This window comes from Aptenodytes patagonicus, chromosome 10 (genome assembly GCF_965638725.1).
Source record: "Aptenodytes patagonicus chromosome 10, bAptPat1.pri.cur, whole genome shotgun sequence".
Lineage (NCBI taxonomy): Eukaryota > Metazoa > Chordata > Aves > Sphenisciformes > Spheniscidae > Aptenodytes > Aptenodytes patagonicus.
Window position 1 is genome coordinate 24,775,265 of NC_134958.1, and position 133,984 is coordinate 24,909,248.

Here is a 133,984-nt window from a genome sequence, read left to right on the forward strand (position 1 = left end):
AGAACAGAACAGGTCTGTTGCAGGTCCTTTGTCATACTTCATGCCTGTGAAGTATGGACATTTCTAATAGCACGAGATATCTACTTATATTTAGGCACTAACTCCCAATTTTAGTGTGGGGTGCAGCGGTTTAGAAGTGCTTCATTTTTAGCTGCTGTGGTTCTTTGCACAGACATTCACCACCTTCAGTCTTAGCCTGGACTGCAGTTCCATGTTGAGTTAGATGACAAGCATATGACATTCTCGGACACTAGGTGTGCTGTGTCTGCCTTTTGGATTACTGAGGGCAGAATAAAGGGGTACTCTGAACTGTCTGCTTAATGGCCTAGGTGCAGAGAATGGAGGGCAAACTCCTGGCTACAGGAGTGATTTCTGGCGACGATACCTTGACCCAGCTGGCCATGCATTTGCAACCCACAGGTTTTAGAAAGATTTCACCCTTTCCAGCTTGACAATTCAGATCCATGCAATAGCATTAAGCATCTGACAGTGAGGCATTTAAAACAATACTCGCTGTAAGAGCACGAGCGTGATTTGGTTGCCTAAGAAAAGGCATCTATAGGCATCATATGAGAAACTTGTGTGTCCCCCACCTGATGCTCTAGAAAGGCACAGGAATCCATTTGGTTCTGCTTCACATGTGCCCATCCTGTGGAACATGCAAGGGATCAATATAAGATGTGAACAGACTCCTGGATGTTGGCAACAGACCCTGAAGAGATCCAGGCTTAGATGTCCCCGTGTCAGCTAAGCACCTAAATTCCATCGGGATGCAAATACCTCAGTGTAGGAGCTTGCTGCCACTTCAGATGCTCAGAGGTATCCTGCGTGGCCTTCAAGTTGCCACTTCAAAATGACATGCAGGTCGTGTCGGTCCTTGCACAAACCTACAGACTTGTTCTAAAGGCTTGGGTATAAACGAGTGTCTTCAACGGCATCAAGTGCATATGTTCAGACAACTACATCGAGAGCCTTGAGCTGAGTTCCGCTCTCTGGCCCGTCTCACTTACCCCTGACTGTGTTAAATACTTTCCTCAAGACTTCTAAAGATGGTGACCCCAGCTTCCAAAAAGGGCGTTACGAACAAGATAGACGGTCTTTCTGTCAGCACAATCCTTCCTCACTGAACAATCAGGCAGCACTTCTGCACCCTCCCTGAGCACCCACATGCTCCCTTCAGCACTCTTGGCCACTAGGAACAACTGCCCCTGAGACGGACAGAAGACTTGACACGCTTTTGTGATACGCTTGGAAGCAATGTCATGTTGTGGCACAACGTTTTGTAACAAGGTATGTAGGAAGACAAGAGACTTGAATTTCAACACCAGCTTTATTGCGATGCAGGGTGAATCAGAATGAACGGGAATGAAGCTAACTTCAGCACTGGGGCCTGCAGTCCATGAAGAGATGCACCTCTTCTTTTAGCTAGAGAGTTGTGAAGGAACTGTTGGTCTCCCTGCATGACACAGCCGGGTGTTCAGCTCTGCACTAGTGCTGGCGAAGGCTAGACGTGTGCTTTCTTTGCGGACCAAAGCAAAGAGAGATCTCTGCTACCAACTCAGTTGGTGCAGGCTGCCTTTTCCCCAGTAAATGACAGCTTGCACCTTGTGGAATAAACGGCCCACGGCCACATGGCATACTGTTTACGTTAGATCTCTTTTGGGTCTCATCTAGCGCGTAGCCAACTAGCACGACTCCAAAAATGTGGATGTTCTTGTTTAAATTTTTCAATTCAAAAAGGGGTTTTGTAGCAGCTTAGCGAGGTGTGGTGATTTTCACTTTTTATTAATATCTTGCCCAGTATCTCTGTTCTGTGACCCTGGCGGTAACAGGAAGAAACGAAAAGGGCGTTTGAGAGTTCTGCAAAGAAGTAGTGAGGGGAATTCTTATTGAGCTTATAAGAAACCAATGCCCGGTGGTAGGTATGGAATTGAAGAGAGGTATCAAGACACGGTGTAAGGTAGTCTACGCTCCCTCTGGCCACTCTACAAAAGGGACATTTGGGACTATACAGTGTTTTCATGGAATAGTTTCCACCAGGTGGAACTTTCTATTTTCTTTGTGCCGATGCCATGTCGTGGGTACATATGTGCTAAAAACCTGTTTGGAAAAAATGTGTTTCAGCTATGTCTTGTAAACAATCAATCTGAGTCTTTATGACCAAACTGAGCCTGTGATTACTGCTATGGTGTTGAGACTAGAAGAGGAGTTTCCTAACAGACATAATCTGGAACAGAGGAACCTGGAATTACCAAAAAACCCTACCCAAGCCCTTAAAAAAATTCCACATGCCCAAACGTTAATCAGTGACAAGAACTAATGTAACTCACATAGACAATTTCAAATTTGATGAATTTTAAGAGATTCTGAGAGCTGTGGTCAAGTGTGTGTTAAGAGTAGCTGAATCTAATGTACTAAAAGAGCTAGGGAATCCCTGCAGTCCTGGATGGGGGAGTTGAACGACTGCTCCTTACCCTCGTTTTCATGTCCTGCTAGCAGTGAGCCTGAGCATGAACTCCCAATAGGTGCATGTACACGCACGTGCGCACGCGCGCGCGCACACACACACACACAGAGCCACCAATGGATCAATACGGACAGAAGGACACTATCTTTACAGGTCTCCACGTAACACAGACAGCATGACTGTGGATCGCTACTAATTGAAAATCCCCTTCATGGGTTTCTCTGTCTACCAGACCTTTTGTCTCCCCAGTCCTGGTCTCCCAGGACCTTGGTCTTTTCAATGTCTGACATCCAGAGTCCCAGCCTGTCAAGCAGTTGGACTTCAGACTTATGGTCTCTCCAGTATCTTGCTCCCTGACACCAGCCTCTCCAATTTTTGGCCCTTAAACTTCTGTCACTCCAGAAGCTGGCTTTCAGGCCTCTTGTCCTACTCAATAGCTTTATGCTCATTACCAAACCACTCACATATACGCACATGCACACATAAAAGGGAACATCTCGAGGCAGGACATAGAAAGGAAAATAGTTTAATAAAAAGGTGGGATGGATTGCGGTAGCCAGGTACAGCGCTTGGCCAGACAGCTGTTGTATTGACCAACAGCCTACTTATGCATGACCAGTCCCTTTCAGCTCCTTTTCTCTTCATTTTCCCATGCTTGACACCTTTCTTTATCTTCCTTTGGCCTTTTCCCTAAAAAACCTGTAACATCTCAAATTCTTTTGTTTAATCCCCAATTTTCCCTCCACCCTCAGACTTCCTACAGCAAATTCTATACTACTTTACGCAGCAGTCCCTTTGAGTTTGCATAGCACTTGGGAGAGTTTAATCTGTTGAACCACCTTAGCAGGTTTCTGTACCAGTGACAACAGCTCAGTCATTCACCTCTGATGGTCTTAGGGGCGACTGATTCAGATGGATCAGGCTGTCAGCATTCTCCACCCTGTCATTGTTCCTCTGATCACCCTCTGTGTCCATTTTGAACAGTCATTAGCCCGATATCCTTGTGGCGTGCTTACCGGTTCCAGTTTGTCATAGCTTATCCTTGCATTTGGAGAGAAGGGAGACCTTAGAGACACTCATTTTTTCACAGAGAGCTTTTTTCAGTGCTCTTTTCACTTCCTGGTTCCTCAGACAGTAAATGAAGGGGTTTAGGATGGGAGTGACAATAGTGTACACAGCTGACACAAGCTTATTCAAGTCGAAAGGGTCGATCTTCTTGGGCCGGGCATACATGAAGAGGGTGGCTGAGAAGAAAATGGTGACCACAGTTAGGTGGGAAGAACACGTGGAGAAGGCTTTCTTCTTACTCTGGGTATTGGGGATGTGCAGGATTGTCATGACAATTAATAGGTAGGAGACAATAGTGATGAAGAGGGGAACAAGCAGTATGAATAAGGCCAACACAAAGTCCACCATCTCTGCCAGTGACGTATCAGTGCAGGCGAGGTTCAGCACAGGGCTAACATCACAGAAAAAATGGTTGATAACATGGGGACCGCAAAAGTTCAGCTGAGAGACGAAGGAAATCTTGATCAAAGACACAGTGAACCCGCTGAACCAGGAGACAACTACCAGGTATAGGCACATTTGGTACGTCATCATGACCGGATAGCGCAATGGTTGACAGATGGCCACATAGCGGTCGTATGCCATTGCAGAGAGAAGGACACACTCAGTGCACATGAAGGAGCTGAAGAAAAACAGTTGGGTCATGCATCCCACAAAGGAAATACTCCTGTCTTCAGCAATAAAATTTGCCAAGAGTTTAGGGATAGTGACTGAGACGTACCAGACCTCAATGAAGGAGAGGTGACCAAGGAAAAAATACATGGGTTTGCAGAGCTCACAGTTTGTCTTGATCAGGGCAATGATGACCACATTCTCCAAAACAGTTAAAATGTAGGTCAGCAGAAATACTATGGAGAGCAGTACATGCAAGTCCGGTAGGGCTGGGAATCCTAGCAAGAGGAACACGTGGCCCTGAGTGGAATTCTTCTCCTCCATGCGGAGGAGTGCAGAGCTGAGCCTTGGAGATTAAACATAGACCCGGAAAAAAGAAAGCAGAATATGAGGCAGTTAAAAGTTAAACAAAAATTCCAATCCCTAGACGGGATTTGTCTGACTAAGCTTTAGATGCTTGCCTTACAGGTTCCCCTTTCAGTCAATGGAAAGAAACAGGCAGTTCATCTGACCTACTGACACCTACCTTAGGATGACATATACTGCATCAAAAGTGCAGGCCTGGTAAAGACAAGGGAAACGTAGATGACTAGTACAGGAATAGGCACCCAAGCAGAAGCCATTTAGAGTACATTCTGATGAATCCCACCCCCGACTTCTATGTTCATCTTTATTCTAGTTGTTTACTAAATCTTTGGTCAAATTTTCAAAGGCGTTAATGGGAGCTAGAAAAACTAAGCATCTAGCCTTTTGGATTCAGGTGTCTCAGAACTGTGATCCTGAAGTTAGTGGAAAGTAAGAGGTGGGCATCCTCTACCACTACTTTTGCCTGTTGAAACAGTTTGCATATGGAATGTACGGGTTTTTTGAAACAGGAACATTTACAAGAATTGGTACGTTGTTACGAGGCAATGTTAAAACTATATTGACGGACCATTTCCTAGGAAAATGAGAAATTCAAGTAAGTGATTTCAGCCTGGGGAGAAAAAAATAATTAATGACACAGAAATTCTGGTTCCTGGATATTGACCACAGGTGGCTGACTTCTGAAACATTCCTTTATAAAACATCGTTGAAACATTTGAGAAGTTAATGAACTGGGTTTACACGCCAGCAAACATGACCATGTCCTAGATTAAATCCAGGATTTTCCTTAAATCATCCAGAAGCAGACCCTACATCTGTCTTCAGGTGGGATGACTCATTATCAAGAGGTGCCCAGCTCTGTCGTTAATCACAGAAAACGGAACTGGCTAGATGTTAGACACCAGACGCCAAGGAAGAAGGATCCTGTCCTTGATAACTTACTCTCATTTAACTACAATAAGATCTGGACACCGAGCGCCTTATGGTCCTCGACAACCAGCCTTTCTATGATTTTGCCATGGTGATAGATAAAAGTAATAGATTTTCTATTACTGTTGATGTTTACGTTAGCCTTGCTATTTTGTTGCTCAATTTAAGAGTCCTGTTTGTGGGTTTGGTTTTTTCCCCCACATATTTTTAAGATGGTAATCACAAGTGTTATAGGCCAAGCTTTGTATCTAGGACTTCATTTAGGCACAAATATTAGCTACCCAAAGTCAGGCTGCCCAAACCAAAGTTTACTCTTTGTTCTTATAAAACAGACAATAGGCTCCTGATCTTGATGTTGGCCAGGTGCTGCATGCACTGCTCCCTGCCACAGCTATTGCTACACACGCTGACCGTGCCTGGCTAATGTGACAAGAGGGATGGGATTCATCAACCCTAAGGTAGACATCCAGCTTCTAGGCATCTAACTCAAACCTAGCTCTTTACGCCTCCTCTATAGTCTATAGAGGGCACTAGGCACAACCAGTGGGAGATTCATCTCCTCCTAATATAGGTGTCTAGATAAGGACAGACGTGTCACATCCTAGGAGATGACCTCCGCTGATGACAAAGGGCATCTAGAGCACTGATTCACATGTAGTCGTTCTCATGTGGACACCGGAATTCCACCCTTGCTTCTTCGCTTAGGGCAATATTGTTACGAACTTCTGTTATCTTAGGCAATCACATCAAAGGAAGTGTTAAAAGAATCTTTTCAGGAAAGAGTAGGAATGCGAAGAAATGGATCAAATCAATATTCTGTTTCTGACTTTCTGTTGCAATCCCTGCCCTGCCACTTCTCTCTCTTCTCTGGGCTCTCACATCACTTCTCTCTTTCGTATACCTTCTCTCTCTTTCCCTCCTATTGATCTCTCATCCACTGCAATTTTTAGACATTTGTCTTACAAGCTACCTTTTTAACATTTCCAAGTAGCATAATTTCTAACTGCAAGAAAAGAGAACCACCCGCCCAGATCTCCAGGATATTGTTTAAAAAAACAAATGCACCTTTTCATAAGCCTCTCTTTCAAGTAAGAGACTATAAAGTGTCAATGACTTAATTATAAAACAAAAGGAAACATTGACTCTGTGGAAGTGTGAAACAGAGGAGTGCAAGATCCGGGGAGGGAATAAGAAGCAACAGCGTAGTACAGACCCCGGACTCAGGAGAGCAGACTTCAGCATATTCAGGAAACGGGCTTGGCTAAGCAGGCAACACACAATGGGGCTCCAACGCAAAAAGGCGGCATACAGGAGACGGAAACAAAGCAGGGATTTAGAAACTGCAAAGCAGGGATTTAGAAGCACTTTCCAGGGATATGGGCATTGGGTTAGGAAAGCCAAAGCTCAGCTGGAGTTCAGACCAGCAAGGGCCATCAAGGGCAACAAGAAGAGCTTCTACTGCTACATTAGTAGTCAAAGGTTGAATAAGGAAAATGGGGCCCTGTTGCTGAATGACCCAGGTGAGTAAGTGACAGCGGGCACAGGTAAAGCGGAGATACTTAATGCCTTCTCTGTCTCACTTGCAGGGGACCAGCTGCTATGTTCATGGGCAGGGATGCCATCCAGAGGGACCTGGACAGGTCAGAAGAACGGGCCAAGAGGAAACGCATGAAATTCAAGAACGACAAATACAAAGTCCCACCCCTAGGAAGGAAGAAGACCTTGCAGCAATATGAGCCGGGGACTGGCGGGCTGAGGAGCAGCTCTGCAGGAAAAACCCTGGGAGATTTTCGAGATCTGACAGGATAAAGCTCTGAGCCACCTGGTATGACCTCGTAGCCGATTCTCCTCTGACCTCATAGCGGATTCTGCTTCAAGCAGGAGGTTGTACTAGAGACCTCCTGAGGTCCCTTCCAACCTGAATTGACCTATGACCCTAAAGAAGTGCATATGAAATTCCTGTTAGGCCAATTTTAACAGCTTCCTTTTAATTCTGAGGGGAAAAAAAAATACTTAGAGCTGTTTTCACATGCTACCTGAAGGCAAAATACAGGTGAAAAGAAGTATGAAACATTATTTATTTCACTACTTTTATTAACTTGTTGAGCTGTTCATACTATAAAATAAATAAATATACCTCGGTGGAGATTTTTAAAACACTAGTGCTTTTTCTCTTATTATTCTCATTTTTTAAAATGAGAATTGTCATTATGATCCTTGTGAGTTCATCAGGGTGAAAACAATTTTGCTGGAAAATGTTTTTTGCCTATTAAAAAAAAGCAACCCTGAACATCATTGAAACAATTTCAATTAAAATCTCGCACCAGTTTACAGACTTGGATCTAAAAAGCCTATCAGACTTTAAGGTGCATCTTTTACACCTAATTTTAGATCCATTTTACACACTTCAAAAGGTGCATTTTCTCCCCATTCATTGTCGAGTACAATGCCTAGAGGATCAGCTAAAATTTAGACAATGACGCTTTTCAGATCAAATGAATTGCCACTAAAAAGGGTTCAAGAACAATAGTCATATTAGCAGCTGCAGCCGTTTTACTGTGGTCAGTTTATATGCAGAAAGTTAGGACTGATTAGTGCAGCATCAGGACCCTGTAAAGTCCAAAATTTCTGGAGGAATGTATTTGACACTATCATCTCAATAAAAATAATTTCTGTTGGCTTATGAAGCCTGTTTCAAATCACCGCCTCATTAACATTAACATTAACATTAACATTAACATTAACATTAACATTAACATTAACATTAACATTAACATTAACATTATTATTGCTCTTTGCAGTTCACTGTTTTGCCCATATATAAACGTAGTATAAACTTATTTATCAAAATGTGATTTATATATACAAAAAAAAAATCATGAAAGAAGATTTAGCCTCATAATCACCAATTCAACCTGTTTCCTCATTTATGTCTGGTACGAACATGTGCAGTGCATCTCTCCAAAATAAAATGATGGACATTGGGTGCAAGAACTTACAAGACTGAGACTTGAGGAAGTTCACAAGCAAGGCTGAAGGAGACCAGAATTTGAGGCTCGTCACATGAAAATAAGACAATCAGCTACACATTGGTCCCATCTTATGGGGCTTCTCCAGATTTTTGTATTTCCTTTTTATCCTTGAAGTCGTATATGGAGGAGAAATCAGAAGTGTCTTTAAGTAGACATGGTTCCACAGACTTCAGTGAACCTCTGACATTTTAGAGCAGGCTGTGACTGCTTGTTGTATACAGGAGCATAATTCCACACAGAGGCCTTTGAGACCTTGTCAGCAAGCCTTCAGACCATTCCCCAAAGGATCCTGCCTCTGGAGAGATGACTGCAGGACTGACTTTTTTTTTTTGTCCCTTGCCACGTTAAACACTGCTCTCACGTTTTTGGATAGTTCTGAGAGTTCTGTGGCCCGGTAGTTTCAGCACTGAGCTGGAAAACAAAATCCCTAAAAATGTGATCGTATTATCTGAGTTGCAGATACGTAACAAGGGCTTCGTGTGTGCTTGTCATGCCATTTTGAGGGAGGCAGTATAGGCCAGAATGATGGTATCCAACCAACAGTGATAATCTCTCTCTCAAGCCCTGCACAGATTTTGTGCATGGGGCAGGAGCAGGAAGGGTGCTATGACTCAAGTCCAGTAGAAGCTCCAGCAATTGCTATTGCTTCTTTTCTTGTATCTAATAAAGGCAACAAGGAGGGGGAACAAAGACGGGAGGAAGCCAGATCCTACAGAGAGAGACTTCAGTGCCTGAATTCACAGCAGGTAGAATGAAGATCTTCTAATACGGTGAATGCAGTTCTGGGTGCGGTTTAGCTGACCAAAGCTGTAGGTGTCATTGAGCTGTCCATGCCATCACAACCTAAAGGGTTACCTGGCCTGCGGTTGTGTACGGATTGTGACTGTGTGTTTGTAGGATTCCATTATATACAAGGACATGGAGGCTTTATCCTTGAAATTTCTCTACTTTATTACAGATTACCACAAATACCACAAGAATCACCAGTAGCAAGTATACCTATGATTAATAAAGCAAGTATATATATCTCAAGCTATTATAAATTATTATCAGCAATCAATAGTATAGCAGCAATCAATAATAACAGCAATAAAAAATAGCAACAATCAATAACAGCGGCACTCAATAATAACAGCAACAAATGTATATATAATATTACAGGTTACTACAAACTTATCGCTAGTAGTGCAAACTTACCAATAATATAACAGCATATATACTTATGATAGATCACTTATATGCCCTTATATGGTACCAAGAGCATTAAACCAATCCCAGAGGGTAGGACAAACCGATCTCAGAAGGGGATCCAACCATCTCAGAAGTGGGAGGACAAACCACACTGACCCCAGAAGTGGGTCCAGAGGGGGAACCAAATAAAATAACAGTCTCACTTCAAAAGTGATCCACATCACGGAGTTTGGGGTGAGCCAGGTGTCCCTGGCGAGGGTTCAAAATCTTGTAGAAAGTTCATGCAGAGAGCTCAACCTGTTTAGGAAAAGGAAAAAAATGTGCAGAGCGCAGGCAGGAGGAACAGAAAGAGGCATGAACACAAGTATTGGTGCTGGCAGTGCCAGGGAGCATTGGACAGGGCTTGAGAGGTCGCAGCAGTGGCATTCACAGGAGCAGAGTGGCGCAGCGGAAGCGTGCTGGGCCCATAACCCAGAGGTCGATGGATCGAAACCATCCTCTGCTAACAAGGTCTTTTTCCCCTCGCTCCAGCAGCAGCCTCTGCCTCTCCTTTGCATCTTTCAGCAAGTTTTAACCGGCACTACCGCGCTCCAGCTCTCTGGGCACCCATGGTCATGGCTCTCCTGCTCACTCGGACCATTCTTTCTGCCACCTTCTCCTTTGCTTTCTTGGCAGCCAGCACTCCCAAAGCGACCCTCGGCAAGGCAGACGGGTGAGTATGGAGCAGCAGGCAGAGCACAGCACAGAGCTCCCCCCATGCGGCAGTGGGTGTCCTGGGGACACAGGTATTTCTCCCTTCCCGTCAGGCAGCTCAATCTGCAACTTCCCAGCCACAAGTGGGGACCTCCAGGGATCTGCAGGTGGGGAGGAGGACGAGGCTGATATTAGTTTGGGAAATACCAATGTGATCAACTCAGCCACCTGGGAGCTTTCTCTGTCCTACTCTGTTTGCTGCCGTGCCCACTTGTAGGTCCAGCCAGGAGCAGGGCCGAGCAGGTATTCCCAATGGGCACTGTATTGGCTACATATGGCAAGGTTTTGGTAGTGGAGGGGTCAGGGGGTGCAGCAGGGTGGCCTCTGTGAGACGAGGTAAGGGGCTGCCCTGTGTCGGACACAGCCAGTTCCAGCTCCAGAGTGGACCCACCGCACGACACGGATGAGCCATCAGCAAAGTCTGTGGCCCCCCTGTGAAAACACATACCGGAAAGGGCAGAATACACCGGGCAGAGGGAGGAGGAAGGAACAAAAGGAGTGGGAAAGAGCAGAGGGAAGCTGCGTCCGGCTTGGGCAGGCAAAGGAGCCTGGTGCGAGGGAGTGAAGTTGAGCCTGGGACCGGGGAGAGGAAAGGTGGTGGTTGATGTTTGTCTTTTTGTTTCTCACTACGTGAATCTGTTTTAACTGGCAAAAAATTATTTTTTCCCAAATCAAGCCTGGTTTGCCCACAACAGTTTTTGCTAAGCCACGTCCTTGTGTTTATCTTGAGCCATGAGCTTTCTCATGCAGCCTTCAGTGCCCTGCACCCCAGCGAAGGTGGGGAAAGGAGTGAGCAGCTGGGTGGGTGTTTGGCTGTGCTCATACCACCAGAGGTGCATAGACACAAGCGCACGTACACTTGCATAGTACATGCACAGCTGGCACACGTATGAACGCAGATGGGGAGCAGCACCATTTCCAGCACCCACAGAAGCACCACCAGCACTGGCACAGGCATGAACAAGACAGCTGGCCCAAGCCTTTTCTTTCCCTCTGGCTGCTTAGGGCTGGAGATCAGTGCTGGAGACAGACCCCCTCCCTCCCACATGCACGCCAGCAGGTCCCTCGAACCCCTGGCCGTACCATAGGTCCGTGCAGAGTCCATGCCCGGAGCTCAGTCCTGGTGTGTCCAGCGTCCTGCTCCAAGCCTGGGCAGTCCCTGATGCTGATCTCCCCTAGTCGGCGGCTAGTGCAGCTTGAGATTCCCTAGCCAGCATCTTACACACACAGAAAAGCACACACAGCCTCGCAGCTTGAGGTCGTGCGTGTGTGTGCAGGGGGCTGGCAGGAGGAGGCCGGCCAGGCTGCCCAGTGGAGGAGCAGGAGGGAGGAGGCCACCAGGTGCGTTGGTGGTATAGTGGTGAGCATAGCTGCCTTCCAAGCAGTTGACCCGGGTTCGATTCCCGGCCAACGCAGCTTAAACTTTTACTTTAGCCAGGCTCCACCAGCCTTCTCTCTCCTGCTCCAAAATCGCCCACCCAGCTTCCCCCAACAAGTTCACCTCCCACCAGTAAGGAAGCAAGCAGAGAACAGCTGCGTGACAGGCAGCTCTGCTGCTCACTGTCAAAGCCATACTCACAGGCACAGATCTCTGCCCTGCTCCTCCCAGCACAGCAGCCCTGGCTCCTCACAGCCTCAAGCAACACCTCTATACCCCCCAACTTAGGCATCTCTGCCTCCTCCATGGGCCTGTAAGGGGGGAAAGCCTCAGCCCTGTTGCTGGGTCCCACAAAACCAGCCCCATCTCTTGGAAGCTTTCTTGTGCAAGCCCGGCAATGGCGTGACCAGAGCAGCACAGAGGCAGGGTGCTGTCCCTGAACCTTGGGTGAGAGGGAACAACCTCTACTCTGGTCCTCTATTCCCTGCCATGATACATCTGATTTTGCTGGACAGGCTCTGTCTTCATCCCTGGTGCTCCCCAGTTTTTCTCCCAGGGATCCCAGATAAGGGTGCTGGTGAGAAATGCTGATACAGCGTCAGCTGCTTTGGGCCCTGGAGGACACCCCGCTGAGACCAGTGTATTCTTCCTGCTGAGGTGGCTCCAGGCTGGGCTTCTCACTGTGGTGTTGGTACAGGAGCCAGAGGAGAAGGATTTTTGGTCTGACCCAGAGCTAGACCTGGTACTGCTACTGCCTGGCAAGAAAAGCATGCTGCTGTGGCATGGTAAAGATGAAGATTGAGAATGCCTAGGTGGGGACCAAGACATACACTGTGCTTCATGAGGCCAGGTATGCAATTTGGGGGCACAGTGGGAGGATGTCTGGTTTTTATCATGTCTCAAAGTCACACTGGAGTGATTTGCTCTCCATCCTCCTCCATCTTTTCCATGTCTCCAGTGCTGGCTGGTCAAATGTGGGGTTTCATCCCCATCAGAGGGGATGCTGGTATGTGCAAAGCCTGTGTTCAGAGCACAGTATTATTTCCTCTATAGCACTCTTTCCTGAAAACAGACTCTGGTACGCACTGTAACTTTGAAATACTCTGTTTAATAATCAGTCGGAGCCCCTATGCCCCCTGCCCATGTGCAGGGCCGCAGCCTACCGTGTCCAGGCTCCGACATTGCAGAGACATCCTGAAGATTACTGGAATTGGGTGTAACAATGTTCTTGGTAACTTAGAAGTAAAACACCCTCATTTCTCTTGCAGCTTACAGCCTGTGGGCCAAGGGAAACACAAGGACCATCTCACAACTAGACTTTTTACCTCAAGGAGGTGAAGCTTCTCAAGTCTCTGGTTCCAGGGTTGCTTAAATCAAAAAAAGCAACATACTTTGATGTGCTGACAGTCAAAAACCATTCTGGGCGGTGGGGTTGTATGGATGGTTTGGGTTGGCAGAGTATTTACAGACTCCCACTCTGTCAATAGCAGTGCTATAAGTTGGTGGAGTTATGAGGAGGGGGATTGTGATTGCTCTGTTCCCTACTGAAAGGCCCACCCTAACCCCATCTTGCAGTCACACTGCCTACGTCCAGACCTGAAAACCAGCGCTTTCCTCCCTTCCACTCCATACCTATCCCCTGGAATTATTCCCACAACTTCTCTGAAAGAAAGAATTGCAATGGCTGTTTTTCATATGAACTTTGTGAACAACAGTTGAGAGGACCTATCAAAAGGTCTGACCAATTGGGCCACTGGTCTTTGACCACCCTCACAGTAAAACAAGGTTACTGTGTGTGGCATTTCTTGTATTTCCACGTGAGTCCATTGCTTCTTGCCATCTCACTGGGCACGTGTGACAAGAAGATGGCGCTGTCGTCTTTATTCTGCCTGGCCACCCTCCTGCCCCAGGTGTTTAGCAACATGCATAAGGTACCCCCTGAGCCTTCCCTTCCCCAGGCTAACCAAATCCCGCTCTTCCAGACTGTCCTTGGAAGACAGAGGAGCCATGTCCTTAATCACATCAGTGTCCCTTTGGCAGGGCTGACAGAGCCCCTAGCTGTGCAGAAATGGGAAGCAGCCACACGATGACACCCGTGGAGTCCCTGTAAGGACACTTGGCATGCAGATGTCCAGGTCTCCTGCAGAGGAAGGACACCTTGCAGAAGGCTTTCCACTTGCTGCGGGGAACAGATCAGACCAAGGGAGAAAGCAGAAGCAACAGCATTCACTCAGGGGGAGACGTGCACCTGCCCCAAAGCTCATGCACCTGGAGCAGCAATGACTGCTGAGAGCTTTTGGTGGTGCAGCATTGAGGAGAGAAACGCATCATCTGGGAGACTAAACAGCAACACTGGATATTCCTTTGCGCTTGGCTGCATGCTTGCACGTGGGAGGCCTCGGTTTACTGCTGAGCAGCTTAGGTGCTTTTTTCCTCCAAAACACCTGTGAGTAGCAAGGTGCATCACCAAAAGGAAAGGAGGCATAAACCTGCCTTCCAAATGCCAGGACCCTGCCTGAGATTCAGGCTCAGGAAGGCAACTTGTCCCTGCCTGTTTCTGAAGGGGGCCTCCACAACCCAGCTGGGCACACGTGCCCATTTTTTCCTGCCACCTCAGCAAGTGTTGCCATCTCAGCCCAGTTCATAAGCCTGCTTCTGTCCTCTGGCCTGGGGTACTCAGGGCAGGCAGCAAAAAGTCACTGCTTCCTGAGCATACATGCAAGACACAGTGGGTACGCTGGCAGAAGAAATGAGATCAGCTCTTGAATGCTTTCAGTGGCGTGACTCAAGGCAGAACCTGAGAGATATCACAGGGTCGTGATCACAAGGCTACAAACTCACATTCCATTTCTCTGAGGCTTTTCAGTATTTCTCTTGCCTGCTTGCTTATTTTTGGTGCTCTGGTATCAGTTCAGGGAGTGCTTTGCACAACTGGTGGTAAGCTCAGGACACAGGCCACTGCTCTTCCTTGCAGAGCAGGTGGCTAACTGGGGGAGGAGGAGAACAATCAACCACAAGTCTCCAGCTATGCTGCACAAAGTCTTTAATGAGAAGGACGAAATACAGTGGCACAGGACAGAGACCAAGAAACACATCTGCAGGGTTCAGGGAGGCACAGAGAATGGCCCATTTCCCAAGAACAAGCTCCACACAAAGCACTTGCCTTTTCCCATTCTGCCCTACCTGGTGGCAATCCCAGACCACCAAGAGCAGTCCCTAACTCCGGCACCCTCCCCCCATCAGCAGGAGGTTCAGCAAAGCAGAAGAGAACGAGCCCTTTCTCGAGGAGCTCAGAGCAAAGCAGAGCCAGAGGAGGCACGGCGAGGCCTGCCGTGCAGCGAGGAGCAGCGGGCCCAGGTCCCTCCTGCCACGTGGGATGAGGACACCCAGCCCGTCTGCAAGCCGTGGCCACGCTCCTCCTGCGCGGTCCCCGTCTTCCTTCCTGCTCCAAAGGGGATGATCCGCCGGCTTCAGCAGTTCAGACTGCATCGGCGGGGAGGCAGACAGAGCCCTGACCCCCCCAGACCAAGGGAGCCCCCAGAAGAGATGGGAACCCCGCCGGTGCTGAGGGAGCTCCCAACAGCAGCGGAGAGAGAGGATCCCACGGCTGTGCTCTGAGGGAAGGAGGTGAGGATGGGGCCCGGCAGGGTCACCACCACCGGGGAGGCCTCAATGACCACCGTCGAGTCAGCGCAGCGGGCGACACAGGGCTCATTGCAGCTGCTTGCAAGTGGGGTTGGGCCAGAGGCACCGCAGGGGCCTGGGGGACAGGGTCTGAAGCAAGACATCTCTTGGTGAGGGAGGCAAAGCTGAAACACAGAGCAGGCAGGGAGCTCAAACCTCAATATCAGTCTGTCTTTCTTTTCCTCAGCTCTCTGCGTGGACACTATTTGTTTTAAAAACACACAGTGTGCCTACAGCTCCCACGGCCCTCGTCGCACCCTCCGAGTTGCACAGCACAGGAAGGCTGACCCACTTTTGGGATAGGGCCCAGCAGAGTGGCTTCAAAGCACCTGTGGAAAGACTGATCATACCCCAGCCCCAGAACAAACATTGCTGCATTGAAGGAGGCACTGGATGCACGCGGCCATTTGGTTACAGACCATCTGCCGAAGGCAGAAATTCTGGTGGGCAGACCTCCCTGCAGCTCAGCCCCACTGATCCCCTTCTGCTTGAAAGAAACCCCCTCTTCCCAGCTCTCCCCAGCCAGCCCCATGAAAAGGGAGAGAGGTGACAGCCCTTCAACAGTCCTATTGCAGGGCCAAGCTGAGGCAGCCCAAGCATCAACGTGAATAACCCCCGTGACAGCAGTTCAGCCCACAGGGAGAGATGGAGCGGACTCGGGCTTACCTGGTTCCTCAAGGAAAGGGAGGCAAGAGAGGAGGATGCGGAGCCTGGAGCAGCGCAGGCTTTTATGCTGTGTCCCAGAGCCCCACGGGGGCCACAAGCACTCCTTGCTCATGATGCATCTAAACACCTAGCCGTTGCCGCTTGCCGAGGCCTCGCTGGTGATTAAGCCCTTGCCTCTTTCATCTGAAATGTTTTGCTCCTGCTTCATACCACCAAACATCGAAAGAATTTGTCTGTGTCCCAGCTTCACAAAGCCAGTTAGCTTCGAGGTCTCAGGCTAGTGTGCAGGGAGATTTTAAGTGGGTTTGCATCATATGGAATGCCTTTGTCACATTGCTCTCTTCACAGTGAGCATGCCCACCAGTCATGTTGAAATTCAACCATGAAGGGCACCTCAAGTCAGCTCTCAAGTGCTTTCAGTGCACGGACTCACGCTAACCCTAGGAGAAATCTCTCTCCCAGCTAGTCATCATAGGCTCGCAGGAGGTGGTTGGAGAAGAGACTCATGATTCCAGGGATGTGGCAAAGCTCAACGGGAAGGAAGGACTGTTGTGGGCTGGAGGGATTGAGGGCCACGAGGACCTTCCTTATGCTCTTTAGGCTCTGCCACAGCCTGTTTGTTCTGCCCGCGAGCACAGGGAACAAAGGCAGATTCATAACGATGAAGAGCAGACCAGAGGGTCAGGCAGGTCTCCCTCAAGTGTCCTCTCCATGGGATCTCCATAGCCATGTCCCTTGACCACTTCACCAGGCCCTCACGCTCCTTCCAACCAGGGGTCTGGGCTCAGCTTGGGAAGTGGAGAACCTGTTGGAAAGAAGCAAATCAAGGCAGAGGAGGGTGATCAAAGAGATGCCCGCGTCCTTCCCTGGAAGAGACCCACACCCAAAATGACCTGTTTTGCTCAGCCAGTTCATCCCAGAGGCCAAAGGCCTGGATGGCCTGCTTTGGAGGAGCGGCACAGGGCAGGGAGCCAGAAGAGCTCACGGCTCTTTTTCCTGGGTCAGGGATGGGGAAGCCCATTCCATGCATTTCAGACTACAAAGGGAGATTGGATCCGTCTCCCAGAGCGCCTGGGAGTCATCGTGATGTGGAAGCATTGGGAAAAACCCTGAGCTCCAGGCAAACATGAGTCACCCTGCTGTGGACTTCAGTGGACACATTGTCCTGGCCTCAGGCATGCCAGGGATACTAGAGCTCATAGCCTCATTCCTCCAAAAGTGCCGCTTTCCTCTAGACTGTTTCCACATATTTTAGCACTGTTCCTGAAACAACTGGTGCTTCTATGCACTCCTGTGCTGCTGCTGCTGCTGCCTGCCAAGGCATTGCCTTTTGGTGGCTATTCAAGGGCTCATGTGACTCAGTGAACCCCAGAATGATGGTTAGGAAGGACCTCTGGAGGTCCTCTGGGTTGACCTCCTGCTCTGAGCAAACCAAACTTCCCACATACCTCAGGAAGCTCTGGGCCTTGTCCCGTTGACTTCTGAACACTGCCACTGTTGGAGAGGTCACTGTCTCTTGTGCACCTCTTTCAGGGCTGCACTGCACCCCCTGTGGGCTACCAGGAGATGACAGTGAGGGTGCCAGCACTGGTGAACATATCCCAGGGTTATGGTGTAAGGTCTCGAGATGGGTTGAATAGAAGTCCTCATGTGGTCCGTATAATGACACGTCAAGGATGCCCACTTCTCTATCTCATTCTCCGTCTGGTTGTTTCATCCCGCTTTTAAAACCAACCCATTTCTAGGTTTGATGTGAATGACCCAAGAGGCTGGTGTGTACTGCATGGCACCATGAAGAGCAAAAAGGCTGGATGCGTGCAAGGAATGCCACCTGCTCTGCGTTTCACTTTCATGCCAGTGACTAGAAGACCCTTCTGGGCAGAAGGGCTGGAAAGAGGAAAGAAAGTCTGTCCCAGCACAACTTTTCTTGTAAATCCTGGGGGGAACCTTCACTCCTAATCCTGGTATTTACCTCATGTCCACCTCCAGACCTTACCCCATAACCCTGGGATCTTCTCACCAGTGCTGGCACCCTCACGGTCATCTCCTGGTGGCCCACTTGTGGGCCTGGGAGGCTCAGCTGTGAGAGCCCCTGGCTGGTAGGGTGGGGACCAGGCCTCAAGCCCCTGCTCAGGTGAAAGCGCACCTGTTTGGTGGATACATGGTTGGCGTGGGAGATCTCTAAAGGTCCTTTCCAACCCAAGCTCTTTGCTGATAGCTGGGGAGGAATCGTTGCCCTTCTGTTGGCATGATAGAGGCCATATCTGGATTGGTGTGCCCCATTTTGGGTCCCCAGGGACAAGAGAAGTGGTGATGATCTCTCATGGAGAGAAGTACTGGCAGAGGACCAGGCAGAATGTAAGGGCTGGAGCACATGACATATGAGGTGAGGCCGAGGGCACTAGGTTTGTGGAGCCTGGCAGAGATGAGCAAGGAGGGGAGCAGGGGATGGATGTAACTGCAAAAGGGCAAGAGGCCCAGAGCCTGCTGAGGTAGCAGGGAAGTTCTGTCTGCTGAGAGCAGTGGATCGGAGCAGAGGACCTCCAGAGGCCCATACCAACCTTCATTATTCTGGGGTGCAGTGAGTCACATGAGCCCCCGAGCAGCCACCAAAAGACAATGCCTTGGAAGGCAGCAGCAGCAGGAGATTGCATAGAAGCACCAGTTGTTTCATGAGGCTATGATCTCTGGTATCCCTGGCATGCCTGAGGCCAGGACACCATGTCCACTGAAGCTCACAGCAGGGTGACTTGTGTTTGCCTGGAGCTCAGGGTTTTTCCCAACGCTTCTAAAATGCGATGACTCCCAGGTGCTCTGGGAGACGGATCCAATCTCCCTTTGTAGTCTGAAATGCATGGAATGGGCCACCCCATCCCTGACAAGAAAAAGGGACATGAGCTTTTGGCTCCCTGCCCTGCGCCTCTCCTCCAAAGCAGGCCATCCAGGCCTTTGGCCTCCGGGGTGACCTGGCTGAGCAAAACAGGTCATTTTGGGTGTGGGTCTCTTCCAGGGAAGGACGCGGGCATCTCTCTGATCACAAAACCAGGCCGTGGCAGAGCCTGATGAGCATAAGCAAGGTCCTCATGGCCCTCAGTCCTTCCCGCAGGGGGCTTCCCTCCAGCCCGCAAAGGACTTTCCTTGCTGTTGAGCTTTGCCACATCCCTGGAGAGGTGCGTCTCCTCTCCTGTATGGCATTGTGCAGTCTTGACCTCCTGCCTGAACTTACCCATTGTCTCCTGTGTGTCTACGATGACGCACGGGGAGAAAAGTCTCTCAGGGTTAGCGTGAGTCCATGCACTGAAAGCACTTGAGAGCTGACTTGAGGTGCCCTTCATGGTTGAATTTCAACATGACTGGTGGGCATGCTCACTGTGAAGAGAGCAATGTGACAAAGGCATTCCATATGATGCAAACCCACTTAAAATCTCCCTGCACACTAGCCTGAGACCTCGAAGCTAACTGGCTTTGTGAAGCTGGGACACAGACGAATTCTTTCGATGTTTGGTGGTATGAAGCAGGAGCAAAACATTTCAGATGAAAGAGGCAAGGGCTTAATCACCAGCGAGGCCTCGGCAAGCGGCAACGGCTAGGTGTTTAGATGCATCATGAGCAAGGAGTGCTTGTGGCCCCCGTGGGGCTCTGGGACACAGCATAAAAGCCTGCGCTGCTCCAGGCTCCGCATCCTCCTCTCTTGCCTCCCTTTCCTTGAGGAACCAGGTAAGCCCGAGTCCGCTCCATCTCTCCCTGTGGGCTGAACTGCTGTCACGGGGGTTATTCACGTTGATGCTTGGGCTGCCTCAGCTTGGCCCTGCAATAGGACTGTTGAAGGGCTGTCACCTCTCTCCCTTTTCATGGGGCTGGCTGGGGAGAGCTGGGAAGAGGGGGTTTCTTTCAAGCAGAAGGGGATCAGTGGGGCTGAGCTGCAGGGAGGTCTGCCCACCAGAATTTCTGCCTTCGGCAGATGGTCTGTAACCAAATGGCCGCGTGCATCCAGTGCCTCCTTCAATGCAGCAATGTTTGTTCTGGGGCTGGGGTATGATCAGTCTTTCCACAGGTGCTTTGAAGCCACTCTGCTGGGCCCTATCCCAAAAGTGGGTCAGCCTTCCTGTGCTGTGCAACTCGGAGGGTGCGACGAGGGCCGTGGGAGCTGTAGGCACACTGTGTGTTTTTAAAACAAATAGTGTCCACGCAGAGAGCTGAGGAAAAGAAAGACAGACTGATATTGAGGTTTGAGCTCCCTGCCTGCTCTGTGTTTCAGCTTTGCCTCCCTCACCGAGAGATGTCTTGCTTCAGACCCTGTCCCCCAGGCCCCTGCGGTGCCTCTGGCCCAACCCCACTTGCAAGCAGCTGCAATGAGCCCTGTGTCGCCCGCTGCGCTGACTCGACGGTGGTCATTGAGGCCTCCCCGGTGGTGGTGACCCTGCCGGGCCCCATCCTCACCTCCTTCCCTCAGAGCACAGCCGTGGGATCCTCTCTCTCCGCTGCTGTTGGGAGCTCCCTCAGCGCCGGCGGGGTTCCCATCTCTTCTGGGGGCTCCCTTGGTCTGGGGGGGTCAGGGCTCTGTCTGCCTCCCCGCCGATGCAATCTGAACTGCTGAAGCCGGCGGATCATCCCCTTTGGAGCAGGAAGGAAGACGGGGACCGCGCAGGAGGAGCGTGGCCACGGCTTGCAGACGGGCTGGGTGTCCTCATCCCACGTGGCAGGAGGGACCTGGGCCCGCTGCTCCTCGCTGCACGGCAGGCCTCGCCGTGCCTCCTCTGGCTCTGCTTTGCTCTGAGCTCCTCGAGAAAGGGCTCGTTCTCTTCTGCTTTGCTGAACCTCCTGCTGATGGGGGGAGGGTGCCGGAGTTAGGGACTGCTCTTGGTGGTCTGGGATTGCCACCAGGTAGGGCAGAATGGGAAAAGGCAAGTGCTTTGTGTGGAGCTTGTTCTTGGGAAATGGGCCATTCTCTGTGCCTCCCCGAATCCTGCAGATGTGTTTCTTGGTCTCTGTCCTGTGCCACTGTATTTCGTCCTTCTCATTAAAGACTTTGTGCAGCATAGCTGGAGACTCGTGGTGGTTTCTTCTCCTCCTCCTCAGTTAGCCACCTGCTCTGCAAGAAGAGCACTGGCCTTTCTTCTGAGCCTACCGCTTGCTACTTGAAATGGAGAAGGGAGGTCCTGCTCTCTCCCTTGGCACTGATTGTGTCCCCTAGCGTTGGGCACTGCCAGTTATCAGTGAAGCTCCCTGAACTGATACCAGAGCACCAAAAATAAGCAAGCAGGCAAGAGAAATACTGAAAAGCCTCAGAGAAATGGAGCATTACGGCTGGTCATCTGTCGTGGTCTAAGCTGGCAGGCAGCTAAACACCGCACAGCCATTCACTCACTCCTCCAAAAGTGGGATGGGGGAGAGAATCGGAAAAAAGTTAAAATTCCTGGGTTGAGATAAAGATATTTTAATAGGATAGAAAAGGAAGGGGAAAGTGTTATAGTGATAAAAGAATATAAAAAACAAATGATGCACAATGCAGTTGCTCACCACCCACTGACTGATGCCCAGCCCGTTCCCGAGCAGCGGCCACACCCCCCCGGCCAACCTCCCCAGTTTTTTGTTCAGCATTACGTCATATGGTATGGAATATCCCTTTGGCCAGTTTGGGTCAGCTGTCCTGGCTGTGTCCCTTCCCAGCTACTTGTGCACCTCCAGCCTCCTCGCTGGCAGGGCAGTATGAGAAGCTGAAAGTCCTTGACTAGTGTAAGCACTGCTCAGCAACAACTAAAACATCAGTGTGTTATCAACATTATCCTCATTCTAAATCCAAAACACAGCACTGTACCAGCTACTAGGAAGAAAATTAGCTCTATCCCAACCGAAACCAGGACATCATGACATCCCCGTAATGTCTCTCATGGTCAGCCTTGAGTCCTACCACTGAAAGCACTTGAGAGCTGACCTCATTTCTTCTGCCACTGTACCCAGAAGGCCTTGCATGAATGCTCAGGAAGCAGTGACTTTTCACTGACTTTTCAGGGCCTGCCTTGAGTACTTCCTGGCAGAAGACTGAAGAACGCTTATGAACTGGGCTGAGATGACAACACTCTTCCATGGGTTTGAAGCCCCCCAGGGTGCCTGTTGTCATGCTGCAGGAGAGGAGGTTGGAGCCCTTTCACCATTTGCAGGCAAACATGGCTACAGCTGTTTGCTGTACTGCTGTGCAGGGGTGGGATGGGGAGAGGTGGGTTGTAACGTGGCATCTTTTGAGAATGATGCAAAATGTGTAGTCTGTGCTCAGGATTAATGAGGTGGCAGCCAAAAAATGGAAATGCGTGCTCAGCTGAGTTGTCGAGGGCACGTTCCATAAAAGGCAGGGACAAGTTGCCTTTCTGAGCCTGAATATCAGGCAGGGTCCTGGCATTTGGAAGTCAGGTTTATGCCTCCTTTCCTTTTGGTGATGCACCTTGCTACTCACAGGTGTTTTGGAGGAAAAAAGCACCTAAGCTGCTCAGCAGTAAACCGAGGCCTCCCACGTGCAAGCATGCAGCCAAGCGCAAAGGAATATCCAGTGTTGCTGTTTAGTCTCCCAGATGATGCGTTTCTCTCCTCAATGCTGCACCACCAAAAGCTCTCAGCAGTCATTGCTGCTCCAGGTGCATGAGCTTTGGGGCAGGTGCACGTCTCCCCCTGAGTGAATGCTGTTGCTTCTGCTTTCTCCCTTGGTCTGATCTGTTCCCCGCAGCAAGTGGAAAGCCTTCTGCAAGGTGTCCTTCCTCTGCAGGAGACCTGGACATCTGCATGCCAAGTGTCCTTACAGGGACTCCACGGGTGTCATCGTGTGGCTGCTTCCCATTTCTGCACAGCTAGGGGCTCTGTCAGCCCTGCCAAAGGGACACTGAGGTGATTATGGTCTTGGCTCCTCTGTCTTACAAGGACAGGCTGGGAGAGCTGGGGTTGGTTAGATTGGGGAAGGGAAGGCTGAGAGTGCTGGAGGGCGGACAGGTGGATGAAAGGAGAGAGAGCCATCCTCTTGTCTCTAGTGCTTAGTGAGAGCTCAAGAAGCAATGGACACAGGTGGCAATACAAGTAATGTCACACACAGTAACCCTGTTTTACCGCGAGGGTGGTCAAAGATGGGAACCAGTTTCCCAGGGAGGTTGTTCAGCCAGTTATTTGGACGTGAATGTTAATACAAACCTTTTGAATTAACTTCTCAGTCCTCTCAAATTTTCTTCAGAAATTTCATATGAAAAACACTCAATGGCACTTCTCTCTTTCATTAGTGTTGTGGGAATAAAGTCCAGGGGATGGGTATGCAGCGGAAAGGAGGAAAGTGCTGGTTTTCAGGTCTGGACGTAGGCAGTGTGACTGCAAGATGGGGTTAGGGTGGGCCTTTCAGTGGGGAAGAGTCCATGCACAAACACAATCCCCCGCTTTGTAACTCCACCAACTTATAGCACTGCTATTGACAGAGTGGGAGTCTGTAAATACTCTGCCAACCCAAACCTTCCATACAACCCCACCGCCCAGAATGGTTTTTGACTGTCAGCACAGCAAAGAACATTGCTTTTTTTTGATTTAAGCAGCCCTGGAAGGAGAGACTTGAGAAGCTTCACCCACTTCAGGTAGAGAGTCTAGGTGAGAGAGGCTCCTTGCGTTTCCCTTGGCCCACAGGCCATAAGCTGCAAGAGAAATGAGGGTGTCTCAGTTCTTAGTTACCAGCAACATCATTACATCCAGTTCCAGTAAACTTCAGGGTGCCTCTGCAATGCCGCAGCCTGGACGGGGTAGGTGTAGCATCTCCAGGGTGACTTCAGATCAGACAGACAGGCCTTTGAGCCATTCCATAAAGAACAGGCCTCCTCCCACCACACTCCAAAATTGCATAGCTGGCCTCATGAAGCACAGTCTGTCCCCTGACCACCACCTAGGCATTCTCAGTCTTCATCTGTTCCCTGCCTTAGCAGCGTGCTTTTCTTGCCAGGTGCAACCAGCCGCAGCAGCAGCAAGACCAGCTCTGTGCCAGGCCAAAACTGCCTCTCTCCTGGCCCCTGTACCAGCACTGCAGTGAAGAGCCAAGTCTGGAGCCCTCCCAACAGGCAGATAGCACTGGTCTCTCTTGCTCTCAAGGCTGCAGGGAGGAGAGGGGAGTGGCTTGAAACCCCAGGGGAAAGCTGGGAATTTTTTGAGCAGGAGAGGCTGCCTGCAGAGGATGTAAGAAACCCTGGAGCCAGGCTGAAGAGACGTTTGTCAGCCTTGGCCAGGAATCTAACCCGGGTCTACTGCTTGGAAGGCAGCTATGCTCACCACTAAACCACCAACGCACCTGTGGGCAGTGCTGCCTCCTGCTCCTCCAGATCAGAGCCTGGCCTGCCTCCTGCTCCTCCGCTTCACAGACTGGCCGGCCTCCTCCTTCCAGTCTCCCCGCGCACACACTTACTTCCTTAACTCGCTCCTCATGTTCACCCTCTCGACTGCAACCACCTCCCACCCTTGCTCTGCATGCAGTCAGCCACGCAGCCATCTTTCCATAGATCTCTGCCACTCTAGCAAACCGTTCCCTCTACACACCAACACCCTGCATGGCAAGTGTCATAGTCTTTGTTCAAGGATTGACACCACCCTACGTCCCCAAGAGGCTGGACGTGCTGCCGGGGGGTCACCATCTCCCCTGCAGTAATGTCCCCATGCTAGCGCTCACAGCAGGCTTGGAGTCCCCCTCAGATAAATTTGAGAAGCAATGCGGGGACTAATATCCCACCCCACAACTACCACCAGCCCTGATGGTCTCCACGCAGCTGCCTTCCCTTCTTCCCTGGAAGCAGTCACGACCAGCTGGGGAGTGAAAGCATCCCCTGTGGCAGGATATCCCAGATACCTGGCTGAGGGCAAGGCGTTGGGAGCTGCAGCTATAGCCCCTGGGGTTACGCCTCTCAAGGCCTCTGGAAGGCTGGCACCAGGTGCCCGTCATGCTCAGTGCAGGTCCCAAATGCAGGGCTTTGAGTGAAGCCTGGCCCTGAAACTCGCAGGGAGCTAGGTGTCATTGCAGAGGGCATGTGATCAGCAGGGCAGAGAGGGCTGGAGCAGGTAGTTGTGGCCGAGTGGTGAAGGCGATGGACTAGAAATCCATTGGGGTTTCCCCGCGCAGGTTCGAATCCTGCCAACTACGGGGCGCAGTCCCCTTTTGGGCTGCCTGCAATTGACCCCGCTGCAGCCGTGGGACTCTGCTCCACACTGTACCTGGTGCCCAGGGAGACAGTAAAACCCACTTGCCTACAGCACTTGGCCTCTCCTGTCCCCGTCCCACCCCTTGAAATTCTTGGATGGATGGATGGGAAATCCTGCTCCCATTGACAAGGTAGGCAAGTTGGGGGAAGAGAATGGACCAGTGCTGAGTATGAGCTGTGAAAAGAGGTCCACTGTTGTTGGTTGTTGAGCAGAAGTTAAGAGCCTGATCTCGCCTGACATCCCAAGCAGCACAGCCCCACCAGCTCTCTTCCCTACACCTGAAGCTACAGCACCTCATCTCCAAAGAGAGCTTCCACAACACGGCCCTCATTGCTAAAGATGAAGGGAGGACACCTCATGGATCTGAGATCTAGCCAGCACTCACAAAGTGCCCCTCACTTTAGGTCTCACAAAGGCAGACTGGTGTGGAGCAGCAGGGAAGTGGGGGGAAGAGCCTCACGAAGAGGTTCTACCAGATCTGCCTGCTCAGAGCCTTCCTGGGATGCCTTGTAGCATTTAGGAAAGGGCACCTCCCAGTCCGGCGCTGCCCTGGGGCGACTGGGAGCCACCTCCACCCCCAGCAGTGCTGGGCAGGATAGGCACCGCTGAAGGAATGATGAGCAGGGGTTGGGGTTTCTCTGACTCCCTGGCACCCTGCATGGTGACAGGGGCAGCCCTTGGCTGTCGGCGAGCTGCAAGGGCAGGGCTGCGCCAGGAAGGAGGACAAGCCGGGAGCTGTGGGGGAGCGCAGCACAGCACGGGCAGGGTAAGGCCCACACAGGCGGTGTGAAAGGCAAGGCCCTACCTGCCATGCAACTTGCTTAGAGGAGCAAACACTGCCTAGGACTAAGAGCGTTTACCTCAGGGTCAACGTGACCTGAAGACCCAACCTAAACCGGCTCTCACTGGCTGAGAACACCCCATACAGACGATAAAACAATAGGAGCTTTGTCTTTCAAAAAAACCCCAGGTATGTAACTATGGCCAGAACAGCAATGGACCTGAATCTAGTATAAAACCCCTCCACCTGCACGGGACATTGGTTTAGAACGATGAAGATTAACACCCCACTGACCATACGTCCACACCACCTGCCTGGGAGAAGCACATACGGATTTTGTGAGCAACAGTAACTGATTAGCCCACCCCTTAACATGAGTAATTGGACTGGTTGACACAGCTGTATTGTAAACATATATAAACCCTGCTTTCCTCTAGGTCGGGGTCCTCCATGCGTTAGGCTGGGGCACTGCTATGTGCACAGCTAAAATCGGAGCATTATTTCCCTTGGTAATTGTATGCTAAGCATCCTTGTCTCCCTCCCCAGCTGGCAAAGGACTGACTTTTATGCCGGGAACAGGCCCACAGCCCCCTGGGAGATGGATTTCTGGGCAGGGTTGCAGCCCTCGTGAGCTTGCTGGAGAGCAGCTCCTCTCTGCCCTGCAAAGCTACAGGGCTGTCCCCTCGCTCCAGGGGACAGCTCGGGTGCTCAGAGAGAAAGTCCCCATCCAGGGTTATGGGCAGGAGGTGTGGGGAGAAGGGCAAGGCAAGGCCCTTGCGCTTCCCACCCCAGGCCCACCGCCAGTGAGCTTTCCAGGGAGACATTTCTCCAGCCTGGGCGAGGGTGCGGGTAAGAGGAATGGAAAGGTGTGAGCACAAGTGCTGGTGCTGGCAGTGCCGGGGAGCATCGGGCAGGGCTGTGGGAGGTGCCGGCTGAGGTGCTGGGGGGAGCAGAGTGGCGCAGCGGAAGCGTGCTGGGCCCATAACCCAGAGGTCGATGGATCGAAACCATCCTCTGCTAGATGCTTCTTTTCCCTGCTCCTGACAGCTGCTGCCTCTCCCAGCAAGTTTCAACCTGCGCTGCTCTAGCGCTCTGGGCAGCCGTGGCCATGGCCCTACTGCTCCCTCAGCCCCTGCTCTCTGCCGCTGCCACCTTCTTTCTCCTTTGCCTTCTTAGGAGCCAGCACTCCCAAAGTGCCCCTCGGCAAAGCAGACGGGTGGGTGTGGACCAGCAGGCAGCTCTCCCCACAAGGAAGGGGGTGTCCTGGGGACACAGGTGTTTCTCCCTTCCCATCAGGCAGCTCAGTCCCCAACTTCACAGCCACAGGTGGGAACCTCCAGGGATCTGCACGTGGGGAGGAGGACAAGGCTGCTGCTACTTTGGGAAACTCCAGTGCCTGTCGGCTTTACCACCTGGGCGCTTCCACCGTCATAGTCTGTTTGCTGCCGTGCCCACTTGTAGGTCTAGCCAGGAGCAGGGCCGAGCAGGTATTCCCAATGGGCGCTGTATTGGCTATATGTGGTTAGCTGTTGGGAGGGGAGGGGAGAGGAGTGCTGCAAGGTGGCTTCTGTGAGAAGAGGTAAGGGGCTGCCCTGTGCCAGACACAGCTGGTTCCAGCTGCCTCCACAACACTGAGGCATCTCTGAAGTTTGTGGCATGGAGAGCACCCGTGATGGAGCTCCAGGATGACTTGCTCCTTCCCTTGCCAGGCCATGGATTGCAATGACCCTTCAAAAACAATCGAGAGTGGCCTCTTCCAGAAGTCCTCCTTGTCTGAGTGCTTCTGTGAGCTGGCAGCAGGAAGACGGCATGGGTATCTGCAAGGGAGCTCCCTGCTACCTGAGTACCTGATGGGCCAAAAGCCAGATGGGCATGTAGCATGGAATGTGGCAGATGCTCATATCTGACCATGAAACCTGAGCTAGAAGTGATCCACCTGGCCTATTTGCACATTACACAATAGGAATCATAATTGTTACCCTAGCATTGCCTGCTTTTCACTCACCGATTGCTGAGCTGATACAAGACCGGTGAACAAGATATGGACGTACCTAGTGCCTAAGAAGAAATCCAGGCTAGTTGCTGTGCCTTTTCAATTCAACCAAAGGGCACATCACGCAACCACACGTTAGCCCGGGACAGCGTGAACGGGACTCCAACTGGGGCAGACTCCGACTGTGTTAGCTCAGCGTTATGCCCTGCGGTATTCCCAATGGGCACTGTATTGGCTACATATGGCAAGGTTTTGGTAGCGGAGGGGTCAGGGGGTGCAGCAGGGTGGCCTCTGTGAGACGAGGTAAGGGGCTGCCCTGTGTCGGACACAGCCAGTTCCAGCTCCAGAGTGGACCCACCGCACGACACGGATGAGCCATCAGCAAAGTCTGTGGCCCCCCTGTGAAAACACATACCGGAAAGGGCAGAATACACCGGGCAGAGGGAGGAGGAAGGAACAAAAGGAGTGGGAAAGAGCAGAGGGAAGCTGCGTCCGGCTTGGGCAGGCAAAGGAGCCTGGTGCGAGGGAGTGAAGTTGAGCCTGGGACCGGGGAGAGGAAAGGTGGTGGTTGATGTTTGTCTTTTTGTTTCTCACTACGTGAATCTGTTTTAACTGGCAAAAAATTATTTTTTCCCAAATCAAGCCTGGTTTGCCCACAACAGTTTTTGCTAAGCCACGTCCTTGTGTTTATCTTGAGCCATGAGCTTTCTCATGCAGCCTTCAGTGCCCTGCACCCCAGCGAAGGTGGGGAAAGGAGTGAGCAGCTGGGTGGGTGTTTGGCTGTGCTCATACCACCAGAGGTGCATAGACACAAGCGCACGTACACTTGCATAGTACATGCACAGCTGGCACACGTATGAACGCAGATGGGGAGCGGCACCATTTCCAGCACCCACAGAAGCACCACCAGCACTGGCACAGGCATGAACAAGACAGCTGGCCCAAGCCTTTTCTTTCCCTCTGGCTGCTTAGGGCTGGAGATCAGTGCTGGAGACAGACCCCCTCCCTCCCACATGCACGCCAGCAGGTCCCTCGAACCCCTGGCCGTACCATAGGTCCGTGCAGAGTCCATGCCCGGAGCTCAGTCCTGGTGTGTCCAGCGTCCTGCTCCAAGCCTGGGCAGTCCCTGATGCTGATCTCCCCTAGTCGGCGGCTAGTGCAGCTTGAGATTCCCTAGCCAGCATCTTACACACACAGAAAAGCACACACAGCCTCGCAGCTTGAGGTCGTGCGTGTGTGTGCAGGGGGCTGGCAGGAGGAGGCCGGCCAGGCTGCCCAGTGGAGGAGCAGGAGGGAGGAGGCCACCAGGTGCGTTGGTGGTATAGTGGTGAGCATAGCTGCCTTCCAAGCAGTTGACCCGGGTTCGATTCCTGGCCAACGCAGAGAAACTTTTCTTCAGCCAGGCTCCACAAGTGCCTTGCCTCTGCTGCTCCAAAGGAACCCAGCTTCCCTCAGCAAGTCCAGCTCCCACAGGGCGTCGAGCCACGCTCCCCTTGACTCCCAACACAGCCTTGCCTGGTGGCCAGGCCTCTGGGCACCTCCTAGGCCAGCAGACACAGGCCTGCCTTTTAGCAAGGCCAGCCTTGGCAAAAGCAGACTGCGGGGGCTGCTTTGGACCATACAGAGATTCTCAGGGAGTGTTGAAGCACTGGAGCACCTGCCCAGAGAACTTTGGGACTCTCTATGCCTGGGTATCACACTCAAGTTCCCATGGGGCTCACGCACTGAGCCACCTGCTCTAGCTTTGGGGCTAGCCCTGCTTTGAGCAGGCATTTGGACTAGTGACCTCCTGAGAGATGCCTTGCAGTCTAGCTCCTTCCATGAAGCAACAAGTCCCAGGGAGAGCTGTGCCCTCCTTCCTCTGCACCACGGGCAGTAAGTGAGCCTCTTCCCCACAGGAACTGGAGCTCAGTCGTTGCTCAGCACTTGGCGCATCTCCTGTCCTTTTGCCTTCACGCTCCAGCCCCTTTGCCACACGCTGACTCCTTGAGACCGGCACAGCATTCCCCCAGGGGTTGGTGTGGCAGAGCCCTCCTTGCCCAGCCTTCCCGGCCACGAGGAGGGAGGAAGGAAGCACCCTTGTTGCCCCAGGAACCATCCACAAGGCAGCACTGCCGGCCAAGTGCTTGTCTTGCAATATCCTGAGGCTCTGGGGGGAATGGAGAGAAAGGTAGACGTGTGCCTGGAGGCCCTTGACCACGTGTTGGCGTGTGCAGAGTCATAATTTGCTGATGGTTCCTTTGGTTGCTCCCATGAAGGCTTGCCTTGGCCTTTGCGAGACGCTGCCCCTGTGCTGGTACTGTGTGGTCCAAAGTGGCTGTAGGAGCTGCGGTCACCTGTCAGCAGCCCTTGGCGGGAGCAGGGCAAGGGTGGTCCCAGGAGCCAGCTCCCCCTGCAGCAGTGCCAGGAGGAGGCTGGCTGAGGTGGGCTGGCTCTGGCAGCCGCCAGGGGAGGAGCAGCAGAGGCAGCGTTAGCAGCAGCAGCCGCAGCAGCAGCAGTGGGTCAGGATGGCCGAGCGGTCTAAGGCGCTGCATTCAGGTTGCAGTCTCCGTGGGAGACGTGGGTTCGAGTCCCACTCCTGACAGGCTCCTCTCTCTTGGTGGCCTCCTTCAGAGCTTCTCTCTCTTGCCCCGCCCCCCCTCTCTTAAGTGGGGGCTCTGCTCAGCCTGCTGTCCGGCCCTTGCTGCAGTCCCAGCTGTTGCCGAAGGAGAAATGGGCATAACCGTGCAGCCCCCAGTAGCAGGTGATTAGGCCTAGAACAGAAACATGGCCCCTAGGGAATTCCACTTTTCCACTCTCCCCTACAAAACTCACATTCTGCATGCCTCTCGCCTAAAATGCGGCTCTTTGGACATTCACCCACAACATCCTCCCTCCCTGCTTCCACTTAGCCCTCCAACAACCCTTCTGGGCAGAAGGCGTTCCAGGGAGTCAGGGAGTGCATCCTCCTGCTTCAAGCAGGCTCACACCAACTGATGGGTGCTTTGTCCTTTCGGGTCATAAAGTACCTTGAGGGCAGACATGTCACAGCCTCTCTGCACCCCTGTTCCCATGCTTAGGCACCCTCAGGGTGATCATTTTGTTCGTGTAGCCAGTCACAAACTGCCTGTTCACTTTCTGACCACTGGCTCCCATCCTCCAGCCGTCGCAGTAACCTCCTTGTGGGCACTGGGAGGCTCCCATTAGATCCCCACCAAGCTTTTTCTTCCCCCAGCTAAGCAAGCCTTGGGTCCTCAGCCTCTCCTCACAAGGCCCGAGCCCCCGGCCCCTGACTGTCCTAGGGATCCTCCGCTGATCTTGCTCCAGTTTATCATCACTTTTCCCTGGATACAAGGCGGTATTAGAGTATGCCAGAGCACATCGTGATTGAGGGAGATGCTGAGGGAGCTGGGTTTGTTCAGCCTGGAGAAGGTGAGGGGGCTTTGTGTGAAGGTGGCTCTCTGGCTTGCCAAGGCCTACCCTCAGCCAGAAAGACCTCGGGAGTGCAGGACCCAGGAGCAGCCTGGCGTCCTGTGTGCGTCAGCATGGCCTGAGCTGCAGCTCCCAGGGACTGGGGAGCTCTGGGAGATCTCTGGCTGCCCTCTGAAGCCTGTAAGAGGGGCACAAAGTGTCCTTCCCGCAGTGTCCTCCAGGGAGGAGCAGCATTGGAGGCTACAGTGGAAGGAACATTTGCCATGACTGTGGGGAAGCAAATGGGCTGGGGACCATGCTGCTCCCAGACACTCCTCCCTGCCTGCTCAGTCCTGCAGATCCCAGGGATGGACGAGGAAAGCCCGCAGCAATGCTGCTTCTCCGGGACATGCTTTCAGAGGTGTGACTCTGTAGAGGTTTAACCCTACTCCAGTGACTGGCTGTTTCTCATGCCCTCTCTGAACGTAACCTGCCATTTGGTACCTTAGGCTTGGGCATGACAGCACGGTCTGTCCTGTGGGTTCAGAAGTACCGGATGCCAGCCCAGTGCTTCGGGCAGTCCCAGGGTACCAGGAGGTTCTGTCCTCAGTGTCCTGGGCTAAGTCTGAGATCCAGTAGAGTGTCTCTGCACGTGTTTCCTCCTGTCTGACTGCTGGGAGCAAGGGCCCTGCTCTCAACGCACAGACTCAAACCTTGGCAGAAGGAGGATAGCACCAGTGCAGCTTTTCCCCGCTGTGTGCATGTACCCTTCTTGGGCAGGCAGTGTGGTGGTCCCAGGGCATGAAGGAAAGTTCCCTCAGCCTCACAGTGAAATGTACCTGAGTCTGGAGCAGCCTCGGGAGAGAAAAGGGCACTCTCACTGAGGGAGAGGCCACTTTGGGGCAGAAGGGGACAGCGTGTCCTGGAAGAAAGGACCAGGGTTTGAAGTCAGCCAGGACTGTCCCAGCAGAGGAAGGCAGTCCAGCATGTGCAACCCATAACAAGCTGCTTTGGGCCCTCCTGCCAGCTCTTCCCTCTGTTGAATATCATCCCCTGCCCTCTCTCTTGGTCCCCTCCTTCGGCAAGGTCAGCAGCTCGGCTGCGACTGCAACCAAGAATAAGGATATCTGGTTGTTAATGGCTGCTTAGTATGAGCTACAAGGTGAGCAACAGGAGAGGCAATAACTTACTCAGGCTGTCCAACACGGGGGTGAAGGGAGGCAGCAGCAGAGGCCGCAAGTGCAAGCATCGAGCCACTGATCGCTGGGCCATGAATGTACTCTGTGAGGTGCAACGTTGATGAGGTTCTGCTGGAAACTTCATAACCAGGACTAATTGGGCGAAAGCAAGATTCTCACCGGTTACCAGCCTGGGTCTTGTAAGAGAGGGCAGGCCAGGCTTGCGCAAAGAGCTCTACTGCTCCCTTGAAAGGCCCTGTAAGTAGCAAGTGCCCTGGAGGAAGGCTCCACTTGGTGACAGCCAGGGAGATGGAGACACTGCTGGGGCTCAGCCAGGAGCATGTGCTCAGTGAGGGTGGCCAGAGGGGAAAGACAGCCTCTGTCCAGGAGGTCCCATGATGTAATGGTGAGCACTCTGGACTCTGAATCCAGCGATCTGAGTTCAAATCTCAGTGGGACCTCAACCTTTTGGCTCTCTGGGGGCTTTCCTCAGCATGCTTACACCTTAACAGCCTTGCTGTTGGGTCAATTGTTTGATGCGCTCCCATCTTTCCTTCCTTTCCTGTGCTGCCAGCCCTGGGACTGACATCAGGGCCCCTTCTCCTGCTCTGTGCCCAACAAACCTCTGCAGTCTTCCTGAGCAATGGCCCCTGTGCCCTCTCTGCTCCCTTGGTCTCAATGGCTGCTCGTGGATGAGGGGGTCCAGCAGTGGCTCACCAAATCACACAACAGCTGAGGTGGAGATCATGCAGTCCAAGCCCGGCTCAAAGCAGGGTCAAGTAGAGGAGGCTGTTTGGGGCCTTGTCTGGTTGGATGTTGGGCATCTCCACAGATGGAGACTCTACAACACTCCCTGGGCAAACGTTTTCCATGTTTGACAACCCTCACACTAAAACAGGGATACTGTGTGTGGCATTGCATGGATTTCCACCCCGTCCATTGCTTCTTGCGCTCTCTGTTTCGCTGAGGCTTCTCTGTCTCTCTTTTGCCTGCTTCTTTAGTTTTGATCCTCTGGTATCAGTTGAGGGCGCTCCACGCACAACTGGCAGTGCCCCATGCTTGGGGGTATGATTGATGCCATAGGAGAGGGCTGGTTCTCCCTCTTCCTTGCAGAGCAGGTGGCTAACTGAGGGAGGAGGAGAAGAAACCACCACGAGTCTCCAGCTATGCTGCACAAAGTCTTTAATGAGAAGGACGAAATACAGTGGCACAGGACAGAGACCAAGAAACACATCTGCAGGATTCGGGGAGGCACAGAGAATGGCCCATTTCCCAAGAACAAGCTAAATGCAAAGCACTTGCCTTTTCTGCCCTACCTGGTGGCAATCCCAGACCACCAAGAGCAGTCCCTAACTCCCGCACCCTCCCCCTGTCAGCAGGAGGTTCAGCAAAGCAGAAGAGAACGAGCCCTTTCTCGAGGAGCTCAGAGCAAAGCAGAGCCAGAGGAGGCACGGCGAGGCCTGCCGTGCAGCGAGGAGCAGCGGGCCCAGGTCCCTCCTGCCATGTGGGATGAGGACACCCAGCCCATGGGCGAGTCATAGATATGCTCCTGCTGCTGCAGGGTCCCCGTCTTCCTTCCTGCTCCAAAGGGGATGATCCGCCGGCTTCAGCAGTTCAGATTGCATCGTGGGGGAGGCAGACAGAGCCCTGACCCCCCCAGACCAAGGGAGCCCCCAGAAGAGATGGGAACCCCGCCGGTGCTGAGGGAGCTCCCAACAGCAGCTGAGAGAGAGGATCCCACGGCTGTGCTCTGAGGGAAGGAGGTGAGGATGGGGCCCGGCAGGGTCACCACCACTGGGGAAGCCTGGATGGCCACTGTCGAGTCAGCGCAGCGGGCGACACAGGGCTCACTGCAGCTGCTTGCAAGTGGGGTTGGGCCAGAGGCGCCGCAGGGGTCTGGGAGACAGGGTCTGAAGCAAGACATCTCTCGGTGAGGGAGGCAAAGCTGAAACACAGAGCAGAGAGGTAAAACAGACCCCAACATCAGCCTGCCTACCATTCCCTCAGCTCTCTCTGCAGATACACTTTGCTGCCCTCCATCTCCATTTCTTGCTCCACGTCCAGAAAGGGCCTGCAGCTGATCTTGCTAACACGCACAACAGGCGTGACAGCTCACCTTAAGGCTAGTTTTGAATGACTAGGAGCAAAGATGTGCCTAACTGGATCCTTATTACACCAAGACATCCTCCTGCATTTCCCGGTGCATTAGCACGGGAGAAGATGGATGAAATGATCCCAGCAGTAATTAACTGGGTTGAACAGGTGTCTCAGAAATCACCTCGTAAAAACACACACTGTGCCTGCAGCTCCCACAGCATCGTGCTGTCCGAGTTGCACAGCACAGGAAGGCTGACCCACTTTTGGGATAGGGCCCAGCAGAGTGGCTTCAAAGCACCTGTGGAAAGACTGATCATACCCCAGCCCCAGAACAAACATTGCTGCATTGAAGGAGGCACTGGATGCACGCGGCCATTTGGTTACAGACCATCTGCCGAAGGCAGAAATTCTGGTGGGCAGACCTCCCTGCAGCTCAGCCCCATTGATCCCCTTCTGCTTGAAAGAAACCCCCTCTTCCCAGCTCTCCCCAGCCAGCCCCATGAAAAGGGAGAGAGGTGACAGCCCTTGAACAGTCCTATTGCAGGGCCAAGCTGAGGCAGCCCAAGCATCAACCTGAGTAGTCACCATGACAGCAGTTCAGCCCAAAGAAAGAGATGGAGCGGACTCGGGCTTACCTCGTTCCTCGAGGAAAGGGAGGCAAGAGAGGAGAGAGGAGGATGCGGAGCCTGGAGCAGCGCAGGCTTTTATGCTGTGTCCCAGAGCCCCACGGGGACCACAAGCATTCCTTGCTCATGATGCATCTAAAGACCTAGCCGTTGCCGCTTGCCGAGTCCCCGCTGGTGATTAAGCCCTTGCCTCTTTCATCTGACATGTTTTGCTCCCACTTCATTCCACCTAGAATCGTAGAATGAGTCATAGAATGGTTTTGGGTTGGAGGGGACCTTAAAGATCATCTAGTTCCAACCCCCGTGCCGTGGTCAGGGATACATTCCACTAGATCAGGTTGCTCAAAGGCCCATCCAACCTGGCCTTGAGCACTTCCAGGGAGGGGGCATCCACAACTTCTCTGGACGACCTGTTCCGGTGTCTCACCACCCTCATGGGAAAGAATTTCTTCCTCATAGCTTAGATAAATCTACCCTCTTTCTGTTTAAAGCCATTACTCCCCGACCTATCAACACACTCTCTGATAAAGTGTCCCTCCCCAGGTTTCCTGAAGCTCTCTTGGGAGCCTGCTCTTCTCTAGGCTAAACTACCCCAACTCTCTCAGGCTGCCCTCATAGGGGAGGTGCTCCAGGCCCCTATCATCGTTGTGGCCCTCCCCTGGACCCGCTCCAGCAGGTCCGTGTCTGTCTTCTGCTGGGGGCCCTAGAGCTGAACACAGTACTCCAGGTGGGGCCTCAGGAGATCGGAATAGAGGGGCAGAATCACCTCCCTCGACCTGCTAGCCACGCTGCTTTTGATGCAGCCCAGGATACCATTGGCTTTCTGGGCTGCGAGCGCGCATTGCCAGCTCATGTCCAGCTTTTCATCCACCAATACACCCAAGTCCTTCTCCGCAGGGCTGCTCTCAATCCACTCATGGCCTAGCTTGTATCCATGCTTGGGATTGCCCTGACCCAGCTGCAGGACCTTGCACTTGGCCTTGTTGAACTTCAGGAGGTTCACACGGCCCCACCTCTCTAGCCTGTCAAGGTCCCTCTGGATGGCATCCCTTCCCTCTAGAGTATCAACCACACCACTCAGCTTGGTGTCATCCACAAACTTGCTGAGGGTGCACTCAATCCCACCGTCCATGTCCCCGACAAAAATGTTAAATAACACTGGTCCCACTACGGACCCCTGAGAGACACCACTCGTCACCGGCCTCCACCCGGACATCGAGCCGTTGACAACAGATCTTTGAGTGCAACCATCCAGCCAGTTCCTCACCCACCGAGTGGTCCACCTGTCAAATCCATGTCTCTCCATTTTAGAGACAAGGATATTATGTGGAACAGTGCCAAATGCTTTGCTCAAGTAGATGACGTCAGCCGCTCCTCCCTTATCCACCAGTGTTGTAACCCCGTCGTAGAAGGCCACTAAGTTTGTCAGGCATGATTTGCCCTTAGTGAAGCCATGTTGGCTGCCACCAATCACCTCTCTCTTTTCCATGTGCCTTAGCACAGTTTCCAGGAGGATCTGCTCCATGATCTTGCTTGGGCACAGAGGTGAGACTGACCGGCCTGCAGTTCCACGGGTCGTCTCTTTTTCCCTTTTTAAAAATGGGGGTTGTGTTTCCCCTTTTCCAGTCACCAGGAATTTCACCAGTTGAAAATTTGATGGAGAGTAGTTTAGCAGCATCATCTGCTAGGTCCCGTGGACTTGTGCACGTTCAGGTTCTTTAGATGGTCTCGAACCTGATCGTCTCCTGTGGTGGGTGGTACTTCATTCTCCCAGTCCCTGCCTTTGGATTCTGTGAATTGGGTGGCGTGGCTAGAACACTTGCGCGTTGAAGACCGAGGCAAAAAGTTGTTGAGTACCGCAGCCTTCTCCACGTCGGTTGTAGTCAGGTCTACCTTTTCTCTCACCGGGGGGGGGTACAGTTTCTTTCATCTTCCTTTGTTGCCATAGGTACCTGAAGAAACCCTTCTTGTTATTTTTCACGTCCCTAGCCAAGTTCAGCTCCAGCTGTGCCTTGGCTTTCCTGATCCCCTCCTTCCACTCCCAGCCCATTTCCCCATAATCTCGCCAGGATGTGTATCCCTGCCTCCACCGCCTATGCATTTTGGTTTTGTGCTTTAGTTTGGCTAAGAGGTCTTGACTTAGACAAGCTGGCCTCCTGACTCCCCTCACCAACTTCTGGCACGTTGGGATTGAGAGCTCTTGTGCCCTAGGAAAAATGTCTTTCAATATCTCCCACCTCTCGTTCACTCCTTTATGTCAGAGGACAGTTTCCCAAGGGTTCCCACACATGAGCGCCCTAAAGAGCCGGAAGTTTGCCTTTCTGAGGTTTAGGGTCCTGACTCTACTCTTTACCCATCCTGTACCCCTCAAGACTGAGAATTCCACCAGGGCATGATCGCTGCAGCCCAGGCTACCTCCAACCTTGACCCCTCCGATAAGTTCTTCCGCACTAGTGAACAACAGGTCCAGAAGTGCCTCTCCTCTGGTTGGGCTCTCCATCACCTGTACTAGGAAGTTGTCCTGAACACACTCCAGTAGTTTCCTGGACTCCTTGCAGTTCGCTGTGCTGCTTTGCCAGCAGATGTCCGGGTGGCTGAAGGCCCCTATCAGCATCAGGGCCTGGCAAGCGTGATGCTTCGTAACATCGAAACGATTCGTCTGTGTGCCAGATTCAGACGGTCGATTAACTCAGATCTCTCAGGCTTGTGTGGAGGAATATTTCAACTGTGTTTGTGTCATACGGATTGCCTTTGTCACATTGCCCTCTTCACGGTGAGCATGGCCAGCAATCACGGTCAAATTCAGCTATGACGTCAGCTCTCAAGTGCTTTTAGTGCAGGCACTCAAGCTAAGCCTAGGAGACGTTTCTCCCCACGGGTCATTGTAGACACACAGGAGACTGTGGGTAAGTTCAGGCAGAAGGTCAAGACTGCGCAATCCCATGCAGGAGAAGAGACGCACCTCTCCAGGGATGTGGCAAAGCTCAACGGCAAGGAAGGACCATTGTGGGCTGGAGGGAAGCCCCCTGCAGGCAGGAGTGAGGGCCACGAGGACCTTGCTTATGCTCATCAGGCTCTGCCACAGCCTGTTTGTTCTGCCCGCGAGCCCAGGGAACAAAGGCAGATTCATAACGATGAAGAGCAGACCAGAGGGTCAGGCAGGTCTCCCTCAAGTGACCTCTCCATGGGATCTCCATAGCCATGTCCCTTGACCACTTCACCAGGCCCTCACGCTCCTTCCAACCAGGGGTCTGGGCTCAGCTTGGGAAGTGGAGAACCTGTTGGAAAGAAGCAAATCAAGGCAGAGGAGGGTGATCAAAGAGATGCCGGTGTCCTTCCCTGGACGAGACCCACACCCAAAATGACCTGTTTTGCTCAGCCAGTTCATCCCAGAGGCAGAGGCCTGGATGGCCTGCTTTGGAGGAGCGGCACAGGGCAGGGAGCCAGAAGAGCTCACGGCTCTTTTTCCTGGGTCAGGGATGGGGAGGCCCATTCCATGCATTTCAAACTACAAAGGGACATTGGATCCGTCTCCCAGAGCACCTGGGAGTCATCGTGATGTGGAAGAGTTGGGAAAAACCCTGAGCTCCAGGCAAACATGAGTCATTGTACTGTGGACTTCAGTGGACACGGTGCCCTGATCTCGGGCGTGCCAGGGATTCCAGAGCTCATAGGCCCAAAGTGCCACTGTCCTCAAGGGCATCTCCACACACTTTAGGACCATTCCTGCAACAACAGGTGCTTCTATGCAAGCTCCTGCATTTGCTGTGTTCCAAGGCACTGCCTTTTGGTGGCTGCTCAAGGGCTCGTATGACTCAGTACGCCTCAGGATAGTGATGGTTGGAAAGGAGCTCTGGAGGTCCTCTGGGCCGACCTCCTGCTCTGAGCAGACCAAACTTCCCGCATACCTCAGGAAGCTCTGGGTCTTGCCCCATTGACTTCTGAACACTGCCACTGTCAGAGAGGCCACTGTCTCCTGGGCAGCTCTTCCGGGGCTGCACCGTGCCCCCCCTCACTTCTTTTCCCACAAAGACAGCTGGCATTTCCCTTGTTGCAACTTGTTAGTGTTGAACTTGCCCTTTTGCAGTGCACGTCTCCGGAGAGTCTCGCTCCATCCTTACACAACCTCCTGTAGCTGTTGGGACACTGTGGTTCTTCACTTGCCTGGAATTTTCCTCTCGCTGGCCCCTCTGCTACTCAGGTACCAGTGACCTTGCAATCAGCATCCAAGCCATGTGCCTCCTTCTTTCCTACCCGGTATTCAGGCACAAGTGACCTCACAAGCACCTAGTGCTGCCATGAGCCTGCTCTGGCCCATCAGCTGCAGACAGAGAAGTGACCTTAAAATCAAAATGCAAACCACACGCCTGCTGCTGGCCCAGCAGGCAATGAGGTAGAAGGGAACTCACAAGCACATAGCCCAACATTTGCATGCTGCTGCTTATCAGGAACACAAGCACCTAGTACAAGCCGTGTTTCTGCAGATGGCCTCAGCTTTCATCAATGAGCTTGTGTTGGAAAGGAGCTTTCGAGATGACCCACTCCAACCATGTATCCACCAAACAGGTGCGCTTTCACCTGAGCAGGGGCTTGAGGCCTGGTCCCCACCCTACCAGCCAGGGGCTCTCACAGCTGAGCCTCCCAGGCCCACAAGTGGGCCACCAGGAGATGACCGTGAGGGTGCCAGCACTGGTGAGAAGATCCCAGGGTTATGGGGTAAGGTCTGGAGATGGATGTGAGTAAATACCAGGATTAGGAGTGAAGGCTCCCCTCCGGGATTTGCAGTGAAAACTCTGCTGTGACAGGCTTTCCCTCCTCCTTCCAGCCCTCCTGCCTGGAAGGGGTTTCTAGTAACTGGCATGAAATTGAAATGCAGAGCAGGTGGCAGGCCATGCACACATCCAGCTCAGGCTCTGGGGCATTTCTCTCCAACTCCCCTGCCAGGACAGAGAAACCCCACGCCATCCCACTGCAGGCTGCACGAGCACTGGTGGCATTATTCAGACAGACCGTGGCCAGGAAGTATGACCCACAGAAGAGGTCTTCCTGTGCACACGTCTATCAGGAAGAGGGGTCATGCACAGGGTGGGATCGGAGCGTGCCAAAGCATGTGGTGACTGAGAGAGATGCTGAGGGAGCTTGGTTTGTTCAGCCTGGAGAAGAGAAGGTGAGGGGGCAACTGACTGCAGGCTTCCGCTGTGCGAAGCACGGTTTGTAAAGAAGGCAGAGGCAGTCCCTTCCAGGACAAAATCAGGTGGACAAGGCACCAAGGATCCTCCACTGTCTTTGCAGTTAGCCCTGCACTGAGCTGGACGATGGTCTACACACCTGCAAGTTGCCTTCCAACCGATGTTTCCTAGGACTGCATCATTCTTTGCAGCTGTTGCTGTTTTAAATAAAACCCTGATCATTTTTGATCCTTTTTGGCCTAGAATGGAAACGCAGACACGGAGCCCCTGGGGATGCCCCTTCTCCACTCTCCACACAAATCAAAATTAGAGCCCGACACCTAATGTTCTCTTTGTGTGTGCTTTTTGGTGGGTGGGGGTTATCCGTAGGAGACAGGGCTGTTGTGGGTAGGTTTCCTGCTCATGCGACAATCTCAAGTCACTGTCGTGGGGTGCACACACGGGCGGTGTGCAGTAAAGGGCCTTTTCAGCAATGCCTTTATTCTTGGCATCCTTGTTAATCGGGTTGAATAAAAGTTTTCATGTGATCTGTATAATGGCACCTCCATGACGCCCACTTCTCTATCTCATTCTCAGCCTGGTTGTTTCATCCCACTTCTAAACCCCACCTAGTTCTAGGTTTGATCTGCATGAGCCATGGGCTCCATGGTTCCACGGAGAGCAGAAGGGCTGGGTTTGTGCAGGGAACACCAACTACTCTGCATTTCACTTTCAGTGACTATAGACCTTTCTGGGCTGGAAGGAGGAGGGAAAGTCTGTCCCAGCACAGCCTTCACTGCAAGTCCCAGCGGGAGCCTTCACTCCTAACCCTGGTATTTACCTCCCATCAATTCCCAGACCTCAGCCCATAACCCTGGGATCCGCTCACCAGTGCTGGCACCCTCACGGTCATCTCCTGGTGGCCCACTTGTGGGCCTGACAGGCTCGGCTATGAGAGCCCCTGGCCAGTAGGGTGGGCTAGTAGGGCCTAGGGCCTCAAGCCGAGGGCACTACGTTTGTGCAGAGAGGAAGCAAGGTGGGGAGGAGGGGATGGAATTGCATCTCCCACCGGCTACAGGAGGTTATGGAAAGGATGGAGCCAGACCCTCCTGAGAGGTGCACTGCAAAAGGGCAAGAGGCAACAATCACAAGCTGCAACAAGGGAAATACCATCTGTCTTTGTGGGAAAAGAAGTGACAGGGGGCGCAGTGCAGCCCTGGAAGAGCTGCTCAAGAGATGGTGACCTCTCTGACGGTGGCAGTGTTCAGAAGTTGACGGGAGCCTTCTGAGGCAACTGGGAAGCTTGGTCTGCTCGGAGCAGGAGGTTGGCCCAGAGAACCTCCAGAAGTACCATCCAGCCCACATTATTCTGGGGTGCACTGAGTCCAACGGGCCCCCGAGCAGCCACCAAAAGGCAATGCCTTGGAAGGCAGAGGTGGCACGAGATTGCACAGAAGCACCAGTTGTTTCAGGAATGGTGCTAAAATGTGCGGAAACAGCCTAGAGGAAAGCGGCACTTTTGGAGGAATGAGGCTATGAGCTCTGCTACCCCTAGCATGCCTGAGGCCGGGACACCGTGTCCACTGGATTCCACAGCAGGGTGACTCATGTTTGCCTGGAGCTCAGGGTTTTTCCCAACGCTTCCACATCACGATGACTCCCAGGTGCTCTGGGAGACGGATCCAATCTCCCTTTGTAGTCTCAAATGATGGAATGGGCCTCCCCATCCCTGACCCAGGAAAAAGGGACGTGAGCTTTTGGCTCCCTGCCCTGCGCCTCTCCTCAAAAGCAGGCCATCCAGGCCTTTAGCCTCCGGGGTGACCTTGTTGAGCAAAATAGGTCAACCTGGGTGTGGGTGTCCTTCAGGGAAGGACGTGGGCATCTCTCTGATCACAAAACCAGGCCGTGGTAGAGCCTGATGAGTGTAAGAAAGGTCCTCGTGGCCCTCACTCCTGCCTGCAGGGGGCTTCCCTCCAGCCCACAATGGTCTTTCCTTGATGTTGAGCTTTGCCACATCCCTGGAGAGGTGAGTCTCTTCTCCCGTATGGGACTGTGCAGTCTTGACCTCCTGCCTGAACTTACCCGCTGTCTCCTGTGTGTCTAGAATGACCCGCTGGGACAAATGTCTCTCAGGGTTAGCCTGAGTGCCTGCACTGAAAGCACTTGAGAGCTGACTTGAGGTGCCCTTCATGGTTGAATTTCAACATGACTGGTGGGCATGCTCACTGTGAAGAGAGCAATGTGACAAAGGCATTCCATATGATGCAAACCCACTTAAAATCTCCCTGCACACTAGCCTGAGACCTCGAAGCTAACTGGCTTTGTGAAGCTGGGACACAGACGAATTGTTTTGATGTTTGGTGGTATGAAGCAGGAGCAAAACATTTCAGATGAAAGAGGCAAGGGCTTAATCACCAGCGAGGCCTCGGCAAGCGGCAACGGCTAGGTGTTTAGATGCATCATGAGCAAGGAGTGCTTGTGGCCCCCGTGGGGCTCTGGGACACAGCATAAAAGCCTGCGCTGCTCCAGGCTCCGCATCCTCCTCTCTTGCCTCCCTTTCCTTGAGGAACCAGGTAAGCCCGAGTCCGCTCCATCTCTCCCTGTGGGCTGAACTGCTGTCACAGGGGTTATTCACGTTGATGCTTGGGCTGCCTCAGCTTGGCCCTGCAATAGGACTGTTCAAGGGCTGTCACCTCTCTCCCTTTTCATGGGGCTGGCTGGGGAGAGCAGGGAAGAGGGGGTTTCTTTCAAGCAGAAGGGGATCAATGGGGCTGAGCTGCAGGGAGGTCTGCCCACCAGAATTTCTGCCTTCGGCAGATGGTCTGTAACCAAATGGCCGCGTGCATCCAGTGCCTCCTTCAATGCAGCAATGTTTGTTCTGGGGCTGGGGTATGATCAGTCTTTCCACAGGTGCTTTGAAGCCACTCTGCTGGGCCCTATCCCAAAAGTGGGTCAGCCTTCCTGTGCTGTGCAACTCGGACAGCACGATGCTGTGGGAGCTGCAGGCACAGTGTGTGTTTTTACGAGGTGATTTCTGAGACACCTGTTCAACCCAGTTAATTACTGCTGGGATCATTTCATCCATCTTCAGCCGTGCTAATGCACCGGGAAATGCAGGAGGATGTCTTGGTGTAATAAGGATCCAGTTAGGCACATCTTTGCTCCTAGTCATTCAAATCTAGCCTTAAGGTGAGCTGTCACGCCTGTTGTGCGTGTTAGCAAGATCAGCTGCAGGCCCTTTCTGGACGTGGAGCAAGAAATGGAGATGGAGGGCAGCAAAGTGTATCTGCAGAGAGAGCTGAGGGAATGGTAGGCAGGCTGATGTTGGGGTCTGTTTTACCTCTCTGCTCTGTGTTTCAGCTTTGCCTCCCTCACCGAGAGATGTCTTGCTTCAGACCCTGTCCCCCAGGCCCCTGCGGCGCCTCTGGCCCAACCCCACTTGCAAGCAGCTGCAGTGAGCCCTGTGTCGCCCGCTGCGCTGACTCGACAGTGGTCATTGAGGCTTCCCCGGTGGTGGTGACCCTGCCGGGCCCCATCCTCACCTCCTTCCCTCAGAGCACAGCCGTGGGATCCTCTCTCTCAGCTGCTGTTGGGAGCTCCCTCAGCACCGGCGGGGTTCCCATCTCTTCTGGGGGCTCCCTTGGTCTGGGGGGGTCAGGGCTCTGTCTGCCTTCCCCCCGATGCAGTCTGAACTGCTGAAGCTGCTGGATCATTCCCTTTGGATTAGGAAGGAAGATAGGAACTCTGCAGGAAGAGCGTGGCCACGACCTGCATTCGGGCTGGGTGTCCTCATCCCACATGGCAGGAGGGACCTGGGCCCGCTGCTCCTCGCTGCACGGCAGGCCTCGCCGTGCCTCCTCTGGCTCTGCTTTGCTCTGAGCTCCTCGAGAAAGGGCTCGTTCTCTTCTGCTTTGCTGAACATCCTGCTGATGGGGGGAGGGTGCGGGAGTTAGGGACTGCTCTTGGTGGTCTGGGATTGCCACCGAGTAGGGCAGAATGGGAAAAGGCAAGTGCTTTGTGTGGAGCTTGTTCTTGGGAAATGGGCCATTCTCTGTGCCTCCCTGAACCCTGCAGATGTGTTTCTTGGTCTCTGTCCTGTGCCACTGTATTTCGTCCTTCTCATTAAAGACTTTGTGCAGCATAGCTGGAGACTCGTGGCGGTTTGTTCTCCTCCTCCCTCAGTTAGCCACCTGCTGTGCAAGGAAGAGCATTGGCCTTTGTCCTGTTCTTGCCACCAGTTGTGGATGGAGCTCCCTGAACTGATACCAGAGCACCAAAAATAAGCAAGCAGGCAAGAGAAATACTGAAAAGCCTCAGAGAAATGGAATGTGAGTTTGTAGCCTTGTGATCACGACTCTGTGATATCTCTCAGGTTCTGCCTTGAGTCACGCCACTGAAAGCATTCAAGAGCTGATCTCATTTCTTCTGCCAGCGTACCCACCGTGTCTTGCATGTATGCTCAGGAAGCAGTGACTTTTCGCTGCCTGCCCTGAGTACCCCAGGCCAGAGGACAGAAGCAGGCTTATGAACTGGGCTGAGATGGCAACACTTGCTGAGGTGGCAGGAAAAAATGGGCACGTGTGCCCAGCTGAGTTGTGGAGGCCCCCTTCAGAAACAGGCAGGGACAAGTTGCCTTCCTGAGCCTGAATCTCAGGCAGGGTCCTGGCATTTGGAAGGCAGGTTTATGCCTCCTTTCCTTTTGGTGATGCGTTTCTCTCCTCAATGCTGCACCACCAAAAGCTCTCGGCAGTCATTGCTGCTCCAGGTGCATGAGCTTTGGGGCAGGTGCACGTCTCCCCCTCACTGGAACAGGTGGAAATACAAGAAATGTCACACCCAGTAACCCTGTTTTACTGCAAGGGTGGCCAAAGATGGGAATTTTCTTCAGAAATTTCATATGAAACACAGTCATGGCACTTCTCTCTTTCACTGCTGTTGTGGGAATGAACTCCAGGGGATGGGTATGCAGTGGAAAGGAGGAAAGTGCTGGTCTGGACGTAGGCAGTGTGACTGCAAGATGGGGTTAGGGTGGGCCTTTCAGTAAGGAAGAGACCATGCACAGTCACAATCCCCCGCTTTGTAACTCCACCAACTTATAGCACTGCTATTGACAGAGTGGGAGTCTGTAAATACTCTGCCAACCCAAACCTTCCATACAACCCCACCGCCCAGAATGGTTTTTGACTGTCAGCACAGCAAAGAACATTGCTTTTTTTTGATTTAAGCAGCCCTGGAAGGAGAGACTTGAGAAGCTTCACCCACTTCAGGTAGAGAGTCTAGGTGAGAGAGGCTCCTTGCGTTTCCCTTGGCCCACAGGCCATAAGCTGCAAGAGAAATGAGGGTGTCTCAGTTCTTAGTTACCAGCAACATCATTACATCCAGTTCCAGTAAACTTCAGGGTGCCTCTGCAATGCTGCAGCCTGGACGGGGTAGGTGTAGCATCTCCAGGGTGACTTCAGATCAGACAGACAGGCCTTTGAGCCATTCCATAAAGAACAGGCCTCCTCCCACCACACTCCAAAATTGCATAGCTGGCCTCATGAAGCACAGTCTGTCCCCTGACCACCACCTAGGCATTCTCAGTCTTCATCTGTTCCCTGCCTTAGCAGCGTGCTTTTCTTGCCAGGTGCAACCAGCCGCAGCAGCAGCAAGACCAGCTCTGTGCCAGGCCAAAACTGCCTCTCTCCTGGCCCCTGTACCAGCACTGCAGTGAAGAGCCAAGTCTGGAGCCCTCCCAACAGGCAGATAGCACTGGTCTCTCTTGCTCTCAAGGCTGCAGGGAGGAGAGGGGAGTGGCTTGAAACCCCAGGGGAAAGCTGGGAATTTTTTGAGCAGGAGAGGCTGCCTGCAGAGGATGTAAGAAACCCTGGAGCCAGGCTGAAGAGACGTTTGTCAGCCTTGGCCAGGAATCTAACCCGGGTCTACTGCTTGGAAGGCAGCTATGCTCACCACTAAACCACCAACGCACCTGTGGGCAGTGCTGCCTCCTGCTCCTCCAGATCAGAGCCTGGCCTGCCTCCTGCTCCTCCGCTTCACAGACTGGCCGGCCTCCTCCTTCCAGTCTCCCCGCGCACACACTTACTTCCTTAACTCGCTCCTCATGTTCACCCTCTCGACTGCAACCACCTCCCACCCTTGCTCTGCATGCAGTCAGCCACGCAGCCATCTTTCCATAGATCTCTGCCACTCTAGCAAACCGTTCCCTCTACACACCAACACCCTGCATGGCAAGTGTCATAGTCTTTGTTCAAGGATTGACACCACCCTACGTCCCCAAGAGGCTGGACGTGCTGCCGGGGGGTCACCATCTCCCCTGCAGTAATGTCCCCATGCTAGCGCTCACAGCAGGCTTGGAGTCCCCCTCAGATAAATTTGAGAAGCAATGCGGGGACTAATATCCCACCCCACAACTACCACCAGCCCTGATGGTCTCCACGCAGCTGCCTTCCCTTCTTCCCTGGAAGCAGTCACGACCAGCTGGGGAGTGAAAGCATCCCCTGTGGCAGGATATCCCAGATACCTGGCTGAGGGCAAGGCGTTGGGAGCTGCAGCTATAGCCCCTAGGGTTACGCCTCTCAAGGCCTCTGGAAGGCTGGCACCAGGTGCCTGTCATGCTCAGTGCAGGTCCCAAATGCAGGGCTTTGAGTGAAGCCTGGCCCTGAAACTCGCAGGGAGCCAGGTGTCATTGCAGAGGGCATGTAATCAGCAGGGCAGAGAGGGTTGGAGCAGGTAGTTGTGGCCGAGTGGTGAAGGCGATGGACTAGAAATCCATTGGGGTTTCCCCGCGCAGGTTCGAATCCTGCCAACTACGGGGCGCAGTCCCCTTTTGGGCTGCCTGCAATTGACCCCGCTGCAGCCGTGGGACTCTGCTCCACACTGTACCTGGTGCCCAGGGAGACAGTAAAACCCACTTGCCTACAGCACTTGGCCTCTCCTGTCCCCGTCCCACCCCTTGAAATTCTTGGATGGATGGATGGGAAATCCTGCTCCCATTGACAAGGTAGGCAAGTTGGGGGAAGAGAATGGACCAGTGCTGAGTATGAGCTGTGAAAAGAGGTCCACTGTTGTTGGTTGTTGAGCAGAAGTTAAGAGCCTGATCTCGCCTGACATCCCAAGCAGCACAGCCCCACCAGCTCTCTTCCCTACACCTGAAGCTACAGCACCTCATCTCCAAAGAGAGCTTCCACAACACGGCCCTCATTGCTAAAGATGAAGGGAGGACACCTCATGGATCTGAGATCTAGCCAGCACTCACAAAGTGCCCCTCACTTTAGGTCTCACAAAGGCAGACTGGTGTGGAGCAGCAGGGAAGTGGGGGGAAGAGCCTCACGAAGAGGTTCTACCAGATCTGCCTGCTCAGAGCCTTCCTGGGATGCCTTGTAGCATTTAGGAAAGGGCACCTCCCAGTCCGGCGCTGCCCTGGGGCGACTGGGAGCCACCTCCACCCCCAGCAGTGCTGGGCAGGATAGGCACCGCTGAAGGAATGATGAGCAGGGGTTGGGGTTTCTCTGACTCCCTGGCACCCTGCATGGTGACAGGGGCAGCCCTTGGCTGTCGGCGAGCTGCAAGGGCAGGGCTGCGCCAGGAAGGAGGACAAGCCGGGAGCTGTGGGGGAGCGCAGCACAGCACGGGCAGGGTAAGGCCCACACAGGCGGTGTGAAAGGCAAGGCCCTACCTGCCATGCAACTTGCTTAGAGGAGCAAACACTGCCTAGGACTAAGAGCGTTTACCTCAGGGTCAACGTGACCTGAAGACCCAACCTAAACCGGCTCTCACTGGCTGAGAACACCCCATACAGACGATAAAACAATAGGAGCTTTGTCTTTCAAAAAAACCCCAGGTATGTAACTATGGCCAGAACAGCAATGGACCTGAATCTAGTATAAAACCCCTCCACCTGCACGGGACATTGGTTTAGAACGATGAAGATTAACACCCCACTGACCATACGTCCACACCACCTGCCTGGGAGAAGCACATACGGATTTCGTGAGCAACAGTAACTGATTAGCCCACCCCTTAACATGAGTAATTGGACTGGTTGACACAGCTGTATTGTAAACATATATAAACCCTGCTTTCCTCTAGGTCGGGGTCCTCCATGCGTTAGGCTGGGGCACTGCTATGTGCACAGCTAAAATCGGAGCATTATTTCCCTTGGTAATTGTATGCTAAGCATCCTTGTCTCCCTCCCCAGCTGGCAAAGGACTGACTTTTATGCCGGGAACAGGCCCACAGCCCCCTGGGAGATGGATTTCTGGGCAGGGTTGCAGCCCTCGTGAGCTTGCTGGAGAGCAGCTCCTCTCTGCCCTGCAAAGCTACAGGGCTGTCCCCTCGCTCCAGGGGACAGCTCGGGTGCTCAGAGAGAAAGTCCCCATCCAGGGTTATGGGCAGGAGGTGTGGGGAGAAGGGCAAGGCAAGGCCCTTGCGCTTCCCACCCCAGGCCCACCGCCAGTGAGCTTTCCAGGGAGACATTTCTCCAGCCTGGGCGAGGGTGCGGGTAAGAGGAATGGAAAGGTGTGAGCACAAGTGCTGGTGCTGGCAGTGCCGGGGAGCATCGGGCAGGGCTGTGGGAGGTGCCGGCTGAGGTGCTGGGGGGAGCAGAGTGGCGCAGCGGAAGCGTGCTGGGCCCATAACCCAGAGGTCGATGGATCGAAACCATCCTCTGCTAGATGCTTCTTTTCCCTGCTCCTGACAGCTGCTGCCTCTCCCAGCAAGTTTCAACCTGCGCTGCTCTAGCGCTCTGGGCAGCCGTGGCCATGGCCCTACTGCTCCCTCAGCCCCTGCTCTCTGCCGCTGCCACCTTCTTTCTCCTTTGCCTTCTTAGGAGCCAGCACTCCCAAAGTGCCCCTCGGCAAAGCAGACGGGTGGGTGTGGACCAGCAGGCAGCTCTCCCCACAAGGAAGGGGGTGTCCTGGGGACACAGGTGTTTCTCCCTTCCCATCAGGCAGCTCAGTCCCCAACTTCACAGCCACAGGTGGGAACCTCCAGGGATCTGCACGTGGGGAGGAGGACAAGGCTGCTGCTACTTTGGGAAACTCCAGTGCCTGTCGGCTTTACCACCTGGGCGCTTCCACCGTCATAGTCTGTTTGCTGCCGTGCCCACTTGTAGGTCTAGCCAGGAGCAGGGCCGAGCAGGTATTCCCAATGGGCGCTGTATTGGCTATATGTGGTTAGCTGTTGGGAGGGGAGGGGAGAGGAGTGCTGCAAGGTGGCTTCTGTGAGAAGAGGTAAGGGGCTGCCCTGTGCCAGACACAGCTGGTTCCAGCTGCCTCCACAACACTGAGGCATCTCTGAAGTTTGTGGCATGGAGAGCACCCGTGATGGAGCTCCAGGATGACTTGCTCCTTCCCTTGCCAGGCCATGGATTGCAATGACCCTTCAAAAACAATCGAGAGTGGCCTCTTCCAGAAGTCCTCCTTGTCTGAGTGCTTCTGTGAGCTGGCAGCAGGAAGACGGCATGGGTATCTGCAAGGGAGCTCCCTGCTACCTGAGTACCTGATGGGCCAAAAGCCAGATGGGCATGTAGCATGGAATGTGGCAGATGCTCATATCTGACCATGAAACCTGAGCTAGAAGTGATCCACCTGGCCTATTTGCACATTACACAATAGGAATCATAATTGTTACCCTAGCATTGCCTGCTTTTCACTCACCGATTGCTGAGCTGATACAAGACCGGTGAACAAGATATGGACGTACCTAGTGCCTAAGAAGAAATCCAGGCTAGTTGCTGTGCCTTTTCAATTCAACCAAAGGGCACATCACGCAACCACACGTTAGCCCGGGACAGCGTGAACGGGACTCCAACTGAGGCAGACTCCGACTGTGTTAGCTCAGCGTTATGCCCTGCGGTATTCCCAATGGGCACTGTATTGGCTACATATGGCAAGGTTTTGGTAGCGGAGGGGTCAGGGGGTGCAGCAGGGTGGCCTCTGTGAGACGAGGTAAGGGGCTGCCCTGTGTCGGACACAGCCAGTTCCAGCTCCAGAGTGGACCCACCGCACGACACGGATGAGCCATCAGCAAAGTCTGTGGCCCCCCTGTGAAAACACATACCGGAAAGGGCAGAATACACCGGGCAGAGGGAGGAGGAAGGAACAAAAGGAGTGGGAAAGAGCAGAGGGAAGCTGCGTCCGGCTTGGGCAGGCAAAGGAGCCTGGTGCGAGGGAGTGAAGTTGAGCCTGGGACCGGGGAGAGGAAAGGTGGTGGTTGATGTTTGTCTTTTTGTTTCTCACTACGTGAATCTGTTTTAACTGGCAAAAAATTATTTTTTCCCAAATCAAGCCTGGTTTGCCCACAACAGTTTTTGCTAAGCCACGTCCTTGTGTTTATCTTGAGCCATGAGCTTTCTCATGCAGCCTTCAGTGCCCTGCACCCCAGCGAAGGTGGGGAAAGGAGTGAGCAGCTGGGTGGGTGTTTGGCTGTGCTCATACCACCAGAGGTGCATAGACACAAGCGCACGTACACTTGCATAGTACATGCACAGCTGGCACACGTATGAACGCAGATGGGGAGCGGCACCATTTCCAGCACCCACAGAAGCACCACCAGCACTGGCACAGGCATGAACAAGACAGCTGGCCCAAGCCTTTTCTTTCCCTCTGGCTGCTTAGGGCTGGAGATCAGTGCTGGAGACAGACCCCCTCCCTCCCACATGCACGCCAGCAGGTCCCTCGAACCCCTGGCCGTACCATAGGTCCGTGCAGAGTCCATGCCCGGAGCTCAGTCCTGGTGTGTCCAGCGTCCTGCTCCAAGCCTGGGCAGTCCCTGATGCTGATCTCCCCTAGTCGGCGGCTAGTGCAGCTTGAGATTCCCTAGCCAGCATCTTACACACACAGAAAAGCACACACAGCCTCGCAGCTTGAGGTCGTGCGTGTGTGTGCAGGGGGCTGGCAGGAGGAGGCCGGCCAGGCTGCCCAGTGGAGGAGCAGGAGGGAGGAGGCCACCAGGTGCGTTGGTGGTATAGTGGTGAGCATAGCTGCCTTCCAAGCAGTTGACCCGGGTTCGATTCCTGGCCAACGCAGAGAAACTTTTCTTCAGCCAGGCTCCACAAGTGCCTTGCCTCTGCTGCTCCAAAGGAACCCAGCTTCCCTCAGCAAGTCCAGCTCCCACAGGGCGTCGAGCCACGCTCCCCTTGACTCCCAACACAGCCTTGCCTGGTGGCCAGGCCTCTGGGCACCTCCTAGGCCAGCAGACACAGGCCTGCCTTTTAGCAAGGCCAGCCTTGGCAAAAGCAGACTGCGGGGGCTGCTTTGGACCATACAGAGATTCTCAGGGAGTGTTGAAGCACTGGAGCACCTGCCCAGAGAACTTTGGGACTCTCTATGCCTGGGTATCACACTCAAGTTCCCATGGGGCTCACGCACTGAGCCACCTGCTCTAGCTTTGGGGCTAGCCCTGCTTTGAGCAGGCATTTGGACTAGTGACCTCCTGAGAGATGCCTTGCAGTCTAGCTCCTTCCATGAAGCAACAAGTCCCAGGGAGAGCTGTGCCCTCCTTCCTCTGCACCACGGGCAGTAAGTGAGCCTCTTCCCCACAGGAACTGGAGCTCAGTCGTTGCTCAGCACTTGGCGCATCTCCTGTCCTTTTGCCTTCACGCTCCAGCCCCTTTGCCACACGCTGACTCCTTGAGACCGGCACAGCATTCCCCCAGGGGTTGGTGTGGCAGAGCCCTCCTTGCCCAGCCTTCCCGGCCACGAGGAGGGAGGAAGGAAGCACCCTTGTTGCCCCAGGAACCATCCACAAGGCAGCACTGCCGGCCAAGTGCTTGTCTTGCAATATCCTGAGGCTCTGGGGGGAATGGAGAGAAAGGTAGACGTGTGCCTGGAGGCCCTTGACCACGTGTTGGCGTGTGCAGAGTCATAATTTGCTGATGGTTCCTTTGGTTGCTCCCATGAAGGCTTGCCTTGGCCTTTGCGAGACGCTGCCCCTGTGCTGGTACTGTGTGGTCCAAAGTGGCTGTAGGAGCTGCGGTCACCTGTCAGCAGCCCTTGGCGGGAGCAGGGCAAGGGTGGTCCCAGGAGCCAGCTCCCCCTGCAGCAGTGCCAGGAGGAGGCTGGCTGAGGTGGGCTGGCTCTGGCAGCCGCCAGGGGAGGAGCAGCAGAGGCAGCGTTAGCAGCAGCAGCCGCAGCAGCAGCAGTGGGTCAGGATGGCCGAGCAGTCTAAGGCGCTGCATTCAGGTTGCAGTCTCCGTGGGAGACGTGGGTTCGAGTCCCACTCCTGACAGGCTCCTCTCTCTTGGTGGCCTCCTTCAGAGCTTCTCTCTCTTGCCCCGCCCCCCCTCTCTTAAGTGGGGGCTCTGCTCAGCCTGCTGTCCGGCCCTTGCTGCAGTCCCAGCTGTTGCCGAAGGAGAAATGGGCATAACCGTGCAGCCCCCAGTAGCAGGTGATTAGGCCTAGAACAGAAACATGGCCCCTAGGGAATTCCACTTTTCCACTCTCCCCTACAAAACTCACATTCTGCATGCCTCTCGCCTAAAATGCGGCTCTTTGGACATTCACCCACAACATCCTCCCTCCCTGCTTCCACTTAGCCCTCCAACAACCCTTCTGGGCAGAAGGCGTTCCAGGGAGTCAGGGAGTGCATCCTCCTGCTTCAAGCAGGCTCACACCAGCTGATGGGTGCTTTGTCCTTTCGGGTCATAAAGTACCTTGAGGGCAGACATGTCACAGCCTCTCTGCACCCCTGTTCCCATGCTTAGGCACCCTCAGGGTGATCATTTTTGTTTGTGTAGCCAGTCACAAACTGCCTGTTCACTTTCTGACCACTGGCTCCCATCCTCCAGCCGTCGCAGTAACCTCCTTGTGGGCACTGGGAGGCTCCCATTAGATACCCGCTAAGTTTTTTCTTCTCCCAGCTAAGCAAGCCTTGGGTCCTCAGCCTCTCCTCACAAGGCCAGAGCCCCCGGCCCCTGACTGTCCTAGGGATCCTCCGCTGAACTTGCTCCAGTTTATCATCACTTTTCCCTGGTTCCCCAGATAGTCTTCCCTCCCCATTTTTGGAGACTGGGGCAACTTCGCCCTCTCGTTAGTCATTAGGGAGCTCCCCTGCCCTCTGCTCCCAAAGCTGGAGAGCCCCTGAGATGCGTCCTTCCCTCTTTCAGGCCCAGGGCACACTCTATAGGTGCCAATCCAGGATGTGGCGTTGACCAGCAGGGTTTCAACCCAGAAAGTTTCCCTCAACTGGCAGTTCCTCACCGGCAAATGCAACCAGCACCAGTGGGAAGAGGGGCAGGTGGGAGTAAAGGCCCACCAGTAGGAGGTCAACAGGGACATTGCAGGCTCTAGGGTATTTCTCTCCAACACTGCTGACAGGACAGAGACATCCTTTTTCAGAAGGACCGCAGTCTGCAGAAGGACGTTTATCAGGAAGAGGGCACGTGCACAAGGTGGTATCAGAGTATGCCAGAGCACGTCGTGATTGAGGGAGATGCTGAGGGAACTGGGTTTGTTCAGCCTGGAGAAGAGAAGAGGAGGGCGGGGTTCTGCTGTGTGAAGGTGGCTCTCTGGCTTGCCAAGGCCTACCCTCAGCCAGAAGGACCGCAGGAGGTGAGGTGACCTGGCCTCCTGTGTGGTCAGCCTGGCCTGAGCTGCAGCTCCCAGGTGCTGGCGAGCTCTGGGAGATCTCTGGCTCCCAATGAAGCCTGTAAGGGGGCACAAAGTGTCCTCCCCGCAGTGTCGCACAGGGAGGAGCAGCATCCGAGGCTCCTGTGGTAGGAACATTTGCCATGACCCCAGCAAATGGGCTGGGGACCACAGGAGTCCCAGCAGGCAGTGCTGTCAGGAAGGAAACCGAGGACAAAATGTCCTGAGCAATGAAGCTGCCTGCACTGGTCCATATGGCCTCCTGGCTCCCCGAGTGCTGGATGAGACCAATGAGCCTGGGTAGAGCCCCAGGAACACCCTCCATTGCCTGGAGATCCACTGTCTCAGCCCCAGAAGGGACATCTCCCCTCCAGTGGCAGTACAGTATCTGTATGGGAAAGAGCTATCTCTGTCCCCATACCCATGCCCTGGAGGGGGGTTCCTCCACCCCTTTGAAAGACCTTCAGAGAGTGGGCCCTGCTCTTGCTGCAGAATGATCCGCCAGCTGCAGCAGTTCGAACTGCAGTGAGGGGGAGGCAGACACAGCCCTGACCCCCCCAGACCAAGGGAGCCCCCAGAAGAGATGGGAACCCCGCCGGCGCTGAGGGAGCTCCCAACTGCAGCTGAGAGAGAGGATCCCACGGCTGTGCTCTGAGGGAAGGAGGTGAGGATGGGGCCCGGCAGGGTCACCACCACTGGGGAGGCCTGGATGGCCACAGTCGAGTCAGCGCAGCAGCTGACACAGAGCTGACACAGGGCTCACTGCAGCTACTTGCAAGTGGGGTTGGGCACCACAGAGGCAGTGGGAGACATCTCCCGGTGAGCGAGGCAAAGCTGAAACACAGAGCAGAGAGGGAACGCTTGGCCATTTGCTAAGCAACCATCTGCTGAAGGCGCAAATTCTGGTGGGAATACCTCCTTGCAGCTGAGCCCCACTGATCCCCTTCTTCTTAAAAGAACCCCTCTCTTTCCCGCTCTCCCCAGCCACCACCATCAAAAGGGAAAGAGGTGACAGCCCTTGAAGAGTTCTATTGCAGGGCCAAGCTGAGGCAGCCCAAGTATCAGCGTGAGTAGCCACCATGACAGCAGTTCAGCCCACAGGGAGAGATGGAGCGGACTCAGGCTTACCTCGTTCCTCGAGGAAAGGGAGGCAGGAGAGGAGGATGCGGAGCCTGGAGTAGGAAAGGCTTTTATGTGGTGTCCCAGAGCCCCGCTGGTCATGAAGGACACCTCAAGTCAACTCTCAGGGGCTTCCAGTGCACAGAGGCAGGCTAACGCTGGGAGACATCTCTCTCTATGTGGGTCGTCATGGGCTCACAGGAGATGGTGGGAGATGGTGGGCAAAACTGAAGGCCAGTTTGTCGGCCGGAGGGTAGCTGCTTGCAGGCAGGAGTGAGGGCCACAAGGACCTTCCTTATGCTTATCAGTCTCTGCCACAGCCTGTCTGTTCTGACCTTGAGCCAGGGAATGAAGGCAGATCCACAATGAGAAAGAGTAGACCAGAGATTCAGGCTGGTCTCCCTCAAGTGATCTCTCCTTGGGATCTCCAGAGCCACGTCCCTTGATGACTTGAAGAGATTCTTCCAACCAGGGGTCTGGGCGCAGCTTGGGAAGTGGAGAACCTGTTGGAAAGAAGCAAATCAAGGCAGAGGAGGGTGATCAAAGAGATGCCCGCGTCCTTCCCTGGAAGAGACCCACACCCAAAATGACCTGTTTTGCTCAGCAGGGTAACCCCAGAGGCCAGAGGCCTGGATGGCCTGCTTTTGAGGAGAGGCGCAGGGCAGGGAGCCAGAAGCTCACGTCCCTTTTTCCTGGGTCAGGGATGGGGAGGCCCATTCCATGCATTTCAGACTACAAAGGGAGATTGGATCCGTCTCCCAGAGCACCTGGGAGTCATCGTGATGTGGAAGCGTTGGGAAAAACCCTGAGCTCCAGGCAAACATGAGTCACCCTGCTGTGGAATCCAGTGGACACAGTGTCCCGGCCTCAGGCATGCTAGGGATAGCAGAGCTCATAGCCTCATTCCTCCAAAAGTGCTGCTTTCCTCTAGGCTGTTTCCGCACATTTTAGGACCATTCCTGAAACAACTGGTGCTTCTGTGCAATCTCGTGCCACTGCTGCCTTCCAAGGCATTGCCTTTTGGTGGCTGATCAAGGGCACACGAGAACCAGTGAACCCAGACTAACGAAGCTTGGAAGGCACCTCTGGAGGTCCTCTGCTCCGATTCACTGCTCCAAGCTGATCAAACTTTCCAGGTACCTCAGCAGGCTCCAGGCCTCATCCCCACAACTCCTGAATACTGTCAGTGTCAGAGAAATCACTGTCTCTTGGGCAGCTCTTCCAGGGGGGCACTGCGCCCCCTGCCACTTCTCTTCCCACGACAGCTGGTGTTAGCCTTGTTGCAACATGTGAGTAATGTGGGTCTTAGTGATTAGTCAAGTCGTGTTGTACATTTGAAGGGTATAAGAAACTCATTTAAAACTACATTCAACGTGCCTCTAATTTGGCTGCGATACCTGTGCACATGATTACATATTTACTCTTGTAATTCTGTATTTTGTGGCCTAGCCTCTCTCCTTGGTCAGCACGTGCCAGTTGTGAATTTTCATGACGCAGGACTCCACTCATTACCTCCTTAGCTAAAACCTGCCTTGTGCAGCTACTGGTTTTGGTGGATGATTGCTTTGGTGAATCCCCATGCCAGCTGGCCCGGAGTGGGTCATATCCCTGTTCCCCACAGCAAATCCCTCAGCAGCAATCTGTCACCTCCACACCACTGATCACGTGGAGCGGTTGCTGTCAGTAGTAGAGGGAGAACTTTTACCCCAAATAAGAAGTGACAGGTGCCCTGCCCTCCACTTCTGGCAAAATAGGCCCCTCGGCCTCAACCCCCCAAGCAGGCAGCCAGGTGTTCCATTTCCCTTAAAGTCACGCCCCTCTTCCTGTCACGTGGTCTGTTGTGATTGGCTGGCAGGACCAGCCGCCCCTTCCCATTTACCTGGAAGTGCCTCTGGCCAGGACAGACCTTCCCCTGCATACACGGGGGGCACCATTTTCTTATTAAACACCGCAACCAAGATGTTTTCATACTGCTCTGTGATTGGCTGACAGCCATTTCTTGACCCATCATACCCACCTGCTCTCAGGCAGACCGGTGGTTGGCTGTCAGGACCAGCCAACCCTACCTGTGTACCCAGAAGCACACCAGGCGAGGAAGCCCCCACTCGCTAAACACAGGGAAGAGGCAACTTTTGGCAGCGTCATCCCCCATGGGTCCTCGTATTGCTTTGTGATTGGCTGACGGCCGTTTTTGACACTGTCATGCCCGCACGTTCTCAGTTCTCCCTCTGATAGGCTGTCCACTTCCTTTGGGCCAAGAAGTGTTCTGATATAAAAGGATACACCCTGCAGTGGTATCCACTATGGAATGAAGACAAGCACCTAGCGCAAGCGATATTTCTGTGGATGGCCCATTGCCTGCAGAGCCAGAGGTGACCTCACAGTCAACATCCAAGTGATCTTCTGGCTTTTGGCCCATCAGGGACTCAGGTAGCAGGGAGCCCCCTTGCAGATAACCATGCCGTCTTCCTGCTGCCAGCTCACGGAAGCACTCAGACAAGGAGGACTTCTGGAAGAGGCCACTCTGGATTCTCTTTGAAAGGTGAAGTCAACTGGCAGAGGTTCCTGAGGCCTGGAAGAAAGTCAGTGTCACTCCTGTCTTCCAAAAAAGCACAAAGGAGGACCTGGGGAAACTGCAACCTGGTCTGCTTCACCTTGATCCCTGGAAAGGGGAACTAGCAACTCATTCTGGAAACCCTTTCCAGACACATGAAGAACAAGAAAGTAATGACTATTTTTCATTACTCTCTAGTCCTAGCTCATTTCTGTCAGACTGTGTTCTCCTTTTTTTGTGGGTGGGTGTGTTTCTGTGTGTGCGTGAGATGTTGGCAACTAAATGTGTAGCTGCACTAGCCAGCAAGTGCAAGGGTGAACAGCAGCGAACAGGCTAGGAAATCTCAAGCAGCCCTAGCAGTGAGAAGAGCAGATCGGCATCAGGGACTGCCCGGGGTTTGGAGCAGGACACCAGACAAACCGGGCCCGGGCTCCAGGCACGCACTCTGCACAGACCTATGCTCAGGCCCAGGGTTCAGTGGACCTGCTGTTCAGTGGACGTGCATGTGGGAGTGAGAGGGGGTGTATGTCCAGCACTGAATTCCAGTCCTGAGCAGCCAGAGGGGAAGAAAAGGATCGTGCCATGTGTGGTTTTGGGTAGTGAGGAATGAAAGACAAACAAAACACCGCTATTCCTCCCTCTTTTTCCAGGCTCAGCTATAGCCTTCACTGCAGACTGCTCCAGCATGGGTTCTCCATGTGCTGCAGTTCTGAACAGGAAAATCTTTTTCAGTGTGGCCTCTTCCATATGCTTCAGGCCTGTCAGGAAAACTCTCACCTGGCGTGGCTTCTCCACAGGTTGCATGAGGGCTGCAACCCTGCCTGCAAATCCAGCTCTCAGGGGCCTGCGGGACTGTGCCAGGCATAAAAGTCAGTCCTTTGCCAGCTGGGGAGGGAGACAAGGACGCTTAGCATACAATTACCAAGGGAAATAATGCTCCGATTTTAGCTGTGCACATAGCAGTGCCCCAGCCTAACGCATGGAGGACCCCGACCTAGAGGAAAGCAGGGTTTATATATGTTTACAATACAGCTGTGTCAACCAGTCCAATTACTCATGTTAAGGGGTGGGCTAATCAGTTACTGTTGCTCACAAAATCCGTATGTGCTTCTCCCAGGCAGGTGGTGTGGACGTATGGTCAGTGGGGTGTTAATCTTCATCGTTCTAAACCAATGTCCCGTGCAGGTGGAGGGGTTTTATACTAGATTCAGGTCCATTGCTGTTCTGGCCATAGTTACATACCTGGGGTTTTTTTGAAAGACAAAGCTCCTATTGTTTTATCGTCTGTATGGGGTGTTCTCAGCCAGTGAGAGCTGATTTAAGGTAGGTCTTCAGGTCACCCTGAGGTGAAAGTTCTTAGTCCTAGGCAGTGTTTGCTCCTCTAAGCAAGTTGCATAGCAGGTAGGGCCTTGCCTTTCACACCGCCTGTGTGGGCCTTGCCCTGCCTGTCCTCCTTCCTGACGCAGCCCTGCCCTCGCTGTTCCCTGGCAGCCGAGGGCTGCTCCCACCATCATTCAGCCTGCCAGAGAGCCAGAGAAACCCCTCCTCTTTGTGCCTGATGCCATTCCTGTCCTGCCCAGCACTGCTGGGGGTGGAGGTGGCTCCCAGTCACCCCAGGGCAGGGCTGGACCAGCCGGACTGGGTGTTCACCAGCCCTAGATCCTGTGAGATGTTCCAGGAAGGCTCTGGGCAGCCTGAGCTGGTAGATCCTGTTGGTGAGGGGGAGGGACGAGGTGGAAGTGCTGAAGCCTGCATGTTTGTGCTCCATCTGCTCCTTTCCTGTCCCATCCACAGGCCAGAGCATGCAGCAACCAGGCAGAAGAGACAAAAGCTAAAGCAGAATGGAGAGGGCTGGGATGTGGGTGCAGATATGAGCGTGGGGACTTTGGCAGCAGCCTGCCTGCTACCGGGGCTACTGCTCAGGACAGAGAATTGGACTGCAGATCAAGAGGTCCCTGGCTCAGCTCCATATCCCCCTTCCACTGCCCCCTTCCTTCTTCATCCATGCTGCCAACCCCTCTGAGCTTCTCCTTTGCTTGTGCTGCTTCTGCCAATCTCAGTGGAACTGCTGCGGGGAACAGACCATGCACCAGCAATGGGCTTTTCTCTCCTTCTCTCCTTCCTTCTCTTTCTCCAGGCTCTCTCTGAAAGGGCCCCTCAGGTTTTCCGTTTTCCTTAAGATGCTGCACCACCCAGGTAGGCTACCAGTGGCACCTCTTCCTCTCAGGGTCTGTGATGGCAGGGGATGGTCTCCTGATGCCACAGGCACCACCATGTCCTCATTTGCACTTCCACACCTTTCCCAGAAGAGGAGGGGACAGGAGAGACCTACCCCTCATCATCTCATCCTTAAGCTGAGTTTGGGAAAGCCCCCTTACAAAGGTAGTCCATGTGTGCAGGGGATGGGGATGGGTCAGGCAGAATACCCCCTGGACACCAGGCAAGATCTCACATCTATGATGTGTCTTCACCTCATCGTTAGCAATGGTGTCCATGTCTGCAAAGAAGGACCTCTTCTGTAGCTCACAGTCAATGCTGGCCCTTTCTCCTCCCCCCACTTGCCTGCTGCTCCACACCAGTCTGCCTTTGTGAGACCTAAAGTGAGGGGCACTTTGTGAGTGCTGGCTAGATCTCAGATCCATGAGGTGTCCTCCCTTCATCTTTAGCAATGAGGGCCGTGTTGTGGAAGCTCTCTTTGGAGATGAGGTGCTGTAGCTTCAGGTGTAAGGAAGAGAGCTGGTGGGGCTGTGCTGCTTGGGATGTCAGGTGGGATCAGGCTCTTAACTTCTGCTCAACAACCAACAACAGTGGACCTCTTCTCATGGCTCATACTCAGCACTGGTCCATTCTCTTCCCCCAACTTGCCTACCTTGTCAATGGGAGCAGGATTTCCCATACATGCAGGCATTTCTAGGGGGAAGCAAGAACAAGTGTGGTAGGGAAGAGGGTTTTGCTACGTCCCTGGATGCCCTGAGCAGCTGGAGGGACTGTGTCTATGGGGATGAGTCCCACAGCTGCAGTGTGGTTAATTGCAGGGAGCCCAAAACGGGACTGTACCCTGCAGTTGGCAGGATTCAAACCTGCGCGGGGAAACCCCAATGGATTTCTAGTCCATCGCCTTCACCACTCGGCCACAACTACCTGCTCCAGCCCTCTCTGCCCTGCTGATCACATGCCCTCTGCAATGACACCTGGCTCCCTGCGAGTTTCGGGGCCAGGTCCCTGCAAATGGGACCTGCACTGAGCACGACAGGCACCTGGTGCCAGCCTTCCAGAGGCCTTGAGAGGCATAACCCCAGGGGCTATAGCTGCAGCTCCCAGCTTCTTGTCCTCAGCCAGGCATCTGGGATATCCTGCTACGGGGGGTGGTGGTGGTGGTGGTTTCAATCCCCAGCTGCCGTCTCATCTGCTTCCAGAGAAAAAGGGAAGGCAGCTGTGTGGAGACAATCAGGGCTGGTGGTAGTTGTGGGGTGGGACGTTAGACCCCGCATTGCTTCTCAAATTTATCTGCGAGGGACTCCAGGCCTGCTGTGAGCACTGGAATGGGGACACTCCTGCAGGGAAGATGGTGACCTCCTGGTAGCACGTCCAGCCTCTTGGGGACATAGGGTGGTGTCAACCCTTGAACAAAGACCATGACTGCCGTGCAGGTTGTTGGTGTGTATAGGAGAGAGTGGCAGAGATCTATGGGAAGGGCAAGGTGGAGCCTGCCTGAGGAGAAGTGTGGAGGGGCAAAGGGAGAATATATGGGAGGTGTGGATGACTTAGGGGGAGACAGGGAAGACTTTGTTCTCGGGGAAAAGATATGTCTAGGTCTTTTTGCCAGCATCGTCCAATTCCTGAGCATGGACCAAAATATTAAAGGATCTGCAAAATCCATCATTTCCATCACTAGATGAGAGCAGCCCCTATTCCCTTTTGGCTCTAGAGCAGGAATATTTGGAAAATGGCATTAAGGAGTCAGAGTGGAGGTGGTGCATCTGCCAGTGCCTGTCTGCATGCAGAGCAAGGGTGGGAGATTGTTGCAGTCGAGAGGGTGAGCATGGGGAGTGGCTTGAGGAAGTGTGTGCTCTGGGGGCTGGAAGGAGGAGGCCGGCAAGTATGCAATATGGGGGTGCGGTGGGAGGAGGTGTGTTCTTTATATAATGGCTCAAAGGCCGGTGATATGAAGTCACTCTGGAGATGCTACAGCTACCCCGTCCAGGCTGTGGCATTGCAGAGACACCCTGAAGTTTACTGGAACTGGATGTAATGATGTTGCTGGTAACTAAGAACTGAGACACCCTCATTTCTCTTGCAGCTTATGGCCTGTGGGCCAAGGGAAACGCAAGGAGCCTCTCTCACCTAGACTCTCTACCTGAAGTGGGTGAAGCTTCTCAAGTCTCTCCTTCCAGGGCTGCTTAAATCAAAAAAAAGCAATGTTCTTTGCTGTGCTGACAGTCAAAAACCATTCTGGGCGGTGGGGTTGTATGGAAGGTTTGGGTTGGCAGAGTATTTACAGACTCCCACTCTGTCAATAGCAGTGCTATAAGTTGGTGGAGTTACAAAGCGGGGGATTGTGTTTGTGCATGGACTCTTCCTTACTGAAAGGCCCACCCTAACCCCATCTTGCAGTCACACTGCCTACGTCCAGACCTGAAAACCAGCACTTTCCTCCTTTCCGCTGCATACCCATCCCCTGGACTTTATTCCCACAACACTAATGAAAGAGAGAAGTGCCATTGAGTGTTTTTCATATGAAATTTCTGAAGAAAATTTGAGAGGACTGAGAAGTTAATTCAAAAGGTTTGTATTAACATTCACGTCCAAATAACTGGCTGAACAACCTCCCTGGGAAACTGGTTCCCATCTTTGACCACCCTCGCGGTAAAACAGGGTTACTGTGTGTGACATTACTTGTATTGCCACCTGTGTCCATTGCTTCTTGAGCTCTCACTAAGCACTAGAGACAAGAGGATGGCTCTCTCTCCTTTCATCCACCTGTCCGCCCTCCAGCACTCTCAGCCTTCCCTTCCCCAATCTAACCAACCCCAGCTCTCCCAGCCTGTCCTTGTAAGACAGAGGAGCCAAGACCATAATCACCTCAGTGTCCCTTTGGCAGGGCTGACAGAGCCCCTAGCTGTGCAGAAATGGGAAGCAGCCACACGATGACACCCGTGGAGTCCCTGTAAGGACACTTGGCATGCAGATGTCCAGGTCTCCTGCAGAGGAAGGACACCTTGCAGAAGGCTTTCCACTTGCTGCGGGGAACAGATCAGACCAAGGGAGAAAGCAGAAGCAACAGCATTCACTCAGGGGGAGACGTGCACCTGCCCCAAAGCTCATGCACCTGGAGCAGCAATGACTGCTGAGAGCTTTTGGTGGTGCAGCATTGAGGAGAGAAACGCATCATCTGGGAGACTAAACAGCAACACTGGATATTCCTTTGCGCTTGGCTGCATGCTTGCACGTGGGAGGCCTCGGTTTACTGCTGAGCAGCTTAGGTGCTTTTTTCCTCCAAAACACCTGTGAGTAGCAAGGTGCATCACCAAAAGGAAAGGAGGCATAAACCTGCCTTCCAAATGCCAGGACCCTGCCTGAGATTCAGGCTCAGGAAGGCAACTTGTCCCTGCCTGTTTCTGAAGGGGGCCTCCACAACCCAGCTGGGCACACGTGCCCATTTTTTCCTGCCACCTCAGCAAGTGTTGCCATCTCAGCCCAGTTCATAAGCCTGCTTCTGTCCTCTGGCCTGGGGTACTCAGGGCAGGCAGCAAAAAGTCACTGCTTCCTGAGCATACATGCAAGACACAGTGGGTACGCTGGCAGAAGAAATGAGATCAGCTCTTGAATGCTTTCAGTGGCGTGACTCAAGGCAGAACCTGAGAGATATCACAGGGTTGTGATCACAAGGCTACAGACTCATGCTCCATTTCTCTGAGGCTTTTCAGTATTTCTCTTGCCTGCTTGCTTATTTTTGGTGCTCTGGTATCAGTTCAGGGAGTGCTTTGCACAACTGGTGGTAAGCTCAGGACAAAGGCCAATGCTCTTCCTTGCAGAGCAGGTGGCTAACTGAGGGAGGAGGAGAACAATCAACCACAAGTCTCCAGCTATGCTGCACAAAGTCTTTAATGAGAAGGACGAAATGCAGTGGCACAGGACAGAGACCAAGAAACACATCTGCAGGGTTCAGGGAGGCACAGAGAATGGCCCATTTCCCAAGAACAAGCTCCACACAAAGCACTTGCCATTCCCCATTCTGCCCTACCTGGTGGCAATCCCAGACCACCAAGAGCAGTCCCTAACTCCCGCACCCTCCCCCCATCAGCAGGAGGTTCAGCAAAGCAGAAGAGAACGAGCCCTTTCTCGAGGAGCTCAGAGCAAAGCAGAGCCAGAGGAGGCACGGCGAGGCCTGCCGTGCAGCGAGGAGCAGCGGGCCCAGGTCCCTCCTGCCACGTGGGATGAGGACACCCAGCCCGTCTGCAAGCCGTGGCCACGCTCCTCCTGCGCGGTCCCCGTCTTCCTTCCTGCTCCAAAGGGGATGATCCGCCGGCTTCAGCAGTTCAGACTGCATCGGGGGGAAGGCAGACAGAGCCCTGACCCCCCCAGACCAAGGGAGCCCCCAGAAGAGATGGGAACCCCACCGGCGCTGAGGGAGCTCCCAACAGCAGCGGAGAGAGAGGATCCCACGGCTGTGCTCTGAGGGAAGGAGGTGAGGATGGGGCCCGGCAGGGTCACCACCACCGGGGAGGCCTCAATGACCACCGTCGAGTCAGCGCAGCGGGCGACACAGGGCTCATTGCAGCTGCTTGCAAGTGGGGTTGGGCCAGAGGCGCCGTAGGGGTCTGGGAGACAGGGTCTGAAGCAAGACATCTCTCGGTGAGGGAGGCAAAGCTGAAACACAGAGCAGGCAGGGAGCTCAAACCTCAATATCAGTTCTTCTTTATTTTCCTCAGCTCTCTGCGTGGACACTATTTGTTTTAAAAACACACAGTGTGCCTACAGCTCCCACGGCCCTCGTCGCACCCTCCGAGTTGCACAGCACAGGAAGGCTGACCCACTTTTGGGATAGGGCCCAGCAGAGTGGCTTCAAAGCACCTGTGGAAAGACTGATCATACCCCAGCCCCAGAACAAACATTGCTGCATTGAAGGAGGCACTGGATGCACGCGGCCATTTGGTTACAGACCATCTGCCGAAGGCAGAAATTCTGGTGGGCAGTTCTCCCTGCAGCTCAGCCCCACTGATCACCTTCTGCTTGAAAGAAACCCCCTCTTCCCAGCTCTCCCCAGCCAGCCCCATGAAAAGGGAGAGAGGTGACAGCCCTTGAACAGTCCTATTGCAGGGCCAAGCTGAGGCAGCCCAAGCATCAACGTGAATAACCCCCGTGACAGCAGTTCAGCCCACAGGGAGAGATGGAGCGGACTCGGGCTTACCTGGTTCCTCAAGGAAAGGGAGGCAAGAGAGGAGGATGCGGAGCCTGGAGCAGCGCAGGCTTTTATGCTGTGTCCCAGAGCCCCACGGGGGCCACAAGCACTCCTTGCTCATGATGCATCTAAACACCTAGCCGTTGCCGCTTGCCGAGGCCTCGCTGGTGATTAAGCCCTTGCCTCTTTCATCTGAAATGTTTTGCTCCTGCTTCATACCACCAAACATCAAAACAATTCGTCTGTGTCCCAGCTTCACAAAGCCAGTTAGCTTCGAGGTCTCAGGCTAGTGTGCAGGGAGATTTTAAGTGGGTTTGCATCATATGGAATGCCTTTGTCACATTGCTCTCTTCACAGAGAGCAATGCCCACCAGTCATGTTGAAATTCAACCATGAAGGGCACCTCAAGTCAGCTCTCAAGTGCTTTCAGTGCACGGACTCACGCTAAGCCTAGGAGAAATCTGTCTCCCAGCTAGTCATCATAGGCTCGCAGGAGGTGGTTGGAGAAGAGACTCATGTCTCCAGGGATGTGGCAAAGCTCAACGGGAAGGAAGGACTGTTGTGGGCTGGAGGGATTGAGGGCCACGAGGACCTTCCTTATGCTCTTTAGGCTCTGCCACAGCCTGTTTGTTCTGCCCGCGAGCACAGGGAACAAAGGCAGATTCATAACGATGAAGAGCAGACCAGAGGGTCAGGCAGGTCTCCCTCAAGTGTCCTCTCCATGGGATCTCCATAGCCATGTCCCTTGACCACTTCACCAGGCCCTCACGCTCCTTCCAACCAGGGGTCTGGGCTCAGCTTGGGAAGTGGAGAACCTGTTGGAAAGAAGCAAATCAAGGCAGAGGAGGGTGATCAAAGAGATGCCCGCGTCCTTCCCTGGAAGAGACCCACACCCAAAATGACCTGTTTTGCTCAGCCAGTTCATCCCAGAGGCCAAAGGCCTGGATGGCCTGCTTTGGAGGAGCGGCACAGGGCAGGGAGCCAGAAGAGCTCACGGCTCTTTTTCCTGGGTCAGGGATGGGGAAGCCCATTCCATGCATTTCAGACTACAAAGGGAGATTGGATCCGTCTCCCAGAGCGCCTGGGAGTCATCGTGATGTGGAAGCATTGGGAAAAACCCTGAGCTCCAGGCAAACATGAGTCACCCTGCTGTGGACTTCAGTGGACACATTGTCCTGGCCTCAGGCATGCCAGGGATACTAGAGCTCATAGCCTCATTCCTCCAAAAGTGCCGCTTTCCTCTAGACTGTTTCCACACATTTTAGCACCGTTCCTGAAACAACTGGTGCTTCTATGCACTCCTGTGCTGCTGCTGCTGCCTGCCAAGGCATTGCCTTTTGGTGGCTATTCAAGGGCTCATGTGACTCAGTGAACCCCAGAATGATGGTTAGGAAGGACCTCTGGAGGTCCTCTGGGTTGACCTCCTGCTCTGAGCAAACCAAACTTCCCACATACCTCAGGAAGCTCTGGGCCTTGTCCCGTTGACTTCTGAACACTGCCACTGTTGGAGAGGTCACTGTCTCTTGTGCACCTCTTTCAGGGCTGCACTGCACCCCCTGTGGGCTACCAGGAGATGACAGTGAGGGTGCCAGCACTGGTGAACATATCCCAGGGTTATGGTGTAAGGTCTCGAGATGGGTTGAATAGAAGTCCTCATGTGGTCCGTATAATGACACGTCAAGGATGCCCACTTCTCTATCTCATTCTCCGTCTGGTTGTTTCATCCCGCTTTTAAAACCAACCCATTTCTAGGTTTGATGTGAATGACCCAAGAGGCTGGTGTGTACTGCATGGCACCATGAAGAGCAAAAAGGCTGGATGCGTGCAAGGAATGCCACCTGCTCTGCGTTTCACTTTCATGCCAGTGACTAGAAGACCCTTCTGGGCAGAAGGGCTGGAAAGAGGAAAGAAAGTCTGTCCCAGCACAACTTTTCTTGTAAATCCTGGGGGGAACCTTCACTCCTAATCCTGGTATTTACCTCATGTCCACCTCCAGACCTTACCCCATAACCCTGGGATCTTCTCACCAGTGCTGGCACCCTCACGGTCATCTCCTGGTGGCCCACTTGTGGGCCTGGGAGGCTCAGCTGTGAGAGCCCCTGGCTGGTAGGGTGGGGACCAGGCCTCAAGCCCCTGCTCAGGTGAAAGCGCACCTGTTTGGTGGATACATGGTTGGCGTGGGAGATCTCTAAAGGTCCTTTCCAACCCAAGCTCTTTGCTGATAGCTGGGGAGGAATCGTTGCCCTTCTGTTGGCATGATAGAGGCCATATCTGGATTGGTGTGCCCCATTTTGGGTCCCCAGGGACAAGAGAAGTGGTGATGATCTCTCATGGAGAGAAGTACTGGCAGAGGACCAGGCAGAATGTAAGGGCTGGAGCACATGACATATGAGGTGAGGCCGAGGGCACTAGGTTTGTGGAGCCTGGCAGAGATGAGCAAGGAGGGGAGCAGGGGATGGATGTAACTGCAAAAGGGCAAGAGGCCCAGAGCCTGCTGAGGTAGCAGGGAAGTTCTGTCTGCTGAGAGCAGTGGATCGGAGCAGAGGACCTCCAGAGGCCCATACCAACCTTCATTATTCTGGGGTGCAGTGAGTCACATGAGCCCCCGAGCAGCCACCAAAAGACAATGCCTTGGAAGGCAGCAGCAGCAGGAGATTGCATAGAAGCACCAGTTGTTTCATGAGGCTATGATCTCTGGTATCCCTGGCATGCCTGAGGCCAGGACACCATGTCCACTGAAGCTCACAGCAGGGTGACTTGTGTTTGCCTGGAGCTCAGGGTTTTTCCCAACGCTTCTAAAATGCGATGACTCCCAGGTGCTCTGGGAGACGGATCCAATCTCCCTTTGTAGTCTGAAATGCATGGAATGGGCCACCCCATCCCTGACAAGAAAAAGGGACATGAGCTTTTGGCTCCCTGCCCTGCGCCTCTCCTCAAAAGCAGGCCATCCAGGCCTTTGGCCTCCGGGGTGACCTTGCTGAGCAAAACAGGTCATTTTGGGTGTGGGTCTCTTCCAGGGAAGGACGCGGGCATCTCTCTGATCACAAAACCAGGCCGTGGTAGAGCCTGATGAGCATAAGCAAGGTCCTCATGGCCCTCAGTCCTTCCCGCAGGGGGCTTCCCTCCAGCCCACAATGGTCTTTCCTTGCTGTTGAGTTTTGCCACATCCCTGGAGAGGTGCGTCTCCTCTCCTGTATGGGATTGTGCAGTCTTGACCTTCTGTCTGAACTTAACCATTGTCTCCTGTGTGTCTACGATGACGCACGGGGAGAAATGTCTCTTACAGTTAGCCTGAGTGCCTGCACTGAAAGCACTTGAGAGCTGACTTGAGGTGCCCTTCATGGTTGAATTTCAACATGACTGGTGGGCATTGCTCTCTGTGAAGAGAGCAATGTGACAAAGGCATTCCATATGATGCAAACCCACTTAAAATCTCCCTGCACACTAGCCTGAGACCTCGAAGCTAACTGGCTTTGTGAAGCTGGGACACAGACGAATTGTTTTGATGTTTGGTGGTATGAAGCAGGAGCAAAACATTTCAGATGAAAGAGGCAAGGGCTTAATCACCAGCGAGGCCTCGGCAAGCGGCAACGGCTAGGTGTTTAGATGCATCATGAGCAAGGAGTGCTTGTGGCCCCCGTGGGGCTCTGGGACACAGCATAAAAGCCTGCGCTGCTCCAGGCTCCGCATCCTCCTCTCTTGCCTCCCTTTCCTTGAGGAACCAGGTAAGCCCGAGTCCGCTCCATCTCTCCCTGTGGGCTGAACTGCTGTCACGGGGGTTATTCACGTTGATACTTGGGCTGCCTCAGCTTGGCCCTGCAATAGGACTGTTGAAGGGCTGTCACCTCTCTCCCTTTTCATGGGGCTGGCTGGGGAGAGCTGGGAAGAGGGGCTTTCTTTCAAGCAGAAGGGGATCAATGGGGCTGAGCTGCAGGGAGGTCTGCCCACCAGAATTTCTGCCTTCGGCAGATGGTCTGTAACCAAATGGCCGCGTGCATCCAGTGCCTCCTTCAATGCAGCAATGTTTGTTCTGGGGCTGGGGTATGATCAGTCTTTCCACAGGTGCTTTGAAGCCACTCTGCTGGGCCCTATCCCAAAAGTGGGTCAGCCTTCCTGTGCTGTGCAACTCGGAGGGTGCGACGAGGGCCGTGGGAGCTGTAGGCACACTGTGTGTTTTTAAAACAAATAGTGTCCACGCAGAGAGCTGAGGAAAAGAAAGACAGACTGATATTGAGGTTTGAGCTCCCTGCCTGCTCTGTGTTTCAGCTTTGCCTCCCTCACCGAGAGATGTCTTGCTTCAGACCCTGTCCCCCAGGCCCCTGCGGTGCCTCTGGCCCAACCCCACTTGCAAGCAGCTGCAATGAGCCCTGTGTCGCCCGCTGCGCTGACTCGACGGTGGTCATTGAGGCCTCCCCGGTGGTGGTGACCCTGCCGGGCCCCATCCTCACCTCCTTCCCTCAGAGCACAGCCGTGGGATCCTCTCTCTCCGCTGCTGTTGGGAGCTCCCTCAGCGCCGGCGGGGTTCCCATCTCTTCTGGGGGCTCCCTTGGTCTGGGGGGGTCAGGGCTCTGTCTGCCTCCCCCACGATGCAGTCTGAACTGCTGAAGCCGGCGGATCATCCCCTTTGGAGCAGGAAGGAAGACGGGGACCGCGCAGGAGGAGCGTGGCCACGGCTTGCAGACGGGCTGGGTGTCCTCATCCCACGTGGCAGGAGGGACCTGGGCCCGCTGCTCCTCGCTGCACGGCAGGCCTCGCCGTGCCTCCTCTGGCTCTGCTTTGCTCTGAGCTCCTCGAGAAAGGGCTCGTTCTCTTCTGCTTTGCTGAACCTCCTGCTGATGGGGGGAGGGTGCGGGAGTTAGGGACTGCTCTTGGTGGTCTGGGATTGCCACCAGGTAGGGCAGAATGGGGAATGGCAAGTGCTTTGTGTGGAGCTTGTTCTTGGGAAATGGGCCATTCTCTGTGCCTCCCTGAACCCTGCAGATGTGTTTCTTGGTCTCTGTCCTGTGCCACTGTATTTCGTCCTTCTCATTAAAGACTTTGTGCAGCATAGCTGGAGACTTGTGGTTGATTGTTCTCCTCCTCCCCCAGTTAGCCACCTGCTCTGCAAGGAAGAGCATTGGCCTTTGTCCTGAGCTTACCACCAGTTGTGCAAAGCACTCCCTGAACTGATACCAGAGCACCAAAAATAAGCAAGCAGGCAAGAGAAATACTGAAAAGCCTCAGAGAAATGGAGCATGAGTCTGTAGCCTTGTGATCACAACCCTGTGGTATCTCTCGTGGTCAGCCTTGAGTCCCGCTACTTCAGGAGCTTCTTCCCGCATTCAAGAGCTGATCTCATTTCTTCTGCCAGCGTACCCACTGTGTCTTGCATGTATGCTCAGGAAGCAGTGACTTTTCGCTGCCTGCCCTGAGTACCCCAGGCCAGAGGACAGAAGCAGGCTTATGAACTGGGCTGAGATGGCAACACTTGCTGAGGTGGCAGGAAAAAATGGGCACGTGTGCCCAGCTGGGTTGTGGAGGCCCCCTTCAGAAACAGGCAGGGACAAGTTGCCTTCCTGAGCCTGAATCTCAGGCAGGGTCCTGGCATTTGGAAGGCAGGTTTATGCCTCCTTTCCTTTTGGTGATGCACCTTGCTACTCACAGGTGTTTTGGAGGAAAAAAGCACCTAAGCTGCTCAGCAGTAAACCGAGGCCTCCCACGTGCAAGCATGCAGCCAAGCGCAAAGGAATATCCAGTGTTGCTGTTTAGTCTCCCAGATGATGCGTTTCTCTCCTCAATGCTGCACCACCAAAAGCTCTCAGCAGTCATTGCTGCTCCAGGTGCATGAGCTTTGGGGCAGGTGCACGTCTCCCCCTGAGTGAATGCTGTTGCTTCTGCTTTCTCCCTTGGTCTGATCTGTTCCCCGCAGCAAGTGGAAAGCCTTCTGCAAGGTGTCCTTCCTCTGCAGGAGACCTGGACATCTGCATGCCAAGTGTCCTTACAGGGACTCCACGGGTGTCATCGTGTGGCTGCTTCCCATTTCTGCACAGCTAGGGGCTCTGTCAGCCCTGCCAAAGGGACACTGAGGTGATTATGGTCTTGGCTCCTCTGTCTTACAAGGACAGGCTGGGAGAGCTGGGGTTGGTTAGATTGGGGAAGGGAAGGCTGAGAGTGCTGGAGGGCGGACAGGTGGATGAAAGGAGAGAGAGCCATCCTCTTGTCTCTAGTGCTTAGTGAGAGCTCAAGAAGCAATGGACACAGGTGGCAATACAAGTAATGTCACACACAGTAACCCTGTTTTACCGCGAGGGTGGTCAAAGATGGGAACCAGTTTCCCAGGGAGGTTGTTCAGCCAGTTATTTGGACGTGAATGTTAATACAAACCTTTTGAATTAACTTCTCAGTCCTCTCAAATTTTCTTCAGAAATTTCATATGAAAAACACTCAATGGCACTTCTCTCTTTCATTAGTGTTGTGGGAATAAAGTCCAGGGGATGGGTATGCAGCGGAAAGGAGGAAAGTGCTGGTTTTCAGGTCTGGACGTAGGCAGTGTGACTGCAAGATGGGGTTAGGGTGGGCCTTTCAGTAAGGAAGAGTCCATGCACAAACACAATCCCCCGCTTTGTAACTCCACCAACTTATAGCACTGCTATTGACAGAGTGGGAGTCTGTAAATACTCTGCCAACCCAAACCTTCCATACAACCCCACCGCCCAGAATGGTTTTTGACTGTCAGCACAGCAAAGAACATTGCTTTTTTTTGATTTAAGCAGCCCTGGAAGGAGAGACTTGAGAAGCTTCACCCACTTCAGGTAGAGAGTCTAGGTGAGAGAGGCTCCTTGCGTTTCCCTTGGCCCACAGGCCATAAGCTGCAAGAGAAATGAGGGTGTCTCAGTTCTTAGTTACCAGCAACATCATTACATCCAGTTCCAGTAAACTTCAGGGTGTCTCTGCAATGCCACAGCCTGGACGGGGTAGCTGTAGCATCTCCAGAGTGACTTCATATCACCGGCCTTTGAGCCATTATATAAAGAACACACCTCCTCCCACCGCACCCCCATATTGCATACTTGCCGGCCTCCTCCTTCCAGCCCCCAGAGCACACACTTCCTCAAGCCACTCCCCATGCTCACCCTCTCGACTGCAACAATCTCCCACCCTTGCTCTGCATGCAGACAGGCACTGGCAGATGCACCACCTCCACTCTGACTCCTTAATGCCATTTTCCAAATATTCCTGCTCTAGAGCCAAAAGGGAATAGGGGCTGCTCTCATCTAGTGATGGAAATGATGGATTTTGCAGATCCTTTAATATTTTGGTCCATGCTCAGGAATTGGACGATGCTGGCAAAAAGACCTAGACATATCTTTTCCCCGAGAACAAAGTCTTCCCTGTCTCCCCCTAAGTCATCCACACCTCCCATATATTCTCCCTTTGCCCCTCCACACTTCTCCTCAGGCAGGCTCCACCTTGCCCTTCCCATAGATCTCTGCCACTCTCTCCTATACACACCAACAACCTGCACGGCAGTCATGGTCTTTGTTCAAGGGTTGACACCACCCTATGTCCCCAAGAGGCTGGACGTGCTACCAGGAGGTCACCATCTTCCCTGCAGGAGTGTCCCCATTCCAGTGCTCACAGCAGGCCTGGAGTCCCTCGCAGATAAATTTGAGAAGCAATGCGGGGTCTAACGTCCCACCCCACAACTACCACCAGCCCTGATTGTCTCCACACAGCTGCCTTCCCTTTTTCTCTGGAAGCAGATGAGACGGCAGCTGGGGATTGAAACCACCACCACCACCACCCCCCGTAGCAGGATATCCCAGATGCCTGGCTGAGGACAAGAAGCTGGGAGCTGCAGCTATAACCCCTGGGGTTACGCCTCTCAAGGCCTCTGGAAGGCTGGCACCAGGTGCCTGTCGTGCTCAGTGCAGGTCCCAAATGCAGGGACCTGGCCCTGAAACTCGCAGGGAGCCAGGTGTCATTGCAGAGGGCATGTGATCAGCAGGGCAGAGAGGGCTGGAGCAGGTAGTTGTGGCCGAGTGGTGAAGGCGATGGACTAGAAATCCATTGGGGTTTCCCCGCGCAGGTTTGAATCCTGCCAACTGCGGGGCGCAGTCCCGTTTTGGGCTCCCTGCAATTAACCACACTGCAGCTGTGGGACTCATCCCCATAGACACAGTCCCTCCAGCTGCTCAGGGCATCCAGGGACGTAGCAAAACCCTCTTCCCTACCACACTTGTTCTTGCTTCCCCCTAGAAATGCCTGCATGTATGGGAAATCCTGCTCCCATTGACAAGGTAGGCAAGTTGGGGGAAGAGAATGGACCAGTGCTGAGTATGAGCCATGAAAAAGGTCCACTGTTGTTGGTTGTTGAGCAGAAGTTAAGAGCCTGATCCCACCTGACATCCCAAGCAGCACAGCCCCACCAGCTCTCTTCCCTACACCTGAAGCTACAGCACCTCATCTCCAAAGAGAGCTTCCACAACACGGCCCTCATTGCTAAAGATGAAGGGAGGACACCTCATGGATCTGAGATCTAGCCAGCACTCACAAAGTGCCCCTCACTTTAGGTCTCACAAAGGCAGACTGGTGTGGAGCAGCAGGCAAGTGGGGGGAGGAGAAAGGGCCAGCATTGACTGTGAGCTACAGAAGAGGTCCTTCTTTGCAGACATGGACACCATTGCTAACGATGAGGTGAAGACACATCATAGATCTGAGATCTTGCCTGGTGTCCAGGGGGTATTCTGCCTGACCCATCCCCAGCCCCTGCACACATGGACTACCTTTGTAAGGGGGCTTTCCCAAACTCAGCTTAAGGATGAGATGATGAGGGGTAGGTCTCTCCTGTCCCCTCCTCTTCTGGGAAAGGTGTGGAAGTGCAAATGAGGACATGGTAGTGACTGTGGCATCAGGAGACCATCCCCTGCCATCACAGACCCTGAGAGGAAGAGGTGCCACTGGTAGCCTACCTGGGTGGTGCAGCATCTTAAGGAAAACGGAAAACCTGAGGGGCCCTTTCAGAGAGAGCCTGGAGAAAGAGAAGGAGGGAGAGAAGGAGAGAAAAGCCCATTGCTGGTGCATGGTCTGTTCCCCGCAGCAGTTCCACTGAGATTGGCAGAAGCAGCACAAGCAAAGGAGAAGCTCAGAGGGGTTGGCAGCATGGATGAAGAAGGAAAGGGGCAGTGGAAGGGGGATATGGAGCTGAGCCAGGGACCTCTTGATCTGCAGTCCAATTCTCTGTCCTGAGCAGTAGCCCCGGTAGCAGGCAGGCTGCTGCCAAAGTCCCCACGCTCATATCTGCACCCACATCCCAGCCCTCTCCATTCTGCTTTAGCTTTTGTCTCTTCTGCCTGGTTGCTGCATGCTCTGGCCTGTGGATGGGACAGGAAAGGAGCAGATGGAGCACAAACATGCAGGCTTCAGCACTTCCACCTCGTCCCTCCCCCTCACCAACAGGATCTACCAGCTCAGGCTGCCCAGAGCCTTCCTGGAACATCTCACAGGATCTAGGGCTGGTGAACACCCAGTCCGGCTGGTCCAGCCCTGCCCTGGGGTGACTGGGAGCCACCTCCACCCCCAGCAGTGCTGGGCAGGACAGGAATGGCATCAGGCACAAAGAGGAGGGGTTTCTCTGGCTCTCTGGCAGGCTGAATGATGGTGGGAGCAGCCCTCGGCTGCCAGGGAACAGCGAGGGCAGGGCTGCGTCAGGAAGGAGGACAGGCAGGGCAAGGCCCACACAGGCGGTGTGAAAGGCAAGGCCCTACCTGCTATGCAACTTGCTTAGAGGAGCAAACACTGCCTAGGACTAAGAACTTTCACCTCAGGGTGACCTGAAGACCTACCTTAAATCAGCTCTCACTGGCTGAGAACACCCCATACAGACGATAAAACAATAGGAGCTTTGTCTTTCAAAAAAACCCCAGGTATGTAACTATGGCCAGAACAGCAATGGACCTGAATCTAGTATAAAACCCCTCCACCTGCACGGGACATTGGTTTAGAACGATGAAGATTAACACCCCACTGACCATACGTCCACACCACCTGCCTGGGAGAAGCACATACGGATTTTGTGAGCAACAGTAACTGATTAGCCCACCCCTTAACATGAGTAATTGGACTGGTTGACACAGCTGTATTGTAAACATATATAAACCCTGCTTTCCTCTAGGTCGGGGTCCTCCATGCGTTAGGCTGGGGCACTGCTATGTGCACAGCTAAAATCGGAGCATTATTTCCCTTGGTAATTGTATGCTAAGCGTCCTTGTCTCCCTCCCCAGCTGGCAAAGGACTGACTTTTATGCCTGGCACAGTCCCGCAGGCCCCTGAGAGCTGGATTTGCAGGCAGGGTTGCAGCCCTCATGCAACCTGTGGAGAAGCCACGCCAGGTGAGAGTTTTCCTGACAGGCCTGAAGCATATGGAAGAGGCCACACTGAAAAAGATTTTCCTGTTCAGAACTGCAGCACATGGAGAACCCATGCTGGAGCAGTCTGCAGTGAAGGCTATAGCTGAGCCTGGAAAAAGAGGGAGGAATAGCGGTGTTTTGTTTGTCTTTCATTCCTCACTACCCAAAACCACACATGGCACGATCCTTTTCTTCCCCTCTGGCTGCTCAGGACTGGAATTCAGTGCTGGACATACACCCCCTCTCACTCCCACATGCACGTCCACTGAACAGCAGGTCCACTGAACCCTGGGCCTGAGCATAGGTCTGTGCAGAGTGCGTGCCTGGAGCCCGGGCCCGGTTTGTCTGGTGTCCTGCTCCAAACCCCGGGCAGTCCCTGATGCCGATCTGCTCTTCTCACTGCTAGGGCTGCTTGAGATTTCCTAGCCTGTTCGCTGCTGTTCACCCTTGCACTTGCTGGCTAGTGCAGCTACACATTTAGTTGCCAACATCTCACGCACACACAGAAACACACCCACCCACAAAAAAAGGAGAACACAGTCTGACAGAAATGAGCTAGGACTAGAGAGTAATGAAAAATAGTCATTACTTTCTTGTTCTTCATGTGTCTGGAAAGGGTTTCCAGAATGAGTTGCTAGTTCCCCTTTCCAGGGATCAAGGTGAAGCAGACCAGGTTGCAGTTTCCCCAGGTCCTCCTTTGTGCTTTTTTGGAAGACAGGAGTGACACTGACTTTCTTCCAGGCCTCAGGAACCTCTGCCAGTTGACTTCACCTTTCAAAGAGAATCCAGAGTGGCCTCTTCCAGAAGTCCTCCTTGTCTGAGTGCTTCCGTGAGCTGGCAGCAGGAAGACGGCATGGTTATCTGCAAGGGGGCTCCCTGCTACCTGAGTCCCTGATGGGCCAAAAGCCAGAAGATCACTTGGATGTTGACTGTGAGGTCACCTCTGGCTCTGCAGGCAATGGGCCATCCACAGAAATATCGCTTGCGCTAGGTGCTTGTCTTCATTCCATAGTGGATACCACTGCAGGGTGTATCCTTTTATATCAGAACACTTCTTGGCCCAAAGGAAGTGGACAGCCTATCAGAGGGAGAACTGAGAACGTGCGGGCATGACAGTGTCAAAAACGGCCGTCAGCCAATCACAAAGCAATACGAGGACCCATGGGGGATGACGCTGCCAAAAGTTGCCTCTTCCCTGTGTTTAGCGAGTGGGGGCTTCCTCGCCTGGTGTGCTTCTGGGTACACAGGTAGGGTTGGCTGGTCCTGACAGCCAACCACCGGTCTGCCTGAGAGCAGGTGGGTATGATGGGTCAAGAAATGGCTGTCAGCCAATCACAGAGCAGTATGAAAACATCTTGGTTGCGGTGTTTAATAAGAAAATGGTGCCCCCCGTGTATGCAGGGGAAGGTCTGTCCTGGCCAGAGGCACTTCCAGGTAAATGGGAAGGGGCGGCTGGTCCTGCCAGCCAATCACAACAGACCACGTGACAGGAAGAGGGGCGTGACTTTAAGGGAAATGGAACACCTGGCTGCCTGCTTGGGGGGTTGAGGCCGAGGGGCCTATTTTGCCAGAAGTGGAGGGCAGGGCACCTGTCACTTCTTATTTGGGGTAAAAGTTCTCCCTCTACTACTGACAGCAACCGCTCCACGTGATCAGTGGTGTGGAGGTGACAGATTGCTGCTGAGGGATTTGCTGTGGGGAACAGGGATATGACCCACTCCGGGCCAGCTGGCATGGGGATTCACCAAAGCAATCATCCACCAAAACCAGTAGCTGCACAAGGCAGGTTTTAGCTAAGGAGGTAATGAGTGGAGTCCTGCGTCATGAAAATTCACAACTGGCACGTGCTGACCAAGGAGAGAGGCTAGGCCACAAAATACAGAATTACAAGAGTAAATATGTAATCATGTGCACAGGTATCGCAGCCAAATTAGAGGCACGTTGAATGTAGTTTTAAATGAGTTTCTTATACCCTTCAAATGTACAACACGACTTGACTAATCACTAAGACCCACATTACTCACATGTTGCAACAAGGCTAACACCAGCTGTCGTGGGAAGAGAAGTGGCAGGGGGCGCAGTGCCCCCCTGGAAGAGCTGCCCAAGAGACAGTGATTTCTCTGACACTGACAGTATTCAGGAGTTGTGGGGATGAGGCCTGGAGCCTGCTGAGGTACCTGGAAAGTTTGATCAGCTTGGAGCAGTGAATCGGAGCAGAGGACCTCCAGAGGTGCCTTCCAAGCTTCGTTAGTCTGGGTTCACTGGTTCTCGTGTGCCCTTGATCAGCCACCAAAAGGCAATGCCTTGGAAGGCAGCAGTGGCACGAGATTGCACAGAAGCACCAGTTGTTTCAGGAATGGTCCTAAAATGTGCGGAAACAGCCTAGAGGAAAGCAGCACTTTTGGAGGAATGAGGCTATGAGCTCTGCTATCCCTAGCATGCCTGAGGCCGGGACACTGTGTCCACTGGATTCCACAGCAGGGTGACTCATGTTTGCCTGGAGCTCAGGGTTTTTCCCAACGCTTCCACATCACGATGACTCCCAGGTGCTCTGGGAGACGGATCCAATCTCCCTTTGTAGTCTGAAATGCATGGAATGGGCCTCCCCATCCCTGACCCAGGAAAAAGGGACGTGAGCTTCTGGCTCCCTGCCCTGCGCCTCTCCTCAAAAGCAGGCCATCCAGGCCTCTGGCCTCTGGGGTTACCCTGCTGAGCAAAACAGGTCATTTTGGGTGTGGGTCTCTTCCAGGGAAGGACGCGGGCATCTCTTTGATCACCCTCCTCTGCCTTGATTTGCTTCTTTCCAACAGGTTCTCCACTTCCCAAGCTGCGCCCAGACCCCTGGTTGGAAGAATCTCTTCAAGTCATCAAGGGACGTGGCTCTGGAGATCCCAAGGAGAGATCACTTGAGGGAGACCAGCCTGAATCTCTGGTCTACTCTTTCTCATTGTGGATCTGCCTTCATTCCCTGGCTCAAGGTCAGAACAGACAGGCTGTGGCAGAGACTGATAAGCATAAGGAAGGTCCTTGTGGCCCTCACTCCTGCCTGCAAGCAGCTACCCTCCGGCCGACAAACTGGCCTTCAGTTTTGCCCACCATCTCCCACCATCTCCTGTGAGCCCATGACGACCCACATAGAGAGAGATGTCTCCCAGCGTTAGCCTGCCTCTGTGCACTGGAAGCCCCTGAGAGTTGACTTGAGGTGTCCTTCATGACCAGCGGGGCTCTGGGACACCACATAAAAGCCTTTCCTACTCCAGGCTCCGCATCCTCCTCTCCTGCCTCCCTTTCCTCGAGGAACGAGGTAAGCCTGAGTCCGCTCCATCTCTCCCTGTGGGCTGAACTGCTGTCATGGTGGCTACTCACGCTGATACTTGGGCTGCCTCAGCTTGGCCCTGCAATAGAACTCTTCAAGGGCTGTCACCTCTTTCCCTTTTGATGGTGGTGGCTGGGGAGAGCGGGAAAGAGAGGGGTTCTTTTAAGAAGAAGGGGATCAGTGGGGCTCAGCTGCAAGGAGGTATTCCCACCAGAATTTGCGCCTTCAGCAGATGGTTGCTTAGCAAATGGCCAAGCGTTCCCTCTCTGCTCTGTGTTTCAGCTTTGCCTCGCTCACCGGGAGATGTCTCCCACTGCCTCTGTGGTGCCCAACCCCACTTGCAAGTAGCTGCAGTGAGCCCTGTGTCAGCTCTGTGTCAGCTGCTGCGCTGACTCGACTGTGGCCATCCAGGCCTCCCCAGTGGTGGTGACCCTGCCGGGCCCCATCCTCACCTCCTTCCCTCAGAGCACAGCCGTGGGATCCTCTCTCTCAGCTGCAGTTGGGAGCTCCCTCAGCGCCGGCGGGGTTCCCATCTCTTCTGGGGGCTCCCTTGGTCTGGGGGGGTCAGGGCTGTGTCTGCCTCCCCCTCACTGCAGTTCGAACTGCTGCAGCTGGCGGATCATTCTGCAGCAAGAGCAGGGCCCACTCTCTGAAGGTCTTTCAAAGGGGTGGAGGAACCCCCCTCCAGGGCATGGGTATGGGGACAGAGATAGCTCTTTCCCATACAGATACTGTACTGCCACTGGAGGGGAGATGTCCCTTCTGGGGCTGAGACAGTGGATCTCCAGGCAATGGAGGGTGTTCCTGGGGCTCTACCCAGGCTCATTGGTCTCATCCAGCACTCGGGGAGCCAGGAGGCCATATGGACCAGTGCAGGCAGCTTCATTGCTCAGGACATTTTGTCCTCGGTTTCCTTCCTGACAGCACTGCCTGCTGGGACTCCTGTGGTCCCCAGCCCATTTGCTGGGGTCATGGCAAATGTTCCTACCACAGGAGCCTCGGATGCTGCTCCTCCCTGTGCGACACTGCGGGGAGGACACTTTGTGCCCCCTTACAGGCTTCATTGGGAGCCAGAGATCTCCCAGAGCTCGCCAGCACCTGGGAGCTGCAGCTCAGGCCAGGCTGACCACACAGGAGGCCAGGTCACCTCACCTCCTGCGGTCCTTCTGGCTGAGGGTAGGCCTTGGCAAGCCAGAGAGCCACCTTCACACAGCAGAACCCCGCCCTCCTCTTCTCTTCTCCAGGCTGAACAAACCCAGTTCCCTCAGCATCTCCCTCAATCACGACGTGCTCTGGCATACTCTGATACCACCTTGTGCACGTGCCCTCTTCCTGATAAACGTCCTTCTGCAGACTGCGGTCCTTCTGAAAAAGGATGTCTCTGTCCTGTCAGCAGTGTTGGAGAGAAATACCCTAGAGCCTGCAATGTCCCTGTTGACCTCCTACTGGTGGGCCTTTACTCCCACCTGCCCCTCTTCCCACTGGTGCTGGTTGCATTTGCCGGTGAGGAACTGCCAGTTGAGGGAAACTTTCTGGGTTGAAACCCTGCTGGTCAACGCCACATCCTGGATTGGCACCTATAGAGTGTGCCCTGGGCCTGAAAGAGGGAAGGACGCATCTCAGGGGCTCTCCAGCTTTGGGAGCAGAGGGCAGGGGAGCTCCCTAATGACTAACGAGAGGGCGAAGTTGCCCCAGTCTCCAAAAATGGGGAGGGAAGACTATCTGGGGAACCAGGGAAAAGTGATGATAAACTGGAGCAAGTTCAGCGGAGGATCCCTAGGACAGTCAGGGGCCGGGGGCTCTGGCCTTGTGAGGAGAGGCTGAGGACCCAAGGCTTGCTTAGCTGGGAGAAGAAAAAACTTAGCGGGTATCTAATGGGAGCCTCCCAGTGCCCACAAGGAGGTTACTGCGACGGCTGGAGGATGGGAGCCAGTGGTCAGAAAGTGAACAGGCAGTTTGTGACTGGCTACACAAACAAAAATGATCACCCTGAGGGTGCCTAAGCATGGGAACAGGGGTGCAGAGAGGCTGTGACATGTCTGCCCTCAAGGTACTTTATGACCCGAAAGGACAAAGCACCCATCAGCTGGTGTGAGCCTGCTTGAAGCAGGAGGATGCACTCCCTGACTCCCTGGAACGCCTTCTGCCCAGAAGGGTTGTTGGAGGGCTAAGTGGAAGCAGGGAGGGAGGATGTTGTGGGTGAATGTCCAAAGAGCCGCATTTTAGGCGAGAGGCATGCAGAATGTGAGTTTTGTAGGGGAGAGTGGAAAAGTGGAATTCCCTAGGGGCCATGTTTCTGTTCTAGGCCTAATCACCTGCTACTGGGGGCTGCACGGTTATGCCCATTTCTCCTTCGGCAACAGCTGGGACTGCAGCAAGGGCCGGACAGCAGGCTGAGCAGAGCCCCCACTTAAGAGAGGGGGGGCGGGGCAAGAGAGAGAAGCTCTGAAGGAGGCCACCAAGAGAGAGGAGCCTGTCAGGAGTGGGACTCGAACCCACGTCTCCCACGGAGACTGCAACCTGAATGCAGCGCCTTAGACTGCTCGGCCATCCTGACCCACTGCTGCTGCTGCGGCTGCTGCTGCTAACGCTGCCTCTGCTGCTCCTCCCCTGGCGGCTGCCAGAGCCAGCCCACCTCAGCCAGCCTCCTCCTGGCACTGCTGCAGGGGGAGCTGGCTCCTGGGACCACCCTTGCCCTGCTCCCGCCAAGGGCTGCTGACAGGTGACCGCAGCTCCTACAGCCACTTTGGACCACACAGTACCAGCACAGGGGCAGCGTCTCGCAAAGGCCAAGGCAAGCCTTCATGGGAGCAACCAAAGGAACCATCAGCAAATTATGACTCTGCACACGCCAACACGTGGTCAAGGGCCTCCAGGCACACGTCTACCTTTCTCTCCATTCCCCCCAGAGCCTCAGGATATTGCAAGACAAGCACTTGGCCGGCAGTGCTGCCTTGTGGATGGTTCCTGGGGCAACAAGGGTGCTTCCTTCCTCCCTCCTCGTGGCCGGGAAGGCTGGGCAAGGAGGGCTCTGCCACACCAACCCCTGGGGGAATGCTGTGCCGGTCTCAAGGAGTCAGCGTGTGGCAAAGGGGCTGGAGCGTGAAGGCAAAAGGACAGGAGATGCGCCAAGTGCTGAGCAACGACTGAGCTCCAGTTCCTGTGGGGAAGAGGCTCACTTACTGCCCGTGGTGCAGAGGAAGGAGGGCACAGCTCTCCCTGGGACTTGTTGCTTCATGGAAGGAGCTAGACTGCAAGGCATCTCTCAGGAGGTCACTAGTCCAAATGCCTGCTCAAAGCAGGGCTAGCCCCAAAGCTAGAGCAGGTGGCTCAGTGCGTGAGCCCCATGGGAACTTGAGTGTGATACCCAGGCATAGAGAGTCCCAAAGTTCTCTGGGCAGGTGCTCCAGTGCTTCAACACTCCCTGAGAATCTCTGTATGGTCCAAAGCAGCCCCCGCAGTCTGCTTTTGCCAAGGCTGGCCTTGCTAAAAGGCAGGCCTGTGTCTGCTGGCCTAGGAGGTGCCCAGAGGCCTGGCCACCAGGCAAGGCTGTGTTGGGAGTCAAGGGGAGCGTGGCTCGACGCCCTGTGGGAGCTGGACTTGCTGAGGGAAGCTGGGTTCCTTTGGAGCAGCAGAGGCAAGGCACTTGTGGAGCCTGGCTGAAGAAAAGTTTCTCTGCGTTGGCCAGGAATCGAACCCGGGTCAACTGCTTGGAAGGCAGCTATGCTCACCACTATACCACCAACGCACCTGGTGGCCTCCTCCCTCCTGCTCCTCCACTGGGCAGCCTGGCCGGCCTCCTCCTGCCAGCCCCCTGCACACACACGCACGACCTCAAGCTGCGAGGCTGTGTGTGCTTTTCTGTGTGTGTAAGATGCTGGCTAGGGAATCTCAAGCTGCACTAGCCGCCGACTAGGGGAGATCAGCATCAGGGACTGCCCAGGCTTGGAGCAGGACGCTGGACACACCAGGACTGAGCTCCGGGCATGGACTCTGCACGGACCTATGGTACGGCCAGGGGTTCGAGGGACCTGCTGGCGTGCATGTGGGAGGGAGGGGGTCTGTCTCCAGCACTGATCTCCAGCCCTAAGCAGCCAGAGGGAAAGAAAAGGCTTGGGCCAGCTGTCTTGTTCATGCCTGTGCCAGTGCTGGTGGTGCTTCTGTGGGTGCTGGAAATGGTGCCGCTCCCCATCTGCGTTCATACGTGTGCCAGCTGTGCATGTACTATGCAAGTGTACGTGCGCTTGTGTCTATGCACCTCTGGTGGTATGAGCACAGCCAAACACCCACCCAGCTGCTCACTCCTTTCCCCACCTTCGCTGGGGTGCAGGGCACTGAAGGCTGCATGAGAAAGCTCATGGCTCAAGATAAACACAAGGACGTGGCTTAGCAAAAACTGTTGTGGGCAAACCAGGCTTGATTTGGGAAAAAATAATTTTTTGCCAGTTAAAACAGATTCACGTAGTGAGAAACAAAAAGACAAACATCAACCACCACCTTTCCTCTCCCCGGTCCCAGGCTCAACTTCACTCCCTCGCACCAGGCTCCTTTGCCTGCCCAAGCCGGACGCAGCTTCCCTCTGCTCTTTCCCACTCCTTTTGTTCCTTCCTCCTCCCTCTGCCCGGTGTATTCTGCCCTTTCCGGTATGTGTTTTCACAGGGGGGCCACAGACTTTGCTGATGGCTCATCCGTGTCGTGCGGTGGGTCCACTCTGGAGCTGGAACTGGCTGTGTCCGACACAGGGCAGCCCCTTACCTCGTCTCACAGAGGCCACCCTGCTGCACCCCCTGACCCCTCCGCTACCAAAACCTTGCCATATGTAGCCAATACAGTGCCCATTGGGAATACCGCAGGGCATAACGCTGAGCTAACACAGTCGGAGTCTGCCCCAGTTGGAGTCCCGTTCACGCTGTCCCGGGCTAACGTGTGGTTGCGTGATGTGCCCTTTGGTTGAATTGAAAAGGCACAGCAACTAGCCTGGATTTCTTCTTAGGCACTAGGTACGTCCATATCTTGTTCACCGGTCTTGTATCAGCTCAGCAATCGGTGAGTGAAAAGCAGGCAATGCTAGGGTAACAATTATGATTCCTATTGTGTAATGTGCAAATAGGCCAGGTGGATCACTTCTAGCTCAGGTTTCATGGTCAGATATGAGCATCTGCCACATTCCATGCTACATGCCCATCTGGCTTTTGGCCCATCAGGTACTCAGGTAGCAGGGAGCTCCCTTGCAGATACCCATGCCGTCTTCCTGCTGCCAGCTCACAGAAGCACTCAGACAAGGAGGACTTCTGGAAGAGGCCACTCTCGATTGTTTTTGAAGGGTCATTGCAATCCATGGCCTGGCAAGGGAAGGAGCAAGTCATCCTGGAGCTCCATCACGGGTGCTCTCCATGCCACAAACTTCAGAGATGCCTCAGTGTTGTGGAGGCAGCTGGAACCAGCTGTGTCTGGCACAGGGCAGCCCCTTACCTCTTCTCACAGAAGCCACCTTGCAGCACTCCTCTCCCCTCCCCTCCCAACAGCTAACCACATATAGCCAATACAGCGCCCATTGGGAATACCTGCTCGGCCCTGCTCCTGGCTAGACCTACAAGTGGGCACGGCAGCAAACAGACTATGACGGTGGAAGCGCCCAGGTGGTAAAGCCGACAGGCACTGGAGTTTCCCAAAGTAGCAGCAGCCTTGTCCTCCTCCCCACGTGCAGATCCCTGGAGGTTCCCACCTGTGGCTGTGAAGTTGGGGACTGAGCTGCCTGATGGGAAGGGAGAAACACCTGTGTCCCCAGGACACCCCCTTCCTTGTGGGGAGAGCTGCCTGCTGGTCCACACCCACCCGTCTGCTTTGCCGAGGGGCACTTTGGGAGTGCTGGCTCCTAAGAAGGCAAAGGAGAAAGAAGGTGGCAGCGGCAGAGAGCAGGGGCTGAGGGAGCAGTAGGGCCATGGCCACGGCTGCCCAGAGCGCTAGAGCAGCGCAGGTTGAAACTTGCTGGGAGAGGCAGCAGCTGTCAGGAGCAGGGAAAAGAAGCATCTAGCAGAGGATGGTTTCGATCCATCGACCTCTGGGTTATGGGCCCAGCACGCTTCCGCTGCGCCACTCTGCTCCCCCCAGCACCTCAGCCGGCACCTCCCACAGCCCTGCCCGATGCTCCCCGGCACTGCCAGCACCAGCACTTGTGCTCACACCTTTCCATTCCTCTTACCCGCACCCTCGCCCAGGCTGGAGAAATGTCTCCCTGGAAAGCTCACTGGCGGTGGGCCTGGGGTGGGAAGCGCAAGGGCCTTGCCTTGCCCTTCTCCCCACACCTCCTGCCCATAACCCTGGATGGGGACTTTCTCTCTGAGCACCCGAGCTGTCCCCTGGAGCGAGGGGACAGCCCTGTAGCTTTGCAGGGCAGAGAGGAGCTGCTCTCCAGCAAGCTCACGAGGGCTGCAACCCTGCCCAGAAATCCATCTCCCAGGGGGCTGTGGGCCTGTTCCCGGCATAAAAGTCAGTCCTTTGCCAGCTGGGGAGGGAGACAAGGACGCTTAGCATACAATTACCAAGGGAAATAATGCTCCGATTTTAGCTGTGCACATAGCAGTGCCCCAGCCTAACGCATGGAGGACCCCGACCTAGAGGAAAGCAGGGTTTATATATGTTTACAATACAGCTGTGTCAACCAGTCCAATTACTCATGTTAAGGGGTGGGCTAATCAGTTACTGTTGCTCACAAAATCCGTATGTGCTTCTCCCAGGCAGGTGGTGTGGACGTATGGTCAGTGGGGTGTTAATCTTCATCGTTCTAAACCAATGTCCCGTGCAGGTGGAGGGGTTTTATACTAGATTCAGGTCCATTGCTGTTCTGGCCATAGTTACATACCTGGGGTTTTTTTGAAAGACAAAGCTCCTATTGTTTTATCGTCTGTATGGGGTGTTCTCAGCCAGTGAGAGCCGGTTTAGGTTGGGTCTTCAGGTCACGTTGACCCTGAGGTAAACGCTCTTAGTCCTAGGCAGTGTTTGCTCCTCTAAGCAAGTTGCATGGCAGGTAGGGCCTTGCCTTTCACACCGCCTGTGTGGGCCTTACCCTGCCCGTGCTGTGCTGCGCTCCCCCACAGCTCCCGGCTTGTCCTCCTTCCTGGCGCAGCCCTGCCCTTGCAGCTCGCCGACAGCCAAGGGCTGCCCCTGTCACCATGCAGGGTGCCAGGGAGTCAGAGAAACCCCAACCCCTGCTCATCATTCCTTCAGCGGTGCCTATCCTGCCCAGCACTGCTGGGGGTGGAGGTGGCTCCCAGTCGCCCCAGGGCAGCGCCGGACTGGGAGGTGCCCTTTCCTAAATGCTACAAGGCATCCCAGGAAGGCTCTGAGCAGGCAGATCTGGTAGAACCTCTTCGTGAGGCTCTTCCCCCCACTTCCCTGCTGCTCCACACCAGTCTGCCTTTGTGAGACCTAAAGTGAGGGGCACTTTGTGAGTGCTGGCTAGATCTCAGATCCATGAGGTGTCCTCCCTTCATCTTTAGCAATGAGGGCCGTGTTGTGGAAGCTCTCTTTGGAGATGAGGTGCTGTAGCTTCAGGTGTAGGGAAGAGAGCTGGTGGGGCTGTGCTGCTTGGGATGTCAGGCGAGATCAGGCTCTTAACTTCTGCTCAACAACCAACAACAGTGGACCTCTTTTCACAGCTCATACTCAGCACTGGTCCATTCTCTTCCCCCAACTTGCCTACCTTGTCAATGGGAGCAGGATTTCCCATCCATCCATCCAAGAATTTCAAGGGGTGGGACGGGGACAGGAGAGGCCAAGTGCTGTAGGCAAGTGGGTTTTACTGTCTCCCTGGGCACCAGGTACAGTGTGGAGCAGAGTCCCACGGCTGCAGCGGGGTCAATTGCAGGCAGCCCAAAAGGGGACTGCGCCCCGTAGTTGGCAGGATTCGAACCTGCGCGGGGAAACCCCAATGGATTTCTAGTCCATCGCCTTCACCACTCGGCCACAACTACCTGCTCCAACCCTCTCTGCCCTGCTGATTACATGCCCTCTGCAATGACACCTAGCTCCCTGCGAGTTTCAGGGCCAGGCTTCACTCAAAGCCCTGCATTTGGGACCTGCACTGAGCATGACGGGCACCTGGTGCCAGCCTTCCAGAGGCCTTGAGAGGCGTAACCCCAGGGGCTATAGCTGCAGCTCCCAACGCCTTGCCCTCAGCCAGGTATCTGGGATATCCTGCCACAGGGGATGCTTTCACTCCCCAGCTGGTCGTGACTGCTTCCAGGGAAGAAGGGAAGGCAGCTGCGTGGAGACCATCAGGGCTGGTGGTAGTTGTGGGGTGGGATATTAGTCCCCGCATTGCTTCTCAAATTTATCTGAGGGGGACTCCAAGCCTGCTGTGAGCGCTAGCATGGGGACATTACTGCAGGGGAGATGGTGACCCCCCGGCAGCACGTCCAGCCTCTTGGGGACGTAGGGTGGTGTCAATCCTTGAACAAAGACTATGACACTTGCCATGCAGGGTGTTGGTGTGTAGAGGGAACGGTTTGCTAGAGTGGCAGAGATCTATGGAAAGATGGCTGCGTGGCTGACTGCATGCAGAGCAAGGGTGGGAGGTGGTTGCAGTCGAGAGGGTGAACATGAGGAGCGAGTTAAGGAAGTAAGTGTGTGCGCGGGGAGACTGGAAGGAGGAGGCCGGCCAGTCTGTGAAGCGGAGGAGCAGGAGGCAGGCCAGGCTCTGATCTGGAGGAGCAGGAGGCAGCACTGCCCACAGGTGCGTTGGTGGTTTAGTGGTGAGCATAGCTGCCTTCCAAGCAGTAGACCCGGGTTAGATTCCTGGCCAAGGCTGACAAACGTCTCTTCAGCCTGGCTCCAGGGTTTCTTACATCCTCTGCAGGCAGCCTCTCCTGCTCAAAAAATTCCCAGCTTTCCCCTGGGGTTTCAAGCCACTCCCCTCTCCTCCCTGCAGCCTTGAGAGCAAGAGAGACCAGTGCTATCTGCCTGTTGGGAGGGCTCCAGACTTGGCTCTTCACTGCAGTGCTGGTACAGGGGCCAGGAGAGAGGCAGTTTTGGCCTGGCACAGAGCTGGTCTTGCTGCTGCTGCGGCTGGTTGCACCTGGCAAGAAAAGCACGCTGCTAAGGCAGGGAACAGATGAAGACTGAGAATGCCTAGGTGGTGGTCAGGGGACAGACTGTGCTTCATGAGGCCAGCTATGCAATTTTGGAGTGTGGTGGGAGGAGGCCTGTTCTTTATGGAATGGCTCAAAGGCCTGTCTGTCTGATCTGAAGTCACCCTGGAGATGCTACACCTACCCCGTCCAGGCTGCAGCATTGCAGAGGCACCCTGAAGTTTACTGGAACTGGATGTAATGATGTTGCTGGTAACTAAGAACTGAGACACCCTCATTTCTCTTGCAGCTTATGGCCTGTGGGCCAAGGGAAACGCAAGGAGCCTCTCTCACCTAGACTCTCTACCTGAAGTGGGTGAAGCTTCTCAAGTCTCTCCTTCCAGGGCTGCTTAAATCAAAAAAAAGCAATGTTCTTTGCTGTGCTGACAGTCAAAAACCATTCTGGGCGGTGGGGTTGTATGGAAGGTTTGGGTTGGCAGAGTATTTACAGACTCCCACTCTGTCAATAGCAGTGCTATAAGTTGGTGGAGTTACAAAGCGGGGGATTGTGACTGTGCATGGTCTCTTCCTTACTGAAAGGCCCACCCTAACCCCATCTTGCAGTCACACTGCCTACGTCCAGACCAGCACTTTCCTCCTTTCCACTGCATACCCATCCCCTGGAGTTCATTCCCACAACAGCAGTGAAAGAGAGAAGTGCCATGACTGTGTTTCATATGAAATTTCTGAAGAAAATTCCCATCTTTGGCCACCCTTGCAGTAAAACAGGGTTACTGGGTGTGACATTTCTTGTATTTCCACCTGTTCCAGTGAGGGGGAGACGTGCACCTGCCCCAAAGCTCATGCACCTGGAGCAGCAATGACTGCCGAGAGCTTTTGGTGGTGCAGCATTGAGGAGAGAAACGCATCACCAAAAGGAAAGGAGGCATAAACCTGCCTTCCAAATGCCAGGACCCTGCCTGAGATTCAGGCTCAGGAAGGCAACTTGTCCCTGCCTGTTTCTGAAGGGGGCCTCCACAACTCAGCTGGGCACACGTGCCCATTTTTTCCTGCCACCTCAGCAAGTGTTGCCATCTCAGCCCAGTTCATAAGCCTGCTTCTGTCCTCTGGCCTGGGGTACTCAGGGCAGGCAGCGAAAAGTCACTGCTTCCTGAGCATACATGCAAGACACGGTGGGTACGCTGGCAGAAGAAATGAGATCAGCTCTTGAATGCTTTCAGTGGCGTGACTCAAGGCAGAACCTGAGAGATATCACAGAGTCGTGATCACAAGGCTACAAACTCACATTCCATTTCCCTGAGGCTTTTTGGTCTTTCTCGTGTCTCCCTGCTTATTTTTGGTGCTCTGGTATCAGTTCAGGGAGCTCCATCCACAACTGGTGGCAAGAACAGGACAAAGGCCAATGCTCTTCCTTGCACAGCAGGTGGCTAACTGAGGGAGGAGGAGAACAAACCACCACGAGTCTCCAGCTATGCTGCACAAAGTCTTTAATGAGAAGGACGAAATACAGTGGCACAGGACAGAGACCAAGAAACACATCTGCAGGGTTCAGGGAGGCACAGAGAATGGCCCATTTCCCAAGAACAAGCTCCACACAAAGCACTTGCCTTTTCCCATTCTGCCCTACTCGGTGGCAATCCCAGCCCACCAAGAGCAGTCCCTAACTCCCGCACCCTCCCCCCATCAGCAGGAGGTTCAGCAAAGCAGAAGAGAACGAGCCCTTTCTCGAGGAGCTCAGAGCAAAGCAGAGCCAGAGGAGGCACGGCGAGGCCTGCCGTGCAGCGAGGAGCAGCGGGCCCAGGTCCCTCCTGCCATGTGGGATGAGGACACACAGCCCGAATGCAGGTCGTGGCCACGCTCTTCCTGCAGAGTTCCTATCTTCCTTCCTAATCCAAAGGGAATGATCCAGCAGCTTCAGCAGTTCAGACTGCATCGGGGGGAAGGCAGACAGAGCCCTGACCCCCCCAGACCAAGGGAGCCCCCAGAAGAGATGGGAACCCCGCCGGTGCTGAGGGAGCTCCCAACAGCAGCTGAGAGAGAGGATCCCACGGCTGTGCTCTGAGGGAAGGAGGTGAGGATGGGGCCCGGCAGGGTCACCACCACTGGGGAAGCCTGGATGGCCACTGTCGAGTCAGCGCAGCGGGCGACACAGGGCTCACTGCAGCTGCTTGCAAGTGGGGTTGGGCCAGAGGCGCCGCAGGGGCCTGGGGGACAGGGTCTGAAGCAAGACATCTCTCGGTGAGGGAGGCAAAGCTGAAACACAGAGCAGAGAGGTAAAACAGACCCCAACATCAGCCTGCCTACCATTCCCTCAGCTCTCTCTGCAGATACACTTTGCTGCCCTCCATCTCCATTTCTTGCTCCACGTCCAGAAAGGGCCTGCAGCTGATCTTGCTAACACGCACAACAGGCGTGACAGCTCACCTTAAGGCTAGTTTTGAATGACTAGGAGCAAAGATGTGCCTAACTGGATCCTTATTACACCAAGACATCCTCCTGCATTTCCCGGTGCATTAGCACGGGAGAAGATGGATGAAATGATCCCAGCAGTAATTAACTGGGTTGAACAGGTGTCTCAGAAATCACCTCGTAAAAACACACACTGTGCCTGCAGCTCCCACAGCATCGTGCTGTCCGAGTTGCACAGCACAGGAAGGCTGACCCACTTTTGGGATAGGGCCCAGCAGAGTGGCTTCAAAGCACCTGTGGAAAGACTGATCATACCCCAGCCCCAGAACAAACATTGCTGCATTGAAGAAGGCACTGGATGCACGCGGCCATTTGGTTACAGACCATCTGCCGAAGGCAGAAATTCTGGTGGGCAGACCTCCCTGCAGCTCAGCCCCACTGATCCCCTTCTGCTTGAAAGAAACCCCCTCTTCCCAGCTCTCCCCAGCCAGCCCCATGAAAAGGGAGAGAGGTGACAGCCCTTGAACAGTCCTATTGCAGGGCCAAGCTGAGGCAGCCCAAGCATCAACGTGAATAACCCCTGTGACAGCAGTTCAGCCCACAGGGAGAGATGGAGCGGACTCGGGCTTACCTGGTTCCTCAAGGAAAGGGAGGCAAGAGAGGAGGATGCGGAGCCTGGAGCAGCGCAGGCTTTTATGCTGTGTCCCAGAGCCCCACGGGGGCCACAAGCACTCCTTGCTCATGATGCATCTAAACACCTAGCCGTTGCCGCTTGCCGAGGCCTCGCTGGTGATTAAGCCCTTGCCTCTTTCATCTGAAATGTTTTGCTCCTGCTTCATACCACCAAACATCAAAACAATTCGTCTGTGTCCCAGCTTCACAAAGCCAGTTAGCTTCGAGGTCTCAGGCTAGTGTGCAGGGAGATTTTAAGTGGGTTTGCATCATATGGAATGCCTTTGTCACATTGCTCTCTTCACAGAGAGCAATGCCCACCAGTCATGTTGAAATTCAACCATGAAGGGCACCTCAAGTCAGCTCTCAAGTGCTTTCAGTGCAGGCACTCAGGCTAACCCTGAGAGACATTTGTCCCAGCGGGTCATTCTAGACACACAGGAGACAGCGGGTAAGTTCAGGCAGGAGGTCAAGACTGCACAGTCCCATATGGGAGAAGAGACTCACCTCTCCAGGGATGTGGCAAAGCTCAACAGCAAGGAAAGACCATTGTGGGCTGGAGGGAAGCCCCCTGCAGGCAGGAGTGAGGGCCACGAGGACCTTTCTTACACTCATCAGGCTCTACCACGGCCTGGTTTTGTGATCAGAGAGATGCCCACGTCCTTCCCTGAAGGACACCCACACCCAGGTTGACCTATTTTGCTCAACAAGGTCACCCCGGAGGCTAAAGGCCTGGATGGCCTGCTTTTGAGGAGAGGCTCAGGGCAGGGAGCCAAAAGCTCACGTCCCTTTTTCCTGGGTCAGGGATGGGGAGGCCCATTCCATCATTTGAGACTACAAAGGGAGATTGGATCCGTCTCCCAGAGCACCTGGGAGTCATCGTGATGTGGAAGCGTTGGGAAAAACCCTGAGCTCCAGGCAAACATGAGTCACCCTGCTGTGGAATCCAGTGGACACGGTGTCCCGGCCTCAGGCATGCTAGGGATAGCAGAGCTCATAGCCTCATTCCTCCAAAAGTGCTGCTTTCCTCTAGGCTGTTTCCACACATTTTAGCACCATTCCCGAAACAACTGGTGCTTCTGTGCAATCTCGTGCCACCTCTGCCTTCCAAGGCATTGCCTTTTGGTGGCTGCTCGGGGGCCCGTTGGACTCAGTGCACCCCAGAATAATGTGGGCTGGATGGTACTTCTGGAGGTTCTCTGGGCCAACCTCCTGCTCCGAGCAGACCAAGCTTCCCAGTTGCCTCAGAAGGCTCCCGTCAACTTCTGAACACTGCGACCGTCAGAGAGGTCACCATCTCTTGAGCAGCTCTTCCAGGGCTGCACTGCGCCCCCGTCACTTCTTTTCCCACAAAGACAGATGGTATTTCCCTTGTTGCAGCTTGTGATTGTTGCCTCTTGCCCTTTTGCAGTGCACCTCTCAGGAGGGTCTGGCTCCATCCTTTCCATAACCTCCTGTAGCCGGTGGGAGATGCAATTCCATCCCCTCCTCCCCACCTTGCTTCCTCTCTGCACAAACGTAGTGCCCTCGGCTTGAGGCCCTAGGCCCTACTAGCCCACCCTACTGGCCAGGGGCTCTCATAGCCGAGCCTGTCAGGCCCACAAGTGGGCCACCAGGAGATGACCGTGAGGGTGCCAGCACTGGTGAGCGGATCCCAGGGTTATGGGCTGAGGTCTGGGAATTGATGGGAGGTAAATACCAGGGTTAGGAGTGAAGGCTCCCGCTGGGACTTGCAGTGAAGGCTGTGCTGGGACAGACTTTCCCTCCTCCTTCCAGCCCAGAAAGGTCTATAGTCACTGAAAGTGAAATGCAGAGTAGTTGGTGTTCCCTGCACAAACCCAGCCCTTCTGCTCTCCGTGGAACCATGGAGCCCATGGCTCATGCAGATCAAACCTAGAACTAGGTGGGGTTTAGAAGTGGGATGAAACAACCAGGCTGAGAATGAGATAGAGAAGTGGGCGTCATGGAGGTGCCATTATACAGATCACATGAAAACTTTTATTCAACCCGATTAACAAGGATGCCAAGAATAAAGGCATTGCTGAAAAGGCCCTTTACTGCACACCGCCCGTGTGTGCACCCCACGACAGTGACTTGAGATTGTCGCATGAGCAGGAAACCTACCCACAACAGCCCTGTCTCCTATGGATAACCCCCACCCACCAAAAAGCACACACAAAGAGAACATTAGGTGTCGGGCTCTAATTTTGATTTGTGTGGAGAGTGGAGAAGGGGCATCCCCAGGGGCTCCGTGTCTGCGTTTCCATTCTAGGCCAAAAAGGATCAAAAATGATCAGGGTTTTATTTAAAACAGCAACAGCTGCAAAGAATGATGCAGTCCTAGGAAACATCGGTTGGAAGGCAACTTGCAGGTGTGTAGACCATCGTCCAGCTCAGTGCAGGGCTAACTGCAAAGACAGTGGAGGATCCTTGGCGCCTTGTCCACCTGATTTTGTCCCGGAAGGGACTGCCTCTGCCTTCTTTACAAACCGTGCTTTGCACAGCGGAAGCCTGCAGTCAGTTGCCCCCTCACCTTCTCTTCTCCAGGCTGAACAAACCAAGCTCCCTCAGCATCTCTCTCAGTCACCACATGCTTTGGCACGCTCCGATCCCACCCTGTGCATGACCCCTCTTCCTGATAGACGTGTGCACAGGAAGACCTCTTCTGTGGGTCATACTTCCTGGCCACAGTCTGTCTGAATAATGCCACCAGTGCTCGTGCAGCCTGCAGTGGGATGGCGTGGGGTTTCTCTGTCCTGGCAGGGGAGTTGGAGAGAAATGCCCCAGAGCCTGAGCTGGATGTGTGCATGGCCTGCCACCTGCTCTGCATTTCAATTTCATGCCAGTTACTAGAAACCCCTTCCAGGCAGGAGGGCTGGAAGGAGGAGGGAAAGCCTGTCACAGCAGAGTTTTCACTGCAAATCCCGGAGGGGAGCCTTCACTCCTAATCCTGGTATTTACTCACATCCATCTCCAGACCTTACCCCATAACCCTGGGATCTTCTCACCAGTGCTGGCACCCTCACGGTCATCTCCTGGTGGCCCACTTGTGGGCCTGGGAGGCTCAGCTGTGAGAGCCCCTGGCTGGTAGGGTGGGGACCAGGCCTCAAGCCCCTGCTCAGGTGAAAGCGCACCTGTTTGGTGGATACATGGTTGGAGTGGGTCATCTCGAAAGCTCCTTTCCAACACAAGCTCATTGATGAAAGCTGAGGCCATCTGCAGAAACACGGCTTGTACTAGGTGCTTGTGTTCCTGATAAGCAGCAGCATGCAAATGTTGGGCTATGTGCTTGTGAGTTCCCTTCTACCTCATTGCCTGCTGGGCCAGCAGCAGGCGTGTGGTTTGCATTTTGATTTTAAGGTCACTTCTCTGTCTGCAGCTGATGGGCCAGAGCAGGCTCATGGCAGCACTAGGTGCTTGTGAGGTCACTTGTGCCTGAATACCGGGTAGGAAAGAAGGAGGCACATGGCTTGGATGCTGATTGCAAGGTCACTGGTACCTGAGTAGCAGAGGGGCCAGCGAGAGGAAAATTCCAGGCAAGTGAAGAACCACAGTGTCCCAACAGCTACAGGAGGTTGTGTAAGGATGGAGCGAGACTCTCCGGAGACGTGCACTGCAAAAGGGCAAGTTCAACACTAACAAGTTGCAACAAGGGAAATGCCAGCTGTCTTTGTGGGAAAAGAAGTGAGGGGGGGCACGGTGCAGCCCCGGAAGAGCTGCCCAGGAGACAGTGGCCTCTCTGACAGTGGCAGTGTTCAGAAGTCAATGGGGCAAGACCCAGAGCTTCCTGAGGTATGCGGGAAGTTTGGTCTGCTCAGAGCAGGAGGTCGGCCCAGAGGACCTCCAGAGCTCCTTTCCAACCATCACTATCCTGAGGCGTACTGAGTCATACGAGCCCTTGAGCAGCCACCAAAAGGCAGTGCCTTGGAACACAGCAAATGCAGGAGCTTGCATAGAAGCACCTGTTGTTGCAGGAATGGTCCTAAAGTGTGTGGAGATGCCCTTGAGGACAGTGGCACTTTGGGCCTATGAGCTCTGGAATCCCTGGCACGCCCGAGATCAGGGCACCGTGTCCACTGAAGTCCACAGTACAATGACTCATGTTTGCCTGGAGCTCAGGGTTTTTCCCAACTCTTCCACATCACGATGACTCCCAGGTGCTCTGGGAGACGGATCCAATGTCCCTTTGTAGTTTGAAATGCATGGAATGGGCCTCCCCATCCCTGACCCAGGAAAAAGAGCCGTGAGCTCTTCTGGCTCCCTGCCCTGTGCCGCTCCTCCAAAGCAGGCCATCCAGGCCTCTGCCTCTGGGATGACCTTGCCGAGCAAACCAGGTCATTTTGGGTGTGGGTCTCGTCCAGGGAAGGACGCCGGCATCTCTTTGATCGCCCTCCTCTGCCTTGATTTGCTTCTTTCCAACAGGTTCTCCACTTCCCAAGCTGAGCCCAGACCCCTGGTTGGAAGGAGCGTGAGGGCCTGGTGAAGTGGTCAAGGGACATGGCTATGGAGATCCCATGGAGAGGTCACTTGAGGGAGACCTGCCTGACCCTCTGGTCTGCTCTTCATCGTTATGAATCTGCCTTTGTTCCCTGGGCTCGCGGGCAGAACAAACAGGCTGTGGCAGAGCCTGATGAGCATAAGCAAGGTCCTCGTGGCCCTCACTCCTGCCTGCAGGGGGCTTCCCTCCAGCCCACAATGGTCCTTCCTTGCCGTTGAGCTTTGCCACATCCCTGGAGAGGTGCGTCTCTTCTCCTGCATGGGATTGCGCAGTCTTGACCTTCTGCCTGAACTTACCCACAGTCTCCTGTGTGTCTACAATGACCCGTGGGGACAAACGTCTCCTAGGCTTAGCTTGAGTGCCTGCACTAAAAGCACTTGAGAGCTGACGTCATAGCTGAATTTGACCGCGATTGCTGGCCATGCTCACCGTGAAGAGGGCAATGTGACAAAGGCAATCCGTATGACACAAACACAGTTGAAATATTCCTCCACACAAGCCTGAGAGATCTGAGTTAATCGACCTTCTGAATCTGGCACACAGACGAATCGTTTCGATGTTACGAAGCATCACGCTTGCCAGGCCCTGATGCTGATAGGGGCCTTCAGCCACCCGGACATCTGCTGGCAAAGCAGCACAGCGAACTGCAAGGAGTCCAGGAAACTACTGGAGTGTGTTCAGGACAACTTCCTAGTACAGGTGATGGAGAGCCCAACCAGAGGAGAGGCACTTCTGGACCTGTTGTTCACTAGTGCGGAAGAACTTATCGGAGGGGTCAAGGTTGGAGGTAGCCTGGGCTGCAGCGATCATGCCCTGGTGGAATTCTCAGTCTTGAGGGGTACAGGATGGGTAAAGAGTAGAGTCAGGACCCTAAACCTCAGAAAGGCAAACTTCCGGCTCTTTAGGGCGCTCATGTGTGGGAACCCTTGGGAAACTGTCCTCTGACATAAAGGAGTGAACGAGAGGTGGGAGATATTGAAAGACATTTTTCCTAGGGCACAAGAGCTCTCAATCCCAACGTGCCAGAAGTTGGTGAGGGGAGTCAGGAGGCCAGCTTGTCTAAGTCAAGACCTCTTAGCCAAACTAAAGCACAAAACCAAAATGCATAGGCGGTGGAGGCAGGGATACACATCCTGGCGAGATTATGGGGAAATGGGCTGGGAGTGGAAGGAGGGGATCAGGAAAGCCAAGGCACAGCTGGAGCTGAACTTGGCTAGGGACGTGAAAAATAACAAGAAGGGTTTCTTCAGGTACCTATGGCAACAAAGGAAGATGAAAGAAACTGTACCCCCCCCCGGTGAGAGAAAAGGTAGACCTGACTACAACCGACGTGGAGAAGGCTGCGGTACTCAACAACTTTTTGCCTCGGTCTTCAACGCGCAAGTGTTCTAGCCACGCCACCCAATTCACAGAATCCAAAGGCAGGGACTGGGAGAATGAAGTACCACCCACCACAGGAGACGATCAGGTTCGAGACCATCTAAAGAACCTGAACGTGCACAAGTCCACGGGACCTAGCAGATGATGCTGCTAAACTACTCTCCATCAAATTTTCAACTGGTGAAATTCCTGGTGACTGGAAAAGGGGAAACACAACCCCCATTTTTAAAAAGGGAGAAAGAGACGACCCGTGGAACTGCAGGCCGGTCAGTCTCACCTCTGTGCCCAAGCAAGATCATGGAGCAGATCCTCCTGGAAACTGTGCTAAGGCACACGGAAAAGAGAGAGGTGATTGGTGGCAGCCAACATGGCTTCACTAAGGGCAAATCATGCCTGACAAACTTAGTGGCCTTCTACGACGGGGTTACAACACTGGTGGATAAGGGAGGAGCGGCTGACGTCATCTACTTGAGCAAAGCATTTGGCACTGTTCCACATAATATCCTTGTCTCTAAAATGGAGAGACATGGATTTGACAGGTGGACCACTCGGTGGGTGAGGAACTGGCTGGATGGTTGCACTCAAAGATCTGTTGTCAACGGCTCGATGTCCGGGTGGAGGCCGGTGACGAGTGGTGTCTCTCAGGGGTCCGTAGTGGGACCAGTGTTATTTAACATTTTTGTCGGGGACATGGACGGTGGGATTGAGTGCACCCTCAGCAAGTTTGTGGATGACACCAAGCTGAGTGGTGTGGTTGATACTCTAGAGGGAAGGGATGCCATCCAGAGGGACCTTGACAGGCTAGAGAGGTGGGGCCGTGTGAACCTCCTGAAGTTCAACAAGGCCAAGTGCAAGGTCCTGCAGCTGGGTCAGGGCAATCCCAAGCATGGATACAAGCTAGGCCATGAGTGGATTGAGAGCAGCCCTGCGGAGAAGGACTTGGGTGTATTGGTGGATGAAAAGCTGGACATGAGCTGGCAATGCGCGCTCGCAGCCCAGAAAGCCAATGGTATCCTGGGCTGCATCAAAAGCAGCGTGGCTAGCAGGTCGAGGGAGGTGATTCTGCCCCTCTATTCCGATCTCCTGAGGCCCCACCTGGAGTACTGTGTTCAGCTCTAGGGCCCCCAGCAGAAGACAGACACGGACCTGCTGGAGCGGGTCCAGGGGAGGGCCACAACGATGATAGGGGCCTGGAGCACCTCCCCTATGAGGGCAGCCTGAGAGAGTTGGGGTAGTTTAGCCTAGAGAAGAGCAGGCTCCCAAGAGAGCTTCAGGAAACCTGGGGAGGGACACTTTATCAGAGAGTGTGTTGATAGGTCGGGGAGTAATGGCTGTAAACAGAAAGAGGGTAGATTTATCTAAGCTATGAGGAAGAAATTCTTTCCCATGAGGGTGGTGAGACACTGGAACAGGTCGTCCAGAGAAGTTGTGGATGCCCCCTCCCTGGAAGTGCTCAAGGCCAGGTTGGATGGGCCTTTGAGCAACCTGATCTAGTGGAATGTATCCCTGACCACGGCACGGGGGTTGGAACTAGATGATCTTTAAGGTCCCCTCCAACCCAAAACCATTCTATGACTCATTCTACGATTCTAGGTGGAATGAAGTGGGAGCAAAACATGTCAGATGAAAGAGGCAAGGGCTTAATCACCAGCGGGGACTCGGCAGGCGGCAACGGCTAGGTCTTTAGATGCATCATGAGCAAGGAATGCTTGTGGCCCCCGTGGGGCTCTGGGACACAGCATAAAAGCCTGCGCTGCTCCAGGCTCCGCATCCTCCTCTCTCCTCTCTTGCCTCCCTTTCCTCGAGGAACCAGGTAAGCCTGAGTCCGCTCCATCTCTCTCTTTGGGCTGAACTGCTGTCATGGTGGCTACTCAGGTTGATGCTTGGGCTGCCTCAGCTTGGCCCTGCAATAGGACTGTTGAAGGGCTGTCACCTCTCTCCCTTTTCATGGGGCTGGCTGGGGAGAGCTGGGAAGAGGGGGTTTCTTTCAAGCAGAAGGGGATCAATGGGGCTGAGCTGCAGGGAGGTCTGCCCACCAGAATTTCTGCCTTCGGCAGGTGGTCTGTAACCAAATGGCCGCGTGCATCCAGTGCCTCCTTCAATGCAGCAATGTTTGTTCTGGGGCTGGGGTATGATCAGTCTTTCCACAGGTGCTTTGAAGCCACTCTGCTGGGCCCTATCCCAAAAGTGGGTCAGCCTTCCTGTGCTGTGCAACTCGGACAGCACGATGCTGTGGGAGCTGCAGGCACAGTGTGTGTTTTTACGAGGTGATTTCTGAGACACCTGTTCAACCCAGTTAATTACTGCTGGGATCATTTCATCCATCTTCAGCCGTGCTAATGCACCGGGAAATGCAGGAGGATGTCTTGGTGTAATAAGGATCCAGTTAGGCACATCTTTGCTCCTAGTCATTCAAATCTAGCCTTAAGGTGAGCTGTCACGCCTGTTGCGCGTGTTAGCAAGATCAGCTGCAGGCCCTTTCTGGACGTGGAGCAAGAAATGGAGATGGAGGGCAGCAAAGTGTATCTGCAGAGAGAGCTGAGGGAATGGTAGGCAGGCTGATGTTGGGGTCTGTTTTACCTCTCTGCTCTGTGTTTCAGCTTTGCCTCCCTCACCGAGAGATGTCTTGCTTCAGACCCTGTCTCCCAGACCCCTGCGGTGCCTCTGGCCCAACCCCACTTGCAAGCAGCTGCAGTGAGCCCTGTGTCGCCCGCTGCGCTGACTCGACAGTGGCCATCCAGGCTTCCCCAGTGGTGGTGACCCTGCCGGGCCCCATCCTCACCTCCTTCCCTCAGAGCACAGCCGTGGGATCCTCTCTCTCCGCTGCTGTTGGGAGCTCCCTCAGCGCCGGCGGGGTTCCCATCTCTTCTGGGGGCTCCCTTGGTCTGGGGGGGTCAGGGCTCTGTCTGCCTCCCCCACGATGCAGTCTGAACTGCTGAAGCCAGCGGATCACGCCCATTGGAGCAGGAAGGAAGACGGGGACCCTGCAGCAGCAGGAGCATATCTATGACTCGCCCATGGGCTGGGTGTCCTCATCCCACGTGGCAGGAGGGACCTGGGCCCGCTGCTCCTCGCTGCACGGCAGGCCTCGCCGTGCCTCCTCTGGCTCTGCTTTGCTCTGAGCTCCTCGAGAAAGGGCTCATTCTCTTCTGCTTTGCTGAACCTCCTGCTGATGGGGGGAGGGTGCCGGAGTTAGGGACTGCTCTTGGTGGGCTGGGATTGCCACCGAGTAGGGCAGAAAAGGCAAGTGCTTTGCATTTAGCTTGTTCTTGGGAAATGGGCCATTCTCTGTGCCTCCCTGAACCCTGCAGATGTGTTTCTTGGTCTCTGTCCTGTGCCACTGTATTTCGTCCTTCTCATTAAAGTCTTTGTGCAGCATAGCTGGAGACTCGTGGTGGTTTCTTCTCCTCCTCCCTCAGTTAGCCACCTGCTCTGCAAGGAAGAGGGAGATCCAGCCCTGTCCTATGGCATCAATCATACCCCCAAGCATGGGGCACTGCCAGTTGTGCGTGGAGCGCCCTCAACTGATACCAGAGGATCAAAACTAAAGAAGCAGGCAAAAGAGAGACAGAGAAGCCTCAGCGAAACAGAGAGCGCAAGAAGCAATGGACGGGGTGGAAATCCATGCAATGCCACACACAGTATCCCTGTTTTAGTGTGAGGGTTGTCAAACATGGAAAACGTTTGCCCAGGGAGTGTTGTAGAGTCTCCATCTGTGGAGATGCCCAACATCCAACCAGACAAGGCCCCAAACAGCCTCCTCTACTTGACCCTGCTTTGAGCCGGGCTTGGACTGCATGATCTCCACCTCAGCTGTTGTGTGATTTGGTGAGCCACTGCTGGACCCCCTCATCCACGAGCAGCCATTGAGACCAAGGGAGCAGAGAGGGCACAGGGGCCATTGCTCAGGAAGACTGCAGAGGTTTGTTGGGCACAGGGCAGGAGAAGGGGCCCTGATGTCAGTCCCAGGGCTGGCAGCACAGGAAAGGAAGGAAAGATGGGAGCGCATCAAACAATTGACCCAACAGCAAGGCTGTTAAGGTGTAAGCATGCTGAGGAAAGCCCCCAGAGAGCCAAAAGGTTGAGGTCCCACTGAGATTTGAACTCAGATCGCTGGATTCAGAGTCCAGAGTGCTCACCATTACATCATGGGACCTCCTGGACAGAGGCTGTCTTTCCCCTCTGGCCACCCTCACTGAGCACATGCTCCTGGCTGAGCCCCAGCAGTGTCTCCATCTCCCTGGCTGTCACCAAGTGGAGCCTTCCTCCAGGGCACTTGCTACTTACAGGGCCTTTCAAGGGAGCAGTAGAGCTCTTTGCGCAAGCCTGGCCTGCCCTCTCTTACAAGACCCAGGCTGGTAACCGGTGAGAATCTTGCTTTCGCCCAATTAGTCCTGGTTATGAAGTTTCCAGCAGAACCTCATCAACGTTGCACCTCACAGAGTACATTCATGGCCCAGCGATCAGTGGCTCGATGCTTGCACTTGCGGCCTCTGCTGCTGCCTCCCTTCACCCCCGTGTTGGACAGCCTGAGTAAGTTATTGCCTCTCCTGTTGCTCACCTTGTAGCTCATACTAAGCAGCCATTAACAACCAGATATCCTTATTCTTGGTTGCAGTCGCAGCCGAGCTGCTGACCTTGCCGAAGGAGGGGACCAAGAGAGAGGGCAGGGGATGATATTCAACAGAGGGAAGAGCTGGCAGGAGGGCCCAAAGCAGCTTGTTATGGGTTGCACATGCTGGACTGCCTTCCTCTGCTGGGACAGTCCTGGCTGACTTCAAACCCTGGTCCTTTCTTCCAGGACACGCTGTCCCCTTCTGCCCCAAAGTGGCCTCTCCCTCAGTGAGAGTGCCCTTTTCTCTCCCGAGGCTGCTCCAGACTCAGGTACATTTCACTGTGAGGCTGAGGGAACTTTCCCTCATGCCCTGGGACCACCACACTGCCTGCCCAAGAAGGGTACATGCACACAGCGGGGAAAAGCTGCACTGGTGCTATCTTCCTTCTGCCAAGGTTTGAGTCTGTGCGTTGAGAGCAGGGCCCTTGCTCCCAGCAGTCAGACAGGAGGAAACACGTGCAGAGACACTCTACTGGATCTCAGACTTAGCCCAGGACACTGAGGACAGAACCTCCTGGTACCTTGGGACTGCCCGAAGCACTGGGCTGGCATCCGGTACTTCTGAACCCACAGGACAGACCGTGCTGTCATGCCCAAGCCTAAGGTACCAAATGGCAGGTTACGTTCAGAGAGGGCATGAGAAACAGCCAGTCACTGGAGTAGGGTTAAACCTCTACAGAGTCACACCTCTGAAAGCATGTCCCGGAGAAGCAGCATTGCTGCGGGCTTTCCTCGTCCATCCCTGGGATCTGCAGGACTGAGCAGGGGGGGAGGAGTGTCTGGGAGCAGCATGGTCCCCAGCCCATTTGCTTCCCCACGGTCATGGCAAATGTTCCTTCCACTGTAGCCTCCAATGCTGCTCCTCCCTGGAGGACACTGCGGGAAGGACACTTTGTGCCCCTCTTACAGGTTTCAGAGGGCAGCCAGAGATCTCCCAGAGCTCCCCAGTCCCTGGGAGCTGCAGCTCAGGCCATGCTGACCACACAGGACGCCATGCTGCTCCTGGGTCCTGCACTCCCGAGGTCTTTCTGGCTGAGGGTAGGCCTTGGCAAGCCAGAGAGCCACCTTCACACGAAGCCCCCTCACCTTCTCCAGGCTGAACAAACCCAGCTCCCTCAGCATCTCCCTCAATCACGATGTGCTCTGGCATACTCTAATACCGCCTTGTATCCAGGGAAAAGTGATGATAAACTGGAGCAAGTTCAGCGGAGGATCCCTAGGACAGTCAGGGGCCGGGGGCTCGGGCCTTGTGAGGAGAGGCTGAGGACCCAAAGCTTGCTTAGCTGGGGGAAGAAAAAGCTTGGTGGGGATCTAATGGGAGCCTCCCAGTGCCCACAAGGAGGTTACTGCGACGGCTGGAGGATGGGAGCCAGTGGTCAGAAAGTGAACAGGCAGTTTGTGACTGGCTACATGAACAAAATGATCACCCTGAGGGTGCCTAAGCATGGGAACAGGGGTGCAGAGAGGCTGTGAAATGTCTGCCCTCAAGATACTTTATGACCCGAAAGGACAAAGCACTCATCAGCTGGTGTGAGCCTGCTTGAAGCAGGAGGATGCACTCCCTGACTCCCTGGAACGCCTTCTGCCCAGAAGGGTTGTTGGAGGGCTAAGTGGAAGCAGGGAGGGAGGATGTTGTGGGTGAATGTCCAAAGAGCCGCATTTTAGGCGAGAGGCATGCAGAATGTGAGTTTTGTAGGGGAGAGTGGAAAAGTGGAATTCCCTAGGGGCCATGTTTCTGTTCTAGGCCTAATCACCTGCTACTGGGGGCTGCACGGTTATGCCCATTTCTCCTTCGGCAACAGCTGGGACTGCAGCAAGGGCCGGACAGCAGGCTGAGCAGAGCCCCCACTTAAGAGAGGGGGGCGGGGCAAGAGAGAGAAGCTCAAGGCCAAGGCAAGCCTTCATGGGAGCAACCAAAGGAACCATCAGCAAATTATGACTCTGCACACGCCAACACGTGGTCAAGGGCCTCCAGGCACACGTCTACCTTTCTCTCCATTCCCCCCAGAGCCTCAGGATATTGCAAGACAAGCACTTGGCCGGCAGTGCTGCCTTGTGGATGGTTCCTGGGGCAACAAGGGTGCTTCCTTCCTCCCTCCTCGTGGCCGGGAAGGCTGGGCAAGGAGGGCTCTGCCACACCAACCCCTGGGGGAATGCTGTGCCGGTCTCAAGGAGTCAGCGTGTGGCAAAGGGGCTGGAGCGTGAAGGCAAAAGGACAGGAGATGCGCCAAGTGCTGAGCAACGACTGAGCTCCAGTTCCTGTGGGGAAGAGGCTCACTTACTGCCCGTGGTGCAGAGGAAGGAGGGCACAGCTCTCCCTGGGACTTGTTGCTTCATGGAAGGAGCTAGACTGCAAGGCATCTCTCAGGAGGTCACTAGTCCAAATGCCTGCTCAAAGCAGGGCTAGCCCCAAAGCTAGAGCAGGTGGCTCAGTGCGTGAGCCCCATGGGAACTTGAGTGTGATACCCAGGCATAGAGAGTCCCAAAGTTCTCTGGGCAGGTGCTCCAGTGCTTCAACACTCCCTGAGAATCTCTGTATGGTCCAAAGCAGCCCCCGCAGTCTGCTTTTGCCAAGGCTGGCCTTGCTAAAAGGCAGGCCTGTGTCTGCTGGCCTAGGAGGTGCCCAGAGGCCTGGCCACCAGGCAAGGCTGTGTTGGGAGTCAAGGGGAGCGTGGCTCGACGCCCTGTGGGAGCTGGACTTGCTGAGGGAAGCTGGGTTCCTTTGGAGCAGCAGAGGCAAGGCACTTGTGGAGCCTGGCTGAAGAAAAGTTTCTCTGCGTTGGCCAGGAATCGAACCCGGGTCAACTGCTTGGAAGGCAGCTATGCTCACCACTATACCACCAACGCACCTGGTGGCCTCCTCCCTCCTGCTCCTCCACTGGGCAGCCTGGCCGGCCTCCTCCTGCCAGCCCCCTGCACACACACGCACGACCTCAAGCTGCGAGGCTGTGTGTGCTTTTCTGTGTGTGTAAGATGCTGGCTAGGGAATCTCAAGCTGCACTAGCCGCCGACTAGGGGAGATCAGCATCAGGGACTGCCCAGGCTTGGAGCAGGACGCTGGACACACCAGGACTGAGCTCCGGGCATGGACTCTGCACGGACCTATGGTACGGCCAGGGGTTCGAGGGACCTGCTGGCGTGCATGTGGGAGGGAGGGGGTCTGTCTCCAGCACTGATCTCCAGCCCTAAGCAGCCAGAGGGAAAGAAAAGGCTTGGGCCAGCTGTCTTGTTCATGCCTGTGCCAGTGCTGGTGGTGCTTCTGTGGGTGCTGGAAATGGTGCCGCTCCCCATCTGCGTTCATACGTGTGCCAGCTGTGCATGTACTATGCAAGTGTACGTGCGCTTGTGTCTATGCACCTCTGGTGGTATGAGCACAGCCAAACACCCACCCAGCTGCTCACTCCTTTCCCCACCTTCGCTGGGGTGCAGGGCACTGAAGGCTGCATGAGAAAGCTCATGGCTCAAGATAAACACAAGGACGTGGCTTAGCAAAAACTGTTGTGGGCAAACCAGGCTTGATTTGGGAAAAAATAATTTTTTGCCAGTTAAAACAGATTCACGTAGTGAGAAACAAAAAGACAAACATCAACCACCACCTTTCCTCTCCCCGGTCCCAGGCTCAACTTCACTCCCTCGCACCAGGCTCCTTTGCCTGCCCAAGCCGGACGCAGCTTCCCTCTGCTCTTTCCCACTCCTTTTGTTCCTTCCTCCTCCCTCTGCCCGGTGTATTCTGCCCTTTCCGGTATGTGTTTTCACAGGGGGGCCACAGACTTTGCTGATGGCTCATCCGTGTCGTGCGGTGGGTCCACTCTGGAGCTGGAACTGGCTGTGTCCGACACAGGGCAGCCCCTTACCTCGTCTCACAGAGGCCACCCTGCTGCACCCCCTGACCCCTCCGCTACCAAAACCTTGCCATATGTAGCCAATACAGTGCCCATTGGGAATACCGCAGGGCATAACGCTGAGCTAACACAGTCGGAGTCTGCCCCAGTTGGAGTCCCGTTCACGCTGTCCCGGGCTAACGTGTGGTTGCGTGATGTGCCCTTTGGTTGAATTGAAAAGGCACAGCAACTAGCCTGGATTTCTTCTTAGGCACTAGGTACGTCCATATCTTGTTCACCGGTCTTGTATCAGCTCAGCAATCGGTGAGTGAAAAGCAGGCAATGCTAGGGTAACAATTATGATTCCTATTGTGTAATGTGCAAATAGGCCAGGTGGATCACTTCTAGCTCAGGTTTCATGGTCAGATATGAGCATCTGCCACATTCCATGCTACATGCCCATCTGGCTTTTGGCCCATCAGGTACTCAGGTAGCAGGGAGCTCCCTTGCAGATACCCATGCCGTCTTCCTGCTGCCAGCTCACAGAAGCACTCAGACAAGGAGGACTTCTGGAAGAGGCCACTCTCGATTGTTTTTGAAGGGTCATTGCAATCCATGGCCTGGCAAGGGAAGGAGCAAGTCATCCTGGAGCTCCATCACGGGTGCTCTCCATGCCACAAACTTCAGAGATGCCTCAGTGTTGTGGAGGCAGCTGGAACCAGCTGTGTCTGGCACAGGGCAGCCCCTTACCTCTTCTCACAGAAGCCACCTTGCAGCACTCCTCTCCCCTCCCCTCCCAACAGCTAACCACATATAGCCAATACAGCGCCCATTGGGAATACCTGCTCGGCCCTGCTCCTGGCTAGACCTACAAGTGGGCACGGCAGCAAACAGACTATGACGGTGGAAGCGCCCAGGTGGTAAAGCCGACAGGCACTGGAGTTTCCCAAAGTAGCAGCAGCCTTGTCCTCCTCCCCACGTGCAGATCCCTGGAGGTTCCCACCTGTGGCTGTGAAGTTGGGGACTGAGCTGCCTGATGGGAAGGGAGAAACACCTGTGTCCCCAGGACACCCCCTTCCTTGTGGGGAGAGCTGCCTGCTGGTCCACACCCACCCGTCTGCTTTGCCGAGGGGCACTTTGGGAGTGCTGGCTCCTAAGAAGGCAAAGGAGAAAGAAGGTGGCAGCGGCAGAGAGCAGGGGCTGAGGGAGCAGTAGGGCCATGGCCACGGCTGCCCAGAGCGCTAGAGCAGCGCAGGTTGAAACTTGCTGGGAGAGGCAGCAGCTGTCAGGAGCAGGGAAAAGAAGCATCTAGCAGAGGATGGTTTCGATCCATCGACCTCTGGGTTATGGGCCCAGCACGCTTCCGCTGCGCCACTCTGCTCCCCCCAGCACCTCAGCCGGCACCTCCCACAGCCCTGCCCGATGCTCCCCGGCACTGCCAGCACCAGCACTTGTGCTCACACCTTTCCATTCCTCTTACCCGCACCCTCGCCCAGGCTGGAGAAATGTCTCCCTGGAAAGCTCACTGGCGGTGGGCCTGGGGTGGGAAGCGCAAGGGCCTTGCCTTGCCCTTCTCCCCACACCTCCTGCCCATAACCCTGGATGGGGACTTTCTCTCTGAGCACCCGAGCTGTCCCCTGGAGCGAGGGGACAGCCCTGTAGCTTTGCAGGGCAGAGAGGAGCTGCTCTCCAGCAAGCTCACGAGGGCTGCAACCCTGCCCAGAAATCCATCTCCCAGGGGGCTGTGGGCCTGTTCCCGGCATAAAAGTCAGTCCTTTGCCAGCTGGGGAGGGAGACAAGGACGCTTAGCATACAATTACCAAGGGAAATAATGCTCCGATTTTAGCTGTGCACATAGCAGTGCCCCAGCCTAACGCATGGAGGACCCCGACCTAGAGGAAAGCAGGGTTTATATATGTTTACAATACAGCTGTGTCAACCAGTCCAATTACTCATGTTAAGGGGTGGGCTAATCAGTTACTGTTGCTCACAAAATCCGTATGTGCTTCTCCCAGGCAGGTGGTGTGGACGTATGGTCAGTGGGGTGTTAATCTTCATCGTTCTAAACCAATGTCCCGTGCAGGTGGAGGGGTTTTATACTAGATTCAGGTCCATTGCTGTTCTGGCCATAGTTACATACCTGGGGTTTTTTTGAAAGACAAAGCTCCTATTGTTTTATCGTCTGTATGGGGTGTTCTCAGCCAGTGAGAGCCGGTTTAGGTTGGGTCTTCAGGTCACGTTGACCCTGAGGTAAACGCTCTTAGTCCTAGGCAGTGTTTGCTCCTCTAAGCAAGTTGCATGGCAGGTAGGGCCTTGCCTTTCACACCGCCTGTGTGGGCCTTACCCTGCCCGTGCTGTGCTGCGCTCCCCCACAGCTCCCGGCTTGTCCTCCTTCCTGGCGCAGCCCTGCCCTTGCAGCTCGCCGACAGCCAAGGGCTGCCCCTGTCACCATGCAGGGTGCCAGGGAGTCAGAGAAACCCCAACCCCTGCTCATCATTCCTTCAGCGGTGCCTATCCTGCCCAGCACTGCTGGGGGTGGAGGTGGCTCCCAGTCGCCCCAGGGCAGCGCCGGACTGGGAGGTGCCCTTTCCTAAATGCTACAAGGCATCCCAGGAAGGCTCTGAGCAGGCAGATCTGGTAGAACCTCTTCGTGAGGCTCTTCCCCCCACTTCCCTGCTGCTCCACACCAGTCTGCCTTTGTGAGACCTAAAGTGAGGGGCACTTTGTGAGTGCTGGCTAGATCTCAGATCCATGAGGTGTCCTCCCTTCATCTTTAGCAATGAGGGCCGTGTTGTGGAAGCTCTCTTTGGAGATGAGGTGCTGTAGCTTCAGGTGTAGGGAAGAGAGCTGGTGGGGCTGTGCTGCTTGGGATGTCAGGCGAGATCAGGCTCTTAACTTCTGCTCAACAACCAACAACAGTGGACCTCTTTTCACAGCTCATACTCAGCACTGGTCCATTCTCTTCCCCCAACTTGCCTACCTTGTCAATGGGAGCAGGATTTCCCATCCATCCATCCAAGAATTTCAAGGGGTGGGACGGGGACAGGAGAGGCCAAGTGCTGTAGGCAAGTGGGTTTTACTGTCTCCCTGGGCACCAGGTACAGTGTGGAGCAGAGTCCCACGGCTGCAGCGGGGTCAATTGCAGGCAGCCCAAAAGGGGACTGCGCCCCGTAGTTGGCAGGATTCGAACCTGCGCGGGGAAACCCCAATGGATTTCTAGTCCATCGCCTTCACCACTCGGCCACAACTACCTGCTCCAGCCCTCTCTGCCCTGCTGATCACATGCCCTCTGCAATGACACCTAGCTCCCTGCGAGTTTCAGGGCCAGGCTTCACTCAAAGCCCTGCATTTGGGACCTGCACTGAGCATGACGGGCACCTGGTGCCAGCCTTCCAGAGGCCTTGAGAGGCGTAACCCCAGGGGCTATAGCTGCAGCTCCCAACGCCTTGCCCTCAGCCAGGTATCTGGGATATCCTGCCACAGGGGATGCTTTCACTCCCCAGCTGGTCGTGACTGCTTCCAGGGAAGAAGGGAAGGCAGCTGCGTGGAGACCATCAGGGCTGGTGGTAGTTGTGGGGTGGGATATTAGTCCCCGCATTGCTTCTCAAATTTATCTGAGGGGGACTCCAAGCCTGCTGTGAGCGCTAGCATGGGGACATTACTGCAGGGGAGATGGTGACCCCCCGGCAGCACGTCCAGCCTCTTGGGGACGTAGGGTGGTGTCAATCCTTGAACAAAGACTATGACACTTGCCATGCAGGGTGTTGGTGTGTAGAGGGAACGGTTTGCTAGAGTGGCAGAGATCTATGGAAAGATGGCTGCGTGGCTGACTGCATGCAGAGCAAGGGTGGGAGGTGGTTGCAGTCGAGAGGGTGAACATGAGGAGCGAGTTAAGGAAGTAAGTGTGTGCGCGGGGAGACTGGAAGGAGGAGGCCGGCCAGTCTGTGAAGCGGAGGAGCAGGAGGCAGGCCAGGCTCTGATCTGGAGGAGCAGGAGGCAGCACTGCCCACAGGTGCGTTGGTGGTTTAGTGGTGAGCATAGCTGCCTTCCAAGCAGTAGACCCGGGTTAGATTCCTGGCCAAGGCTGACAAACGTCTCTTCAGCCTGGCTCCAGGGTTTCTTACATCCTCTGCAGGCAGCCTCTCCTGCTCAAAAAATTCCCAGCTTTCCCCTGGGGTTTCAAGCCACTCCCCTCTCCTCCCTGCAGCCTTGAGAGCAAGAGAGACCAGTGCTATCTGCCTGTTGGGAGGGCTCCAGACTTGGCTCTTCACTGCAGTGCTGGTACAGGGGCCAGGAGAGAGGCAGTTTTGGCCTGGCACAGAGCTGGTCTTGCTGCTGCTGCGGCTGGTTGCACCTGGCAAGAAAAGCACGCTGCTAAGGCAGGGAACAGATGAAGACTGAGAATGCCTAGGTGGTGGTCAGGGGACAGACTGTGCTTCATGAGGCCAGCTATGCAATTTTGGAGTGTGGTGGGAGGAGGCCTGTTCTTTATGGAATGGCTCAAAGGCCTGTCTGTCTGATCTGAAGTCACCCTGGAGATGCTACACCTACCCCGTCCAGGCTGCGGCATTGCAGAGGCACCCTGAAGTTTACTGGAACTGGATGTAATGATGTTGCTGGTAACTAAGAACTGAGACACCCTCATTTCTCTTGCAGCTTATGGCCTGTGGGCCAAGGGAAACGCAAGGAGCCTCTCTCACCTAGACTCTCTACCTGAAGTGGGTGAAGCTTCTCAAGTCTCTCCTTCCAGGGCTGCTTAAATCAAAAAAAAGCAATGTTCTTTGCTGTGCTGACAGTCAAAAACCATTCTGGGCGGTGGGGTTGTATGGAAGGTTTGGGTTGGCAGAGTATTTACAGACTCCCACTCTGTCAATAGCAGTGCTATAAGTTGGTGGAGTTACAAAGCGGGGGATTGTGTTTGTGCATGGACTCTTCCCCACTGAAAGGCCCACCCTAACCCCATCTTGCAGTCACACTGCCTACGTCCAGACCTGAAAACCAGCACTTTCCTCCTTTCCGCTGCATACCCATCCCCTGGACTTTATTCCCACAACACTAATGAAAGAGAGAAGTGCCATTGAGTGTTTTTCATATGAAATTTCTGAAGAAAATTTGAGAGGACTGAGAAGTTAATTCAAAAGGTTTGTATTAACATTCACGTCCAAATAACTGGCTGAACAACCTCCCTGGGAAACTGGTTCCCATCTTTGACCACCCTCGCGGTAAAACAGGGTTACTGTGTGTGACATTACTTGTATTGCCACCTGTGTCCATTGCTTCTTGAGCTCTCACTAAGCACTAGAGACAAGAGGATGGCTCTCTCTCCTTTCATCCACCTGTCCGCCCTCCAGCACTCTCAGCCTTCCCTTCCCCAATCTAACCAACCCCAGCTCTCCCAGCCTGTCCTTGTAAGACAGAGGAGCCAAGACCATAATCACCTCAGTGTCCCTTTGGCAGGGCTGACAGAGCCCCTAGCTGTGCAGAAATGGGAAGCAGCCACACGATGACACCCGTGGAGTCCCTGTAAGGACACTTGGCATGCAGATGTCCAGGTCTCCTGCAGAGGAAGGACACCTTGCAGAAGGCTTTCCACTTGCTGCGGGGAACAGATCAGACCAAGGGAGAAAGCAGAAGCAACAGCATTCACTCAGGGGGAGACGTGCACCTGCCCCAAAGCTCATGCACCTGGAGCAGCAATGACTGCTGAGAGCTTTTGGTGGTGCAGCATTGAGGAGAGAAACGCATCATCTGGGAGACTAAACAGCAACACTGGATATTCCTTTGCGCTTGGCTGCATGCTTGCACGTGGGAGGCCTCGGTTTACTGCTGAGCAGCTTAGGTGCTTTTTTCCTCCAAAACACCTGTGAGTAGCAAGGTGCATCACCAAAAGGAAAGGAGGCATAAACCTGCCTTCCAAATGCCAGGACCCTGCCTGAGATTCAGGCTCAGGAAGGCAACTTGTCCCTGCCTTTTTCTGAAGGGGGCCTCCACAACTCAGCTGGGCACACGTGCCCATTTTTTCCTGCCACCTCAGCAAGTGTTGCCATCTCAGCCCAGTTCATAAGCCTGCTTCTGTCCTCTGGCCTGGGGTACTCAGGGCAGGCAGCGAAAAGTCACTGCTTCCTGAGCATACATGCAAGACACAGTGGGTACGCTGGCAGAAGAAATGAGATCAGCTCTTGAATGCTTTCAGTGGCGTGACTCAAGGCAGAACCTGAGAGATATCACAGGGTCGTGATCACAAGGCTACAAACTCACATTCCATTTCCCTGAGGCTTTTTGGTCTTTCTCTTGCCTGCTTGCTTATTTTTGGTGCTCTGGTATCAGTTCAGGGAGCTCCATCCACAACTGGTGGCAAGAACAGGACAAAGGCCAATGCTCTTCCTTGCACAGCAGGTGGCTAACTGAGGGAGGAGGAGAACAAACCGCCACGAGTCTCCAGCTATGCTGCACAAAGTCTTTAATGAGAAGGACGAAATACAGTGGCACAGGACAGAGACCAAGAAACACATCTGCAGGATTCGGGGAGGCACAGAGAATGGCCCATTTCCCAAGAACAAGCTCCACACAAAGCACTTGCCTTTTCCCATTCTGCCCTACCTGGTGGCAATCCCAGCCCACCAAGAGCAGTCCCTAACTCCCGCACCCTCCCCCCATCAGCAGGAGGTTCAGCAAAGCAGAAGAGAACGAGCCCTTTCTCGAGGAGCTCAGAGCAAAGCAGAGCCAGAGGAGGCACGGCGAGGCCTGCCGTGCAGCGAGGAGCAGCGGGCCCAGGTCCCTCCTGCCACGTGGGATGAGGACACACAGCCCGAATGCAGGTCGTGGCCACGCTCTTCCTGCAGAGTTCCTATCTTCCTTCCTAATCCAAAGGGAATGATCCAGCAGCTTCAGCAGTTCAGACTGCATCGGGGGGAAGGCAGACAGAGCCCTGACCCCCCCAGACCAAGGGAGCCCCCAGAAGAAATGGGAACCCCGCCGGTGCTGAGGGAGCTCCCAACAGCAGCTGAGAGAGAGGATCCCACGGCTGTGCTCTGAGGGAAGGAGGTGAGGATGGGGCCCGGCAGGGTCACCACCACCGGGGAAGCCTGGATGGCCACTGTCGAGTCAGCGCAGCGGGCGACACAGGGCTCATTGCAGCTGCTTGCAAGTGGGGTTGGGCCAGAGGCGCCGCAGGGGTCTGGGAGACAGGGTCTGAAGCAAGACATCTCTCGGTGAGGGAGGCAAAGCTGAAACACAGAGCAGAGAGGTAAAACAGACCCCAACATCAGCCTGCCTACCATTCCCTCAGCTCTCTCTGCAGATACACTTTGCTGCCCTCCATCTCCATTTCTTGCTCCACGTCCAGAAAGGGCCTGCAGCTGATCTTGCTAACACGCACAACAGGCGTGACAGCTCACCTTAAGGCTAGTTTTGAATGACTAGGAGCAAAGATGTGCCTAACTGGATCCTTATTACACCAAGACATCCTCCTGCATTTCCCGGTGCATTAGCACGGCTGAAGATGGATGAAATGATCCCAGCAGTAATTAACTGGGTTGAACAGGTGTCTCAGAAATCACCTCGTAAAAACACACACTGTGCCTGCAGCTCCCACAGCATCGTGCTGTCCAAGTTGCACAGCACAGGAAGGCTGACCCACTTTTGGGATAGGGCCCAGCAGAGTGGCTTCAAAGCACCTGTGGAAAGACTGATCATACCCCAGCCCCAGAACAAACATTGCTGCATTGAAGGAGGCACTGGATGCACGCGGCCATTTGGTTACAGACCATCTGCCGAAGGCAGAAATTCTGGTGGGCAGACCTCCCTGCAGCTCAGCCCCACTGATCCCCTTCTGCTTGAAAGAAAGCCCCTCTTCCCAGCTCTCCCCAGCCAGCCCCATGAAAAGGGAGAGAGGTGACAGCCCTTGAACAGTCCTATTGCAGGGCCAAGCTGAGGCAGCCCAAGCATCAACGTGAATAACCCCTGTGACAGCAGTTCAGCCCACAGGGAGAGATGGAGCGGACTCGGGCTTACCTGGTTCCTCAAGGAAAGGGAGGCAAGAGAGGAGGATGCGGAGCCTGGAGCAGCGCAGGCTTTTATGCTGTGTCCCAGAGCCCCACGGGGGCCACAAGCACTCCTTGCTCATGATGCATCTAAACACCTAGCCGTTGCCGCTTGCCGAGGCCTCGCTGGTGATTAAGCCCTTGCCTCTTTCATCTGAAATGTTTTGCTCCTGCTTCATACCACCAAACATCAAAACAATTCGTCTGTGTCCCAGCTTCACAAAGCCAGTTAGCTTCGAGGTCTCAGGCTAGTGTGCAGGGAGATTTTAAGTGGGTTTGCATCATATGGAATGCCTTTGTCACATTGCTCTCTTCACAGAGAGCAATGCCCACCAGTCATGTTGAAATTCAACCATGAAGGGCACCTCAAGTCAGCTCTCAAGTGCTTTCAGTGCAGGCACTCAGGCTAACCCTGAGAGACATTTGTCCCAGCGGGTCATTCTAGACACACAGGAGACAGCGGGTAAGTTCAGGCAGGAGGTCAAGACTGCACAGTCCCATACGGGAGAAGAGACTCACCTCTCCAGGGATGTGGCAAAGCTCAACAGCAAGGAAAGACCATTGTGGGCTGGAGGGAAGCCCCCTGCAGGCAGGAGTGAGGGCCACGAGGACCTTTCTTACACTCATCAGGCTCTACCACGGCCTGGTTTTGTGATCAGAGAGATGCCCACGTCCTTCCCTGAAGGACACCCACACCCAGGTTGACCTATTTTGCTCAACAAGGTCACCCCGGAGGCTAAAGGCCTGGATGGCCTGCTTTTGAGGAGAGGCTCAGGGCAGGGAGCCAAAAGCTCACGTCCCTTTTTCCTGGGTCAGGGATGGGGAGGCCCATTCCATGCATTTCAGACTACAAAGGGAGATTGGATCCGTCTCCCAGAGCACCTGGGAGTCATCGTGATGTGGAAGCGTTGGGAAAAACCCTGAGCTCCAGGCAAACATGAGTCACCCTGCTGTGGAATCCAGTGGACACGGTGTCCCGGCCTCAGGCATGCTAGGGATAGCAGAGCTCATAGCCTCATTCCTCCAAAAGTGCTGCTTTCCTCTAGGCTGTTTCCACACATTTTAGCACCATTCCTGAAACAACTGGTGCTTCTGTGCAATCTCGTGCCACCTCTGCCTTCCAAGGCATTGCCTTTTGGTGGCTGCTCGGGGGCCCGTTGGACTCAGTGCACCCCAGAATAATGTGGGCTGGATGGTACTTCTGGAGGTTCTCTGGGCCAACCTCCTGCTCCGAGCAGACCAAGCTTCCCAGTTGCCTCAGAAGGCTCCCGTCAACTTCTGAACACTGCCACCGTCAGAGAGGTCACCATCTCTTGAGCAGCTCTTCCAGGGCTGCACTGCGCCCCCTGTCACTTCTTTTCCCACAAAGACAGATGGTATTTCCCTTGTTGCAGCTTGTGATTGTTGCCTCTTGCCCTTTTGCAGTGCACCTCTCAGGAGGGTCTGGCTCCATCCTTTCCATAACCTCCTGTAGCCGGTGGGAGATGCAATTCCATCCCCTCCTCCCCACCTTGCTTCCTCTCTGCACAAACGTAGTGCCCTCGGCTTGAGGCCCTAGGCCCTACTAGCCCACCCTACTGGCCAGGGGCTCTCATAGCCGAGCCTGTCAGGCCCACAAGTGGGCCACCAGGAGATGACCGTGAGGGTGCCAGCACTGGTGAGCGGATCCCAGGGTTATGGGCTGAGGTCTGGGAATTGATGGGAGGTAAATACCAGGGTTAGGAGTGAAGGCTCCCGCTGGGACTTGCAGTGAAGGCTGTGCTGGGACAGACTTTCCCTCCTCCTTCCAGCCCAGAAAGGTCTATAGTCACTGAAAGTGAAATGCAGAGTAGTTGGTGTTCCCTGCACAAACCCAGCCCTTCTGCTCTCCGTGGAACCATGGAGCCCATGGCTCATGCAGATCAAACCTAGAACTAGGTGGGGTTTAGAAGTGGGATGAAACAACCAGGCTGAGAATGAGATAGAGAAGTGGGCGTCATGGAGGTGCCATTATACAGATCACATGAAAACTTTTATTCAACCCGATTAACAAGGATGCCAAGAATAAAGGCATTGCTGAAAAGGCCCTTTACTGCACACCGCCCGTGTGTGCACCCCACGACAGTGACTTGAGATTGTCGCATGAGCAGGAAACCTACCCACAACAGCCCTGTCTCCTACGGATAACCCCCACCCACCAAAAAGCACACACAAAGAGAACATTAGGTGTCGGGCTCTAATTTTGATTTGTGTGGAGAGTGGAGAAGGGGCATCCCCAGGGGCTCCGTGTCTGCGTTTCCATTCTAGGCCAAAAAGGATCAAAAATGATCAGGGTTTTATTTAAAACAGCAACAGCTGCAAAGAATGATGCAGTCCTAGGAAACATCGGTTGGAAGGCAACTTGCAGGTGTGTAGACCATCGTCCAGCTCAGTGCAGGGCTAACTGCAAAGACAGTGGAGGATCCTTGGCGCCTTGTCCACCTGATTTTGTCCCGGAAGGGACTGCCTCTGCCTTCTTTACAAACCGTGCTTCGCACAGCGGAAGCCTGCAGTCAGTTGCCCCCTCACCTTCTCTTCTCCAGGCTGAACAAACCAAGCTCCCTCAGCATCTCCCTCAGTCACCACATGCTTTGGCACGCTCCGATCCCACCCTGTGCATGACCCCTCTTCCTGATAGACGTGTGCACAGGAAGACCTCTTCTGTGGGTCATACTTCCTGGCCACGGTCTGTCTGAATAATGCCACCAGTGCTCGTGCAGCCTGCAGTGGGATGGCGTGGGGTTTCTCTGTCCTGGCAGGGGAGTTGGAGAGAAATGCCCCAGAGCCTGAGCTGGATGTGTGCATGGCCTGCCACCTGCTCTGCATTTCAATTTCATGCCAGTTACTAGAAACCCCTTCCAGGCAGGAGGGCTGGAAGGAGGAGGGAAAGCCTGTCACAGCAGAGTTTTCACTGCAAATCCCGGAGGGGAGCCTTCACTCCTAATCCTGGTATTTACTCACATCCATCTCCAGACCTTACCCCATAACCCTGGGATCTTCTCACCAGTGCTGGCACCCTCACGGTCATCTCCTGGTGGCCCACTTGTGGGCCTGGGAGGCTCAGCTGTGAGAGCCCCTGGCTGGTAGGGTGGGGACCAGGCCTCAAGCCCCTGCTCAGGTGAAAGCGCACCTGTTTGGAGGATACATGGTTGGAGTGGGTCATCTCGAAAGCTCCTTTCCAACACAAGCTCATTGATGAAAGCTGAGGCCATCTGCAGAAACACGGCTTGTACTAGGTGCTTGTGTTCCTGATAAGCAGCAGCATGCAAATGTTGGGCTATGTGCTTGTGAGTTCCCTTCTACCTCATTGCCTGCTGGGCCAGCAGCAGGCGTGTGGTTTGCATTTTGATTTTAAGGTCACTTCTCTGTCTGCAGCTGATGGGCCAGAGCAGGCTCATGGCAGCACTAGGTGCTTGTGAGGTCACTTGTGCCTGAATACCGGGTAGGAAAGAAGGAGGCACATGGCTTGGATGCTGATTGCAAGGTCACTGGTACCTGAGTAGCAGAGGGGCCAGCGAGAGGAAAATTCCAGGCAAGTGAAGAACCACAGTGTCCCAACAGCTACAGGAGGTTGTGTAAGGATGGAGCGAGACTCTCCGGAGACGTGCACTGCAAAAGGGCAAGTTCAACACTAACAAGTTGCAACAAGGGAAATGCCAGCTGTCTTTGTGGGAAAAGAAGTGAGGGGGGGCACGGTGCAGCCCCGGAAGAGCTGCCCAGGAGACAGTGGCCTCTCTGACAGTGGCAGTGTTCAGAAGTCAATGGGGCAAGACCCAGAGCTTCCTGAGGTATGCGGGAAGTTTGGTCTGCTCAGAGCAGGAGGTCGGCCCAGAGGACCTCCAGAGCTCCTTTCCAACCATCACTATCCTGAGGCGTACTGAGTCATACGAGCCCTTGAGCAGCCACCAAAAGGCAGTGCCTTGGAACACAGCAAATGCAGGAGCTTGCATAGAAGCACCTGTTGTTGCAGGAATGGTCCTAAAGTGTGTGGAGATGCCCTTGAGGACAGTGGCACTTTGGGCCTATGAGCTCTGGAATCCCTGGCACGCCCGAGATCAGGGCACCGTGTCCACTGAAGTCCACAGTACAATGACTCATGTTTGCCTGGAGCTCAGGGTTTTTCCCAACTCTTCCACATCACGATGACTCCCAGGTGCTCTGGGAGACGGATCCAATGTCCCTTTGTAGTTTGAAATGCATGGAATGGGCCTCCCCATCCCTGACCCAGGAAAAAGAGCCGTGAGCTCTTCTGGCTCCCTGCCCTGTGCCGCTCCTCCAAAGCAGACCATCCAGGCCTCTGCCTCTGGGATGACCTTGCCGAGCAAAACAGGTCATTTTGGGTGTGGGTCTCGTCCAGGGAAGGACGCCGGCATCTCTTTGATCGCCCTCCTCTGCCTTGATTTGCTTCTTTCCAACAGGTTCTCCACTTCCCAAGCTGAGCCCAGACCCCTGGTTGGAAGGAGCGTGAGGGCCTGGTTAAGTGGTCAAGGGACATGGCTATGGAGATCCCATGGAGAGGTCACTTGAGGGAGACCTGCCTGACCCTCTGGTCTGCTCTTCATCGTTATGAATCTGCCTTTGTTCCCTGGGCTCGCGGGCAGAACAAACAGGCTGTGGCAGAGCCTGATGAGCATAAGCAAGGTCCTCGTGGCCCTCACTCCTGCCTGCAGGGGGCTTCCCTCCAGCCCACAATGGTCCTTCCTTGCCGTTGAGCTTTGCCACATCCCTGGAGAGGTGCGTCTCTTCTCCTGCATGGGATTGCGCAGTCTTGACCTTCTGCCTGAACTTACCCACAGTCTCCTGTGTGTCTACAATGACCCGTGGGGACAAACGTCTCCTAGGCTTAGCTTGAGTGCCTGCACTAAAAGCACTTGAGAGCTGACGTCATAGCTGAATTTGACCGCGATTGCTGGCCATGCTCACCGTGAAGAGGGCAATGTGACAAAGGCAATCCGTATGACACAAACACAGTTGAAATATTCCTCCACACAAGCCTGAGAGATCTGAGTTAATCGACCTTCTGAATCTGGCACACAGACGAATCGTTTCGATGTTACGAAGCATCACGCTTGCCAGGCCCTGATGCTGATAGGGGCCTTCAGCCACCCGGACATCTGCTGGCAAAGCAGCACAGCGAACTGCAAGGAGTCCAGGAAACTACTGGAGTGTGTTCAGGACAACTTCCTAGTACAGGTGATGGAGAGCCCAACCAGAGGAGAGGCACTTCTGGACCTGTTGTTCACTAGTGCGGAAGAACTTATCGGAGGGGTCAAGGTTGGAGGTAGCCTGGGCTGCAGCGATCATGCCCTGGTGGAATTCTCAGTCTTGAGGGGTACAGGATGGGTAAAGAGTAGAGTCAGGACCCTAAACCTCAGAAAGGCAAACTTCCGGCTCTTTAGGGCGCTCATGTGTGGGAACCCTTGGGAAACTGTCCTCTGACATAAAGGAGTGAACGAGAGGTGGGAGATATTGAAAGACATTTTTCCTAGGGCACAAGAGCTCTCAATCCCAACGTGCCAGAAGTTGGTGAGGGGAGTCAGGAGGCCAGCTTGTCTAAGTCAAGACCTCTTAGCCAAACTAAAGCACAAAACCAAAATGCATAGGCGGTGGAGGCAGGGATACACATCCTGGCGAGATTATGGGGAAATGGGCTGGGAGTGGAAGGAGGGGATCAGGAAAGCCAAGGCACAGCTGGAGCTGAACTTGGCTAGGGACGTGAAAAATAACAAGAAGGGTTTCTTCAGGTACCTATGGCAACAAAGGAAGATGAAAGAAACTGTACCCCCCCCCGGTGAGAGAAAAGGTAGACCTGACTACAACCGACGTGGAGAAGGCTGCGGTACTCAACAACTTTTTGCCTCGGTCTTCAACGCGCAAGTGTTCTAGCCACGCCACCCAATTCACAGAATCCAAAGGCAGGGACTGGGAGAATGAAGTACCACCCACCACAGGAGACGATCAGGTTCGAGACCATCTAAAGAACCTGAACGTGCACAAGTCCACGGGACCTAGCAGATGATGCTGCTAAACTACTCTCCATCAAATTTTCAACTGGTGAAATTCCTGGTGACTGGAAAAGGGGAAACACAACCCCCATTTTTAAAAAGGGAGAAAGAGACGACCCGTGGAACTGCAGGCCGGTCAGTCTCACCTCTGTGCCCAAGCAAGATCATGGAGCAGATCCTCCTGGAAACTGTGCTAAGGCACATGGAAAAGAGAGAGGTGATTGGTGGCAGCCAACATGGCTTCACTAAGGGCAAATCATGCCTGACAAACTTAGTGGCCTTCTACGACGGGGTTACAACACTGGTGGATAAGGGAGGAGCGACTGACGTCATCTACTTGAGCAAAGCATTTGACACTGTTCCACATAATATCCTTGTCTCTAAAATGGAGAGACATGGATTTGACAGGTGGACCACTCGGTGGGTGAGGAACTGGCTGGATGGTTGCACTCAAAGATCTGTTGTCAACGGCTCGATGTCCGGGTGGAGGCCGGTGACGAGTGGTGTCTCTCAGGGGTCCGTAGTGGGACCAGTGTTATTTAACATTTTTGTCGGGGACATGGACGGTGGGATTGAGTGCACCCTCAGCAAGTTTGTGGATGACACCAAGCTGAGTGGTGTGGTTGATACTCTAGAGGGAAGGGATGCCATCCAGAGGGACCTTGACAGGCTAGAGAGGTGGGGCCGTGTGAACCTCCTGAAGTTCAACAAGGCCAAGTGCAAGGTCCTGCAGCTGGGTCAGGGCAATCCCAAGCATGGATACAAGCTAGGCCATGAGTGGATTGAGAGCAGCCCTGCGGAGAAGGACTTGGGTGTATTGGTGGATGAAAAGCTGGACATGAGCTGGCAATGCGCGCTCGCAGCCCAGAAAGCCAATGGTATCCTGGGCTGCATCAAAAGCAGCGTGGCTAGCAGGTCGAGGGAGGTGATTCTGCCCCTCTATTCCGATCTCCTGAGGCCCCACCTGGAGTACTGTGTTCAGCTCTAGGGCCCCCAGCAGAAGACAGACACGGACCTGCTGGAGCGGGTCCAGGGGAGGGCCACAACGATGATAGGGGCCTGGAGCACCTCCCCTATGAGGGCAGCCTGAGAGAGTTGGGGTAGTTTAGCCTAGAGAAGAGCAGGCTCCCAAGAGAGCTTCAGGAAACCTGGGGAGGGACACTTTATCAGAGAGTGTGTTGATAGGTCGGGGAGTAATGGCTGTAAACAGAAAGAGGGTAGATTTATCTAAGCTATGAGGAAGAAATTCTTTCCCATGAGGGTGGTGAGACACTGGAACAGGTCGTCCAGAGAAGTTGTGGATGCCCCCTCCCTGGAAGTGCTCAAGGCCAGGTTGGATGGGCCTTTGAGCAACCTGATCTAGTGGAATGTATCCCTGACCACGGCACGGGGGTTGGAACTAGATGATCTTTAAGGTCCCCTCCAACCCAAAACCATTCTATGACTCATTCTACGATTCTAGGTGGAATGAAGTGGGAGCAAAACATGTCAGATGAAAGAGGCAAGGGCTTAATCACCAGCGGGGACTCGGCAAGCGGCAACTGCTAGGTCTTTAGATGCATCATGAGCAAGGAATGCTTGTGGCCCCGTGGGGCTCTGGGACACAGCATAAAAGCCTGCGCTGCTCCAGGCTCCGCATCCTCCTCTCTCCTCTCTTGCCTCCCTTTCCTCGAGGAACGAGGTAAGCCTGAGTCCGCTCCATCTCTCTCTTTGGGCTGAACTGCTGTCATGGTGGCTACTCAGGTTGATGCTTGGGCTGCCTCAGCTTGGCCCTGCAATAGGACTGTTGAAGGGCTGTCACCTCCTTTTCATGGGGCTGGCTGGGGAGAGCTGGGAAGAGGGGGTTTCTTTCAAGCAGAAGGGGATCAGTGGGGCTGAGCTGCAGGGAGGTCTGCCCACCAGAATTTCTGCCTTCGGCAGATGGTCTGTAACCAAATGGCCGCGTGCATCCAGTGCCTCCTTCAATGCAGCAATGTTTGTTCTGGGGCTGGGGTATGATCAGTCTTTCCACAGGTGCTTTGAAGCCACTCTGCTGGGCCCTATCCCAAAAGTGGGTCAGCCTTCCTGTGCTGTGCAACTCGGACAGCACGATGCTGTGGGAGCTGCAGGCACAGTGTGTGTTTTTACGAGGTGATTTCTGAGACACCTGTTCAACCCAGTTAATTACTGCTGGGATCATTTCATCCATCTTCAGCCGTGCTAATGCACCGGGAAATGCAGGAGGATGTCTTGGTGTAATAAGGATCCAGTTAGGCACATCTTTGCTCCTAGTCATTCAAAACTAGCCTTAAGGTGAGCTGTCACGCCTGTTGTGCGTGTTAGCAAGATCAGCTGCAGGCCCTTTCTGGACGTGGAGCAAGAAATGGAGATGGAGGGCAGCAAAGTGTATCTGCAGAGAGAGCTGAGGGAATGGTAGGCAGGCTGATGTTGGGGTCTGTTTTACCTCTCTGCTCTGTGTTTCAGCTTTGCCTCCCTCACCGAGAGATGTCTTGCTTCAGACCCTGTCCCCCAGGCCCCTGCGGCGCCTCTGGCCCAACCCCACTTGCAAGCAGCTGCAGTGAGCCCTGTGTCGCCCGCTGCGCTGACTCGACAGTGGTCATTGAGGCTTCCCCGGTGGTGGTGACCCTGCCGGGCCCCATCCTCACCTCCTTCCCTCAGAGCACAGCCGTGGGATCCTCTCTCTCAGCTGCTGTTGGGAGCTCCCTCAGCGCCGGCGGGGTTCCCATCTCTTCTGGGGGCTCCCTTGGTCTGGGGGGGTCAGGGCTCTGTCTGCCTCCCCCACGATGCAATCTGAACTGCTGAAGCCAGCGGATCACGCCCATTGGAGCAGGAAGGAAGACGGGGACCCTGCAGCAGCAGGAGCATATCTATGACTCGCCCATGGGCTGGGTGTCCTCATCCCACGTGGCAGGAGGGACCTGGGCCCGCTGCTCCTCGCTGCACGGCAGGCCTCGCCGTGCCTCCTCTGGCTCTGCTTTGCTCTGAGCTCCTCGAGAAAGGGCTCGTTCTCTTCTGCTTTGCTGAACCTCCTGCTGATGGGGGGAGGGTGCCGGAGTTAGGGACTGCTCTTGGTGGGCTGGGATTGCCACCGAGTAGGGCAGAAAAGGCAAGTGCTTTGTGTGGAGCTTGTTCTTGGGAAATGGGCCATTCTCTGTGCCTCCCCGAATCCTGCAGATGTGTTTCTTGGTCTCTGTCCTGTGCCACTGTATTTCGTCCTTCTCATTAAAGACTTTGTGCTGCATAGCTGGAGACTCGTGGTGGTTTCTTCTCCTCCTCCCTCAGTTAGCCACCTGCTCTGCAAGGAAGAGGGAGATCCAGCCCTGTCCTATGGCATCAATCATACCCCCAAGCATGGGGCACTGCCAGTTGTGCGTGGAGCGCCCTGAACTGATACCAGAGGATCAAAACTAAAGAAGCAGGCAAAAGAGAGACAGAAAAGCCTCAGAGAAACAGAGAGCGCAAGAAGCAATGGACGGGGTGGAAATCCATGCAATGCCACACACAGTATCCCTGTTTTAGTGTGAGGGTTGTCAAACATGGAAAACGTTTGCCCAGGGAGTGTTGTAGAGTCTCCATCTGTGGAGATGCCCAACATCCAACCAGACAAGGCCCCAAACAGCCTCCTCTACTTGACCCTGCTTTGAGCCGGGCTTGGACTGCATGATCTCCACCTCAGCTGTTGTGTGATTTGGTGAGCCACTGCTGGACCCCCTCATCCACGAGCAGCCATTGAGACCAAGGGAGCAGAGAGGGCACAGGGGCCATTGCTCAGGAAGACTGCAGAGGTTTGTTGGGCACAGGGCAGGAGAAGGGGCCCTGATGTCAGTCCCAGGGCTGGCAGCACAGGAAAGGAAGGAAAGATGGGAGCGCATCAAACAATTGACCCAACAGCAAGGCTGTTAAGGTGTAAGCATGCTGAGGAAAGCCCCCAGAGAGCCAAAAGGTTGAGGTCCCACTGAGATTTGAACTCAGATCGCTGGATTCAGAGTCCAGAGTGCTCACCATTACACCATGGGACCTCCATGAAGTTTCCAGCAGAACCTCATCAACGTTGCACCTCACAGAGTACATTCATGGCCCAGCGATCAGTGGCTCGATGCTTGCACTTGCGGCCTCTGCTGCTGCCTCCCTTCACCCCCGTGTTGGACAGCCTGAGTAAGTTATTGCCTCTCCTGTTGCTCACCTTGTAGCTCATACTAAGCAGCCATTAACAACCAGATATCCTTATTCTTGGTTGCAGTCGCAGCCGAGCTGCTGACCTTGCCGAAGGAGGGGACCAAGAGAGAGGGCAGGGGATGATATTCAACAGAGGGAAGAGCTGGCAGGAGGGCCCAAAGCAGCTTGTTATGGGTTGCACATGCTGGACTGCCTTCCTCTGCTGGGACAGTCCTGGCTGACTTCAAACCCTGGTCCTTTCTTCCAGGACACGCTGTCCCCTTCTGCCCCAAAGTGGCCTCTCCCTCAGTGAGAGTGCCCTTTTCTCTCCCGAGGCTGCTCCAGACTCAGGTACATTTCACTGTGAGGCTGAGGGAACTTTCCTTCATGCCCTGGGACCACCACACTGCCTGCCCAAGAAGGGTACATGCACACAGCGGGGAAAGCAAAGCCTGGGAGAACTTCCAGGGCTTCACTTGGATACCCACAGGGGAAAGGCACAGGGTAGATGGGCAAAAACCACCCCGCTCTCATCCCCAGTGACATTTGCAGGAAGACATAGCACTATCAGGCCCTCTTGCAGCCCCCTGGGAGACCTGGGCATTGCAGGGCTCTGGAGGGGCGCAGCATCACCGAGCCCTCCCTTCCCACCATGTAGTGACCAGGCCAGATGCTGTGCCCGGGATCCAAGCACAGGCCTGGCTCCAAACGCCTCTCCAGGGTAAAGCCAGGCAGGGCCTTGTCTTAAAACCAGGGGTCTGGTAAAGCTGGTGATGAAGACCCCGGACAAGCTGTCTCAGTCATCAGTTTTGGTTGCCTCATCTTGTCAGCATGATCTGAACAGACTAGGATGGAAAAAGGCCCCACGTCGTTTAGTCCATCTCACTGCTCCACCCTGAAGTAGCACCAGCCTTGTCCTCCGCCACACCTGCAGAGTCCTGGACATCCTTGCTTGTGGCATTGAAGTTGGGAATTGAGCTGCCTGATGGGAAGGGAGAGATACCTTTGGCCCCAGGACACCCACTGCCTTGTGGATGGACGTCTGTGCTGTGCTCTGCCTGCTATGCATGAGGTGTCCTCCCTTCATCTTTAGCAATGAGGGCCATGTTGTGCAAGCTCTCTTTGGAGATGAGCTGCTGTAGCTTCAGGTGTAGGGAGGAGAGCTGGTGGGGCTGTGCTGCTTGGGATGTCAGGTGAGATCAGGCTCTTAACTTCTGCTCAACAACCAACAACAGTGGACCTCTTTTCATGGCTCATTCTCAGCACTGGTCCATTCTCTTCCCCCAACTTGCCTACCTTGTCAATGGGAGCAGGATTTCCCATCCATCCATCCAAGAATTTCAAGGGGTGGGACGGGGACGGGCGAGGCCAAGTGCTGTAGGCAAGTGGGTTTTACTGTCTCCCTGGGCACCAGGTACAGTGTGGAGCAGAGTCCCACGGCTGCAGCGGGGTTAACTGCAGGCAGCCCAAAAGGGGACTGCGCCCCGTAGTTGGCAGGATTCGAACCTGCGCGGGGAAACCCCAATGGATTTCTAGTCCATCGCCTTCACCACTCGGCCACAACTACCTGCTCCAACCCTCTCTGCCCTGCTGATTACATGCCCTCTGCAATGACAGCTGCAAGTTTCAAGGCAATGTTCCACTGGAAACCTTGCAGTTGGAACCTCCACTGAGCATGACAAGTACCAGGCTTCCAAAGGTCTTGAGGGGCGTAACCCCAGGCTATAGCTGCAGCTCCCAGCGCCTTGCCCTCAGCCAGGTATCTGGGATATCCTGCCACAGGGGATGCTTTCACTCCCCAGCTGGTCGTGACTGCTTCCAGGGAAGAAGGGAAGGCAGCTGCGTGGAGACAACCAGGGATGGTGGTAGTTGTGAGGTCTGTTGTGGGGTAGTTGTGGGGTATGGTTCTGTTGAGCAGAACTTAAGAGCCTGATCTCACCTGGTATTTGCTTCTCAAATTTATCTGAGGGGAGCTCCAAGCCTGTTGTGAGTGCTAGGGTGGGAACACTCCTGCAGGGGAGATGGTGACCTCTCGGCAGGATGTCCAGCCTCTTGGGGACGTCGGGTGGTGTCAACCCTTGAAAAAAGACCATGACTGCCATGCAGGTTGTTGTTGTGCAAGGGGAATGGCTTGTAAGATTGAGAGAGATTCATGGAAATGGAAAGGTGGAGCCTGGGTGTTGGCAAGTGTGGAGTGGAAAGGGAGAGGAAATGGGAGGTGACTTGGAGTGAGATAGGAGAGACGTAGTTTTGGTTGGAGTATTCTTGTCTGAATCTTTTTGCCAGCACTTGCACGAGATGTGCAATGCCTGAGCAGGGACCAGAAAGCGAAACAATCTGCAAAAGTGATCATTTCCATCACTAGATGAAAGTAGCTCTGATTCCGTTTTACCTCTGTAGCAGGAATATTTGGAAAATGGTGTTAATGCGCCAGTGTGGAGGTGGTGCATCTGGCAGTGTCTGTCTGCCTGCACTGCAAGTGAGGAAGGTGCTCACAGTTGAGGGGGTGAGCATGAGGAGCAGGTTGAGGAAGCGTGCGTGCTAGGGGCTGGAAGGAGGAGGCCGGCCGGTTTGTGAAATGAAGGAGCAAGAACGAGGCCAGGCTCTACACTGGAAGTGGAAGAGGCAATACACAGCCGGGTGCATTGGTGGAATAGCGGTGAGCATAGCTGCCTTCCAAGCAGCTGATCCCGGGTTTCATTTCTGGCCAATGCAGAGAAGCTTTTCTTTAGCTTGGCTCCAGGGTGCCTTGTATCTCCTGCAGGCAGCTTCTCCTGCCCAAAAACCTCCCAGCTTCCCGCAGCAACTTCAGTTCCCCTGGGGGGTTCAACCTACCCTGTCGCCTCCCTGCAGCACTGGGAACAACTGAGACCGGTGCTTTCTGCCAGCTTGTGTTTCCAGGCTGGGATCTGCACTGCAGTGCTGGTACAGGGGCCAGGAGAGAGGCAGTTTTGGCCTGGCACAGAGCTGGTCTTGCTGCTGCTGCGGCTGGTTGCACCTGGCAAGAAAAGCACGCTGCTAAGGCAGGGAACAGATGAAGACTGAGAATGCCTAGGTGGTGGTCAGGGGACAGACTGTGCTTCATGAGGCCAGCTATGCAATTTTGGAGTGTGGTGGGAGGAGGCCTGTTCTTTATGGAATGGCTCAAAGGCCTGTCTGTCTGATCTGAAGTCACCCTGGAGATGCTACACCTACCCCGTCCAGGCTGCGGCATTGCAGAGGCACCCTGAAGTTTACTGGAACTGGATGTAATGATGTTGCTGGTAACTAAGAACTGAGACACCCTCATTTCTCTTGCAGCTTATGGCCTGTGGGCCAAGGGAAACGCAAGGAGCCTCTCTCACCTAGACTCTCTACCTGAAGTGGGTGAAGCTTCTCAAGGCTCTCCTTCCAGGGCTGCTTAAATCAAAAAAAAGCAATGTTCTTTGCTGTGCTGACAGTTCAAAAACCATTCTGGGCGGTGGGGTTGTATGGAAGGTTTGGGTTGGCAGAGTATTTACAGACTCCCACTCTGTCAATAGCAGTGCTATAAGTTGGTGGAGTTACAAAGCGGGGGATTGTGTTTGTGCATGGACTCTTCCCCACTGAAAGGCCCACCCTAACCCCATCTTGCAGTCACACTGCCTACGTCCAGACCTGAAAACCAGCACTTTCCTCCTTTCCGCTGCATACCCATCCCCTGGACTTTATTCCCACAACACTAATGAAAGAGAGAAGTGCCATTGAGTGTTTTTCATATGAAATTTCTGAAGAAAATTTGAGAGGACTGAGAAGTTAATTCAAAAGGTTTGTATTAACATTCACGTCCAAATAACTGGCTGAACAACCTCCCTGGGAAACTGGTTCCCATCTTTGACCACCCTCGCGGTGAAACAGGGTTACTGTGTGTGACATTACTTGTATTGCCACCTGTGTCCATTGCTTCTTGAGCTCTCACTAAGCACTAGAGACAAGAGGATGGCTCTCTCTCCTTTCATCCACCTGTCCGCCCTCCAGCACTCTCAGCCTTCCCTTCCCCAATCTAACCAACCCCAGCTCTCCCAGCCTGTCCTTGTAAGACAGAGGAGCCAAGACCATAATCACCTCAGTGTCCCTTTGGCAGGGCTGACAGAGCCCCTAGCTGTGCAGAAATGGGAAGCAGCCACACGATGACACCCGTGGAGTCCCTGTAAGGACACTTGGCATGCAGATGTCCAGGTCTCCTGCAGAGGAAGGACACCTTGCAGAAGGCTTTCCACTTGCTGCGGGGAACAGATCAGACCAAGGGAGAAAGCAGAAGCAACAGCATTCACTCAGGGGGAGACGTGCACCTGCCCCAAAGCTCATGCACCTGGAGCAGCAATGACTGCTGAGAGCTTTTGGTGGTGCAGCATTGAGGAGAGAAACGCATCATCTGGGAGACTAAACAGCAACACTGGATATTCCTTTGCGCTTGGCTGCATGCTTGCATGTGGGAGGCCTCGGTTTACTGCTGAGCAGCTCAGGTGCTTATTTCCTCCAAAACACCTGTGAGTAGCAAGGTGCATCACCAAAAGGAAAGGAGGCATAAACCTGACTTCCAAATGCCAGGACTCTGGCTGAGATTCAGGCTCAGAAAGGCAACTTGTCCCTGCCTTTTATGGAACGTGCCCTCGACAACTCAGCTGAGCACGCATTTCCATTTTTTGGCTGCCACCTCATTAATCCTGAGCACAGACTACACATTTTGCATCATTCTCAAAAGATGCCACGTTACCAAGTCTCCTGGTGTGTTCCTTTACACCCTGTACAACCCACCTCTCCCCATCCCACCCCTGCACAGCAGTACAGCAAACAGCTGTAGCCATGTTTGCCTGCAAATGGTGAAAGGGCTCCAACCTCCTCTCCTGCAGCATGACAACAGGCACCCTGGGGGGCTTCAAACCCATGGAAGAGTGTTGTCATCTCAGCCCAGTTCATAAGCGTTCTTCAGTCTTCTGCCAGGAAGTACTCAAGGCAGGCCCTGAAAAGTCAGTGAAAAGTCACTGCTTCCTGAGCATTCATGCAAGGCCTTCTGGGTACAGTGGCAGAAGAAATGAGGTCAGCTCTCAAGTGCTTTCAGTGGTAGGGCTCAAGGCTGACCATGAGAGACATTACGGGGATGTCATGATGTCCTGGTTTCGGTTGGGATAGAGCTAATTTTCTTCCTAGTAGCTGGTACAGTGCTGTGTTTTGGATTTAGAATGAGGATAATGTTGATAACACACTGATGTTTTAGTTGTTGCTGAGCAGTGCTTACACTAGTCAAGGACTTTCAGCTTCTCATACTGCCCTGCCAGCGAGGAGGCTGGAGGTGCACAAGTAGCTGGGAAGGGACACAGCCAGGACAGCTGACCCAAACTGGCCAAAGGGATATTCCATACCATATGACGTAATGCTGAACAAAAAACTGGGGAGGTTGGCCGGGGGGGTGTGGCCGCTGCTCGGGAACGGGCTGGGCATCAGTCAGTGGGTGGTGAGCAACTGCATTGTGCATCATTTGTTTTTTATATTCTTTTATCACTATAACACTTTCCCCTTCCTTTTCTATCCTATTAAAATATCTTTATCTCAACCCAGGAATTTTACCTTTTTTCCGATTCTCTCCCCCATCCCACTTTTGGAGGAGTGAGTGAATGGCTGTGCGGTGTTTAGCTGCCTGCCAGCTTAGACCACGACAGATGACCAGCTGTAATGCTCCATTTCTCTGAGGCTTTTCAGTATTTCTCTTGCCTGCTTGCTTATTTTTGGTGCTCTGGTATCAGTTCAGGGAGCTTCACTGATAACTGGCAGTGCCCAACGCTAGGGGACACAATCAGTGCCAAGGGAGAGAGCAGGACCTCCCTTCTCCATTTCAAGTAGCAAGCGGTAGGCTCAGAAGAAAGGCCAGTGCTCTTCTTGCAGAGCAGGTGGCTAACTGAGGAGGAGGAGAGGAAACCACCACGAGTCTCCAGCTATGCTGCACAAAGTCTTTAATGAGAAGGACGAAATACAGTGGCACAGGACAGAGACCAAGAAACACATCTGCAGGGTTCAGGGAGGCACAGAGAATGGCCCATTTCCCAAGAACAAGCTCCACACAAAGCACTTGCCTTTTCCCATTCTGCCCTACTCGGTGGCAATCCCAGCCCACCAAGAGCAGTCCCTAACTCCCGCACCCTCCCCCTGTCAGCAGGAGGTTCAGCAAAGCAGAAGAGAACAAGCCCTTTCTCGAGGAGCTCAGAGCAAAGCAGAGCCAGAGGAGGCACGGCGAGGCCTGCCGTGCAGCGAGGAGCAGCGGGCCCAGGTCCCTCCTGCCACGTGGGATGAGGACACCCAGCCCATGGGCGAGTCATAGATATGCTCCTGCTGCTGCAGGGTCCCCATCTTCCTTCCTGCTCCAATGGGCGTGATCCGCTGGCTTCAGCAGTTCAGACTGCATCGTGGGGGAGGCAGACAGAGCCCTGACCCCCCCAGACCAAGGGAGCCCCCAGAAGAGATGGGAACCCCGCCGGCGCTGAGGGAGCTCCCAACAGCAGCTGAGAGAGAGGATCCCACGGCTGTGCTCTGAGGGAAGGAGGTGAGGATGGGGCCCGGCAGGGTCACCACCACTGGGGAAGCCTGGATGGCCACTGTCGAGTCAGCGCAGCGGGCGACACAGGGCTCACTGCAGCTGCTTGCAAGTGGGGTTGGGCCAGAGGCGCCGCAGGGGCCTGGGAGACAGGGTCTGAAGCAAGACATCTCTCGGTGAGGGAGGCAAAGCTGAAACACAGAGCAGAGAGGTAAAACAGACCCCAACATCAGCCTGCCTACCATTCCCTCAGCTCTCTCTGCAGATACACTTTGCTGCCCTCCATCTCCATTTCTTGCTCCACGTCCAGAAAGGGCCTGCAGCTGATCTTGCTAACATGCACAACAGGCGTGACAGCTCACCTTAAGGCTAGATTTGAATGACTAGGAGCAAAGATGTGCCTAACTGGATCCTTATTACACCAAGACATCCTCCTGCATTTCCCGGTGCATTAGCACGGGAGAAGATGGATGAAATGATCCCAGCAGTAATTAACTGGGTTGAACAGGTGTCTCAGAAATCACCTCGTAAAAACACACACTGTGCCTGCAGCTCCCACAGCATCGTGCTGTCCGAGTTGCACAGCACAGGAAGGCTGACCCACTTTTGGGATAGGGCCCAGCAGAGTGGCTTCAAAGCACCTGTGGAAAGACTGATCATACCCCAGCCCCAGAACAAACATTGCTGCATTGAAGGAGGCACTGGATGCACGCGGCCATTTGGTTACAGACCATCTGCCGAAGGCAGAAATTCTGGTGGGCAGACCTCCCTGCAGCTCAGCCCCACTGATCCCCTTCTGCTTGAAAGAAAGCCCCTCTTCCCAGCTCTCCCCAGCCAGCCCCATGAAAAGGGAGAGAGGTGACAGCCCTTCAACAGTCCTATTGCAGGGCCAAGCTGAGGCAGCCCAAGCATCAACCTGAGTAGCCACCATGACAGCAGTTCAGCCCAAAGAGAGAGATGGAGCGGACTCGGGCTTACCTCGTTCCTCGAGGAAAGGGAGGCAAGAGAGGAGGATGCGGAGCCTGGAGCAGCGCAGGCTTTTATGCTGTGTCCCAGAGCCCCACGGGGCCACAAGCATTCCTTGCTCATGATGCATCAAAAGACCTAGCAGTGCCGCTTGCCGAGGCCTCGCTGGTGATTAAGCCCTTGCCTCTTTCATCCGAAATGCTGTACTCCCATTTTATGTCATCGAACACTGAAAAGATTCATCTGTCTCCCAGCCAAGTAACTCCTGGATTAGGATGAGGAAAAGGCTGTGGATGTAGTCTACCTAGACTTTAGTAAAGCCTTTGACGCCGTTTCCCACAGCATTCTCCTGGAGGAAATGGCTGCTCATGGCTTGGACGGGCGTACACTTTGCTGGGTAAAAAGCTGGCTGGATGGCTGGGCCCAGAGAGCTGTGGTGAATGGAGTTCAATCCAGTTGGCAGCTGGTCACAAGTGGTGCTCCTCAGGGCCCAGTATTGGGGCCAGTTCTCTTTAATATCTTTATCAATGATCTGGACAAGGGGATTGAGTGCAGCCTCAGTAAGCTTGCAGACAACGCCAAGCTGGGTGGGAGTGTTGATCTGCTTGAGGGTAGGAAGGTTCTACAGAGGGACCTGGACAGGCTGGATCGATGGGCCGAGGCCAATTCTATGAGGTTCAACAAGGCCAAGTGCCGGGTCCTGCACTTGGGTCATAACAGCCCCATGCAACGCTACAGGCTTGGGGAAGAGTGTCTGGAAAGCTGCCTGGCGGAAAAGGACCTGGGGGTGTTGGTCGACAGCCAGCTGAATATGAGCCAGCAGTGCGCCCAGGTGGCCAAGAAGGCCAATGGCATCCTGGCTTGTATGAGAAACAGTGTGGCCAGCAGGACTAGGGAAGTGATCGTGCCCCTGTACTCGGCACTGGTGAGGCCGCACCTCGAATAGTGTGTTCAGTTTTGGGCCCCTCACTACAAGAAGGACGTCGAGGTGCTGGAGCGTGTCCAGAGAAGGGCAACGAAGCTGGTGAAGGGTCTAGAGCACCAGTCTTATGAGGAGCGGCTGAGGGAACTGGGACTGTCTAGCCTGGAGAAAAGGAGGCTGAGGGGAGACCCTATCATTCTCTACAACTACCTGAAGGGAGGTTGTAGCGAGGGGGGGGGGTCGGTCTCTTCTCCCAAGTAACAAGCGATAGGACAAGAGGAAATGGCCTCAAGTTGCGCCAGGGGAGGTTTGGATTGGATATTAGGAAAAGTTTCTTCACCAAAAGGGTGGTCAGGCATTGGAACAGGCTGCCCAGGGAAGTGGTGGAGTCGCCACCCCTAGAGGTATTTAAAAGTCACGTAGATGTGGTGCTTAGGGACATGGTTCAGTGGTGGACTTGGCAGTGTTAGGTTAACGATTGGACTCAATGATCTTAAAGGTCTTTTCCAACCAAAACGGTTCTATGATTCTACGATTCTATGGTTCTATACGGATTGCCTTGGTCACTTTGCCCTCTTCATGGTGAGCTTGTCCACAAATCATGGTGAAATTCAACCACGAAGGGCACCTCAAGTCAGCTCTCAAGTGCTTTCAGTGCAGGCACTCAGGCTAACCCTGAGAGACATTTGTCCCAGCGGGTCATTCTAGATACACAGGAGACAGCGGGTAAGTTCAGGCAGAAGGTCAAGACTGCACAGTCCCATACGGGAGAAGAGACTCGCCTCTCCAGGGATGCGGCAAAGCTCAACATCAAGGAAAGTCCATTGTGGGCTGGAGGGAAGCCCCCTGCAGGCAGGAGTGAGGGCCACAAGGACCTTGCTTATGCTCATCAGGCTCTACCACGGCCTGGTTTTGTGATCAGAGAGATGCCTGTGTTCTTCCCTGAAAAAGACCCACACCCAAATTGACCTGTTTTGCTCAGCGAGGGCATCCCAGAGGCCAGAGGCCTGGATGGCCTGCTTTTGAGGAGAAGCTCAGGGCAGGGAGCCAAAAGCTCACGTCCCTTTTTCCTGGGTCAGGGATGGGGAGGCCCATTCCATGCATTTCAGACTACAAAGGGACATTGGATCCGTCTCCCAGAGCACCTGGGAGTCATCGTGATGTGGAAGAGTTGGGAAAAACCCTGAGCTCCAGGCAAACATGAGTCACCCTGCTGTGGAATTCAGCGGACATGGTGCCCTGTTCTCAGGCGTGCCAGGGATTCCAGAGCTCATAGGCCCAAAGTGCCACTGACCTCAAGGGCATTTCCTCAGGTCTTAGCACCATTCCCGAAACAACTGGTGCTTCTGTGCAATCTCGTGCCGCTGCTGCCTTCCAAGGCATTGCCTTTTGGTGGCTGCTCGGGGGCCCGTGAGACTCAGTGCACCCCAGAATAATGTGGGCTGGATGGTACTTCTGGAGGTTCTCTGGGCCAACCTCCTGCTCCGAGCAGACCAAGCTTCCCAGTTGCCTCAGAAGGCTCCCGTCAACTTCTGAACACTGCCACCGTCAGAGAGGTCACCATCTCTTGAGCAGCTCTTCCAGGGCTGCACTGCGCCCCCTGTCACTTCTTTTCCCACAAAGACAGATGGTATTTCCCTTGTTGCAGCTTGTGATTGTTGCCTCTTGCCCTTTTGCAGTGCACCTCTCCAGAGAGTCTGGCTCCATCTGTCTGTGTCCCAGCACAGCTTCCACTGCAAATCCCGGGGGGAGCCTTCACTCCTAATCCTGGTATTTACTCACATCCATCTCCAGACCTTACCCCATGACCCTGGGATCTTCTCACCAGTGCTGGCACCCTCACGGTCATCTCCTGGTGGCCCACTTGTGGGCCTGGGAGGCTCAGCTGTGAGAGCC

General features: G+C 54.2%; 1 protein-coding gene and 23 non-coding genes across 24 annotated transcripts; 12 read left to right on the forward strand and 12 right to left on the reverse strand.

Annotated features, from left to right (window-relative positions):
• Positions 1-325: 325 nt before the first annotated feature.
• LOC143165230 (olfactory receptor 6B1-like) lies at positions 326-4,471 on the reverse strand. Its single transcript, XM_076348686.1, has 2 exons — positions 3,544-4,471; positions 326-372 (listed from the first exon to the last, which is right to left on the reverse strand). Exons 1-2 carry the CDS (start codon positions 4,469-4,471, stop codon positions 326-328), a joined length of 975 nt encoding a protein of 324 aa, XP_076204801.1.
• A 5,628-nt stretch (positions 4,472-10,099) lies between these two features.
• On the forward strand, positions 10,100-10,171 carry TRNAM-CAU (transfer RNA methionine (anticodon CAU)). The gene has a single exon. It is a non-coding gene; the product is annotated as a tRNA-Met (tRNA).
• A 1,591-nt stretch (positions 10,172-11,762) lies between these two features.
• On the forward strand, positions 11,763-11,834 carry TRNAG-UCC (transfer RNA glycine (anticodon UCC)). The gene has a single exon. It is a non-coding gene; the product is annotated as a tRNA-Gly (tRNA).
• A 13,376-nt stretch (positions 11,835-25,210) lies between these two features.
• TRNAS-AGA (transfer RNA serine (anticodon AGA)) lies at positions 25,211-25,292 on the forward strand. Its single transcript has one exon. It is a non-coding gene; the product is annotated as a tRNA-Ser (tRNA).
• Positions 25,293-27,080: 1,788 nt separating this feature from the next.
• Positions 27,081-27,152, forward strand: TRNAM-CAU (transfer RNA methionine (anticodon CAU)). The gene has a single exon. It is a non-coding gene; the product is annotated as a tRNA-Met (tRNA).
• Positions 27,153-29,435: 2,283 nt separating this feature from the next.
• Positions 29,436-29,507, forward strand: TRNAG-UCC (transfer RNA glycine (anticodon UCC)). Its single transcript has one exon. It is a non-coding gene; the product is annotated as a tRNA-Gly (tRNA).
• Positions 29,508-30,626: 1,119 nt separating this feature from the next.
• TRNAL-CAG (transfer RNA leucine (anticodon CAG)) lies at positions 30,627-30,709 on the forward strand. Its single transcript has one exon. It is a non-coding gene; the product is annotated as a tRNA-Leu (tRNA).
• A 2,373-nt stretch (positions 30,710-33,082) lies between these two features.
• On the forward strand, positions 33,083-33,154 carry TRNAQ-CUG (transfer RNA glutamine (anticodon CUG)). The gene has a single exon. It is a non-coding gene; the product is annotated as a tRNA-Gln (tRNA).
• A 14,159-nt stretch (positions 33,155-47,313) lies between these two features.
• On the forward strand, positions 47,314-47,395 carry TRNAS-AGA (transfer RNA serine (anticodon AGA)). Its single transcript has one exon. It is a non-coding gene; the product is annotated as a tRNA-Ser (tRNA).
• Positions 47,396-49,183: 1,788 nt separating this feature from the next.
• On the forward strand, positions 49,184-49,255 carry TRNAM-CAU (transfer RNA methionine (anticodon CAU)). Its single transcript has one exon. It is a non-coding gene; the product is annotated as a tRNA-Met (tRNA).
• Positions 49,256-51,538: 2,283 nt separating this feature from the next.
• Positions 51,539-51,610, forward strand: TRNAG-UCC (transfer RNA glycine (anticodon UCC)). The gene has a single exon. It is a non-coding gene; the product is annotated as a tRNA-Gly (tRNA).
• Positions 51,611-52,729: 1,119 nt separating this feature from the next.
• TRNAL-CAG (transfer RNA leucine (anticodon CAG)) lies at positions 52,730-52,812 on the forward strand. Its single transcript has one exon. It is a non-coding gene; the product is annotated as a tRNA-Leu (tRNA).
• An 8,090-nt stretch (positions 52,813-60,902) lies between these two features.
• On the reverse strand, positions 60,903-60,984 carry TRNAS-AGA (transfer RNA serine (anticodon AGA)). Its single transcript has one exon. It is a non-coding gene; the product is annotated as a tRNA-Ser (tRNA).
• Positions 60,985-73,252: 12,268 nt separating this feature from the next.
• TRNAS-AGA (transfer RNA serine (anticodon AGA)) lies at positions 73,253-73,334 on the forward strand. Its single transcript has one exon. It is a non-coding gene; the product is annotated as a tRNA-Ser (tRNA).
• An 8,089-nt stretch (positions 73,335-81,423) lies between these two features.
• TRNAL-CAG (transfer RNA leucine (anticodon CAG)) lies at positions 81,424-81,506 on the reverse strand. Its single transcript has one exon. It is a non-coding gene; the product is annotated as a tRNA-Leu (tRNA).
• Positions 81,507-82,625: 1,119 nt separating this feature from the next.
• Positions 82,626-82,697, reverse strand: TRNAG-UCC (transfer RNA glycine (anticodon UCC)). The gene has a single exon. It is a non-coding gene; the product is annotated as a tRNA-Gly (tRNA).
• A 2,283-nt stretch (positions 82,698-84,980) lies between these two features.
• On the reverse strand, positions 84,981-85,052 carry TRNAM-CAU (transfer RNA methionine (anticodon CAU)). Its single transcript has one exon. It is a non-coding gene; the product is annotated as a tRNA-Met (tRNA).
• Positions 85,053-86,840: 1,788 nt separating this feature from the next.
• TRNAS-AGA (transfer RNA serine (anticodon AGA)) lies at positions 86,841-86,922 on the reverse strand. Its single transcript has one exon. It is a non-coding gene; the product is annotated as a tRNA-Ser (tRNA).
• Positions 86,923-101,081: 14,159 nt separating this feature from the next.
• Positions 101,082-101,153, reverse strand: TRNAQ-CUG (transfer RNA glutamine (anticodon CUG)). Its single transcript has one exon. It is a non-coding gene; the product is annotated as a tRNA-Gln (tRNA).
• A 3,234-nt stretch (positions 101,154-104,387) lies between these two features.
• Positions 104,388-104,459, reverse strand: TRNAG-UCC (transfer RNA glycine (anticodon UCC)). The gene has a single exon. It is a non-coding gene; the product is annotated as a tRNA-Gly (tRNA).
• Positions 104,460-106,742: 2,283 nt separating this feature from the next.
• Positions 106,743-106,814, reverse strand: TRNAM-CAU (transfer RNA methionine (anticodon CAU)). The gene has a single exon. It is a non-coding gene; the product is annotated as a tRNA-Met (tRNA).
• Positions 106,815-108,602: 1,788 nt separating this feature from the next.
• On the reverse strand, positions 108,603-108,684 carry TRNAS-AGA (transfer RNA serine (anticodon AGA)). Its single transcript has one exon. It is a non-coding gene; the product is annotated as a tRNA-Ser (tRNA).
• A 14,761-nt stretch (positions 108,685-123,445) lies between these two features.
• Positions 123,446-123,517, reverse strand: TRNAQ-CUG (transfer RNA glutamine (anticodon CUG)). Its single transcript has one exon. It is a non-coding gene; the product is annotated as a tRNA-Gln (tRNA).
• Positions 123,518-125,138: 1,621 nt separating this feature from the next.
• On the reverse strand, positions 125,139-125,220 carry TRNAS-AGA (transfer RNA serine (anticodon AGA)). The gene has a single exon. It is a non-coding gene; the product is annotated as a tRNA-Ser (tRNA).
• Positions 125,221-133,984: the final 8,764 nt, after the last annotated feature.

Bases quoted from the DNA above. Each gene is read 5' to 3' on its own strand.
- LOC143165230 (XM_076348686.1), bottom strand. From the start codon at position 4,471: ATGGAGGAGAAGAATTCCACTCAGGGCCACGTGTTCCTCTTGCTAGGA. The intron at 373-3,543 runs GTGTCTCTAAGG...TATCGTCGCCAG, and splicing joins AGCTCTCTGTGAAAAAATGA to AAATCACTCCTGTAGCCAGG.